Below are 144,179 nucleotides of genomic sequence, written 5' to 3'. Positions count from 1 at the left end.
AAACTCAATTGAACCAGAACGTGTTATTTTGAACAAAAGCTCAGATTCGAAAAACAAACGTATATTAGTAGTGTCCTGAGTCGGGAATGCTAAAAAACCAACCCATTTTGTGATCTGATGTTTTCCTGGGGAGTTACACCCAAGTATATCTTAGAATTTGCAGAAAAACTCAATTGAACCAGAACGTGTTATTTTGAACCAAAGCTCAGATCCGAAAAACAAACGTATATTAGTAGTGTCCTGAGTCGGGAATGCTAAAAAACCAACCCATTTTGTGATCTGATGTTTCCCTGGGGAGTTACACCCAAGTATATCTTAGAATTTGCAGAAAAACTCAATTGAACCAGAACGTGTAACTTTTGAACCAAAGCTCAGATTCGAAAAGCAAACATATATTAGTAGTGTCCTGAGTCGGGAATGCTAAAAAACCAACCCATTTTGTGATCTGAGGTTTCCCTGGGGAGTTACAACCAAGTATATCTTAGAATTTGCAGAAAAACTCAATTGAACCAGAAGGTGCAACTTTTGAACGAAAGCTCAGATTCGAAAAACAAACGTATATTAGTAGTGTCCTGAGTCGGGAATGCTAAAAAACCAACCCATTTTGTGATCTGATGTTTCCCTGGGGAGTTACACCCAAGTATATCTTAGAATTTGCAGAAAATCTCAATTGAACCAGAACGTGTTACTTTTGAACCAAAGCTCAGATTCGAAAAACAAACGTATATTAGTAGTGTCCTGAGTCGGGAATGCTAAAAAACCAACCCATTTTGTGATCTGAGGTTTCCCTGGGGAGTTACACTCAAGTATATCTTAGAATGTGCAGAAAAACTCAATTGAACCAGAACGTGTTAGTTTTGAACCAAAGCTCAGATCCGAAAAACAAACGTATATTAGTAGTGTCCTGAGTCGGGAATGCTAATAAACCAACCCATTTTGTGATCTGATGTTTCCCTGGGGAGTTACACCCAAGTATATCTTAGAATTTGCAGAAAATCTCAATTGAACCAGAACGTGTAACTTTTGAACCAAAGCTCAGATCCGAAAAACAAACGTATATTAGTAGTGTCCTGAGTCGGGAATGCTAAAAAACCAACCCATTTTGTGATCTGATGTTTTCCTGGGGAGTTACACCCAAGTATATCTTAGAATTTGCAGAAAAACTCAATTGAACCAGAACGTGTTATTTTGAACAAAAGCTCAGATTCGAAAAACAAACGTATATTAGTAGTGTCCTGAGTCGGGAATGCTAAAAAACCAACCCATTTTGTGATCTGATGTTTTCCTGGGGAGTTACACCCAAGTATATCTTAGAATTTGCAGAAAAACTCAATTGAACCAGAACGTGTTATTTTGAACCAAAGCTCAGATCCGAAAAACAAACGTATATTAGTAGTGTCCTGAGTCGGGAATGCTAAAAAACCAACCCATTTTGTGATCTGAGGTTTCCCTGGGGAGTTACACCCAAGTATATCTTAGAATTTGCAGAAAAACTCAATTGAACCAGAACGTGTAACTTTTGAACCAAAGCTCAGATTCGAAAAACAAACGTATATTAGTAGTGTCCTGTCGGGAAAGCTAAAAAACCAACCCATTTTGTGATCTGATGTTTCCCTGGGGAGTTACACCCAAGTATATCTTAGAATTTGCAGAAAAACTCAATTGAACCAGAACGTGTAACTTTTGAACCAAAGCTCAGATTCGAAAAGCAAACGTATATTAGTAGTGTCCTGAGTCGGGAATGCTAAAAAACCAACCCATTTTGTGATCTGAGGTTTCCCTGGGGAGTTACAACCAAGTATATCTTAGAATTTGCAGAAAAACTCAATGGAACCAGAAGGTGCAACTTTTGAACCAAAGCTTAGATTCGAAAAACAAACGTATATTAGTAGTGTCCTGAGTCGGGAATGCTAAAAAACCAACCCATTTTGTGATCTGATGTTTCCCTGGGGAGTTACACCCAAGTATATCTTAGAATTTACAGAAAATCTCAATTGAACCAGAACGTGTTACTTTTGAACCAAAGCTCAGATTCGAAAAACAAACGTATATTAGTAGTGTCCTGAGTCGGGAATGCTAAAAAACCAACCCATTTTGTGATCTGAGGTTTCCCTGGGGAGTTACACTCAAGTATATCTTAGAATGTGCAGAAAAACTCAATTGAACCAGAACGTGTAACTTTTGAACCAAAGCTCAGATCCGAAAAACAAACGTTTACTAGGAGTGTCCTGAGTCGGGAATGCTAAAAAACCAACCCATTTTGTGATCTGATGTTTCCCTGGGGAGTTACACCCAAGTATATCTTAGAATTGGCAGAAAAACTCAATTGAACCAGAACGTGTAACTTTTGAACCAAAGCTCAGATTCGAAAAACAAACGTATATTAGTAGTGTCCTGAGTCGGGAATGCTAAAAAACCAACCCATTTTGTGATCTGATGTTTCCCTGGGGAGTTACACCCAAGTATATCTTAGAATTGGCAGAAAAACTCAATTGAACCAGAACGTGTAACTTTTGAACCAAAGCTCAGATTCGAAAAACAAACGTATATTAGTAGTGTCCTGAGTCGGGAATGCTAAAAAACCAACCCATTTTGTGATCTGATGTTTCCCTGGGGAGTTACACCCAAGTATATCTTAGAATTTGCAGAAAAACTCAATTGAACCAGAACGTGTAACTTTTGAACCAAAGCTCAGATCCGAAAAACAAACGTATATTAGTAGTGTCCTGAGTCGGGAATGCTAAAAAACCAACCCATTTTGTGATCTGATGTTTTCCTGGGGAGTTACACCCAAGTATATCTTAGAATTTGCAGAAAAACTCAATTGAACCAGAACGTGTTATTTTGAACAAAAGCTCAGATTCGAAAAACAAACGTATATTAGTAGTGTCCTGAGTCGGGAATGCTAAAAAACCAACCCATTTTGTGATGTGATGTTTCCCTGGGGAGTTACACCCAAGTATATCTTAGAATTTGCAGAAAAACTCAATTGAACCAGAACGTGTAACTTTTGAACCAAAGCTCAGATCCGAAAAAGAAACGTATATTAGTAGTGTCCTGAGTCGGGAATGCTAAAAAACCAACCCATTTTGTGATCTGATGTTTTCCTGGGGAGTTACACCCAATTATATCTTAGAATTTGCAGAAAAACTCAATTGAACCAGAACGTGTTATTTTGAACCAAAGCTCAGATCCGAAAAACAAACGTATATTAGTAGTGTCCTGTCGGGAAAGCTAAAAAACCAACCCATTTTGTGATCTGATGTTTCCCTGGGGAGTTACACCCAAGTATATCTTAGAATTTGCAGAAAAACTCAATTGAACCAGAACGTGTAACTTTTGAACCAAAGCTCAGATTCGAAAAGCAAACATATATTAGTAGTGTCCTGAGTCGGGAATGCTAAAAAACCAACCCATTTTGTGATCTGAGGTTTCCCTGGGGAGTTACACCCAAGTATATCTTAGATTTTGCAGAAAAACAAAATTGAACCAGAAGGTGCAACTTTTGAACCAAAGCTCAGATTCGAAAAACAAACGTATATTAGTAGTGTCCTGAGTCGGGAATGCTAAAAAACCAACCCATTTTGTGATCTGATGTTTCCCTGGGGAGTTACACCCAAGTATATCTTAGAATTTGCAGAAAATCTCAATTGAACCAGAACGTGTTACTTTTGAACCAAAGCTCAGATTCGAAAAACAAACGTATATTAGTAGTGTCCTGAGTCGGGAATGCTAAAAAACCAACCCATTTTGTGATCTGAGGTTTCCCTGGGGAGTTACACTCAAGTATATCTTAGAATTTGCAGAAAAACTCAATTGAACCAGAACGTGTAACTTTTGAACCAAAGCTCAGATCCGAAAAACAAACGTTTATTAGTAGTGTCCTGAGTCGGGAATGCTAAAAAACCAACCCATTTTGTGATCTGATGTTTCCCTGGGGAGTTACACCCAAGTATATCTTAGAATTTGCAGAAAAACTCAATTGAACCAGAACGTGTAACTTTTGAACCAAAGCTCAGATCCGAAAAACAAACGTATATTAGTAGTGTCCTGAGTCGGGAATGCTAAAAAACCAACCCATTTTGTGATCTGAGGTTTCCCTGGGGAGTTACACCCAAGTATATCTTAGAATTTGCAGAAAAACTCAATTGAACCAGAACGTGTTACTTTTGAACCAAAGCTCAGATCCGAAAAACAAACGTATATTAGTAGTGTCCTGAGTCGGGAATGCTAAAAAACCAACCCATTTTGTGATCTGAGGTTTCCCTGGGGAGTTACACCCAAGTATATCTTAGAATTTGCAGAAAAACTCAATTGAACCAGAACGTGTTAGTTTTGAACCAAAGCTCAGATCCGAAAAACAAACGTTTATTAGTAGTGTCCTGAGTCGGGAATGCTAAAAAACCAACCCATTTTGTGATCTGATGTTTCCCTGGGGAGTTACACCCAAGTATATCTTAGAATTTGCAGAAAAACTCAATTGAACCAGAACGTGTAACTTTTGAACCAAAGCTCAGATTCGAAAAGCAAACATATATTAGTAGTGTCCTGAGTCGGGAATGCTAAAAAACCAACCCATTTTGTGATCTGATGTTTCCCTGGGGAGTTACACCCAAGTATATCTTAGAATTGGCAGAAAAACTCAATTGAACCAGAACGTGTAACTTTTGAACCAAAGCTCAGATTCGAAAAACAAACGTATATTAGTAGTGTCCTGAGTCGGGAATGCTAAAAAACCAACCCATTTTGTGATCTGATGTTTCCCTGGGGAGTTACACCCAAGTATATCTTAGAATTTGCAGAAAAACTCAATTGAACCAGAACGTGTAACTTTTGAACCAAAGCTCAGATCCGAAAAACAAACGTATATTAGTAGTGTCCTGAGTCGGGAATGCTAAAAAACCAACCCATTTTGTGATCTGATGTTTTCCTGGGGAGTTACACCGAAGTATATCTTAGAATTTGCAGAAAAACTCAATTGAACCAGAACGTGTTATTTTGAACAAAAGCTCAGATTCGAAAAACAAACGTATATTAGTAGTGTCCTGAGTCGGGAATGCTAAAAAACCAACCCATTTTGTGATGTGATGTTTCCCTGGGGAGTTACACCCAAGTATATCTTAGAATTTGCAGAAAAACTCAATTGAACCAGAACGTGTAACTTTTGAACCAAAGCTCAGATCCGAAAAAGAAACGTATATTAGTAGTGTCCTGAGTCGGGAATGCTAAAAAACCAACCCATTTTGTGATCTGATGTTTTCCTGGGGAGTTACACCCAATTATATCTTAGAATTTGCAGAAAAACTCAATTGAACCAGAACGTGTTATTTTGAACCAAAGCTCAGATCCGAAAAACAAACGTATATTAGTAGTGTCCTGTCGGGAAAGCTAAAAAACCAACCCATTTTGTGATCTGATGTTTCCCTGGGGAGTTACACCCAAGTATATCTTAGAATTTGCAGAAAAACTCAATTGAACCAGAACGTGTAACTTTTGAACCAAAGCTCAGATTCGAAAAGCAAACATATATTAGTAGTGTCCTGAGTCGGGAATGCTAAAAAACCAACCCATTTTGTGATCTGAGGTTTCCCTGGGGAGTTACACCCAAGTATATCTTAGATTTTGCAGAAAAACAAAATTGAACCAGAAGGTGCAACTTTTGAACCAAAGCTCAGATTCGAAAAACAAACGTATATTAGTAGTGTCCTGAGTCGGGAATGCTAAAAAACCAACCCATTTTGTGATCTGATGTTTCCCTGGGGAGTTACACCCAAGTATATCTTAGAATTTGCAGAAAATCTCAATTGAACCAGAACGTGTTACTTTTGAACCAAAGCTCAGATTCGAAAAACAAACGTATATTAGTAGTGTCCTGAGTCGGGAATGCTAAAAAACCAACCCATTTTGTGATCTGAGGTTTCCCTGGGGAGTTACACTCAAGTATATCTTAGAATTTGCAGAAAAACTCAATTGAACCAGAACGTGTAACTTTTGAACCAAAGCTCAGATCCGAAAAACAAACGTTTATTAGTAGTGTCCTGAGTCGGGAATGCTAAAAAACCAACGCATTTTGTGATCTGATGTTTCCCTGGGGAGTTACACCCAAGTATATCTTAGAATTTGCAGAAAAACTCAATTGAACCAGAACGTGTAACTTTTGAACCAAAGCTCAGATCCGAAAAACAAACGTATATTAGTAGTGTCCTGAGTCGGGAATGCTAAAAAACCAACCCATTTTGTGATCTGAGGTTTCCCTGGGGAGTTACACCCAAGTATATCTTAGAATTTGCAGAAAAACTCAATTGAACCAGAACGTGTTACTTTTGAACCAAAGCTCAGATCCGAAAAACAAACGTATATTAGTAGTGTCCTGAGTCGGGAATGCTAAAAAACCAACCCATTTTGTGATCTGAGGTTTCCCTGGGGAGTTACACCCAAGTATATCTTAGAATTTGCAGAAAAACTCAATTGAACCAGAACGTGTTAGTTTTGAACCAAAGCTCAGATCCAAAAAACAAACGTTTATTAGTAGTGTCCTGAGTCGGGAATGCTAAAAAACCAACCCATTTTGTGATCTGATGTTTCCCTGGGGAGTTACACCCAAGTATATCTTAGAATTTGCAGAAAAACTCAATTGAACCAGAACGTGTAACTTTTGAACCAAAGCTCAGATTCGAAAAGCAAACATATATTAGTAGTGTCCTGAGTCGGGAATGCTAAAAAACCAACCCATTTTGTGATCTGAGGTTTCCCTGGGGAGTTACAACCAAGTATATCTTAGAATTTGCAGAAAAACTCAATTGAACCAGAAGGTGCAACTTTTGAACGAAAGCTCAGATTCGAAAAACAAACGTATATTAGTAGTGTCCTGAGTCGGGAATGCTAAAAAACCAACCCATTTTGTGATCTGATGTTTCCCTGGGGAGTTACACCCAAGTATATCTTAGAATTTGCAGAAAATCTCAATTGAACCAGAACGTGTTACTTTTGAACCAAAGCTCAGATTCGAAAAACAAACGTATATTAGTAGTGTCCTGAGTCGGGAATGCTAAAAAACCAACCCATTTTGTGATCTGAGGTTTCCCTGGGGAGTTACACCCAAGTATATCTTAGAATTTGCAGAAAAACTCAATTGAACCAGAACGTGTAACTTTTGAACCAAAGCTCAGATTCGAAAAGCAAACGTATATTAGTAGTGTCCTGAGTCGGGAATGCTAAAAAACCAACCCATTTTGTGATCTGAGGTTTCCCTGGGGAGTTACACCCAAGTATATCTTAGAATTTGCAGAAAAACTCAATTGAACCAGAAGGTGCAACTTTTGAACCAAAGCTCAGATTCGAAAAACAAACGTATATTAGTAGTGTCCTGAGTCGGGAATGCTAAAAAACCAACCCATTTTGTGATCTGATGTTTCCCTGGGGAGTTACACCCAAGTATATCTTAGAATTTGCAGAAAATCTCAATTGAACCAGAATGTGTTACTTTTGAACCAAAGCTCAGATTAGAAAAACAAACGTATATTAGTAGTGTCCTGAGTCGGGAATGCTAAAAAACCAACCCATTTTGTGATCTGATGTTTCCCTGGGGAGTTACACCCAAGTATATCTTAGAATTTGCAGAAAAACTCAATTGAACCAGAACGTGTAACTTTTGAACCAAAGCTCAGATCCGAAAAACAAACGTTTATTAGGAGTGTCCTGAGTCGGGAATGCTAAAAAACCAACCCATTTTGTGATCTGATGTTTCCCTGGGGAGTTACACCCAAGTATATCTTAGAATTTGCAGAAAAACTCAATTGAACCAGAACGTGTAACTTTTGAACCAAAGCTCAGATCCGAAAAACAAACGTATATTAGTAGTGTCCTGAGTCGGGAATGCTAAAAAACCAACCCATTTTGTGATCTGATGTTTCCCTGGGGAGTTACACCCAAGTATATCTTAGAATTTGCAGAAAAACTCAATTGAACCAGAACGTGTAACTTTTGAACCAAAGCTCAGATCCGAAAAACAAACGTATATTAGTAGTGTCCTGAGTCGGGAATGCTAAAAAACCAACCCATTTTGTGATCTGATGTTTCCCTGGGGAGTTACACCCAAGTATATCTTAGAATTTGTAGAAAAACTCAATTGAACCAGAACGTGTAACTTTTGAACCAAAGCTCAGATCTGAAAAACAAACATATATTAGTAGTGTCCTGAGTCGGGAATGCTAAAAAACAAACCCATTTTGTGATCTGATGTTTCCCTGGGGAGTTACACCCAAGTATATCTTAGAATTTTGCAGAAAAACTCAATTGAACCAGAACGTGTTAGTTTTGAACCAAAGCTCAGATCCGAAAAACAAACGTATATTAGTAGTGTTCCTGAGTCGGGAATGCTAAAAAACCAACCCATTTTGTGATCTGATGTTTCCCTGGGGAGTTACACCCAAGTATATCTTAGAATTTGCAGAAAAACTCAATTGAACCAGAACGTGTAACTTTTGAACCAAAGCTCAGATCCGAAAAACAAACGTTTATTAGTAGTGTCCTGAGTCGGGAATGCTAAAAAACCAACCCATTTTGTGATGTGATGTTTCCCTGGGGAGTTACAGCCAAGTATATCTTAGAATTTGCAGAAAAACTCAATTGAACCAGAACGTGTAACTTTTGAACCAAAGCTCAGATCCGAAAAACAAACGTATATTAGTAGTGTCCTGAGTCGGGAATGCTAAAAAACCAACCCATTTTGTGATCTGATGTTTCCCTGGGGAGTTACACCCAAGTATATCTTAGAATTTGCAGAAAAACTCAATTGAACCAGAACGTGTTAGTTTTGAACCAAAGCTCAGATCTGAAAAACAAACGTTTATTAGTAGTGTCCTGAGTCGGGAATGCTAAAAAACCAACCCATTTTGTGATCTGATGTTTCCCTGGGGAGTTACACCCAAGTATATCTTAGAATTTGCAGAAAATCTCAATTGAACCAGAACGTGTTACTTTTGAACCAAAGCTCAGATCCGAAAAACAAACGTATATTAGTAGTGTCCTGAGTCGGGAATGCTAAAAAACCAACCCATTTTGTGATCTGATGTTTCCCTGGGGAGTTACACCCAAGTATATCTTAGAATTTGCAGAAAAACTCAATTGAACCAGAACGTGTTAGTTTTGAACCAAAGCTCAGATCCGAAAAACAAACGTTTATTAGTAGTGTCCTGAGTCGGGAATGCTAAAAAACCAACCCATTTTGTGATCTGATGTTTCCCTGGGGAGTTACACCCAAGTATATCTTAGAATTTGCAGAAAAACTCAATTGAACCAGAACGTGTAACTTTTGAACCAAAGCTCAGATTCGAAAAGCAAACATATATTAGTAGTGTCCTGAGTCGGGAATGCTAAAAAACCAACCCATTTTGTGATCTGAGGTTTCCCTGGGGAGTTACAACCAAGTATATCTTAGAATTTGCAGAAAAACTCAATTGAACCAGAAGGTGCAACTTTTGAACGAAAGCTCAGATTCGAAAAACAAACGTATATTAGTAGTGTCCTGAGTCGGGAATGCTAAAAAACCAACCCATTTTGTGATCTGATGTTTCCCTGGGGAGTTACACCCAAGTATATCTTAGAATTTGCAGAAAATCTCAATTGAACCAGAACGTGTTACTTTTGAACCAAAGCTCAGATTCGAAAAACAAACGTATATTAGTAGTGTCCTGAGTCGGGAATGCTAAAAAACCAACCCATTTTGTGATCTGAGGTTTCCCTGGGGAGTTACACTCAAGTATATCTTAGAATGTGCAGAAAAACTCAATTGAACCAGAACGTGTTAGTTTTGAACCAAAGCTCAGATCCGAAAAACAAACGTATATTAGTAGTGTCCTGAGTCGGGAATGCTAAAAAACCAACCCATTTTGTGATCTGATGTTTCCCTGGGGAGTTACACCCAAGTATATCTTAGAATTTGCAGAAAATCTCAATTGAACCAGAACGTGTAACTTTTGAACCAAAGCTCAGATCCGAAAAACAAACGTATATTAGTAGTGTCCTGAGTCGGGAATGCTAAAAAACCAACCCATTTTGTGATCTGATGTTTTCCTGGGAGTTACACCCAAGTATATCTTAGAATTTGCAGAAAAACTCAATTGAACCAGAACGTGTTATTTTGAACAAAAGCTCAGATTCGAAAAACAAACGTATATTAGTAGTGTCCTGAGTCGGGAATGCTAAAAAACCAACCCATTTTGTGATCTGATGTTTTCCTGGGGAGTTACACCCAAGTATATCTTAGAATTTGCAGAAAAACTCAATTGAACCAGAACGTGTTATTTTGAACCAAAGCTCAGATCCGAAAAACAAACGTATATTAGTAGTGTCCTGAGTCGGGAATGCTAAAAAACCAACCCATTTTGTGATCTGATGTTTCCCTGGGGAGTTACACCCAAGTATATCTTAGAATTTGCAGAAAAACTCAATTGAACCAGAACGTGTAACTTTTGAACCAAAGCTCAGATTCGAAAAGCAAACATATATTAGTAGTGTCCTGAGTCGGGAATGCTAAAAAACCAACCCATTTTGTGATCTGAGGTTTCCCTGGGGAGTTACAACCAAGTATATCTTAGAATTTGCAGAAAAACTCAATTGAACCAGAAGGTGCAACTTTTGAACGAAAGCTCAGATTCGAAAAACAAACGTATATTAGTAGTGTCCTGAGTCGGGAATGCTAAAAAACCAACCCATTTTGTGATCTGATGTTTCCCTGGGGAGTTACACCCAAGTATATCTTAGAATTTGCAGAAAAACTCAATTGAACCAGAACGTGTAACTTTTGAACCAAAGCTCAGATTCGAAAAGCAAACATATATTAGTAGTGTCCTGAGTCGGGAATGCTAAAAAACCAACCCATTTTGTGATCTGAGGTTTCCCTGGGGAGTTACACCCAAGTATATCTTAGATTTTGCAGAAAAACAAAATTGAACCAGAAGGTGCAACTTTTGAACCAAAGCTCAGATTCGAAAAACAAACGTATATTAGTAGTGTCCTGAGTCGGGAATGCTAAAAAACCAACCCATTTTGTGATCTGAGGTTTCCCTGGGGAGTTACACTCAAGTATATCTTAGAATTTGCAGAAAAACTCAATTGAACCAGAACGTGTAACTTTTGAACCAAAGCTCAGATCCGAAAAACAAACGTTTATTAGTAGTGTCCTGAGTCGGGAATGCTAAAAAACCAACCCATTTTGTGATCTGATGTTTCCCTGGGGAGTTACACCCAAGTATATCTTAGAATTTGCAGAAAAACTCAATTGAACCAGAACGTGTAACTTTTGAACCAAAGCTCAGATCCGAAAAACAAACGTATATTAGTAGTGTCCTGAGTCGGGAATGCTAAAAAACCAACCCATTTTGTGATCTGAGGTTTCCCTGGGGAGTTACACCCAAGTATATCTTAGAATTTGCAGAAAAACTCAATTGAACCAGAACGTGTTACTTTTGAACCAAAGCTCAGATCCGAAAAACAAACGTATATTAGTAGTGTCCTGAGTCGGGAATGCTAAAAAACCAACCCATTTTGTGATCTGAGGTTTCCCTGGGGAGTTACACCCAAGTATATCTTAGAATTTGCAGAAAAACTCAATTGAACCAGAACGTGTTAGTTTTGAACCAAAGCTCAGATCCGAAAAACAAACGTTTATTAGTAGTGTCCTGAGTCGGGAATGCTAAAAAACCAACCCATTTTGTGATCTGATGTTTCCCTGGGGAGTTACACCCAAGTATATCTTAGAATTTGCAGAAAAACTCAATTGAACCAGAACGTGTAACTTTTGAACCAAAGCTCAGATTCGAAAAGCAAACATATATTAGTAGTGTCCTGAGTCGGGAATGCTAAAAAACCAACCCATTTTGTGATCTGAGGTTTCCCTGGGGAGTTACAACCAAGTATATCTTAGAATTTGCAGAAAAATTCAATTGAACCAGAACGTGTAACTTTTGAACCAAAGCTCAGATTCGAAAAGCAAACGTATATTAGTAGTGTCCTGAGTCGGGAATGCTAAAAAACCAACCCATTTTGTGATCTGAGGTTTCCCTGGGGAGTTACACCCAAGTATATCTTAGAATTTGCAGAAAAACTCAATTGAACCAGAAGGTGCAACTTTTGAACCAAAGCTCAGATTCGAAAAACAAACGTATATTAGTAGTGTCCTGAGTCGGGAATGCTAAAAAACCAACCCATTTTGTGATCTGATGTTTCCCTGGGGAGTTACACCCAAGTATATCTTAGAATTTGCAGAAAATCTCAATTGAACCAGAATGTGTTACTTTTGAACCAAAGCTCAGATTAGAAAAACAAACGTATATTAGTAGTGTCCTGAGTCGGGAATGCTAAAAAACCAACCCATTTTGTGATCTGATGTTTCCCTGGGGAGTTACACCCAAGTATATCTTAGAATTTGCAGAAAAACTCAATTGAACCAGAACGTGTAACTTTTGAACCAAAGCTCAGATCCGAAAAACAAACGTATATTAGTAGTGTCCTGAGTCGGGAATGCTAAAAAACCAACCCATTTTGTGATCTGATGTTTTCCTGGGGAGTTACACCCAAGTATATCTTAGAATTTGCAGAAAAACTCAATTGAACCAGAACGTGTTAGTTTTGAACCAAAGCTCAGATTCGAAAAACAAACGTATATTAGTAGTGTCCTGAGTCGGGAATGCTAAAAAACCAACCCATTTTGTGATCTGATGTTTCCCTGGGGAGTTACACCCAAGTATATCTTAGAATTTGCAGAAAATCTCAATTGAACCAGAACGTGTTACTTTTGAACCAAAGCTCAGATTCGAAAAACAAACGTATATTAGTAGTGTCCTGAGTCGGGAATGCTAAAAAACCAACCCATTTTGTGATCTGAGGTTTCCCTGGGGAGTTACACTCAAGTATATCTTAGAATTTGCAGAAAAACTCAATTGAACCAGAACGTGTTACTTTTGAACCAAAGCTCAGATCCGAAAAACAAACGTATATTAGTAGTGTCCTGAGTCGGGAATGCTAAAAAACCAACCCATTTTGTGATCTGAGGTTTCCCTGGGGAGTTACACCCAAGTATATCTTAGAATTTGCAGAAAAACTCAATTGAACCAGAACGTGTTAGTTTTGAACCAAAGCTCAGATCCGAAAAACAAACGTTTATTAGTAGTGTCCTGAGTCGGGAATGCTAAAAAACCAACCCATTTTGTGATCTGATGTTTCCCTGGGGAGTTACACCCAAGTATATCTTAGAATTTGCAGAAAAACTCAATTGAACCAGAACGTGTAACTTTTGAACCAAAGCTCAGATTCGAAAAGCAAACATATATTAGTAGTGTCCTGAGTCGGGAATGCTAAAAAACCAACCCATTTTGTGATCTGAGGTTTCCCTGGGGAGTTACAACCAAGTATATCTTAGAATTTGCAGAAAAATTCAATTGAACCAGAACGTGTAACTTTTGAACCAAAGCTCAGATTCGAAAAGCAAACGTATATTAGTAGTGTCCTGAGTCGGGAATGCTAAAAAACCAACCCATTTTGTGATCTGAGGTTTCCCTGGGGAGTTACACCCAAGTATATCTTAGAATTTGCAGAAAAACTCAATTGAACCAGAAGGTGCAACTTTTGAACCAAAGCTCAGATTCGAAAAACAAACGTATATTAGTAGTGTCCTGAGTCGGGAATGCTAAAAAACCAACCCATTTTGTGATCTGATGTTTCCCTGGGGAGTTACACCCAAGTATATCTTAGAATTTGCAGAAAATCTCAATTGAACCAGAATGTGTTACTTTTGAACCAAAGCTCAGATTAGAAAAACAAACGTATATTAGTAGTGTCCTGAGTCGGGAATGCTAAAAAACCAACCCATTTTGTGATCTGATGTTTCCCTGGGGAGTTACACCCAAGTATATCTTAGAATTTGCAGAAAAACTCAATTGAACCAGAACGTGTAACTTTTGAACCAAAGCTCAGATCCGAAAAACAAACGTATATTAGTAGTGTCCTGAGTCGGGAATGCTAAAAAACCAACCCATTTTGTGATCTGATGTTTTCCTGGGGAGTTACACCCAAGTATATCTTAGAATTTGCAGAAAAACTCAATTGAACCAGAACGTGTTAGTTTTGAACCAAAGCTCAGATTCGAAAAACAAACGTATATTAGTAGTGTCCTGAGTCGGGAATGCTAAAAAACCAACCCATTTTGTGATCTGATGTTTCCCTGGGGAGTTACACCCAAGTATATCTTAGAATTTGCAGAAAATCTCAATTGAACCAGAACGTGTTACTTTTGAACCAAAGCTCAGATTCGAAAAACAAACGTATATTAGTAGTGTCCTGAGTCGGGAATGCTAAAAAACCAACCCATTTTGTGATCTGATGTTTCCCTGGGGAGTTACACCCAAGTATATCTTAGAATTTGCAGAAAAACTCAATTGAACCAGAACGTGTAACTTTTGAACCAAAGCTCAGATCCGAAAAACAAACGTATATTAGTAGTGTCCTGAGTCGGGAATGCTAAAAAACCAACCCATTTTGTGATCTGATGTTTTCCTGGGGAGTTACACCCAAGTATATCTTAGAATTTGCAGAAAAACTCAATTGAACCAGAACGTGTTAGTTTTGAACCAAAGCTCAGATTCGAAAAACAAACGTATATTAGTAGTGTCCTGAGTCGGGAATGCTAAAAAACCAACCCATTTTGTGATCTGATGTTTCCCTGGGGAGTTACACCCAAGTATATCTTAGAATTTGCAGAAAATCTCAATTGAACCAGAACGTGTTACTTTTGAACCAAAGCTCAGATTCGAAAAACAAACGTATATTAGTAGTGTCCTGAGTCGGGAATGCTAAAAAACCAACCCATTTTGTGATCTGAGGTTTCCCTGGGGAGTTACACTCAAGTATATCTTAGAATGTGCAGAAAAACTCAATTGAACCAGAACGTGTTAGTTTTGAACCAAAGCTCAGATCCGAAAAACAAACGTATATTAGTAGTGTCCTGAGTCGGGAATGCTAAAAAACCAACCCATTTTGTGATCTGATGTTTCCCTGGGGAGTTACACCCAAGTATATCTTAGAATTTGCAGAAAATCTCAATTGAACCAGAACGTGTAACTTTTGAACCAAAGCTCAGATCCGAAAAACAAACGTATATTAGTAGTGTCCTGAGTCGGGAATGCTAAAAAACCAACCCATTTTGTGATCTGATGTTTTCCTGGGGAGTTACACCCAAGTATATCTTAGAATTTGCAGAAAAACTCAATTGAACCAGAACGTGTTATTTTGAACAAAAGCTCAGATTCGAAAAACAAACGTATATTAGTAGTGTCCTGAGTCGGGAATGCTAAAAAACCAACCCATTTTGTGATGTGATGTTTCCCTGGGGAGTTACACCCAAGTATATCTTAGAATTTGCAGAAAAACTCAATTGAACCAGAACGTGTTATTTTGAACCAAAGCTCAGATCCGAAAAACAAACGTAAATTAGTAGTGTCCTGAGTCGGGAATGCTAAAAAACCAACCCATTTTGTGATCTGAGGTTTCCCTGGGGAGTTACACCCAAGTATATCTTAGAATTTGCAGAAAAACTCAATTGAACCAGAACGTGTAACTTTTGAACCAAAGCTCAGATTCGAAAAACAAACGTATATTAGTAGTGTCCTGTCGGGAAAGCTAAAAAACCAACCCATTTTGTGATCTGATGTTTCCCTGGGGAGTTACACCCAAGTATATCTTAGAATTTGCAGAAAAACTCAATTGAACCAGAACGTGTAACTTTTGAACCAAAGCTCAGATTCGAAAAGCAAACGTATATTAGTAGTGTCCTGAGTCGGGAATGCTAAAAAACCAACCCATTTTGTGATCTGAGGTTTCCCTGGGGAGTTACACCCAAGTATATCTTAGAATTTGCAGAAAAACTCAATTGAACCAGAAGGTGCAACTTTTGAACCAAAGCTCAGATTCGAAAAACAAACGTATATTAGTAGTGTCCTGAGTCGGGAATGCTAAAAAACCAACCCATTTTGTGATCTGATGTTTCCCTGGGGAGTTACACCCAAGTATATCTTAGAATTTACAGAAAATCTCAATTGAACCAGAACGTGTTACTTTTGAACCAAAGCTCAGATTCGAAAAACAAACGTATATTAGTAGTGTCCTGAGTCGGGAATGCTAAAAAACCAACCCATTTTGTGATCTGAGGTTTCCCTGGGGAGTTACACTCAAGTATATCTTAGAATGTGCAGAAAAACTCAATTGAACCAGAACGTGTAACTTTTGAACCAAAGCTCAGATCCGAAAAACAAACGTTTACTAGGAGTGTCCTGAGTCGGGAATGCTAAAAAACCAACCCATTTTGTGATCTGATGTTTCCCTGGGGAGTTACACCCAAGTATATCTTAGAATTGGCAGAAAAACTCAATTGAACCAGAACGTGTAACTTTTGAACCAAAGCTCAGATTCGAAAAACAAACGTATATTAGTAGTGTCCTGAGTCGGGAATGCTAAAAAACCAACCCATTTTGTGATCTGATGTTTCCCTGGGGAGTTACACCCAAGTATATCTTAGAATTGGCAGAAAAACTCAATTGAACCAGAACGTGTAACTTTTGAACCAAAGCTCAGATTCGAAAAACAAACGTATATTAGTAGTGTCCTGAGTCGGGAATGCTAAAAAACCAACCCATTTTGTGATGTGATGTTTCCCTGGGGAGTTACACCCAAGTATATCTTAGAATTTGCAGAAAAACTCAATTGAACCAGAACGTGTAACTTTTGAACCAAAGCTCAGATCCGAAAAAGAAACGTATATTAGTAGTGTCCTGAGTCGGGAATGCTAAAAAACCAACCCATTTTGTGATCTGATGTTTTCCTGGGGAGTTACACCCAATTATATCTTAGAATTTGCAGAAAAACTCAATTGAACCAGAACGTGTTATTTTGAACCAAAGCTCAGATCCGAAAAACAAACGTATATTAGTAGTGTCCTGAGTCGGGAATGCTAAAAAACCAACCCATTTTGTGATCTGAGGTTTCCCTGGGGAGTTACACCCAAGTATATCTTAGAATTTGCAGAAAAACTCAATTGAACCAGAACGTGTAACTTTTGAACCAAAGCTCAGATTCGAAAAACAAACGTATATTAGTAGTGTCCTGTCGGGAAAGCTAAAAAACCAACCCATTTTGTGATCTGATGTTTCCCTGGGGAGTTACACCCAAGTATATCTTAGAATTTGCAGAAAAACTCAATTGAACCAGAACGTGTAACTTTTGAACCAAAGCTCAGATTCGAAAAGCAAACATATATTAGTAGTGTCCTGAGTCGGGAATGCTAAAAAACCAACCCATTTTGTGATCTGAGGTTTCCCTGGGGAGTTACACCCAAGTATATCTTAGAATTTGCAGAAAAACAAAATTGAACCAGAAGGTGCAACTTTTGAACCAAAGCTCAGATTCGAAAAACAAACGTATATTAGTAGTGTCCTGAGTCGGGAATGCTAAAAAACCAACCCATTTTGTGATCTGATGTTTCCCTGGGGAGTTACACCCAAGTATATCTTAGAATTTGCAGAAAATCTCAATTGAACCAGAACGTGTTACTTTTGAACCAAAGCTCAGATCCGAAAAACAAACGTATATTAGTAGTGTCCTGAGTCGGGAATGCTAAAAAACCAACCCATTTTGTGATCTGAGGTTTCCCTGGGGAGTTACACCCAAGTATATCTTAGAATTTGCAGAAAAACTCAATTGAACCAGAACGTGTAACTTTTGAACCAAAGCTCAGATTCGAAAAACAAACGTATATTAGTAGTGTCCTGTCGGGAAAGCTAAAAAACCAACCCATTTTGTGATCTGATGTTTCCCTGGGGAGTTACACCCAAGTATATCTTAGAATTTGCAGAAAAACTCAATTGAACCAGAACGTGTAACTTTTGAACCAAAGCTCAGATTCGAAAAGCAAACATATATTAGTAGTGTCCTGAGTCGGGAATGCTAAAAAACCAACCCATTTTGTGATCTGAGGTTTCCCTGGGGAGTTACACCCAAGTATATCTTAGAATTTGCAGAAAAACAAAATTGAACCAGAAGGTGCAACTTTTGAACCAAAGCTCAGATTCGAAAAACAAACGTATATTAGTAGTGTCCTGAGTCGGGAATGCTAAAAAACCAACCCATTTTGTGATCTGATGTTTCCCTGGGGAGTTACACCCAAGTATATCTTAGAATTTGCAGAAAATCTCAATTGAACCAGAACGTGTTACTTTTGAACCAAAGCTCAGATTCGAAAAACAAACGTATATTAGTAGTGTCCTGAGTCGGGAATGCTAAAAAACCAACCCATTTTGTGATCTGAGGTTTCCCTGGGGAGTTACACTCAAGTATATCTTAGAATTTGCAGAAAAACTCAATTGAACCAGAACGTGTAACTTTTGAACCAAAGCTCAGATCCGAAAAACAAACTTTTATTAGTAGTGTCCTGAGTCGGTAATGCTAAAAAACCAACCCATTTTGTGATCTGATGTTTCCCTGGGGAGTTACACCCAAGTATATCTTAGAATTTGCAGAAAAACTCAATTGAACCAGAACGTGTAACTTTTGAACCAAAGCTCAGATCCGAAAAACAAACGTATATTAGTAGTGTCCTGAGTCGGGAATGCTAAAAAACCAACCCATTTTGTGATCTGAGGTTTCCCTGGGGAGTTACACCCAAGTATATCTTAGAATTTGCAGAAAAACTCAATTGAACCAGAACGTGTAACTTTTGAACCAAAGCTCAGATCCGAAAAAAAAACGTATATTAGTAGTGTCCTGAGTCGGGAATGCTAAAAAACCAACCCATTTTGTGATCTGAGGTTTCCCTGGGGAGTTACACCCAAGTATATCTTAGAATTTGCAGAAAAACTCAATTGAACCAGAACGTGTTAGTTTTGAACCAAAGCTCAGATCCGAAAAACAAACGTTTATTAGTAGTGTCCTGAGTCGGGAATGCTAAAAAACCAACCCATTTTGTGATCTGATGTTTCCCTGGGGAGTTACACCCAAGTATATCTTAGAATTTGCAGAAAAACTCAATTGAACCAGAACGTGTTAGTTTTGAACCAAAGCTCAGATCCGAAAAACAAACGTTTATTAGTAGTGTCCTGAGTCGGGAATGCTAAAAAACCAACCCATTTTGTGATCTGATGTTTCCCTGGGGAGTTACACCCAAGTATATCTTAGAATTTGCAGAAAAACTCAATTGAACCAGAACGTGTAACTTTTGAACCAAAGCTCAGATTCGAAAAGCAAACATATATTAGTAGTGTCCTGAGTCGGGAATGCTAAAAAACCAACCCATTTTGTGATCTGAGGTTTCCCTGGGGAGTTACAACCAAGTATATCTTAGAATTTGCAGAAAAACTCAATTGAACCAGAAGGTGCAACTTTTGAACGAAAGCTCAGATTCGAAAAACAAACGTATATTAGTAGTGTCCTGAGTCGGGAATGCTAAAAAACCAACCCATTTTGTGATATGATGTTTCCCTGGGGAGTTACACCCAAGTATATCTTAGAATTTGCAGAAAATCTCAATTGAACCAGAACGTGTTACTTTTGAACCAAAGCTCAGATTCGAAAAACAAACGTATATTAGTAGTGTCCTGAGTCGGGAATGCTAAAAAACCAACCCATTTTGTGATCTGAGGTTTCCCTGGGGAGTTACACCCAAGTATATCTTAGAATTTGCAGAAAAAGTCAATTGAACCAGAACGTGTAACTTTTGAACCAAAGCTCAGATTCGAAAAGCAAACGTATATTAGTAGTGTCCTGAGTCGGGAATGCTAAAAAACCAACCCATTTTGTGATCTGAGGTTTCCCTGGGGAGTTACACCCAAGTATATCTTAGAATTTGCAGAAAAACTCAATTGAACCAGAAGGTGCAACTTTTGAACCAAAGCTCAGATTCGAAAAACAAACGTATATTAGTAGTGTCCTGAGTCGGGAATGCTAAAAAACCAACCCATTTTGTGATCTGATGTTTCCCTGGGGAGTTACACCCAAGTATATCTTAGAATTTGCAGAAAATCTCAATTGAACCAGAACGTGTTACTTTTGAACCAAAGCTCAGATTCGAAAAACAAACGTATATTAGTAGTGTCCTGAGTCGGGAATGCTAAAAAACCAACCCATTTTGTGATCTGAGGTTTCCCTGGGGAGTTACACCCAAGTATATCTTAGAATTTGCAGAAAAACTCAATTGAACCAGAACGTGTTAGTTTTGAACCAAAGCTCAGATCCGAAAAACAAACGTTTATTAGTAGTGTCCTGAGTCGGGAATGCTAAAAAACCAACCCATTTTGTGATCTGATGTTTCCCTGGGGAGTTACACCCAAGTATATCTTAGAATTTGCAGAAAAACTCAATTGAACCAGAACGTGTAACTTTTGAACCAAAGCTCAGATTCGAAAAGCAAACATATATTAGTAGTGTCCTGAGTCGGGAATGCTAAAAAACCAACCCATTTTGTGATCTGAGGTTTCCCTGGGGAGTTACAACCAAGTATATCTTAGAATTTGCAGAAAAACTCAATTGAACCAGAAGGTGCAACTTTTGAACGAAAGCTCAGATTCGAAAAACAAACGTATATTAGTAGTGTCCTGAGTCGGGAATGCTAAAAAACCAACCCATTTTGTGATATGATGTTTCCCTGGGGAGTTACACCCAAGTATATCTTAGAATTTGCAGAAAATCTCAATTGAACCAGAACGTGTTACTTTTGAACCAAAGCTCAGATTCGAAAAACAAACGTATATTAGTAGTGTCCTGAGTCGGGAATGCTAAAAAACCAACCCATTTTGTGATCTGAGGTTTCCCTGGGGAGTTACACCCAAGTATATCTTAGAATTTGCAGAAAAAGTCAATTGAACCAGAACGTGTAACTTTTGAACCAAAGCTCAGATTCGAAAAGCAAACGTATATTAGTAGTGTCCTGAGTCGGGAATGCTAAAAAACCAACCCATTTTGTGATCTGAGGTTTCCCTGGGGAGTTACACCCAAGTATATCTTAGAATTTGCAGAAAAACTCAATTGAACCAGAAGGTGCAACTTTTGAACCAAAGCTCAGATTCGAAAAACAAACGTATATTAGTAGTGTCCTGAGTCGGGAATGCTAAAAAACCAACCCATTTTGTGATCTGATGTTTCCCTGGGGAGTTACACCCAAGTATATCTTAGAATTTGCAGAAAATCTCAATTGAACCAGAACGTGTTACTTTTGAACCAAAGCTCAGATTCGAAAAACAAACGTATATTAGTAGTGTCCTGAGTCGGGAATGCTAAAAAACCAACCCATTTTGTGATCTGATGTTTCCCTGGGGAGTTACACCCAAGTATATCTTAGAATTTGCAGAAAAACTCAATTGAACCAGAACGTGTTAGTTTTGAACCAAAGCTCAGATCCGAAAAACAAACGTTTATTAGTAGTGTCCTGAGTCGGGAATGCTAAAAAACCAACCCATTTTGTGATCTGATGTTTCCCTGGGGAGTTACACCCAAGTATATCTTAGAATTTGCAGAAAAACTCAATTGAACCAGAACGTGTAACTTTTGAACCAAAGCTCAGATTCGAAAAGCAAACATATATTAGTAGTGTCCTGAGTCGGGAATGCTAAAAAACCAACCCATTTTGTGATCTGAGGTTTCCCTGGGGAGTTACAACCAAGTATATCTTAGAATTTGCAGAAAAACTCAATTGAACCAGAAGGTGCAACTTTTGAACGAAAGCTCAGATTCGAAAAACAAAGGTATATTAGTAGTGTCCTGAGTCGGGAATGCTAAAAAACCAACCCATTTTGTGATCTGATGTTTCCCTGGGGAGTTACACCCAAGTATATCTTAGAATTTGCAGAAAATCTCAATTGAACCAGAACGTGTTACTTTTGAACCAAAGCTCAGATTCGAAAAACAAACGTATATTAGTAGTGTCCTGAGTCGGGAATGCTAAAAAACCAACCCATTTTGTGATCTGAGGTTTCCCTGGGGAGTTACACCCAAGTATATCTTAGAATTTGCAGAAAAACTCAATTGAACCAGAACGTGTTAGTTTTGAACCAAAGCTCAGATCCGAAAAACAAACGTTTATTAGTAGTGTCCTGAGTCGGGAATGCTAAAAAACCAACCCATTTTGTGATCTGATGTTTCCCTGGGGAGTTACACCCAAGTATATCTTAGAATTTGCAGAAAAACTCAATTGAACCAGAACGTGTAACTTTTGAACCAAAGCTCAGATTCGAAAAGCAAACATATATTAGTAGTGTCCTGAGTCGGGAATGCTAAAAAACCAACCCATTTTGTGATCTGAGGTTTCCCTGGGGAGTTACAACCAAGTATATCTTAGAATTTGCAGAAAAACTCAATTGAACCAGAAGGTGCAACTTTTGAACGAAAGCTCAGATTCGAAAAACAAACGTATATTAGTAGTGTCCTGAGTCGGGAATGCTAAAAAACCAACCCATTTTGTGATCTGATGTTTCCCTGGGGAGTTACACCCAAGTATATCTTAGAATTTGCAGAAAATCTCAATTGAACCAGAACGTGTTACTTTTGAACCAAAGCTCAGATTCGAAAAACAAACGTATATTAGTAGTGTCCTGAGTCGGGAATGCTAAAAAACCAACCCATTTTGTGATCTGAGGTTTCCCTGGGGAGTTACACCCAAGTATATCTTAGAATTTGCAGAAAAACTCAATTGAACCAGAACGTGTAACTTTTGAACCAAAGCTCAGATTCGAAAAGCAAACGTATATTAGTAGTGTCCTGAGTCGGGAATGCTAAAAAACCAACCCATTTTGTGATCTGAGGTTTCCCTGGGGAGTTACACCCAAGTATATCTTAGAATTTGCAGAAAAACTCAATTGAACCAGAACGTGTAACTTTTGAACCAAAGCTCAGATTCGAAAAGCAAACGTATATTAGTAGTGTCCTGAGTCGGGAATGCTAAAAAACCAACCCATTTTGTGATCTGAGGTTTCCCTGGGGAGTTACACCCAAGTATATCTTAGAATTTGCAGAAAAACTCAATTGAACCAGAAGGTGCAACTTTTGAACCAAAGCTCAGATTCGAAAAGCAAACATATATTAGTAGTGTCCTGAGTCGGGAATGCTAAAAAACCAACCCATTTTGTGATCTGAGGTTTCCCTGGGGAGTTACACCCAAGTATATCTTAGAATTTGCAGAAAAACTCAATTGAACCAGAAGGTGCAACTTTTGAACGAAAGCTCAGATTCGAAAAACAAACGTATATTAGTAGTGTCCTGAGTCGGGAATGCTAAAAAACCAACCCATTTTGTGATCTGATGTTTCCCTGGGGAGTTACACCCAAGTATATCTTAGAATTTGCAGAAAATCTCAATTGAACCAGAACGTGTTACTTTTGAACCAAAGCTCAGATTCGAAAAACAAACGTATATTAGTAGTGTCCTGAGTCGGGAATGCTAAAAAACCAACCCATTTTGTGATCTGAGGTTTCCCTGGGGAGTTACACCCAAGTATATCTTAGAATTTGCAGAAAAACTCAATTGAACCAGAACGTGTAACTTTTGAACCAAAGCTCAGATTCGAAAAGCAAACGTATATTAGTAGTGTCCTGAGTCGGGAATGCTAAAAAACCAACCCATTTTGTGATCTGAGGTTTCCCTGGGGAGTTACACCCAAGTATATCTTAGAATTTGCAGAAAAACTCAATTGAACCAGAACGTGTAACTTTTGAACCAAAGCTCAGATTCGAAAAGCAAACGTATATTAGTAGTGTCCTGAGTCGGGAATGCTAAAAAACCAACCCATTTTGTGATCTGAGGTTTCCCTGGGGAGTTACACCCAAGTATATCTTAGAATTTGCAGAAAAACTCAATTGAACCAGAAGGTGCAACTTTTGAACCAAAGCTCAGATTCGAAAAACAAACGTATATTAGTAGTGTCCTGAGTCGGGAATGCTAAAAAACCAACCCATTTTGTGATCTGATGTTTCCCTGGGGAGTTACACCCAAGTATATCTTAGAATTTGCAGAAAATCTCAATTGAACCAGAACGTGTTACTTTTGAACCAAAGCTCAGATTCGAAAAACAAACGTATATTAGTAGTGTCCTGAGTCGGGAATGCTAAAAAACCAACCCATTTTGTGATCTGAGGTTTCCCTGGGGAGTTACACTCAAGTATATCTTAGAATGTGCAGAAAATCTCAATTGAACCAGAACGTGTTACTTTTGAACCAAAGCTCAGATTCGAAAAACAAACGTATATTAGTAGTGTCCTGAGTCGGGAATGCTAAAAAACCAACCCATTTTGTGATCTGATGTTTCCCTGGGGAGTTACACCCAAGTATATCTTAGAATTTGCAGAAAAACTCAATTGAACCAGAACGTGTAACTTTTGAACCAAAGCTCAGATCCGAAAAACAAACGTATATTAGTAGTGTCCTGAGTCGGGAATGCTAAAAACCCAACCCATTTTGTGATCTGATGTTTTCCTGGGGAGTTACAACCAAGTATATCTTAGAATTTGCAGAAAAACTCAATTGAACCAGAAGGTGCAACTTTTGAACGAAAGCTCAGATTCGAAAAACAAAGGTATATTAGTAGTGTCCTGAGTCGGGAATGCTAAAAAACCAACCCATTTTGTGATCTGATGTTTCCCTGGGGAGTTACACCCAAGTATATCTTAGAATTTGCAGAAAATCTCAATTGAACCAGAACGTGTTACTTTTGAACCAAAGCTCAGATTCGAAAAACAAACGTATATTAGTAGTGTCCTGAGTCGGGAATGCTAAAAAACCAACCCATTTTGTGATCTGAGGTTTCCCTGGGGAGTTACACCCAAGTATATCTTAGAATTTGCAGAAAAACTCAATTGAACCAGAACGTGTTAGTTTTGAACCAAAGCTCAGATCCGAAGAACAAACGTTTATTAGTAGTGTCCTGAGTCGGGAATGCTAAAAAACCAACCCATTTTGTGATCTGATGTTTCCCTGGGGAGTTACACCCAAGTATATCTTAGAATTTGCAGAAAAACTCAATTGAACCAGAACGTGTAACTTTTGAACCAAAGCTCAGATTCGAAAAGCAAACATATATTAGTAGTGTCCTGAGTCGGGAATGCTAAAAAACCAACCCATTTTGTGATCTGAGGTTTCCCTGGGGAGTTACAACCAAGTATATCTTAGAATTTGCAGAAAAACTCAATTGAACCAGAAGGTGCAACTTTTGAACGAAAGCTCAGATTCGAAAAACAAACGTATATTAGTAGTGTCCTGAGTCGGGAATGCTAAAAAACCAACCCATTTTGTGATCTGATGTTTCCCTGGGGAGTTACACCCAAGTATATCTTAGAATTTGCAGAAAATCTCAATTGAACCAGAACGTGTTACTTTTGAACCAAAGCTCAGATTCGAAAAACAAACGTATATTAGTAGTGTCCTGAGTCGGGAATGCTAAAAACCCAACCCATTTTGTGATCTGATGTTTTCCTGGGGAGTTACAACCAAGTATATCTTAGAATTTGCAGAAAAACTCAATTGAACCAGAAGGTGCAACTTTTGAACGAAAGCTCAGATTCGAAAAACAAAGGTATATTAGTAGTGTCCTGAGTCGGGAATGCTAAAAAACCAACCCATTTTGTGATCTGATGTTTCCCTGGGGAGTTACACCCAAGTATATCTTAGAATTTGCAGAAAATCTCAATTGAACCAGAACGTGTTACTTTTGAACCAAAGCTCAGATTCGAAAAACAAACGTATATTAGTAGTGTCCTGAGTCGGGAATGCTAAAAAACCAACCCATTTTGTGATCTGAGGTTTCCCTGGGGAGTTACACCCAAGTATATCTTAGAATTTGCAGAAAAACTCAATTGAACCAGAACGTGTTAGTTTTGAACCAAAGCTCAGATCCGAAGAACAAACGTTTATTAGTAGTGTCCTGAGTCGGGAATGCTAAAAAACCAACCCATTTTGTGATCTGATGTTTCCCTGGGGAGTTACACCCAAGTATATCTTAGAATTTGCAGAAAAACTCAATTGAACCAGAACGTGTAACTTTTGAACCAAAGCTCAGATTCGAAAAGCAAACATATATTAGTAGTGTCCTGAGTCGGGAATGCTAAAAAACCAACCCATTTTGTGATCTGAGGTTTCCCTGGGGAGTTACAACCAAGTATATCTTAGAATTTGCAGAAAAACTCAATTGAACCAGAAGGTGCAACTTTTGAACGAAAGCTCAGATTCGAAAAACAAACGTATATTAGTAGTGTCCTGAGTCGGGAATGCTAAAAAACCAACCCATTTTGTGATCTGATGTTTCCCTGGGGAGTTACACCCAAGTATATCTTAGAATTTGCAGAAAATCTCAATTGAACCAGAACGTGTTACTTTTGAACCAAAGCTCAGATTCGAAAAACAAACGTATATTAGTAGTGTCCTGAGTCGGGAATGCTAAAAAACCAACCCATTTTGTGATCTGAGGTTTCCCTGGGGAGTTACACCCAAGTATATCTTAGAATTTGCAGAAAAACTCAATTGAACCAGAACGTGTAACTTTTGAACCAAAGCTCAGATTCGAAAAGCAAACGTATATTAGTAGTGTCCTGAGTCGGGAATGCTAAAAAACCAACCCATTTTGTGATCTGAGGTTTCCCTGGGGAGTTACACCCAAGTATATCTTAGAATTTGCAGAAAAACTCAATTGAACCAGAAGGTGCAACTTTTGAACCAAAGCTCAGATTCGAAAAACAAACGTATATTAGTAGTGTCCTGAGTCGGGAATGCTAAAAAACCAACCCATTTTGTGATCTGATGTTTCCCTGGGGAGTTACACCCAAGTATATCTTAGAATTTGCAGAAAATCTCAATTGAACCAGAACGTGTTACTTTTGAACCAAAGCTCAGATTCGAAAAACAAACGTATATTAGTAGTGTCCTGAGTCGGGAATGCTAAAAAACCAACCCATTTTGTGATCTGATGTTTCCCTGGGGAGTTACACCCAAGTATATCTTAGAATTTGCAGAAAAACTCAATTGAACCAGAACGTGTAACTTTTGAACCAAAGCTCAGATCCGAAAAACAAACGTATATTAGTAGTGTCCTGAGTCGGGAATGCTAAAAAACCAACCCATTTTGTGATCTGATGTTTTCCTGGGGAGTTACACCCAAGTATATCTTAGAATTTGCAGAAAAACTCAATTGAACCAGAACGTGTTAGTTTTGAACCAAAGCTCAGATCCGAAAAACAAACGTTTATTAGTAGTGTCCTGAGTCGGGAATGCTAAAAAACCAACCCATTTTGTGATCTGATGTTTCCCTGGGGAGTTACACCCAAGTATATCTTAGAATTTGCAGAAAAACTCAATTGAACCAGAACGTGTAACTTTTGAACCAAAGCTCAGATTCGAAAAGCAAACATATATTAGTAGTGTCCTGAGTCGGGAATGCTAAAAAACCAACCCATTTTGTGATCTGAGGTTTCCCTGGGGAGTTACAACCAAGTATATCTTAGAATTTGCAGAAAAACTCAATTGAACCAGAACGTGTTAGTTTTGAACCAAAGCTCAGATCCGAAAAACAAACGTTTATTAGTAGTGTCCTGAGTCGGGAATGCTAAAAAACCAACCCATTTTGTGATCTGATGTTTCCCTGGGGAGTTACACCCAAGTATATCTTAGAATTTGCAGAAAAACTCAATTGAACCAGAACGTGTAACTTTTGAACCAAAGCTCAGATTCGAAAAGCAAACATATATTAGTAGTGTCCTGAGTCGGGAATACTAAAAAACCAACCCATTTTGTGATCTGAGGTTTCCCTGGGGAGTTACAACCAAGTATATCTTAGAATTTGCAGAAAAACTCAATTGAACCAGAAGGTGCAACTTTTGAACGAAAGCTCAGATTCGAAAAACAAACGTATATTAGTAGTGTCCTGAGTCGGGAATGCTAAAAAACCAACCCATTTTGTGATCTGATGTTTCCCTGGGGAGTTACACCCAAGTATACCTTAGAATTTGCAGAAAATCTCAATTGAACCAGAACGTGTTACTTTTGAACCAAAGCTCAGATTCGAAAAACAAACGTATATTAGTAGTGTCCTGAGTCGGGAATGCTAAAAAACCAACCCATTTTGTGATCTGAGGTTTCCCTGGGGAGTTACACCCAAGTATATCTTAGAATTTGCAGAAAAACTCAATTGAACCAGAACGTGTAACTTTTGAACCAAAGCTCAGATTCGAAAAGCAAACGTATATTAGTAGTGTCCTGAGTCGGGAATGCTAAAAAACCAACCCATTTTGTGATCTGAGGTTTCCCTGGGGAGTTACACCCAAGTATATCTTAGAATTTGCAGAAAAACTCAATTGAACCAGAAGGTGCAACTTTTGAACCAAAGCTCAGATTCGAAAAACAAACGTATATTAGTAGTGTCCTGAGTCGGGAATGCTAAAAAACCAACCCATTTTGTGATCTGATGTTTCCCTGGGGAGTTACACCCAAGTATATCTTAGAATTTGCAGAAAATCTCAATTGAACCAGAACGTGTTACTTTTGAACCAAAGCTCAGATTCGAAAAACAAACGTATATTAGTAGTGTCCTGAGTCGGGAATGCTAAAAAACCAACCCATTTTGTGATCTGATGTTTCCCTGGGGAGTTACACCCAAGTATATCTTAGAATTTGCAGAAAAACTCAATTGAACCAGAACGTGTAACTTTTGAACCAAAGCTCAGATCCGAAAAACAAACGTATATTAGTAGTGTCCTGAGTCGGGAATGCTAAAAAACCAACCCATTTTGTGATCTGATGTTTTCCTGGGGAGTTACACCCAAGTATATCTTAGAATTTGCAGAAAAACTCAATTGAACCAGAACGTGTTAGTTTTGAACCAAAGCTCAGATCCGAAAAACAAACGTTTATTAGTAGTGTCCTGAGTCGGGAATGCTAAAAAACCAACCCATTTTGTGATCTGATGTTTCCCTGGGGAGTTACACCCAAGTATATCTTAGAATTTGCAGAAAAACTCAATTGAACCAGAACGTGTAACTTTTGAACCAAAGCTCAGATTCGAAAAGCAAACATATATTAGTAGTGTCCTGAGTCGGGAATGCTAAAAAACCAACCCATTTTGTGATCTGAGGTTTCCCTGGGGAGTTACACCCAAGTATATCTTAGAATTTGCAGAAAAACTCAATTGAACCAGAAGGTGCAACTTTTGAACGAAAGCTCAGATTCGAAAAACAAAGGTATATTAGTAGTGTCCTGAGTCGGGAATGCTAAAAAACCAACCCATTTTGTGATCTGATGTTTCCCTGGGGAGTTACACCCAAGTATATCTTAGAATTTGCAGAAAATCTCAATTGAACCAGAACGTGTTACTTTTGAACCAAAGCTCAGATTCGAAAAACAAACGTATATTAGTAGTGTCCTGAGTCGGGAATGCTAAAAAACCAACCCATTTTGTGATCTGAGGTTTCCCTGGGGAGTTACACCCAAGTATATCTTAGAATTTGCAGAAAAACTCAATTGAACCAGAACGTGTAACTTTTGAACCAAAGCTCAGATTCGAAAAGCAAACGTATATTAGTAGTGTCCTGAGTCGGGAATGCTAAAAAACCAACCCATTTTGTGATCTGAGGTTTCCCTGGGGAGTTACACCCAAGTATATCTTAGAATTTGCAGAAAAACTCAATTGAACCAGAAGGTGCAACTTTTGAACCAAAGCTCAGATTCGAAAAACAAACGTATATTAGTAGTGTCCTGAGTCGGGAATGCTAAAAAACCAACCCATTTTGTGATCTGATGTTTCCCTGGGGAGTTACACCCAAGTATATCTTAGAATTTGCAGAAAATCTCAATTGAACCAGAACGTGTTACTTTTGAACCAAAGCTCAGATTCGAAAAACAAACGTATATTAGTAGTGTCCTGAGTCGGGAATGCTAAAAAACCAACCCATTTTGTGATCTGAGGTTTCCCTGGGGAGTTACACTCAAGTATATCTTAGAATGTGCAGAAAAACTCAATTGAACCAGAACGTGTAACTTTTGAACCAAAGCTCAGATCCGAAAAACAAACGTTTACTAGTAGTGTCCTGAGTCGGGAATGCTAAAAAACCAACCCATTTTGTGATGTGATGTTTCCCTGGGGAGTTACACCCAAGTATATCTTAGAATTGGCAGAAAAACTCAATTGAAGCAGAACGTGTAACTTTTGAACCAAAGCTCAGATCCGAAAAAGAAACGTATATTAGTAGTGTCCTGAGTCGGGAATGCTAAAAAACCAACCCATTTTGTGATCTGATGTTTTCCTGGGGAGTTACACCCAAGTATATCTTAGAATTTGCAGAAAAACTCAATTGAACCAGAATGTGTTATTTTGAACCAAAGCTCAGATCCGAAAAACAAACGTATATTAGTAGTGTCCTGAGTCGGGAATGCTAAAAAACCAACCCATTTTGTGATCTGAGGTTTCCCTGGGGAGTTACACCCAAGTATATCTTAGAATTTGCAGAAAAACTCAATTGAACCAGAACGTGTAACTTTTGAACCAAAGCTCAGATTCGAAAAACAATCGTATATTAGTAGTGTCCTGTCGGGAAAGCTAAAAAACCAACCCATTTTGTGATCTGAGGTTTCCCTGGGGAGTTACAACCAAGTATATCTTAGAATTTGCAGAAAAACTCAATTGAACCAGAAGGTGCAACTTTTGAACGAAAGCTCAGATTCGAAAAACAAACGTATATTAGTAGTGTCCTGAGTCGGGAATGCTAAAAAACCAACCCATTTTGTGATCTGAGGTTTCCCTGGGGAGTTACACCCAAGTATATCTTAGAATTTGCAGAAAATCTCAATTGAACCAGAACGTGTTACTTTTGAACCAAAGCTCAGATTCGAAAAACAAACGTATATTAGTAGTGTCCTGAGTCGGGAATGCTAAAAAACCAACCCATTTTGTGATCTGAGGTTTCCCTGGGGAGTTACACCCAAGTATATCTTAGAATTTGCAGAAAAACTCAATTGAACCAGAACGTGTAACTTTTGAACCAAAGCTCAGATTCGAAAAGCAAACGTATATTAGTAGTGTCCTGAGTCGGGAATGCTAAAAAACCAACCCATTTTGTGATCTGAGGTTTCCCTGGGGAGTTACACCCAAGTATATCTTAGAATTTGCAGAAAAACTCAATTGAACCAGAAGGTGCAACTTTTGAACCAAAGCTCAGATTCGAAAAACAAACGTATATTAGTAGTGTCCTGAGTCGGGAATGCTAAAAAACCAACCCATTTTGTGATCTGATGTTTCCCTGGGGAGTTACACCCAAGTATATCTTAGAATTTGCAGAAAATCTCAATTGAACCAGAACGTGTTACTTTTGAACCAAAGCTCAGATTCGAAAAACAAACGTATTTTAGTAGTGTCCTGAGTCGGGAATGCTAAAAAACCAACCCATTTTGTGATCTGATGTTTCCCTGGGGAGTTACACCCAAGTATATCTTAGAATTTGCAGAAAAACTCAATTGAACCAGAACGTGTAACTTTTGAACCAAAGCTCAGATCCGAAAAACAAACGTATATTAGTAGTGTCCTGAGTCGGGAATGCTAAAAAACCAACCCATTTTGTGATCTGATGTTTTCCTGGGGAGTTACACCCAAGTATATCTTAGAATTTGCAGAAAAACTCAATTGAACCAGAACGTGTTAGTTTTGAACCAAAGCTAAGATCCGAAAAACAAACGTTTATTAGTAGTGTCCTGAGTCGGGAATGCTAAAAAACCAACCCATTTTGTGATCTGATGTTTCCCTGGGGAGTTACACCCAAGTATATCTTAGAATTTGCAGAAAAACTCAATTGAACCAGAACGTGTAACTTTTGAACCAAAGCTCAGATTCGAAAAGCAAACATATATTAGTAGTGTCCTGAGTCGGGAATGCTAAAAAACCAACCCATTTTGTGATCTGAGGTTTCCCTGGGGAGTTACAACCAAGTATATCTTAGAATTTGCAGAAAAACTCAATTGAACCAGAAGGTGCAACTTTTGAACGAAAGCTCAGATTCGAAAAACAAAGGTATATTAGTAGTGTCCTGAGTCGGGAATGCTAAAAAACCAACCCATTTTGTGATCTGATGTTTCCCTGGGGAGTTACACCCAAGTATATCTTAGAATTTGCAGAAAATCTCAATTGAACCAGAACGTGTTACTTTTGAACCAAAGCTCAGATTCGAAAAACAAACGTATATTAGTAGTGTCCTGAGTCGGGAATGCTAAAAAACCAACCCATTTTGTGATCTGAGGTTTCCCTGGGGAGTTACACCCAAGTATATCTTAGAATTTGCAGAAAAACTCAATTGAACCAGAACGTGTAACTTTTGAACCAAAGCTCAGATTCGAAAAGCAAATGTATATTAGTAGTGTCCTGAGTCGGGAATGCTAAAAAACCAACCCATTTTGTGATCTGAGGTTTCCCTGGGGAGTTACACCCAAGTATATCTTAGAATTTGCAGAAAAACTCAATTGAACCAGAAGGTGCAACTTTTGAACCAAAGCTCAGATTCGAAAAACAAACGTATATTAGTAGTGTCCTGAGTCGGGAATGCTAAAAAACCAACCCATTTTGTGATCTGATGTTTCCCTGGGGAGTTACACCCAAGTATATCTTAGAATTTGCAGAAAATCTCAATTGAACCAGAACGTGTTACTTTTGAACCAAAGCTCAGATTCGAAAAACAAACGTATATTAGTAGTGTCCTGAGTCGGGAATGCTAAAAAACCAACCCATTTTGTGATCTGAGGTTTCCCTGGGGAGTTACACTCAAGTATATCTTAGAATGTGCAGAAAAACTCAATTGAACCAGAACGTGTAACTTTTGAACCAAAGCTCAGATCCGAAAAACAAACGTTTACTAGTAGTGTCCTGAGTCGGGAATGCTAAAAAACCAACCCATTTTGTGATCTGATGTTTCCCTGGGGAGTTACACCCAAGTATATCTTAGAATTGGCAGAAAAACTCAATTGAACCAGAACGTGTAACTTTTGAACCAAAGCTCAGATTCGAAAAACAAACGTATATTAGTAGTGTCCTGAGTCGGGAATGCTAAAAAACCAACCAATTTTGTGATCTGATGTTTCCCTGGGGAGTTACACCCAAGTATATCTTAGAATTTGCAGAAAAATTCAATTGAACCAGAACGTGTAACTTTTGAACCAAAGCTCAGATCCGAAAAACAAACGTATATTAGTAGTGTCCTGAGTCGGGAATGCTAAAAAACCAACCCATTTTGTGATCTGAGGTTTCCCTGGGGAGTTACACCCAAGTATATCTTAGAATTTGCAGAAAAACTCAATTGAACCAGAACGTGTTATTTTGAACAAAAGCTCAGATTCGAAAAACAAAGGTATATTAGTAGTGTCCTGAGTCGGGAATGCTAAAAAACCAACCCATTTTGTGATGTGATGTTTCCCTGGGGAGTTACACCCAAGTATATCTTAGAATTTGCAGAAAAACTCAATTGAACCAGAACGTGTAACTTTTGAACCAAAGCTCAGATCCGAAAAAGAAACGTATATTAGTAGTGTCCTGAGTCGGGAATGCTAAAAAACCAACCCATTTTGTGATCTGATGTTTTCCTGGGGAGTTACACCCAAGTATATCTTAGAATTTGCAGAAAAACTCAATTGAACCAGAATGTGTTATTTTGAACCAAAGCTCAGATCCGAAAAACAAACGTATATTAGTAGTGTCCTGAGTCGGGAATGCTAAAAAACCAACCCATTTTGTGATCTGAGGTTTCCCTGGGGAGTTACACCCAAGTATATCTTAGAATTTGCAGAAAAACTCAATTGAACCAGAACGTGTAACTTTTGAACCAAAGCTCAGATTCGAAAAACAATCGTATGTTAGTAGTGTCCTGTCGGGAAAGCTAAAAAACCAACCCATTTTGTGATCTGATGTTTCCCTGGGGAGTTACACCCAAGTATATCTTAGAATTTGCAGAAAAACTCAATTGAACCAGAACGTGTAACTTTTGAACCAAAGCTCAGATTCGAAAAGCAAACATATATTAGTAGTGTCCTGAGTCGGGAATGCTAAAAAACCAACCCATTTTGTGATCTGAGGTTTCCCTGGGGAGTTACACCCAAGTATATCTTAGAATTTGCAGAAAAACTCAATTGAACCAGAAGGTGCAACTTTTGAACCAAAGCTCAGATTCGAAAAACAAACGTATATTAGTAGTGTCCTGAGTCGGGAATGCTAAAAAACCAACCCATTTTGTGATCTGATGTTTCCCTGGGGAGTTACACCCAAGTATATCTTAGAATTTGCAGAAAATCTCAATTGAACCAGAACGTGTTACTTTTGAACCAAAGCTCAGATTCGAAAAACAAACGTATATTAGTAGTGTCCTGAGTCGGGAATGCTAAAAAACCAACCCATTTTGTGATCTGAGGTTTCCCTGGGGAGTTACACTCAAGTATATCTTAGAATTTGCAGAAAAACTCAATTGAACCAGAACGTGTAACTTTTGAACCAAAGCTCAGATCCGAAAAACAAACGTTTATTAGTAGTGTCCTGAGTCGGGAATGCTAAAAAACCAACCCATTTTGTGATCTGATGTTTCCCTGGGGAGTTACACCCAAGTATATCTTAGAATTTGCAGAAAAACTCAATTGAACCAGAACGTGTAACTTTTGAACCAAAGCTCAGATCCGAAAAACAAACGTATATTAGTAGTGTCCTGAGTCGGGAATGCTAAAAAACCAACCCATTTTGTGATCTGAGGTTTCCCTGGGGAGTTACACCCAACTATATCTTAGAATTTGCAGAAAAACTCAATTGAACCAGAACGTGTAACTTTTGAACCAAAGCTCAGATCCGAAAAACAAACGTTTATTAGTAGTGTCCTGAGTCGGGAATGCTAAAAAACCAACCCATTTTGTGATGTGATGTTTCCCTGGGGAGTTACACCCAAGTATATCTTAGAATTTGCAGAAAAACTCAATTGAACCAGAACGTGTAACTTTTGAACCAAAGCTCAGATTCGAAAAGCAAACATATATTAGTAGTGTCCTGAGTCGGGAATGCTAAAAAACCAACCCATTTTGTGATCTGAGGTTTCCCTGGGGAGTTACACCCAAGTATATCTTAGAATTTGCAGAAAAACTCAATTGAACCAGAACGTGTAACTTTTGAACCAAAGCTCAGATCCGAAAAACAAACGTTTATTAGTAGTGTCCTGAGTCGGGAATGCTAAAAAACCAACCCATTTTGTGATCTGATGTTTCCCTGGGGAGTTACACCCAAGTATATCTTAGAATTTGCAGAAAAACTCAATTGAACCAGAACGTGTTAGTTTTGAACCAAAGCTCAGATCCGAAAAACAAACGTTTATTAGTAGTGTCCTGAGTCGGGAATGCTAAAAAACCAACCCATTTTGTGATGTGATGTTTCCCTGGGGAGTTACACCCAAGTATATCTTAGAATTTGCAGAAAAACTCAATTGAACCAGAACGTGTAACTTTTGAACCAAAGCTCAGATCCGAAAAAGAAACGTATATTAGTAGTGTCCTGAGTCGGGAATGCTAAAAAACCAACCCATTTTGTGATCTGAGGTTTCCCTGGGGAGTTACACCCAAGTATATCTTAGAATTTGCAGAAAAACTCAATTGAACCAGAACGTGTAACTTTTGAACCAAAGCTCAGATTCGAAAAACAAACGTATATTAGTAGTGTCCTGTCGGGAAAGCTAAAAAACCAACCCATTTTGTGATCTGATGTTTCCCTGGGGAGTTACACCCAAGTATATCTTAGAATTTGCAGAAAAACTCAATTGAACCAGAACGTGTAACTTTTGAACCAAAGCTCAGATTCGAAAAGCAAACATATATTAGTAGTGTCCTGAGTCGGGAATGCTAAAAAACCAACCCATTTTGTGATCTGAGGTTTCCCTGGGGAGTTACACCCAAGTATATCTTAGAATTTGCAGAAAAACTCAATTGAACCAGAAGGTGCAACTTTTGAACCAAAGCTCAGATTCGAAAAACAAACGTATATTAGTAGTGTCCTGAGTCGGGAATGCTAAAAAACCAACCCATTTTGTGATCTGATGTTTCCCTGGGGAGTTACACCCAAGTATATCTTAGAATTTGCAGAAAATCTCAATTGAACCAGAACGTGTTACTTTTGAACCAAAGCTCAGATTCGAAAAACAAACGTATATTAGTAGTGTCCTGAGTCGGGAATGCTAAAAAACCAACCCATTTTGTGATCTGAGGTTTCCCTGGGGAGTTACACCCAAGTATATCTTAGAATTTGCAGAAAAACTCAATTGAACCAGAACGTGTAACTTTTGAACCAAAGCTCAGATCTGAAAAACAAACGTATATTAGTAGTGTCCTGAGTCGGGAATGCTAAAAAACCAACCCATTTTGTGATCTGATGTTTCCCTGGGGAGTTACACCCAAGTATATCTTAGAATTTGCAGAAAAACTCAATTGAACCAGAACGTGTTAGTTTTGAACCAAAGCTCAGATCCGAAAAACAAACGTTTATTAGTAGTGTCCTGAGTCGGGAATGCTAAAAAACCAACCCATTTTGTGATGTGATGTTTCCCTGGGGAGTTACACCCAAGTATATCTTAGAATTTGCAGAAAAACTCAATTGAACCAGAACGTGTAACTTTTGAACCAAAGCTCAGATCCGAAAAAGAAACGTATATTAGTAGTGTCCTGAGTCGGGAATGCTAAAAAACCAACCCATTTTGTGATCTGATGTTTTCCTGGGGAGTTACACCCAAGTATATCTTAGAATTTGCAGAAAAACTCAATTGAACCAGAACGTGTTATTTTGAACCAAAGCTCAGATCCGAAAAACAAACGTATATTAGTAGTGTCCTGAGTCGGGAATGCTAAAAAACCAACCCATTTTGTGATCTGAGGTTTCCCTGGGGAGTTACACCCAAGTATATCTTAGAATTTGCAGAAAAACTCAATTGAACCAGAACGTGTAACTTTTGAACCAAAGCTCAGATTCGAAAAACAAACGTATATTAGTAGTGTCCTGTCGGGAAAGCTAAAAAACCAACCCATTTTGTGATCTGATGTTTCCCTGGGGAGTTACACCCAAGTATATCTTAGAATTTGCAGAAAAACTCAATTGAACCAGAACGTGTAACTTTTGAACCAAAGCTCAGATCCGAAAAAGAAACGTATATTAGTAGTGTCCTGAGTCGGGAATGCTAAAAAACCAACCCATTTTGTGATCTGATGTTTTCCTGGGGAGTTACACCCAAGTATATCTTAGAATTTGCAGAAAAACTCAATTGAACCAGAACGTGTTATTTTGAACCAAAGCTCAGATCCGAAAAACAAACGTATATTAGTAGTGTCCTGAGTCGGGAATGCTAAAAAACCAACCCATTTTGTGATCTGAGGTTTCCCTGGGGAGTTACACCCAAGTATATCTTAGAATTTGCAGAAAAACTCAATTGAACCAGAACGTGTAACTTTTGAACCAAAGCTCAGATTCGAAAAACAAACGTATATTAGTAGTGTCCTGTCGGGAAAGCTAAAAAACCAACCCATTTTGTGATCTGATGTTTCCCTGGGGAGTTACACCCAAGTATATCTTAGAATTTGCAGAAAAACTCAATTGAACCAGAACGTGTAACTTTTGAACCAAAGCTCAGATTCGAAAAACAAACGTATATTAGTAGTGTCCTGAGTCGGGAATGCTAAAAAACCAACCCATTTTGTGATCTGAGGTTTCCCTGGGGAGTTACACTCAAGTATATCTTAGAATTTGCAGAAAAACTCAATTGAACCAGAACGTGTAACTTTTGAACCAAAGCTCAGATCCGAAAAACAAACGTTTATTAGTAGTGTCCTGAATCGGGAATGCTAAAAAACCAACCCATTTTGTGATCTGAGGTTTCCCTGGGGAGTTACACCCAAGTATATCTTAGAATTTGCAGAAAAACTCAATTGAACCAGAACGTGTAACTTTTGAACCAAAGCTCAGATCCGAAAAACAAACGTATATTAGTAGTGTCCTGAGTCGGGAATGCTAAAAAACCAACCCATTTTGTGATCTGAGGTTTCCCTGGGGAGTTACACCCAACTATATCTTAGAATTTGCAGAAAAACTCAATTGAACCAGAACGTGTAACTTTTGAACCAAAGCTCAGATCTGAAAAACAAACGTATATTAGTAGTGTCCTGAGTCGGGAATGCTAAAAAACCAACCCATTTTGTGATCTGAGGTTTCCCTGGGGAGTTACACCCAAGTATATCTTAGAATTTGCAGAAAAACTCAATTGAACCAGAACGTGTAACTTTTGAACCAAAGCTCAGATCCGAAAAACAAACGTATATTAGTAGTGTCCTGAGTCGGGAATGCTAAAAAACCAACCCATTTTGTGATCTGATGTTTCCCTGGGGAGTTACACCCAAGTATATCTTAGAATTTGCAGAAAAACTCAATTGAACCAGAACGTGTTAGTTTTGAACCAAAGCTCAGATCCGAAAAACAAACGTTTATTAGTAGTGTCCTGAGTCGGGAATGCTAAAAAACCAACCCATTTTGTGATGTGATGTTTCCCTGGGGAGTTACACCCAAGTATATCTTAGAATTTGCAGAAAAACTCAATTGAACCAGAACGTGTAACTTTTGAACCAAAGCTCAGATCCGAAAAAGAAACGTATATTAGTAGTGTCCTGAGTCGGGAATGCTAAAAAACCAACCCATTTTGTGATCTGATGTTTTCCTGGGGAGTTACACCCAAGTATATCTTAGAATTTGCAGAAAAACTCAATTGAACCAGAACGTGTTATTTTGAACCAAAGCTCAGATCCGAAAAACAAACGTATATTAGTAGTGTCCTGAGTCGGGAATGCTAAAAAACCAACCCATTTTGTGATCTGAGGTTTCCCTGGGGAGTTACACTCAAGTATATCTTAGAATTTGCAGAAAAACTCAATTGAACCAGAACGTGTAACTTTTGAACCAAAGCTCAGATCCGAAAAACAAACGTTTATTAGTAGTGTCCTGAGTCGGGAATGCTACAAAACCAACCCATTTTGTGATCTGATGTTTCCCTGGGGAGTTACACCCAAGTATATCTTAGAATTTGCAGAAAAACTCAATTCAACCAGAACGTGTTACTTTTGAACCAAAGCTCAGATTCGAAAAACAAGCACATATTAGTAGTGTCCTGATTCGGGAATGCTAAAAAACCAACCCATTTTGTGATCTGAGATTTCCCTGGGGAGTTACACCCAAGTATATCTTAGAATTTGCAGAAAAACTCAATTGAACCAGAACGTGTAACTTTTGAACCAAAGCTCAGATCCGAAAAACAAACGTATATTAGTAGTGTCCTGAGTCGGGAATGCTAAAAAACCAACCCATTTTGTGATCTGATGTTTCCCTGGGGAGTTACACCCAAGTATATCTTAGAATTTGCAGAAAAACTCAATTGAACCAGAACGTGTAACTTTTGAACCAAAGCTCAGATCCGAAAAACAAACGTATATTAGTAGTGTCCTGAGTCGGGAATGCTAAAAAACCAACCCATTTTGTGATCTGAGGTTTCCCTGGGGAGTTACACCCAAGTATATCTTAGAATTGGCAGAAAAACTCAATTGAACCAGAACGTGTAACTTTTGAACCAAAGCTCAGATTCGAAAAACAAACGTATATTAGTAGTGTCCTGAGTCGGGAATGCTAAAAAACCAACCCATTTTGTGATCTGATGTTTCCCTGGGGAGTTACACCCAAGTATATCTTAGAATTTGCAGAAAAACTCAATTGAACCAGAACTTGTAACTTTTGAACCAAAGCTCAGATTCGAAAAGCAAACATATATTAGTAGTGTCCTGAGTCGGGAATGCTAAATAACCACTCCTTTTTGTGATCTGATGTTTCCCTGGGGAGTTACACCCAAGTATACCTTACAATTTGCAGAAAATCTCAATTGAACCAGAACGTGTTAGTTTTGAACCAAAGCTCAGATCCGAAAAAGAAACGTATATTAGTAGTGTCCTGAGTCGGGAATGCTAAAAAACCAACCCATTTTGTGATCTGATGTTTCCTTGGGGAGTTACACCCAAGTATATCTTAGAATTTGCAGAAAAACTCAATTGAACCAGAACGTGTAACTTTTGAACCAAAGCTCAGATCCGAAAAACAAACGTTTATTAGTAGTGTCCTGAGTCGGGAATGCTAAAAAACCAACCCATTTTGTGATCTGATGTTTCCCTGGGGAGTTACACCCAAGTATATCTTAGAATTTGCAGAAAATCTCAATTGAACCAGAACGTGTTAGTTTTGAAGCAAAGCTCAGATCCGAAAAACAAACACATATTAGTAGTGTCCTGATTCGGGAATGCTAAAAAACCAACCCATTTTGTGATCTGAGGTTTCCCTGGGGAGTTACACCCAAGTATATCTTAGAATTTGCAGAAAAACTCAATTGAACCAGAACGTGTAACTTTTGAACCAAAGCTCAGATTCGAAAAACAAACGTATATTAGTAGTGTCCTGAGTTGGGAATGCTAAAAAACCAACCCATTTTGTGATCTGATGTTTCCCTGGGGAGTTACACCCAAGTATATCTTAGAATTTGCAGAAAAACTCAATTGAACCAGAACGTGTAACTTTTGAACCAAAGCTCAGATCCGAAAAACAAACGTTTATTAGTAGTGTCCTGAGTCGGGAATGCTAAAAAACCAACCCATTTTGTGATCTGATGTTTCCCTGGGGAGTTACACCCAAGTATATCTTAGAATTTGCAGAAAAACTCAATTGAACCAGAACGTGTAACTTTTGAACTAAAGCTCAGATTCGAAAAGCAAACATATATTAGTAGTGTCCTGAGTCGGGAATGCTAAATAACCACTCCTTTTTGTGATCTGATGTTTCCCTGGGGAGTTACACCCAAGTATACCTTACAATTTGCAGAAAATCTCAATTGAACCAGAACGTGTTAGTTTTGAACCAACCTCAGATCTGAAAAACAAACGTATATTAGTAGTGTCCTGAGTCGGGAATGCTAAAAAACCAACCCATTTTGTGATCTGATGTTTCCCTGGGGAGTTACACCAAAGTATATCTTAGAATTTGCAGAAAAACTCAATTCAACCAGAACGTGTTACTTTTGAACCAAAGCTCAGATTCGAAAAACAAGCACATATTAGTAGTGTCCTGATTCGGGAATGCTAAAAAACCAACCCATTTTGTGATCTGAGGTTTCCCTGGGGAGTTACACCCAAGTATATCTTAGAATTTGCAGAAAAACTCAATTGAACCAGAACGTGTAACTTTTGAACCAAAGCTCAGATCCGAAAAACAAACGTTTATTAGTAGTGTCCTGAGTCGGGAATGCTAAAAAACCAACCCATTTTGTGATCTGATGTTTCCCTGGGGAGTTACACCCAAGTATATCTTAGAATTTGCAGAAAAACTCAATTGAACCAGAACGTGTAACTTTTGAACCAAAGCTCAGATCCGAAAAACAAACGTATATTAGTAGTGTCCTGAGTTGGGAATGCTAAAAAACCAACCCATTTTGTGATCTGATGTTTTCCTGGGGAGTTACACCCAAGTATATCTTAGAATTTGCAGAAAAACTCAATTGAACCAGAACGTGTTATTTTGAACCAAAGCTCAGATTCGAAAAACAAACGTATATTAGTAGTGTCCTGAGTCGGGAATGCTAAAAAACCAACCCATTTTGTGATCTGATGTTTCCCTGGGGAGTTACACCCAAGTATATCTTAGAATTTGCAGAAAAACTCAATTCAACCAGAACGTGTTAGTTTTGAACCAAAGCTCAGATCCGAAAAACAAACGTATATTAGTAGTGTCCTGAGTTGGGAATGCTAAAAAAACAACCCATTTTGTGATCTGATGTTTCCCTGGGGAGTTACACCCAAGTATATCTTAGAATTTGCAGAAAATCTCAATTGAACCAGAACGTGTTAGTTTTGAAGCAAAGCTCAGATCCGAAAAACAAACACATATTAGTAGTGTCCTGATTCGGGAATGCTAAAAAACCAACCCATTTTGTGATCTGAGGTTTCCCTGGGGAGTTACACCCAAGTATATCTTAGAATTTGCAGAAAAACTCAATTGAACCAGAACGTGTTAGTTTTGAACCAAAGCTCAGATTCGAAAAACAAACGTATATTAGTAGTGTCCTGTCGGGAAAGCTAAAAAACCAACCCATTTTGTGATCTGATGTTTCCCTGGGGAGTTACACCCAAGTATATCTTAGAATTTGCAGAAAAACTCAATTGAACCAGAACGTGTAACTTTTGAACCAAAGCTCAGATTCGAAAAGCAAACATATATTAGTAGTGTCCTGAGTCGGGAATGCTAAATAACCACTCCTTTTTGTGATCTGATGTTTCCCTGGGGAGTTACACCCAAGTATACCTTACAATTTGCAGAAAATCTCAATTGAACCAGAACGTGTTAGTTTTGAACCAAAGCTCAGATCCGAAAAACAAACGTATATTAGTAGTGTCCTGAGTCGGGAATGCTAAAAAACCAACCCATTTTGTGATCTGATGTTTCCCTGGGGAGTTACACCAAAGTATATCTTAGAATTTGCAGAAAAACTCAATTGAACCAGAACGTGTTACTTTTGAACCAAAGCTCAGATTCGAAAAACAAGCACATATTAGTAGTGTCCTGATTCGGGAATGCTAACAAACCAACCCATTTTGTGATCTGAGGTTTCCCTGGGGAGTTACACCCAAGTATATCTTAGAATTTGCAGAAAAACTCAATTGAACCAGAACGTGTTAGTTTTGAACCAAAGCTCAGATCCGAAAAACAAACGTTTATTAGTAGTGTCCTGAGTCGGGAATGCTAAAAAATCAACCCATTTTGTGATCTGATGTTTCCCTGGGGAGTTACACCCAAGTATATCTTAGAATTTGCAGAAAAACTCAATTGAACCAGAACGTGTAACTTTTGAACCAAAGCTCAGATCCGAAAAACAAACGTTTATTAGTAGTGTCCTGAGTCGGGAATGCTAAAAAACCAACCCATTTTGTGATCTGATGTTTCCCTGGGGAGTTACACCCAAGTATATCTTAGAATTTGCAGAAAATCTCAATTGAACCAGAACGTGTTAGTTTTGAAGCAAAGCTCAGATCCGAAAAACAAACACATATTAGTAGTGTCCTTATTCGGGAATGCTAAAAAACCAACCCATTTTGTGATCTGAGGTTTCCCTGGGGAGTTACACCCAAGTATATCTTAGAATTTGCAGAAAAACTCAATTGAACCAGAACGTGTAACTTTTGAACCAAAGCTCAGATTCGAAAAACAAACGTATATTAGTAGTGTCCTGTCGGGAAAGCTAAAAAACCAACCCATTTTGTGATCTGATGTTTCCCTGGGGAGTTACACCCAAGTATATCTTAGAATTTGCAGAAAAACTCAATTGAACCAGAACGTGTAACTTTTGAACCAAAGCTCAGATTCGAAAAGCAAACATATATTAGTAGTGTCCTGAGTCGGGAATGCTAAATAACCACTCCTTTTTGTGATCTGATGTTTCCCTGGGGAGTTACACCCAAGTATACCTTACAATTTGCAGAAAATCTCAATTGAACCAGAACGTGTTAGTTTTGAAGCAAAGCTCAGATCCGAAAAACAAACACATATTAGTAGTGTCCTGATTCGGGAATGCTAAAAAACCAACCCATTTTGTGATCTGAGGTTTCCCTGGGGAGTTACACCCAAGTATATCTTAGAATTTGCAGAAAAACTCAATTGAACCAGAACGTGTAACTTTTGAACCAAAGCTCAGATTCGAAAAACAAACGTATATTAGTAGTGTCCTGTCGGGAAAGCTAAAAAACCAACCCATTTTGTGATCTGATGTTTCCCTGGGGAGTTACACCCAAGTATATCTTAGAATTTGCAGAAAAACTCAATTGAACCAGAACGTGTAACTTTTGAACCAAAGCTCAGATTCGAAAAGCAAACATATATTAGTAGTGTCCTGAGTCGGGAATGCTAAATAACCACTCCTTTTTGTGATCTGATGTTTCCCTGGGGAGTTACACCCAAGTATACCTTACAATTTGCAGAAAATCTCAATTGAACCAGAACGTGTTAGTTTTGAACCAAAGCTCAGATCCGAAAAACAAATGTATATTAGTAGTGTCCTGAGTCGGGAATGCTAAAAAACCAACCCATTTTGTGATCTGATGTTTCCCTGGGGAGTTACACCCAAGTATATCTTAGAATTTGCAGAAAAACTCAATTGAACCAGAACGTGTTATTTTGAACCAAAGCTCAGATCCGAAAAACAAACGTATATTAGTAGTGTCCTGAGTCGGGAATGCTAAAAAACCAACCCATTTTGTGATCTGAGGTTTCCCTGGGGAGTTACACTCAAGTATATCTTAGAATTTGCAGAAAAACTCAATTGAACCAGAACGTGTAACTTTTGAACCAAAGCTCAGATCCGAAAAACAAACGTATATTAGTAGTGTCCTGAGTCGGGAATGCTAAAAAACCAACCCATTTTGTGATCTGAGGTTTCCCTGGGGAGTTACACCCAAGTATATCTTAGAATTTGCAGAAAAACTCAATTGAACCAGAACGTGTTAGTTTTGAACCAAAGCTCAGATCCGAAAAACAAACGTTTATTAGTAGTGTCCTGAGTCGGGAAAGCTAAAAAACCAACCCATTTTGTGATCTGATGTTTCCCTGGGGAGTTACACCCAAGTATATCTTAGAATTTGCAGAAAAACTCAATTGAACCAGAACGTGTAACTTTTGAACCAAAGCTCAGATTCGAAAAGCAAACATATATTAGTAGTGTCCTGAGTCGGGAATGCTAAATAACCACTCCTTTTTGTGATCTGATGTTTCCCTGGGGAGTTACACCCAAGTATACCTTACAATTTGCAGAAAATCTCAATTGAACCAGAATGTGTTAGTTTTGAACCAAAGCTCAGATCCGAAAAACAAACGTATATTAGTAGTGTCCTGAGTCGGGAATGCTAAAAAACCAACCCATTTTGTGATCTGATGTTTCCCTGGGGAGTTACACCCAAGTATATCTTAGAATTTGCAGAAAAACTCAATTGAACCAGAACGTGTTACTTTTGAACCAAAGCTCAGATTCGAAAAACAAGCACATATTAGTAGTGTCCTGATTCGGGAATGCTAAAAAACCAACCCATTTTGTGATCTGAGGTTTCCCTGGGGAGTTACACCCAAGTATATCTTAGAATTTGCAGAAAAACTCAATTGAACCAGAACGTGTTAGTTTTGAACCAAAGCTCAGATCCGAAAAACAAACGTTTATTAGTAGTGTCCTGAGTCGGGAATGCTAAAAAATCAACCCATTTTGTGATCTGATGTTTCCCTGGGGAGTTACACCCAAGTATATCTTTGAATTTGCAGAAAAACTCAATTGAACCAGAACGTGTTAGTTTTTAACCAAAGCTCAGATCCGAAAAACAAACGTTTATTAGTAGTGTCCTGAGTCGGGAATGCTAAAAAACCAACCCATTTTGTGATCTGATGTTTCCCTGGGGAGTTACACCCAAGTATATCTTAGAATTTGCAGAAAATCTCAATTGAACCAGAACGTGTTAGTTTTGAACCAAAGCTCAGATCCGAAAAACAAACACATATTAGTAGTGTCCTTATTCGGGAATGCTAAAAAACCAACCCATTTTGTGATCTGAGGTTTCCCTGGGGAGTTACACCCAAGTATATCTTAGAATTTGCAGAAAAACTCAATTGAACCAGAACGTGTAACTTTTGAACCAAAGCTCAGATTCGAAAAACAAACGTATATTAGTAGTGTCCTGTCGGGAAAGCTAAAAAACCAACCCATTTTGTGATCTGATGTTTCCCTGGGGAGTTACACCCAAGTATATCTTAGAATTTGCAGAAAAACTCAATTGAACCAGAACGTGTAACTTTTGAACCAAAGCTCAGATTCGAAAAGCAAACATATATTAGTAGTGTCCTGAGTCGGGAATGCTAAATAACCACTCCTTTTTGTGATCTGATGTTTCCCTGGGGAGTTACACCCAAGTATACCTTACAATTTGCAGAAAATCTCAATTGAACCAGAACGTGTTAGTTTTGAAGCAAAGCTCAGATCCGAAAAACAAACACATATTAGTAGTGTCCTGATTCGGGAATGCTAAAAAACCAACCCATTTTGTGATCTGAGGTTTCCCTGGGGAGTTACACCCAAGTATATCTTAGAATTTGCAGAAAAACTCAATTGAACCAGAACGTGTAACTTTTGAACCAAAGCTCAGATTCGAAAAACAAACGTATATTAGTAGTGTCCTGTCGGGAAAGCTAAAAAACCAACCCATTTTGTGATCTGATGTTTCCCTGGGGAGTTACACCCAAGTATATCTTAGAATTTGCAGAAAAACTCAATTGAACCAGAACGTGTTAGTTTTGAACCAAAGCTCAGATCCGAAAAACAAACGTTTATTAGTAGTGTCCTGAGTCGGGAAAGCTAAAAAACCAACCCATTTTGTGATCTGATGTTTCCCTGGGGAGTTACACCCAAGTATATCTTAGAATTTGCAGAAAAACTCAATTGAACCAGAACGTGTAACTTTTGAACCAAAGCTCAGATTCGAAAAGCAAACATATATTAGTAGTGTCCTGAGTCGGGAATGCTAAATAACCACTCCTTTTTGTGATCTGATGTTTCCCTGGGGAGTTACACCCAAGTATACCTTACAATTTGCAGAAAATCTCAATTGAACCAGAATGTGTTAGTTTTGAACCAAAGCTCAGATCCGAAAAACAAACGTATATTAGTAGTGTCCTGAGTCGGGAATGCTAAAAAACCAACCCATTTTGTGATCTGATGTTTCCCTGGGGAGTTACACCCAAGTATATCTTAGAATTTGCAGAAAAACTCAATTGAACCAGAACGTGTTACTTTTGAACCAAAGCTCAGATTCGAAAAACAAGCACATATTAGTAGTGTCCTGATTCGGGAATGCTAAAAAACCAACCCATTTTGTGATCTGAGGTTTCCCTGGGGAGTTACACCCAAGTATATCTTAGAATTTGCAGAAAAACTCAATTGAACCAGAACGTGTTAGTTTTGAACCAAAGCTCAGATCCGAAAAACAAACGTTTATTAGTAGTGTCCTGAGTCGGGAATGCTAAAAAATCAACCCATTTTGTGATCTGATGTTTCCCTGGGGAGTTACACCCAAGTATATCTTAGAATTTGCAGAAAAACTCAATTGAACCAGAACGTGTTAGTTTTGAACCAAAGCTCAGATCCGAAAAACAAACGTTTATTAGTAGTGTCCTGAGTCGGGAATGCTAAAAAACCAACCCATTTTGTGATCTGATGTTTCCCTGGGGAGTTACACCCAAGTATATCTTAGAATTTGCAGAAAATCTCAATTGAACCAGAACGTGTTAGTTTTGAACCAAAGCTCAGATCCGAAAAACAAACACATATTAGTAGTGTCCTTATTCGGGAATGCTAAAAAACCAACCCATTTTGTGATCTGAGGTTTCCCTGGGGAGTTACACCCAAGTATATCTTAGAATTTGCAGAAAAACTCAATTGAACCAGAACGTGTAACTTTTGAACCAAAGCTCAGATTCGAAAAACAAACGTATATTAGTAGTGTCCTGTCGGGAAAGCTAAAAAACCAACCCATTTTGTGATCTGATGTTTCCCTGGGGAGTTACACCCAAGTATATCTTAGAATTTGCAGAAAAACTCAATTGAACCAGAACGTGTAACTTTTGAACCAAAGCTCAGATTCGAAAAGCAAACATATATTAGTAGTGTCCTGAGTCGGGAATGCTAAATAACCACTCCTTTTTGTGATCTGATGTTTCCCTGGGGAGTTACACCCAAGTATACCTTACAATTTGCAGAAAATCTCAATTGAACCAGAACGTGTTAGTTTTGAAGCAAAGCTCAGATCCGAAAAACAAACACATATTAGTAGTGTCCTGATTCGGGAATGCTAAAAAACCAACCCATTTTGTGATCTGAGGTTTCCCTGGGGAGTTACACCCAAGTATATCTTAGAATTTGCAGAAAAACTCAATTGAACCAGAACGTGTAACTTTTGAACCAAAGCTCAGATTCGAAAAACAAACGTATATTAGTAGTGTCCTGTCGGGAAAGCTAAAAAACCAACCCATTTTGTGATCTGATGTTTCCCTGGGGAGTTACACCCAAGTATATCTTAGAATTTGCAGAAAAACTCAATTGAACCAGAACGTGTAACTTTTGAACCAAAGCTCAGATTCGAAAAGCAAACATATATTAGTAGTGTCCTGAGTCGGGAATGCTAAATAACCACTCCTTTTTGTGATCTGATGTTTCCCTGGGGAGTTACACCCAAGTATACCTTACAATTTGCAGAAAATCTCAATTGAACCAGAACGTGTTAGTTTTGAACCAAAGCTCAGATCCGAAAAACAAATGTATATTAGTAGTGTCCTGAGTCGGGAATGCTAAAAAACCAACCCATTTTGTGATCTGATGTTTCCCTGGGGAGTTACACCCAAGTATATCTTAGAATTTGCAGAAAAACTCAATTGAACCAGAACGTGTTATTTTGAACCAAAGCTCAGATCCGAAAAACAAACGTATATTAGTAGTGTCCTGAGTCGGGAATGCTAAAAAACCAACCCATTTTGTGATCTGAGGTTTCCCTGGGGAGTTACACTCAAGTATATCTTAGAATTTGCAGAAAAACTCAATTGAACCAGAACGTGTAACTTTTGAACCAAAGCTCAGATCCGAAAAACAAACGTATATTAGTAGTGTCCTGAGTCGGGAATGCTAAAAAACCAACCCATTTTGTGATCTGATGTTTCCCTGGGGAGTTACACCCAAGTATATCTTAGAATTTGCAGAAAAACTCAATTCAACCAGAACGTGTTACTTTTGAACCAAAGCTCAGATTCGAAAAACAAGCACATATTAGTAGTGTCCTGATTCGGGAATGCTAAAAAACCAACCCATTTTGTGATCTGAGATTTCCCTGGGGAGTTACACCCAAGTATATCTTAGAATTTGCAGAAAAACTCAATTGAACCAGAACGTGTAACTTTTGAACCAAAGCTCAGATCCGAAAAACAAACGTTTATTAGTAGTGTCCTGAGTCGGGAATGCTAAAAAACCAACCCATTTTGTGATCTGATGTTTCCCTGGGGAGTTACACCCAAGTATATCTTAGAATTTGCAGAAAATCTCAATTGAACCAGAACGTGTTAGTTTTGAACCAAAGCTCAGATCCGAAAAACAAACACATATTAGTAGTGTCCTTATTCGGGAATGCTAAAAAACCAACCCATTTTGTGATCTGAGGTTTCCCTGGGGAGTTACACCCAAGTATATCTTAGAATTTGCAGAAAAACTCAATTGAACCAGAACGTGTAACTTTTGAACCAAAGCTCAGATTCGAAAAACAAACGTATATTAGTAGTGTCCTGTCGGGAAAGCTAAAAAACCAACCCATTTTGTGATCTGATGTTTCCCTGGGGAGTTACACCCAAGTATATCTTAGAATTTGCAGAAAAACTCAATTGAACCAGAACGTGTAACTTTTGAACCAAAGCTCAGATTCGAAAAGCAAACATATATTAGTAGTGTCCTGAGTCGGGAATGCTAAATAACCACTCCTTTTTGTGATCTGATGTTTCCCTGGGGAGTTACACCCAAGTATACCTTACAATTTGCAGAAAATCTCAATTGAACCAGAACGTGTTAGTTTTGAAGCAAAGCTCAGATCCGAAAAACAAACACATATTAGTAGTGTCCTGATTCGGGAATGCTAAAAAACCAACCCATTTTGTGATCTGAGGTTTCCCTGGGGAGTTACACCCAAGTATATCTTAGAATTTGCAGAAAAACTCAATTGAACCAGAACGTGTAACTTTTGAACCAAAGCTCAGATTCGAAAAACAAACGTATATTAGTAGTGTCCTGTCGGGAAAGCTAAAAAACCAACCCATTTTGTGATCTGATGTTTCCCTGGGGAGTTACACCCAAGTATATCTTAGAATTTGCAGAAAAACTCAATTGAACCAGAACGTGTAACTTTTGAACCAAAGCTCAGATTCGAAAAGCAAACATATATTAGTAGTGTCCTGAGTCGGGAATGCTAAATAACCACTCCTTTTTGTGATCTGATGTTTCCCTGGGGAGTTACACCCAAGTATACCTTACAATTTGCAGAAAATCTCAATTGAACCAGAACGTGTTAGTTTTGAACCAAAGCTCAGATCCGAAAAACAAATGTATATTAGTAGTGTCCTGAGTCGGGAATGCTAAAAAACCAACCCATTTTGTGATCTGATGTTTCCCTGGGGAGTTACACCCAAGTATATCTTAGAATTTGCAGAAAAACTCAATTGAACCAGAACGTGTTATTTTGAACCAAAGCTCAGATCCGAAAAACAAACGTATATTAGTAGTGTCCTGAGTCGGGAATGCTAAAAAACCAACCCATTTTGTGATCTGAGGTTTCCCTGGGGAGTTACACTCAAGTATATCTTAGAATTTGCAGAAAAACTCAATTGAACCAGAACGTGTAACTTTTGAACCAAAGCTCAGATCCGAAAAACAAACGTATATTAGTAGTGTCCTGAGTCGGGAATGCTAAAAAACCAACCCATTTTGTGATCTGATGTTTCCCTGGGGAGTTACACCCAAGTATATCTTAGAATTTGCAGAAAAACTCAATTCAACCAGAACGTGTTACTTTTGAACCAAAGCTCAGATTCGAAAACAAGCACATATTAGTAGTGTCCTGATTCGGGAATGCTAAAAAACCAACCCATTTTGTGATCTGAGATTTCCCTGGGGAGTTACACCCAAGTATATCTTAGAATTTGCAGAAAAACTCAATTGAACCAGAACGTGTAACTTTTGAACCAAAGCTCAGATCCGAAAAACAAATGTTTATTAGTAGTGTCCTGAGTCGGGAATGCTAAAAAACCAACCCATTTTGTGATCTGATGTTTCCCTGGGGAGTTACACCCAAGTATATCTTAGAATTTGCAGAAAAACTCAATTGAACCAGAACGTGTAACTTTTGAACCAAAGCTCAGATCCGAAAAACAAACGTATATTAGTAGTGTCCTGAGTCGGGAATGCTAAAAAACCAACCCATTTTGTGATCTGATGTTTCCCTGGGGAGTTACACCCAAGTATATCTTAGAATTTGCAGAAAAACTCAATTGAACCAGAACGTGTAACTTTTGAACCAAAGCTCAGATTCGAAAAACAAACGTATATTAGTAGTGTCCTGAGTCGGGAATGCTAAAAAACCAACCCATTTTGTGATCTGATGTTTCCCTGGGGAGTTACACCCAAGTATATCTTAGAATTTGCAGAAAAACTCAATTGAACCAGAACGTGTAACTTTTGAACCAAAGCTCAGATCCGAAAAACAAACGTATATTAGTAGTGTCCTGAGTCGGGAATGCTAAAAAACCAACCCATTTTGTGATCTGATGTTTTCCTGGGGAGTTACACCCAAGTATATCTTAGAATTTGCAGAAAAACTCAATTGAACCAGAACGTGTTATTTTGAACCAAAGCTCAGATTCGAAAAACAAACGTATATTAGTAGTGTCCTGTCGGGAAAGCTAAAAAACCAACCCATTTTGTGATCTGATGTTTCCCTGGGGAGTTACACCCAAGTATATCTTAGAATTTGCAGAAAAACTCAATTGAACCAGAACGTGTTAGTTTTGAACCAAAGCTCAGATCCGAAAAACAAGTATATTAGTAGTGTCCTGAGTCGGGAATGCTAAAAAACCAACCCATTTTGTGATCTGAGGTTTCCCTGGGGAGTTACACCCAAGTATATCTTAGAATTTGCAGAAAAACTCAATTGAACCAGAACGTGTAACTTTTGAACCAAAGCTCAGATTCGAAAAACAAACGTATATTAGTAGTGTCCTGAGTCGGGAATGCTAAAAAACCAACCCATTTTGTGATCTGATGTTTCCCTGGGGAGTAACACCCAAGTATATCTTAGAATTTGCAGAAAATCTCAATTGAACCAGAACGTGTAACTTTTGAACCAAAACTCAGATCAGGCATCTTTGCCAATCTAGTTCAAATCCTCAGCCTGCCTGTGAAGAGATCACCATGAGCTTTAGACATCTGTGAGAACAAACTGCCTCTCCAACTTTTTGGGATAGACGAGAAGAATAGAGATGTTAATAAACACACCTGACATTTTTCATCATCCATCTGTCATTGCTAAGGGGCTGAGAAGTGGTTTCTTGTCTCATCTCCTACAAAAACTGTATAGGCAGCATCAGGCTGACACACAGCTTCAGGAGTGCAAGGGTACAAGGCCCAAGCGTGCAAACCTGACTCTCCTTGGCTTAAACATTGCAGGGCACTGTTTTGAGGGATGTGCTGTCCATGTGCCTCTGTGGCTGGTGTGAGATTTGCTGAATGGCTCTGGAAGTGCACGCTCGCTCTCGATCTTAAAGAGCAAAGGAGGACATAAAGGTGGGTCAGGATCAGAAGGTGCCATCATGAAATGGGGGGTCACTTTCAGGCATGGGGGACCATCCACTCCAACAATGCTTTCAGCTGGGAAGCCGGCTCTGCAGAAGGGAGAAGGCAGGCTCAAGCTACCTTTCCTGAAGGTAACCAGGAAAGTGGAGTTCTTCCTCAAACATACAGGTAGTCCTTGATTTATGACCACAATTGAGCCCAAAATTTCTGTTGCTAAGCGAGACAGTTGCCAAGTGAGTTATATCCCATTTTATGACCTTTTTTGCCACAGCTGTTAAATGAATCACTGCAGTTAAGTTAGTAACATGTTTAGAAAGTGAACCTGGCTTCTCTGTTGAGTTGGCTTGTCAGAAGGTGGGAAAGGTGGCTGTCTTCTTCCAGGGCTCCTCTCCTTCCAGCTTTCCTGCTACCTACAACTTCGCTTCTCCTGTGTTTTTTTCCCCAGGAATAAGTTTTGGTACCATTTTTTTTTTGTGAACCACCTGTCCCTCACAATCCTGGTAGATCCTACACAAACAACTCTGTACTTATGAGGAAGAATCCCCCCAAAAGGCATGGCTGCAAGCAGGAACACCAGCAGGATATTTGGATCACAGATTTTTATTAAAGTTGGACAGACACCATTAATATTTGCATGGCATCAATTAGTAAACCTGTCAGACAATCAGTAAGTAGCGTGGTATATTGAAAAAGGAGAAATAATTGTGTTGACATAAAATTGTATTTGCTTTTATTGCAAGGGGTTAGTGCAGTCTTCCCCAACCAAGACATCTCCAGATTGGGACTCCAAAATCTTGATTTCCTAGAATTCATCAGAATTTCAAGTTTAAGGAGGAATGTTTTAGTGGGAACAGCTTTAATTTAACATTCTAGTTACCTCCCATCTTGACTACCGTAATGCATTCTACATGGGACTGCCCTTAAAGTGTGTCCAGAGGCTCTAATTGGTCCAGATTGCTGGAGTGCCAGTCCAGGTATGGTCATGTGTTATTTCTCCTGCAGAAGCTGCATTAGCTGCCAATTTGCTTCCGGGTCCAATTGAAGGTGCTGGTTGTCACCTTTATAACCCTACATTGCTGCATTAATAGAGGGACAGAATCAAGATCAGGTGAATTGATAATACCACTTTATAATGCCTTGGCAAGACCACACTTGGAATATTTTGTATCTCGTTTTGATCGCATAAAATAGATGTTGAGACTGTGAAAAGATGCAGAGAAGAGCAACAAAGAGGATTAGGGGACTGGAGGCTAAAACATATGAAGAACGGTTGCAGGAACTGGGTATGTCTAGTTTAATGAAGGGACATGGTGGCTCAGTGGCTAATATGCTGAGCTTGTCGATCAGAAAGGTCAGCAGTTCGAATCCCTAGCACAGTGATGGCAAACCTTTTTTGGCTCGCATGCAGGAGTGCAGGGGGATCATGTGCAGGCATGCCACACCTGTAATGCTATGTGTGCGACCCAGCTCGCATGGGCATGCTTCACCCCCTGCGCGCATGCATGCACAACCAGCATTCCCTCCCACCTACTTTTGGTGCACTTTCTTTGCCCTCCCCAGGCTCCAGAGGCTTTCTAGGAGCCTGGGGAGAATGAAAACAGCCTCCCCCCCCCCCCCCAGACTTCAGGAACGGACTGCCAGTTTGCTTCTAGGGACGTTTTTTGAGCATTCAGGGCAAAAAAAAGCCCCAAAAGAAGGCTGAAGTTAGCTGGCCAGCACACGCATGCATGCTGGAGCTAACAGGGCAGTGCCCCGCGTGCCACCTGTGGCACGTGTGCCATAGGTTCACTATCACAGCCCTAGCACCACATAACAGAGTGAGTTCTCGTGACTTGTCCCAGCTTCTGCCAACCTAGCAGTTCAAAAGCACGTAAAAAATACAAGTAGAAAAATAGGAACCACCTTTGGTGGGAAAGTAACAGTGTTCCATGCACCTTTGCTATTTAGTCATGCCGGCCACATGGCCACGGAGACATCTTTGGACAGCACTGGCTCTTTGGCTTTGAAATGGAGATGAGCACTGCCCCCTAGAGTCGGGAACGACTAGCACATATGTGTGAGGGGAACCTTTACTTATAGTTTGATGAAAAGAAGGACCAGGGGAGACATGATAGCAGTATTCCAATATCTCAGGGGCTGCCAAAAAGAAGGGAGTCAAGCTATTCTCCAAAGCACCTGAAGGCAGGACAAGGAGCAATGGATGGAAACTAATGAAGGAGAAAAGCAACCTAGAAATAATAACTTCCTGACAGATCAGTCAGAACAATAAACCAGTGGAACAACTTGCTTCCAGAAGTTGTTGGTGCTCCAACACAAGAGATTGGACAACCACGTCTGGAATGTTAAAGGGTTTCCTGCTTTTAGCAAGGGACTGGAACTAGAACGCCACCAAGGTCCCTTCCAACTCTGTTAGATAGTCCTCGACTTATAATGGTTCACTTAATGACCGTTTGAATTTAGGGTGGTATTGAAAAAATGAGTTATGACCATTTTTCATAATTATGACCCTTTCAGCATCTCTATGGTCATGTGATTTACATTCAGATGCTTGACAACTGACTCACATTTATGACTGTTACAGTGTCCTGGGATCATGTGATCCCCTTTTACGACCTTCTGACAAGCAAAGTCAATGGAGAAACCAGATTCACTTAACAACTATGTTACTAATTTATCAATTGCAGTGATTAACAAATGCAGCAATAAAAGTGGTAAAATGGGTCAAAACTCACTTAACAAATTTCTTACTTAGGTGTATAAATGTTGGGCACAATTGTGGTGATAAATTGAGAACTATCTGGATTCTGTTATTCTTTCAAATAGGAGTCAGCTGCCCAGCCGCCAAAATTGGATCACGTGACCGCTGCAACGGTCTTAAGTGTGAAAAACGATCATGCCACTTTTTCTCGTGCTGTTGTAACTTCGAATGGTCACTAAGCGAATGGCTGTTACTCAACGACTATCTCCAATACAAAAAGTGAAGCAGTCCGTGCACAGAAGTCAGAGTCACAGGCCGCTGAGCGGCGTGTGTGCGTCTGAAATGAACGGCCCTTGCGAGACAGCCCTCTAGAGGCCGCGAGGGGAAATGCACAGCGTTCACCTCCGCAGCTCCGGGGCCGCCCTCATTCCGCGCGGGAGGATGTCGTCCCACCCTCTTCTTCGCCGATTGGCCTTCGTTAACTCCTCCCCTCCCCCTTTGTCCCTCAGGCCAGCCCGGAGGAGCACGCGCGTATGGAAATCCGGCCTCCTTCGACCGGAAGCCGCCTCCGGTTGCCTTGGCGACGACGCGACGCCCCTCTCGCCGCCTCTGGACGCTGGCAGGGGCTTCTTTCTGCCTGCCCGCCATGTCGCTGCGGACGCTGCCGCTGCTCGTCCTGAACCTGGGCGGGGAGATGCTGTACATCGTGGACCAGCGGCTGCGCGCGCAGAGCATCCCGGGAGACAAGGCGCGCCAAGGTCAGGGGGCCGCTGGGAGGGGCCCCGAGAGTGCAGGCCCCGTCGCCTCCCTCGCAGCGCCTTTGCTGGTGCCCATCCGATCTTGATTTGTTTGCCATAGTAATAAAGTGCGCAGTGAAAGTGGGATTAGGCCATATTTGTTCTTGATGATGAAACCTCTTAGCGCTGTGGTCGACCTTTGTCCCTGGACCCGGTTGGAATCGGGCCCAAGGGGGGAAAGCAGGGAGACCGAGGAGCTTCTCTGTCCCCTGCAGGCTCCTCCCGAGCCCGAGGAGCGTCTTGCCTCCTAGGCTTTTGGAGAAGGGCCCCTTCTGCTTTCAGGCAAGAACAGCTGGGGTTCACTTTAAAAGGTATTATTACTCTCTGTGTGTATCAGAAATGGAGCCGTGGGTGTGAAAGTGAACTAGAGAAACCAAACACCAAGATGAGAATAAATCAGCTCACATGCGAATGGCGGTGGCTAGTAGGAAGACCTTCACACACACACACCGGGTTCAAATGTAGAATAGAATAAAGCTGGAAGGGACCTTGGAAGTCTTCTAGTCCAGCCTCCTGCTCAAGCAGGAGGACCTATACAATATCAGAAAAGAGACTGTCCAGTCTCTTCTTTAAAAAAACCCACTGCTGAAGCACCCACAATTTCTGGAGGCGAGCTGTTCCACTGGTTAATTGTCCTCACTTTTCGGACGTTTCTTCTTAATTCCAGGTTTCTTCTCTCTTTTATTAGTTTCCAATCGTTCAGGACCTCTGGATCCAAAAACACCCAAATTTAGTTTAGCTTTGTTTATTTACCTCTACGTGTTCTGAAAACAAAACTCTTATGAGAAATGGAGAGACTGAAAAATAACAAAATAGTAATATTTGTTTGGTTGTTTGACCAGGTTGTGCTTCATTTTTCGACCTCTTCGAGTGAAATCAAACAATCCGGTTCTGCAGATTCTTCTTGTTGAGAAACATGCAATCACTCTAAAACAATAGCCCATCCATGTGGATCTGAGGATGGCTCAGCCTAGCTTGGTTCCCTATGAATATTTTTGTTTGTTTGTAGCTGGACACGATAAAAGTTGAGCTGCTGCTGAACTGTTGCGTCATTTTCAAGAATTTTTAATGCTGGGAAAATGTCATTCTTTTCCAGAGTGTGAAATGGGCTTGAAAAGTGATACAATCCCATTTCATAACACCTATATCACTGCCACTTTAAATACTACTCAATAGCTATCTTCTGCTGTGCAATATCTTATTAAGTGGAAAACTAAAAAAAATGTACATCCTTCTTCAATTCTTTTCTTTTCCGCGTTGTTCTCGGTGTGTTCTTAGTACTTGACCCGCCATTTTTTCTGTTTTATGCTTCGTATAGATGAATGGACTGATGTGGACAGGAGACGAGGTACTGTAACATTTTTAGACCTGCCCTGAGATTCCAAACTATGTATATGCAGTATGTTGAAGGTTGCTGCCAGAAAATCTCTTCAGAGCAGTTACTCAATTACAAAAAAATGTTGTGTTCAAGTTGTGGAAGTGTATGGTCTGTTTTATGTGTTATAAGGTGAATCCATCAACTTATTAGGCTCAAAAACGTGTTGAGATGGACAGCTATAGAAATCAAATAAATAAAATAGAAAAACTATTGGAATCATTGTTGAACAGGCCAATTGGTTAATCCAGGTTAAATATTGTCATTATTTGACCTATTGTAAAACATCCTAAAAATATTCATTGTGCTGTTTCTGGCTTCGCTTTTTAATCTATTCATGCCTGATAATGCAGATTATCCAGGAACACGTATACTATATTCTGTATTTCAGTTATTGACATCCTATGAAATTTTGTTTCTGTTTCCCACAGTAGATAGCTCCTGTCCCTTTGGAAATTATTTCCTAGCACTAATTATTACAGTTCCAGCAAGGGATGAAGCGAAGGGATGCTTGCTCTTAGGAAGAATCATGGGTCCAAATAAGCATAACTACAAAAGTGGCTACCTTTCATAATAGGCTGCAAAAGCAATAGGAAGAAAAAGCATGCATCTAGCAGTCTTCTTAAGTGTGGAAGTTAGCATAAAGTGCAAGTCCTTGCAATAAAGTCTGGAGATGGTGTCAGTTAGAGTCAAACGTGCCTGGAAAAGCCAGTATAGGGGAAACACCAGCTGAGATTTGTGAGGTTGAGTTCAAATCTTCATGTAGCCAGGGAACTCATTGGGACACATTTTTCAAGGATAAATTTGGATGGTGATAATATGCATTCATGACCCAGGAAAAGGAAAGAAAATTCCAGAAGTGAAAATATATTTTAAATTAATAACCATTTAAAAAATATTGCCTATTCTCATAGTAGTAATATACTTTTTGGCAATAAGCATTCTACTAGCTATAGATGTCTTGCACTCAAGATAATGCTTTATAAATGTCTACACATTATTTGACAATACTTGATCAATGTTAAATTGAATCAAAAAAAATTTGCCAATAAAATTCCCTGCTGTAATTTGACTATAAACTGACAGAATTAAGATAACATTTGGAATTCCAAGATCTGCTTGTTTTGTTCTGCAGTGGGGCAAAAAAGTATTTAGTCAGCCACCAATTGTGCAAGTTCTCCCACTTAAAAAGATGAGAGAGCCCTGTAATTGACATCATAGGTAGACCTCAACTATGAGAGACAAAATGAGAAAACAAATCCAGACAATCACATTGTCTGATTTGGAAAGAATTTTTTTGCAAATTATGGTGGAAAATAAGTATTTGGTCACCTACAAACAAGCAAGATTTCTGGCTCTCACAGACCTGTAACTTCTTTAAGAGGCTTCTCTGTCCTCCACTCATTAGCTGTTTGAACTTGTTAGCAGTATGAAAGACACCTGTCCACAATCTCAAACAGTCACACTCCAAACTCCACTATGGTGAAGACCAAAGAGCTGTTGAAGGACACCAAAAACAAAATTGTAGACCTGCACCAGGCTGGGAAGATTGAATCTGCAATGGGTAAGCAGCTTGGTGTGAAGAAATCAACTGTGGGAGCAATAATTAGAAAATGGAACACATACAAGACCACTGATAATCTCTTGATCTGGGGCTCCACGCAAGATCTCATCCCATGGGGTCAAAATGATCACAAGAACAGTGAGCAAAAATCCCAGAACCACACGGGGGGACCTAGTAAATGACTTGCAGAGAGCTGGGACCAACGTAACAAAGGCTACCATCAGTAACACATTACGCCACCAGGGACTCAGATCCTGCAGTGCCAGACGTGTCCTCCTGCTTAAACCAGTACATGTCCGGGCCCATCTGAAGTTTGCTAGAGAGCATTTGGATGATCCAGAAGAGGATTGGAAGAATGTCACATGGTCAGATGAAACCAAAGTGGAGCTGTTTGGTAGAAACACAACTCATCGTGTTTGGAGGAGAGAGAATGCTGAGTTCATCCAAAGAACACCATATCTACTGTGAAGCACGGGGGTGGCAACATCATGCTTTGGGGCTGTTTCTCTGCAAAGGGACCAGGACGACTGATCCGTGTACAGGAAAGAATGAATGGGGCCATGTATCGTGAGATTTTGAGTGCAAACCTCTTTTCATCAGCAAGGGCATTGAAGATGAAATGTGGCTGGGTCTTTCAGCAGGACAATGATCCCAAACACACCGCCCGAGCAACGAAGGAGTGGCTTCATAAGAAGCATTTCAAGGTCCTAGAGTGGCCTAGCCAGTCTCCAGATCTCAACCCCATAGAAAACCTTTGGAGGGAGTTGAAAGTCCATGTTGCCCAGCGACAGCCCCAAAACACCACTGCTCTAGAGGAGATCTGCATGGAGGAATGGGACAACATAACAGCAACAGTGTGTGCCAACCTTGTGAAGACTTATAGAAAACGTTTGACCTCTGCCATTGCCAACAAAGAATATATAACAAACTATTGAGATGAACTTTTGATATTGACCAAATACTTATTTTCCACCATAATTTGCAAAAAAATTATTTCCAAATCAGACAATGTGATTGTCTGGATTTGTTTTCCAGAGGAAGGGAGGGAGGGGTCACCTGTGGGTATTCTCAAAGCCTGATTGGTCCAAAGACTGAGAGCAAGGATTTAAATACTGGTGCCTTCCAATCCTGGCCCAGTTTCTCTCAGTCTTTCTTGGTCTAAGTACTGTTTGAGAATATTCCATAGGTAGGATTTAATTTTGTTCGAGCTGGCTTTCTATTTGGCTTAATTGGGCACTTTAAAAGTTTTCCTAAATTCTAAATTGTGCAGCTGTGGCCCCAAGGGACAGTTCTCTGCCTTGGGCGGTTGGGGAGGGCCCTGTGGGGTGTTTTAGCCTCCCCCCTGCGGGCCCGGAGCCTCAGCCCTATCCCCAGGATTGCGGGGGTGCCAGCTCCTGATTTCAGCTACAAAAGGAGCAGCTTTACTTTAAGGGAACGGCGGCAGCAGCAGTTTCGGCGCCACGTGGAGCGCACAAGCTGCCTGCGGAGCCGCCGATCGCTCTGGGTGGCTGCTGCTCTGCTGAATTTTCTCTGGCTATTGAAGGGGATAAGCGGGGGTGAGGAGAGCGTGCCTGGGTGCCACGTGGCTCTCCCCGACTGTGTTTGGTGCGGCCCCGGCCCCTGGAAGTCCAGCTGAGCCGCTTGTGTTTATTGGAGGCCTCTCACCCTTGCACGGAGCTCCGGCGGCCATTTTGGCTGCCGCCATGTGCGCAGGGCCTCTGCTTCGGCCTGCAACGAGGGTGAGGCCTGGCAAGGAGAGCTTGGCCTAGTTCCCCCACAGGCCTTTAGGTCCTGGTCCCGGCAGGGCCTACAGAGGCCCATGTTTCTGCTTCCCTCGTCGGACACATGAGTAACTATGGACGAGGGAGCGGAGATCCCCCAGGGTCAGGTTGGTGGGCCCGATCAGGGGTGATGAAGCCCTGGAGCTGGAGGTAGGGCAGGGGGTTCCCCCCCCCCCGGATCCTTGGCTACCCAGCGCCCATCTAGGTCCTCCACCAGGGAGGAGGCCAGGCGGCATAGGGCAATTGAGAAGATGTTTGCCAGGGCAGAGAGGCAGATCAAGTCAGCCAGGCCCTCATCCCGAGACAGGTCCAGGTCTCCTCTCTGGCCTATTTCTAGCCGGTCTTCCCCTAGGGGGTTTAGCCCTTCTTCTTCCTCGAGCTCCCCCGACAGGCCTCAGGCCTATTCCAGAAGGAGGGGTTCCCCCTCTCCTTCAGGTGATCCTTTGGAGGGCACGTCTAGGGGCCCCTGCACCTCTCGCAGGTTGGCTCCTCAGGGCCTAGTTCTGCTTATGGGGATGTAGAGGATTTGGATAACCTCCCTGAAGGTCTTAAAAGGCTTATTTCTGCAGCCATTTCACGGGGCATTGCCCAGCGGGACAAGTGCTCCCTTTCTTCCAGGCATGGGGAGCTAGGCAGGGCCCAGTATCGTGCTTCCTCTCCTTCCATGGTTAGCAAAGCTTCGTTCTTGGGGGTGGAGAACCTCCAGGACATGGGCTTCTCGGATGATGAAAATGTGGGTCTCCCTGATGAGCCCTCTTCTGCGGGCCTCTTTGTTCCAGCCATGTTCAAAATCCTCTTGGACAAGACACGGCAGACCACCAAGGTGGGGACGGGGGATCCTTTGGTGCCCCCTCCTAGGGATCCTGACATGGCCATGTTTTCTGCCACAGCCATGAACAAGGAGGAGATTCCGGCTCCTCCCCTGTTTCTGGTGGTCTTGACCAACCAATGGGCTCGCCACTCCAATTTCTTGGCTCCTGGGAGTAGGTCCACAGAGGCCTATCGTCACATACCTATTCTGCCCGCTCACCGCAGGTTCCTGAGGTTTTCTCACGGAACCCGCCATTACCAGTACAGGGCTCTTTCTTTCGGGCTGGCCTCGGCTCCCCGGACTTTCATGAAGGTTCTGGCGGCCGTGGCGGCTCATCTGTGTTCCATCCCAGTGTGGCTCCAATGTTATTTGGACGATGTCTTGGTTCAAGCGGGGTCTCTTCCTCAGGCCATCTCGGACCTTCGGCTCACCATTCGGAGCCTTCAGAGCCTGGGCTTTTCGGTGAACTTTGGCAAAAGCCATCTTTCCCCCTCCACGTGTATTCTCCACCTGGGGACGGTCATAGACTACGTGTCGGGGGTGGTGCGCGGATGGGTTCTCGGATGGCTCAGGGCAGGTGGACGGCCTCAGATCTCCGCCACCAGATAAATTGGCTGAAGCTGAAGGTGGCCCGCCCTGGATCTGCGTCACTTTCAGTCCTCGGTGGAGGGGCCTTCTTTATGCCTTCCCTCCCATTCCCCTCGTTCCGGGGACCATGAGGAAGGTAGTAGCGGAGAAGGCCCAGGTCATAGTGGTGGCCCCGTATTGGCCCAGGAGGCCTTGGTTCGTGGACCTAGTCCAGCTGTCGGTGGCCCCTCCGTGGAGGATTCCACGGGAGGAGGTGATCTTGCGGCAGGGGGCCCTGCTTCACCTGGAGCCCCAGTGGCTCCATCTGATTGCCTGGCTCTTGAACGGCAGCTGCTGAGGGGGGCTAACCTGTCCTCCAGGGTCATTCGTACCATCGAGGCGTCTCGGTGTCCATCGACGACCCGCGTTTACAATTCCACCTGGGCGGCCTTTTTCCGGTGGTGTTCTCCTCTTGGCATTTCTCCCGATAGGGCCACTCTTCCCAACGTCTTGGACTTCCTGCAGAAGGGCCTTGACAACGGGCTTTCACAGAATACTTTGCGCTGCCAGGTGGCAGCTTTGTCTTCGGTCCTGGGGGGGGTGTGGTCTTCTTCCCCCTCCCATGTTCCCCTGATCAAGCATTTTCTGAAGGGGGCGGCTAATCTCAGGCGTCCCCCCGTCCACAGGTTCCCCACATGGGATCTTCCCCTGGTGCTCAGGGCTTTGACGGGGGCCCTGTTCGAGCCTCTCCGGTCTGTGCATCTCCGGTTCTTGTTGCGGCGTTGTTGCCACACTGGAGGGCTGCTCATGTGTCCTTGCCTAATCAAAAGGAAAACACCAGACAGAATTCCTTGGGATGAGCTAAGCTTCGAAAGAACTTCGAAGGGCTCTTTTATTAGAAAAGTTAGTTACATCGTCATCAAAAAGGAGTGTATCAAAAGGCATATATAATCACACATGGTACAAGTAAACTAATGAAAAATCACAGCATTCTAAAAATAAACCAATAGAAAATCACACCATGGCAAAGGGTGGGCAAAGGGGGAATAGAAAGTTACAAGCTGCATGGCATTGGGAGGGGGAAAGGGGGAATAGAAAGTTACAACACAGCATAGGGGGGAGAAGGGGCAGGTGTGGGAGTAACTGGCTCACATAGTTCTTGTTACATGAGGCTGCATAGTGAGTCCTGACAGTTAGGCCGGAAAGATGTTTCTGGTGCGATGTTTTTGCATCCCTGTGTATGTGTGTTTCAGACAGCAGAAACTGCCCTGCACACAAACACCCGGAATGGATTCCAACATCATCTCTATTTTTGTTTTAAAAGGCAGCGTCTCCCTCTTTGTCGCTAGGTATGCGGAAGGGATCTTTCCCCATGAAAGGGGTTGACTGTTCATGTAACTCCATGTGGTTGACAATGTGAATATTCTTCTGTGGAGCCAAGCTAGAGAGTATATTCTTACACATAGTTAATAAAGAGGGTACACATTGAATACAGCAACACAACAAAATCAGCAGAGCAACAAGGGTTATAATGGTCTTGACAGTATTTCCCAACCAGCTAAAATTAGGTAACCAAGAGGTCAGCCAATCCCACCAGGAGTCCGAGGCCTTATATGTTTGTCTAACTGCTTGAACAATATCATGTAATTTTTCCACACTGGTTTCAATTTCTCCAGACTGGTTCAAATAATGACAACAGGTAGCATTCAACCAAACACATAGGCCTCCTTCCTTGCTTAATAAGTAATCCAGAGCTAATCTATGTTGAGTTAAAATTCCAGCTAAAGAGTCAACTTCGGCCTGCAGGGCTTGTATCGTGGTGTTAGCTAGGATTTCCATTTGAGCAGATAAAATACGCAATTGTTTAACGTTCCATGCAACACCCAAGAGTGGTAGGGCTATAGCAATAAATCTTTCACCCTCTGTCAGATTGGTATTGTCAGGATCATAACCTAAAGCTGGATCGATTGCTTTCTTTTGTCTGGCCCACCCAAATTGTTTCTCCCAGGCACTATCGGGTTGAGACATGGGATGTGCTGAGATTCCGGCAGGTGCCAGAGTTCCAATAGTGCAAGTACCATTCCATACAGGGGGCAACACCTTCCCAGCCCAATGACCACAAAGCCAGTACAGGCCAGGTGGTATCCCATACAAATAATACCCATGATGGCCCCAGATTTGTTCCTGTATTCTGTTAAAGGCAACCATCCCTCTCCTGTTAGAGAATAAGTCTATGATTATACTATCTTCTTTTCTACACTTAAAATGCTCAGGTAATGATAAGTGCGAACAATTGTAGCCAGTTTCCGTAATTTTGAAAGTAGCATTGCAGTGGGGATAATCCCCAACAGAAAAGCGGTTCAAAGGGATTTGTTTGGTGATACCACCAATAGTTACTGCTTCATAACCTTCATGCAAAACATTCCACCATATAATGCAGATGGGGGCAAGAGGGGGTAAAACCCGATGTGTCAAAATATACTGGGCAGAATCGTAGATAGTATGTGCACGATTACTTTTTGTGGAATATAGCACAGTAACATTCCAGCCTGTGAGGTTTAAAGTTCCAGAGACTAGAATGGGCCAGCCCTGCATGTTAGAGGAAGGGCCGTGCGTACAAACCCAGCAATCAGACAGATTGTTAATACGGGTAAGGTTATGTATAAGAAGATGAAACTCATTTACATGCCAATCCACTGTGCATTTGGGCCGATGATGTGGGGTGGAGGCATCCTTTGCCCCAGCAGGAACTGCCTGACATTCCCCAACCCAGATAAGCAAAAACAAAATGACCATCAATAAAGCAAAGATAACCATGTGATATGAAAACGCTCTGCAGTCCACGGGCTTGGAAACTTCCTCCCACCATGTTCGAAAGTAGAGTGACCTGCGGCGAAACACGGGGCAGCCAGTCGGGGGAGTGTAGGGTGGAGGGTGCTCTGCCCTGTTCTCCAGGTCAGAGACAGAGACAGCCTCAAGCTGTGGTTCCTGCTGGTTGGTCATGGTCAGGCGGCTTCTGTGTTTGTGTAGGTGGTTGTGTCGGTGGTTTGGGCAAATATGATCTTACGTGCCGTCCTGGAATCCAAAGAACCTTGTCTTTTAGTTGGATTGCAGCGTAGCCCCTTCCCCAGGTAATCAGGTCAGCAGGTCCTCGCTACGTCAGGTCAGGCAAGCAGCGATAGTAGACAGGTGGACGGGGGGTGTCAGCAGAAGGTGGAGCTGCGAAATGACGAGTTGCTGCTGAGGAAGGCGGCTGACCGGTGAGATTTAAAAAGTTTAATGTATAGAGACAAAGATTAAGAATGTTTTGCAAAGCTGGGAGGCTAGGGGGCGCTTTCCCCTTTGTTTCAATGTAGCGATCAAGGGAATGCTTAAGAGTCTGATTAGCGCGCTCAACCATAGCCTGTCCTTGGCTGTTATATAGAATGCCGAATTTATGCACAATGTCCCATTGGTTACAAAAAGCAGCAAAGGCTGCACTGGTATAAGCAGGCCCATTGTCTGTTTTTATCTCTTTTGGGCGTCCCAGCGATGCAAAGGTTCGAATGCAGTGGTTGATAACATGTTTTGTGGCTTCGCCCCTTTGTGGGGTAGCAAACAAGAAGCCAGAGAATGTATCTATAATTACATGTAGATACTTCCAAGGAGCAAAGGATGGATATTGAGTCACATCCATTTGCCAAATTTGGCAACATTCTGTCCCTCTGGGATTAACTCCCATAGGGAGGGAATGCGCTTGCCGGCTACAGGTGGGGCATTGTTGAACAATGGCAGAGGCCTCATTTGCAGTAATGCCAAATTGTTTCATGAGCGCTTTCTTGTTTTGATGAAAATAGGAATGACTCTCCCATGGAGTGGGAGCTGTCAAGGTTAAAAGAGAAGAGGAGTTGGCAGCAGCCGCTGCTGCAGCGTCAGCCACATCGTTGCCTTCCTGGAGAGGCCCAGGGAAGGGCTGATGGCTTCGGTTATGGGAGACATGGAAAAAATGGGTGCGGGCAGAAATTAACTTTTGCAAAGATAAAAAGAGCGAGAGTAATTGTGGTTCCAATGAGGGAGAAAGATAGGCCTCATAGATTGATTTCACAATCTGAGTTACAAAGAGGCTATCCAAAATCAAGTTAAAGGGTTTATTTGGAAAAGTAGAAAAAGCCAAAATAGAGGCAGCAAGCTCCGCACGCTGAGCGGAAGTCTGCCGGGGGGGGGGGGTAATTTTTGTGCACCACCGACCATTCTGCTGCCAGGCACAAGCACCATATGTCTTGCTTCCGTCAGCAAAAATAGTCATGGCATGAGGAAGCGGGAGAGGGGAATATGGAGTGTGCCATTGCAAGGGAACAGTTTTCAAAAGAGCCAATCTAGGGTCGGGAGGTGCATGGCAAGAAATCTCACCTGGCCAGTCAGCAAGTGAGAATTGAAGGTTTTCCGAGTTAGCAAGTAAAGTCTCCCAAGTTGATAAAGAACAAGGGACAAAAATCGTGGAAGGTTCAATTCCGGCCAACAACTTTGTTCTGACATGGGCTTTTGTAATTAGAGCTGCAAAAAGGGTAGGTTTCTGAGAAATAGTGGATTTTGGGGTGTGAGACAAGTGTACCCATTCAATAATTAATAATTTTGAAGTTTTTTGCACCACGGCTCCTGTTGGGAGCCCAAGCATGTTACATATAATGAAAGCTAAGGGGGTGTTGTCCTGAAGACGATCCACCCAAATTTGAGCAAGGGCCTCATTTACCTCTTTTAAAACTTGCTGATGTGTTTCATCTAATTTAATAACATCTGCAGGGTTTTTGCCCATTGTTAATGCAGAAAACAAAGGAGCCAGTTGAGGGGTTGTGAGCCCCATATATGGGCGTGCCCAGTTTATTTATTTATTTATTTGTCAGTTAATGGAGCCCAAATATTGCTGTAACTGTACTAATGTGGGAGTGTGTGGCAAGTCCAATTTTGGCATTGCAGGTGCAGCATGAGAAGCCAAAAGCTTATGACCCAGGTACGAAAAAGGTTGTGCTGTTTGAATCTTTTCTGGAGCTATGTACAGGCCATTTTTATGGAGAAGGTTAGTCAGAAAAGGTAATGTTGCTAAAACCATACCTGGGGGCCCACATGCCGCTACTAAGATATCATCCATATAGTGGTAAATTAAAAAGTGAGGGTGTGCCGTCCGATACGGCTGCAAAGTTTTATCTACAAAATATTGACACATGGTGGGGCTATTGAGCATTCCCTGAGGCAGGACTGTCCATTGAAAGCGAGAAGCAGGTTTGGAATTGTTAAATTCCGGAACAGTAAATGCAAACAGTTTGCGATCATTTTCATGGAGTGGTATAGAAAAAAAGGCATCTTTTAAATCAATGATCATGAGATCGCATTCTTGGGGAATCAAATTTGGATTGGGGAGGCTGCACTGCAGCGCTCCCATGGGTTGGAGAATTTTATTAACAGCCCGCAAATCATGCAAAAAACGCCATTTACCAGATTTCTTTTTTATAACAAACACTGGGGTGTTATACGGGCTCAGGGATGGCTCAATGTGTCCTTTTTGTAATTGTTCCTGCACTAGTTCTGTTAAAGCCTTGAGCTTTTCCTGAGTTAATGGCCACTGTTCGACCCAGACAGGGGTTTCAGTTTTTAAAGTTAGTCGCAAAGGATCAGAAAGCAAGGCAGAAGAAGACATGACAAACAAAATAGAGAGCAGTTACTGCAAGATTAGTTTGGCATTAAATTGATGCATAAGATCACGGCCCCACAAATTAATATGAAGGGGCAAAATGACAGGTTTGATATGGGCTACTACAGAAGAATCAGTAGAAACAACTGATAGCCAATGCTTACTGATTTTTGCCGTTTGGACACCGCCTACACCGCGGACTGCGGGAGACGCTTCAGTAGGCCAATCAGGTGGCCACTCCTCCTCACGGATGACCGAAACGTCTGCTCCGGTATCTAAAATACCAAGAAAGGAGTGGCCCTTAATTTGAAATTTAGCTGAGGGGCGGGCATGTTTCATTGTTTTTTCTATAGCCATGGCTTCATGGCTGTCATGGTAATCATTTGGGTCTGTCTCGAGGGGTACCGGAATGGCCGTGGCCACCAGGGATCCCTCGGGAACATGCATTGGGACATTAGGAATAAAAATCAAAGCAACAGAAGAGAAATCAGAAGAGTCAGTAAGAAAGGGAGTAGCAAGAACTCCTTGAGACATGAAATCACGATGAGGAAAGACCAAGAGAGGCATCGTAGGGGGTAATGGAAGAGAGGTAGCCGGGATCACCGGAAGAAAATAAGAAGAGCCAGGCATTGGGGCATCTATAGATTCATTTGCCAAGAGATTGAAATAAGAAGGAAAATAAGAATCAGCCTTTTGTGTGGGGCTGGCTGAATGCCCCAGGATTAGTTTCCCGACTGTGAGTCAGGTTTAGGCATGGGGTTTGTGTGACCTTGATTTGCCCAATGAAGTCCCCTTTTGCAATGAGGACAGACAGTTTTTGGCTTCGGTGGGCAAGAGCCTGCGGCAGCGGCCCCACCCCCAGGTGCACGGCACTGAGAGCGAAAATGGCCAGGCTTCCCACAATTAAAACAGTTGCCTGATTTTGGATTATTTCAGGAAGCTCCCTAAATGGCCATGGCCAAGATTTCCATGTTATAGGTGTTAGTGCCAACCACCCGACAAGCCTTCAGGTAGTCGGCAATGGTGGCATCAGGTTTGCTCACAAGAGGGTGCAAAACCTTTTGACAATCCGAATTAGCATGTTCATAAGCCAATTTCATGAGCAATTCATTTTGAGCATCAACATTTTCAATTTGATGTGTCAACGCCTTTTGCAGGTCATCAACAAAGTCAGAGTATGCCTGATTTGGGCCCTGTATAATTTTAGAAAAAGATTTTAGGGGGGTGGATGACACCTCATCCACCTTTTTCAGGGCTGCCACGGCTGCTTGAGAAATTATGGTAAAAGCAGCCGCCGGAGAGGTAACCTGCTGTTGAGGTGTGAGAAAGGCACCTGTGCCATACAAATGGGCATCGGGTCACAAGAGCAGGTAAACCCCTGTGAATGGCTTTTTGAATTTCATGAGCATATTGAGACCACCAAATAGAATATTGGGAAGGGGTCATCAGCATACCACACAACAGTTTCCAGTCTTCTAAAGTCATAGTGTAAGTATTAGCTGTGGTTTCAAACAACCCTTGTGCATACGGAGAGGTGATCCCATATGAGGAGACAGCAGACTTAAGGTCCCTGATAACCTTGTAAGGGATGGGGACATAATTTGGAATATTTTGGCCCGGATTATTTGGGTCCGGAATCATTTCAATTGGAAAACAGGCAGAAGCGTCCTCTAAAGAGATGTCCCCTTGTTGAAAACCTTCCCTTACAGCTGCAGCTATGGCACCCTCACGAAAGGGTGTCACAGAAGAAGCCAGTGGTGTTTCTGAATGCTGAGGAGCTTCAGGGGCTGAGGGTGACAGAGGCATGCACACAAGGGAGGAGGAAGCCTTGGATTCAGAGGGTGAATTTAGTGAAGAGGTTTCCAAATATGGCGGGGGTGGTGGTCCCCCCATCATGGCTTTTTCATGAACTTTTAAACATTCCATGACGATCCACCAAGTGAAAGTATTTTCGGTGGTGCCCTTGGAGGGTCATGGAAATACTTTCCTAATTTTACCCAAATGGCTGTTCGAATTGAGCCCTTCTCAGGATATGTGGGACAATTTTGATAAATATACCTGAGAAGGTTAGTAAGATCTTTTTTCGAAGGGATGGGGAGAACGTCCCCATTGTTTTTTAAGATTAATATTGAGGACTTGGTCAATTCTCTAAGTTCAAAAAGATGTGCAACCTAGGGCTTAGAGAATTCTGCCCCCATAACTCATGATTCTGGGAGGATGCTCCGTCTGTGACGGCCAGTCCTGGTATGCAAGGGGCGTTCCTTTGCCGGTAAGCACGGGGGTGCCAAGTGAGACGGATGAGGCGACGAGCTCGGCCAGCGAGATCACGTCGGGGTCACCAGTTGCGGCATTGTTGCCACACTGGAGGGCTGCTCATGTGTCCTTGCCTAATCAAAAGGAAAACACCAGACAGAATTCCTTGGGATGAGCTAAGCTTCGAAAGAACTTCGAAGGACTCTTTTATTAGAAACGTTAGTTACATCGTCATCAAAAAGGAGCGTATCAAAAGGCATATATAATCACACATGGTACAAGTAAACTAATGAAAAATCACAGCATTCTACCAATAAACCAATAGAAAATCACACCATGGCAAAGGGGGAATAGAAAGTTACAAGCTGCATGGCATTGGGAGGGGGAAAGGGGGAATAGAAAGTTACAACACAGCATAGGGGGGAGAAGGGGCAGGTGTGGGAGTAACTGGCTCACATAGTTCTTGTTACATGAGGCTGCATAGTGAGTCCTGACCGTTAGGCCGGAAAGATGTTTCTGGTGCGATGTTTTTGCATCCCTGTGTATGTGTGTTTCAGACAGCAGAAACTGCCCTGCACACAAACACCCGGAATGGATTCCAACATCTTGTCACTGAAAGTGGCTTTCCTGGTGGCGGTTACCTCCGCCCAATGTATTTCAGAACTGGGCGCCCTGTCTTCCAGGGACGACCTTTGCCATTTTCATCAGGGCAGGGTGGTGCTTCGCCTTGATCCTACCTTCATCCCGAAGGTGAATACTCCCTTTCATAGGGCTCAGGAGGTCGTCCTGCCCGACTTTTGTCCAGGCCCGTCCAATGATAGGAAGGAACTTTGGCATCGGTTGGACATTTGCGGATTTACCTCCAGCGGACTGAAGGGATCCACAAGGAGGCCTTGTTTGTTTCATTCCAGCCGGGGATGCTAGGTTGTAGGGTGTCCTCGGTCACCATTGGCCGGTGGCTTCATCAGGCCATTACGGCGGCCTACGGGGCGGCTGGTCATCCGGCCCCGTCGGGCATCACGGCCCATTCTACCAGGAGTGCCGCGACTACGGCGGCGTGAGCCACGAGGGCCCCGTTTGAGGATATTTGTCGTGCGGCCACTTGGGCTTCTCCCACGCCTTTCATCTGACATAATTGTCTGGATGCCTTCGCATCTGCGGACACATCGTTTGGTTGGAGGGTCTTGCAGAGGGAAGCGGCTGATGCTCCCCTTGGGTCCTAGTGGTTTTCTTGTTCTCCCTCCCTGGGACTATAGCTTGGGTATGTCCCACAGGTGACCACTCCCTCCCTTCCTCTGGAAAAAGAACATTGGTCTTGCCTGAATGTGTCTTTTAAGAGGAAGGGAGGGAGTGGTCACGACACACCCTGAGTGTTGTTCTGTTGGGGCCGGGGTGTGTGTGGTTCCAGGTTTTTGTTGTTGTTGTTGTGTTTGTTATTTCAGTTCTACCGTTCGTCTTCGAGGAAACTGGGCCAGGATTGGAAGGCACCAGTATTTAAGTCTTTGCTCTCAGTCTTTGGACCAATCAGGCTTTGAGAATACCCACAGGTGGCCACTCCCTCCCTTCCTCTTAAAAGACATGTTCAGGTAAGACCAACGTTCTTTTTCTCATTTTGTCTCTCATAGTTGAGGTCTACTTTTGATGTCAATTACAGGCCCCTCTCATCTTTTTAAGTGGGAGAACTTGCACAATTGGTGGCTGACTAAATACTTTTTTGCCTCACTGTATTTATTTGCTTTAATTTAAAAATAAAGAAAAATATATAGAAAAACATAAAAAATACATTGAAAAGAAAACCCATTTTAAACACAGCATTTGGCACACAGAGTACTATTGATTAGTATTTTTAGTATTTAGTATTTTATTAATACTTATAGGCCGCCCTTTTCCCTGAGGGGACTCAGGGCGGCTTACATAAAATAAGGGAGGGGGAAATACGAAACAATAAACATAAAACAATACATAAGAATAAAATAGTACACAACATTCATTCAATATTCGGGAGGGGGCAGGTTGTGATCTTATCCCCAGGCCTGACGAGCTAGCCAGGTCTTAAGGGCTGTGCGGAAGGCCTGGACGGTGGTGAGGATACGAATCTCCACGGGGAGATCGTTCCAAAGGGTCGGAGCTGCAACTGAAAAGGCTCTCCTCCGTGTAGTTGCCAGTCGACACTGACTGGCAGATGGAATTCGGAGGAGGCCCAATCTATGCGATCTAATCGGTCGCAAGGAGGTAATTGGCAGGAGGCGGTCTCTCAAGTACGCAGATCCACTACCATGAAGGGCTTTGTGAGTGGTAAGTAGCACCTTGAAGCGCACCCGGAGATCAACAGGTAGCCAGCGCAGCTCGCGGAGGATAGGTGTTATGTGGGCGAACCGAGGCGCACCCACAATCACTCGCGCGGCCGCATTCTGGACTAGCTGAAGCCGCCATATGCTCTTCAAGGGCAGCCCCATGTAGAGCACATTGATTAGTCTTTCCATTGCATTGAAAGGGAAACAATTTGTAAACAGTTAATCTAGAATCTATCAATCTAGAATGGCATTGTCTTTCCATTATAGAAGAAAGTATATTTTAGATGCCTCATTCTGTAGTTCCATAGTTTTAAAAACATTGATTGATTCTGCATTTTTGGTACATAATTCAGAATCATGTTCATATCTTTAAACATTACTCTTTTCCCACCATATAAATAAATATATGGATTTTAAATCAATATGGAGTGATATTGAAGCAAACCCAGTCAGAAGAAGACATCTTATAGAGCCCTCTGTCATCTTACACTTTCATTATAATAAGGTTGGCAGTTACTTCTTTGAAACATTTAATTGATATCAGCAAATTTGAGAGTCAAAGTACAAAACTAAAAAAGCCTGTTTACTGAAATCATAACCATGCTTATCACATTTTATTCCTCCCAAAACATAAAATATATAAAGGAAGAAACAATAACAAACCCAGTTGCTATTAAGCTTCAAAGGTCTACAGGGAAAAATTGTTTTCACAGTATTGTACAATGTCAGTACTGGAAATAAATACCAAATGAGGATTGGCCACAAAGAAAGGCTGCCTGCTTGTCTAATTACCCCTTTCTTCCAAGATGATGTAACCTTGAAGAGGCCCCTTGTAATTACCCAACATGAGAATCAGAATAATGTAGCAAAAAGTAGTATTTGATGTAACTTGTAAATATACTATAAATGTCTTTATAAATAATAACCAGCATTTTGAGTTGGGCTCGGAATAACTAGAGAAAGGTATTGTTCTGTCAAGAGGTATGCTTCAGTGCATTTTAAGTAAGTCTGCATCATGTTGTTCAATGATGAAGAAATAGAACAGATGAGGAACTAGTAAAACCTCTTAGCCAGAAAGAGTGTTGTGAAAATATCTACAGATCCCTCACATCCTGGACATAAACTGTTTCAATGTCTTCGCTCAAGACAACATTATAGGGCATTGCACACCAAAACAACAGACACAAGGAGTTTCTCCCCACCATGCCATCTCTCTGTTAAACAACTAATCCCCACAATACTGCCAAACTACCTAGTAGGACTGTATTACTATTTTTGTTCTCATCTTTCCTGTTATCTATTTCATTACGACTATAACTTTGTTGCTTTTATCTTAAATATATTGTTTTATTTAGCATCCTAGTATGATTTGTGTTGATTGCTTATTTAGTATCCTATGATTATCACTAAGTGTTATATGATTTATAATGAATATATTTTATGATTATTATGATCATGATTTATCACTTATTGTTTGTACGTACACTGAGAACTTAGAATAGAATAGAATTTAGTATTGCTGGCTGAGGGATTCTGGGAATTGAAGTCCATCCTCTTCAAGTTGCCCAGGTTGAGAAACATTGTCTTAGAGCAGCGGTTCTCAACCTGTGGCTCGCGACCCCTTTTGGGGTCGAACGACCGTTTCACAGGGGTTGCTGAGACCAGCGCAACTCTAAAGTTTAGACTTCACCTCGCGTTCCTTGAAATCCCTGTGGATGGGCTCTAGAATGGGCGTGCAGCGCATCACCATGGCTCCACGCCATAAAAAACATAGGTGTGCGTGCACACCCCGTACAATTAGCCTTGGAGACTTTGTAATGGTGGGAAAGTGTTCCTGCAAGGGAGGAAGGGGCTTAGGTCCTGCTCCGGGCTGTAATTATGCAGGGCGTGCACATGGCTATGTTTTCCATGCTGCTGCCAGGTACTTTTAACTATATCTAAATCCACAACCAGACCTGTCATCAAGAGCCAAGCTCAGGAGCCCAAATTGGCACCATTCACACAATGAAAACCTGCTTGCTAAAAGTACCATAAACCATGCACAAAGGAAAAGAGCAAAAATAAAATGCAATGCAAATAAACAATTTAAAAAATGATACAAGTAGAATTACTATTAAAAATAAAATGTAACAGAGAAAATGATATGTATGAAAATATAAAGTTGGGTTTCCTGAAATGCCACCCCGAGAAGCCATCAGAGAAAGTAAATAAGCAAGGGCAACAACGAAAAGGAGGAAAGATGAGGAGGAAAAGGAAGAAAGGGTAAAGCAGAGGAAGCAAAGAAGGGGAATCAAGAGTAGGAGAGAGGGTAAGAGGGAGGAGATGAGAGGAGGAGGGGAAGAAGAAGGGAGAGAGGAGGGAAAGGAAGAAAGGGTAAAACAGGGGAAGCAAAGGAGGGGAAGTAAGAGTAGGAGAGAGGGTAAGAAGGAGGAGGAGGGGAGGAAAGAGGGGAAGAAGAAGGGAGGAAGAAGAAGAAGGCAGAGAAGGGAGGTAGAGAAGATAGAAGGAGCAAGGTTGTTGCAAAATAAAATGGGGTGGCAAGAAAGTAACCCAAACTGTGTTCTATATATTTGTAAGAAAATAACGATAAATGCTTAATGATGATGATATAATTAATGGTAATTATAAGAGTGTATATTTGTGAATGAACTTGAAAGAGAAAATATTTTTTTTTAAAAAAATTAAAAATAAACAATGTATGATGTTTGCCTAATAAATTAAGGTTAAGCTTACCACCACCACCAAGGTTAAGAGCATTCCTGCAAACAACCCCAAACCAGGTTGAAGATCCATCCAGGCAGGATAAGCAAGTTTGTGAATGCAGCTGCAGGCAACTTAGTTAAGGAGGCTGTGGGAATAAAGCCACTGTGTGTCTCTGTCAGTGGTGGGTTTCAAAAAATTTTGGAACCTCTTCTGTAGGTGTGGCCTGCTTTCCGGGTCCACTGGTGGAACCTCTTCTAACCGGTTCGATAGATTTGACAAACCGGCTCTACCAAATAGGTGCAAACTGGTAGGAACCCACCTCTGGTCTCTGTGTATGTGTGTATATAGCAGCCGAGGTTGTCCAGCCTCCAGGACGAGATTCTTTTCAGACCCAAAATTTAGGAGCAGACAAGATGTTGGCTGCCTCTATAAAAAAGATGTGGAGACTAGTCTAGAAATAGTGCAAAGAAGAGCAACCAAGAGGATTAGGGGACTGGAAGCTCAAACATGAAGAACAGTTGCAGGAACTGGGTATGTTTGGTTGAATGAAAAGAAGGATTTAAGGGTGATATGATAGCAGTCTTCCAATATCAATATCTACATTACGATTCATAACAGTAGCAGAAGTACTGCAGTTATAGAGTAGCAATGAAAAAAAATTTATGGTTGGGGGTCACCAGAACATGAGGAACTGTATTAAAGGGTTGCGGCATTAGGAAGGTTGAGAACCACTGTTTTAGAGGATAATACCAGAAATCAGGAGGGTGTGACAACTTGAAGAATGACTCCGATCAACAAGATAAATTTAAGCTGTTTGCATTGGCCACACTGCATCTAGAATATTGTATCCATCCCTGTATGTTGTGTTTTAGGAAGGACATTGATAAACTAGAGTTTGTCCATGGGAATGCAATCAATATAGTAAGAATGCAAGGAAAATGTTGCAAGGAATGTTTGGAGGTTGGGATATGTCTTCGAGTATCTGAAAGGCTATCATGTAAGAAGGCAGGGCAGAATTATTCAGAACTATTTCAGAAAACAGTACAAGAAACAAGTTTAAATAGCAAGGAAATCAATTTTGAATAGATATCAGAAAAAATGTATTGGTAAGAGCTGTTCAACAATGGAACAAGACTCCTATTAGCAGTGTTTCTTAAAATGTGGTTCTAGTACCCCTCTTGGGTCCACATAATCAAATTTATTTGCCAGCCTATGTTGAAAAATATCAGTATTAATATCCTATCAAATGAAAATTGGTAACTGGTAGTGACAAGGAATGCGTCTCTCTCTGTGTGTGTAAATGTTTAAGAAACACTGCCTTAGAGAACAGTAGGCTCTCCTTTGCTAAAGGCATTTACACAGACTGAATGGTCATTGATCAGGCATGTTGATGTTATGGGCTCTTGCAAGAGTTGGACTACATCAGGGTTGGCAAACCTAAACACTCAAAGACCCATTTGGACCCATTTCCCACAGAAAAGAAAACACTGGGAGCCACAAAGGTCCTAACCAGAAGCCCCCTGTTCAATTCTGGAGCTGACCAGAAGTTCAGTTCCCCCACTAAAGAATCTCCTCCTAGTGCAGTGTACTTTTTACTCTACCTGTCATAACCGAAAGTCCTATCAATTGTAGAGGCAACTGGAAAACCCTCCCCTTGCCATAGAGTCTTCTCCTGGCGCACTGTGCTTCTCTTCCCCCCCTCCACCGGAAACGCCTCTCAAAATTATGGCGCCAACAGGTGACGGAGCCACAGCAGAGGGAGGAAAGAGCCACATGCGGCTCCAGAGCCGCAGTTTGCTGACCCCTAGACTACATGATCTCCAGACTCTTTTCCAACTCCTTTTATTCTGTGAGTGTGCAGTAGCAAGTCTGGCATGCGGGCATGATGCAGTCACTGCATTATGTACCAGTTTTAGCCTCCATGTTGTTTTCAAATGTAGCCCTGTGTAAAGGCCTCAAGGGAGCCTTCCAACTCTAAAATGCTATGAAACCCTATGGATTGCATGAATAATGTCTAATTGTTCATATGCAGAATGCAAACCATTTTGGTCCAGTTTGTTTCCCCTACTACTATCAGTTGCTTCTGCTGTAGAACCTCTGCTTAGTAACCAGGGCAACCATTCTTGCAGATAACTACCTTAATTTGCTACTTCTAATCTAATCTTCACAAATTTGTGCCCTCCAGATGTATAGGTTCACTTTCCATCATCATCAGAGATCATGGGCAAGGTTGGGGATGATGAAATTTCCACTCTAAGGCATCTGAAAAGACACCAAGATGGGGAAATCTGCTCTATTCCAAAATTTATTGTTTGAAGATCTTTTCAGTACCATTCAGTATGACTATTGCATTTGTTCATACTGTCATAAAATTTTTGTTTGTGTAATCAATTTAACATATAGGGATGCAAAGCAGACTGTAACAATGAGTGTCTGTGGGGAGTAAATAACAGCACATGTGTGGCATTATCATGGAAATGCCTGCCTGCCTGCCTGGGATATGGCATCAGATGTTTGGAACTCATGTATATAATGGTAGTATTTGACATCATTGCAATTTGTAGTGGGCACTAGTGACAACCACAATTATTACCTGTGTGCTACCTTTGATCCGCTTACCTATGCTGTACTTGCAGGTCTTGCAGGTAAATTAGGGGATAATCATTTATTTAAGAAAAAAATGCTTAATGTGCATAGATTTGAGCAACAGGTTTATAAAAAGAACTGCTCCAAATGGTAAATGTACAATGCAGTGGCTGCGTAGCTTTCCTGTCTTGTAATCGTTTTCTTGGGGGGTTCAGTCTCAGGGCACTCCAAGTGCAAATTGCAGCAAGCTTCTGCTACAGGTCCTGAAACAATTCAGGAATGTCCAGTTAAAAATGAGGCATTAAGCACCTACCCCCTACCCTCTGAATATGGCTTGTGTGGTGGAGGTAGCACAATGCAAAAGGCTCTTCCACTGGGTCAGTACTGAATGGCTAACAGGTTTTCTAATTTGGAGTCTCGTCAACACACAAACAATAGTGATGAAGGCTTTTGTATAGATATTTTATGTTTCAAAGTTTGTCCAGAGGGAATTGTGCTGCATATCTGTTTCTGTAGATTCTATGATTAGCAACATCAATTGGATGCTAGGCTGAATATAGGGAAAAAATAAAAATGGCAGATAGAAAAGGCATTGTTGTGAATACAATGCCCTTAATCCATTTTCTGGTTTTGCATAATTCACTCAATCATGTCAGCTAGGTTAAAGTATATTCATATGAATCTCTAAAAAAACCCCACACCTCAGTTTAAGAGTAAGCTGTGCAAAGGCAGCCAATACATTTGCAACAGGTCTAGTTAAGTGTGTTGTGGGGTCACAATTGATTTGACAATTGTGCGGAGAACTGAAGAAATTCAATTTTTGTCTCCCTCCACCATGGAAAGGGAAAATGACAATATTGGATAATACTTAACAGTGTCTTCATCAACTTCAAGGACCGCCAACTCTTCTGTAATAAATTTGAATCTGATTTTAGACCTGATGATGCAGTGCTGATAATTTCCAACCTGTTTGGTATCTGACCCTCCCATACACAATCACAGTTAGAAAGTCAGTAACTTCAGTGTTGAAGGTCATTAACGCCTGGTAATTCATGGAGTAGAGAGTTCTTCAAAGCCAGGAGATCCAGATTATGGATCTCATGGGGCAGGAAAAACAACTCCATCCAGAGTTCCCTCAAACTATGAGATGGACAGGATACAAAAAAACATATGTTTAAGTAATACTACTGAATGCCACTGTGAATATTTCTCCTGGCAAGTAGGGCATCCAAATATTGATAATTAAACTACGGTACTATGCCTAAAATGTGACTTTCATAAGAAAAAGGGATCTTTAATGACTGAGGAGATTAGCCCAACTAATTGCAGAATCTTAAAATTGAGATATAATAATTTTTCATAATAAATTACATCATATTTAAAATGTTTTTGTCACAACTGCAAGAAGCAGAACTGAAGCACTATGGAAATGCAAAAACTAATGTTGCAAATTATAACTGCTGAAGGTAAAAAATATGCCTCTTGGATTTTGCAAACATTTCCTTTCAATTCCTTGTTGAAAGAAGGAATTACCTGCTGTAGGAACAATGGTGAAGCAGTTTTGACCATCTCCTTTCCAAATATAAGAAAATGTTTTCCAATTCTTGCATTGCTATCAGTCTAGTGAAATCCCCAGCAAGAAATCAGGAAATAATCTTCTGCATGCCTCTTGTTCAAAGGAGGGATATTCTGGGGGCAAGGAAGCTCAAGTGAAAAAGCAGCCTTGCCAGCAAGTCTTCTAAATTGCAAAACACCTGCTTTTTCCTGAGGAAACTAAAACAATTGATTTCTAACAATTATTATTATTTTATCTTTTCAGTGATGAATGACATCATTGGGGGCATCTTCAATAAAAATTTTATGGATGAGCTGTTTAAGCCACAGGAACTCTATTCCAGGAAAGCCCTAAGGGCAGTTTTTGAGCGGTTGGTTCATGCCTCCATCATGAGACTAAATGCCCCCAGTATGGATAAGGTAAGGTCAAACCTTTCTTTTTCTCTAGATGTCTTCTTATGAATCTGGGTAACCCTTTTTTTTTAAATCAAAAAAAGCCATTGTTAAGTTCACACAACTTGAAACATAGATGCACATGGAAGGGGAGAAATGATCTGAAATATTGATTTTCAGTACATGTATTTAATCACATCAATGCTACTGACTTTATAGCTAAGGACAAAATATGGTGTCATGTAGTCTTATGAAATGTCTACCTGTCTTTTTCTGCTTTCTTAACCAACAAGTGAGCTTAGCCCTTGAAACACGTCCTCCCTGGACTTGTCCATCCCATAGCTTGTCCTCATCAGCCTTCCAAAATGGCAATCTGAACGCTCAGCTTCAGCTTCACTCATTTGTATGTTCAGTTCTCATTTGCTGATTTCCATTCGTATCACTTTTCTTCAATACTCTTTTTTGAGCAAAATAGCTACCAAGATTTTCATTGCTAGGGAAAGCATCTGAATTAATGCATTTACATGTGTATTCTTCAATGAACTATTTATAATCTTTTTCAAGAAACTATGTGGTAAGTGAATACTTACCTATTTACTTTATATTATATAAAGTATACATATACATTTAAGATTTATGTTTAGATACATATCTGAATGAAGGTGTGATAATGTCTAGTAAGTTTGCTGCTGAGATATTTCAAATCATTTGCTTTATCAGCTGAGGGCTTTCAATTAATTTCATACTGTTCTTTTTCACTGTTTATTACAGGAAATCCTTGACTTACGACTACAATTGAGCCCCAAATTTCTATTGCAAAGCAAGAGTTGTTAAATGAATTTTGCCCTTCTTACAATTTTTTTTTACAATTAAGTGAATCGCTGCAGTTGTTTAATTAGTAACATGAAGTGGTAGGATTCAATTTTTTTACTATCAGCTCTGTGGGCGTGGCTTGGTGGCCATGTGAGTGGGTGGGTGTGGCCAACTCAATATCACTCCCACCCAGTCACATGAAAAAAAACCCAGCCACACCTAATCTGGTTTTGTGGCTCCCTGTGTTTTCTGTGGGAAATGGGTCGCGTGACTGAGTGGGCATGACAACTTGATTGGTCTCACCTTTAGGAAATTTCTCCTTAGTCCAACTCACAATAAAAAAGCACAATAAAATAGCACTGTTCCAATATTTAGAATAGAATAGAATAGAATAACAGAGTTGGAAAGGACCTTGGAGGTCTTCTAGTCCAACCCTCTGCTTAGGCAGGAAACCTTGCTACACCACTTTAGACAAATGATGGTCCAATCTCTTCTTAAAAACTTCCAGTGTTGAAGCATTTACAACTTCTGGAGGAACATTGTTCCATTGATTAATTGTTCTGTCAGGAAATTTGAGGGACTCCTACAAAAATGAGGGAGTCAGTCTATTTTCCAAAGCACCGAAAGCACATCAAGAAACAATGGATGGAAACTAACCAAAGAGAGAAGCAACCTAGGACTAAGGAGAAATTTCCTAAGGGTGAGATCAATCAACGAATGGAATAGCTTGTCTTCAGAAGTTGTGGGTGCTCCATGACTAGAGGCTTTCAAAAAGAGTGAGGGAAGTACACCCCAAAAGGACAGTGCTGGCACCACTAAAACAATGCAGAAAACTTAAAACAGCCATTCCCCTTTTTTAAAAAAGTCAACCCAAAGCAAATGCAGCAGCTGAAAGGGAAACTAAGAGCAGCTGCTCAAGCTAATTGAAAGCCTGGGTGTGCTGGCAAAAGCCATTAACCCTTAACTAAAGCCATTAACTATTATTCTATGTTCTCTATGTTCTAAATTGGGTGCTTCACAGCAGAAGCAATACAGCTGGTTGGACAACACATGCACTAAATTCACGCCCTGTATGATCAAGCTGCATCCTTGTCCCCTCCTGTATCTTTTCCCCCAGGAAGAAACAAGAAGTAGCCAACACTGCAGCAGCTATAAAAGGTCTTGGGAAACTCCAGGGAGTATCAGCTCATCACAGAAGTGTTACTTAATACTCTTTATAATCAAAATGTTTGTAATCTTGTCCTTCCTGAAGGGAAGGGGTTAATCCCATCCTTAGATGGGTGATTGATGGGTTTCCTTGCCCTAACCCTTTCAGTTTCTGTTGTTAATTGACCTGATTCAGTGTGTATGGGCTGCATTCCAGCTGCAACGGTTAAGTGGAGTTATTAACTGAAGGGGGAGGGGGAAAAAACCCTCTCTTGCACTTTACTTTTATACGGTTCTCCAAACTACATAAGCAATTAACTAATGGTTCAGGAGAACCGGTGAGAGACGGTTGAATCCCACTTGTGGTAACATGGTTGTTAAGCGAATCTGGCTTCCCCATTGATTTTGCTTGTCAGAAGGTCTCAAAAGGTGATCGCAGGACCCTGGGACACTGCAGCAGTGGTGGGTTCCAGATCCTGTCGCAACCAGTACGCTGCGACAGGGCTGGACGTCCACCTCGGGCATGCACGCTGCACACGCCATCACCCTGTGATGCCCCAGCTTCTCAGCAAGGTCGCGCAGGCGCAGTACGCTGTGCTCACATTTGCAGTTGGCCCATTTCCCTCAAAAAGAGATAAGGAACGCGGGTGGGTGGCCCCAACAAAACACCATTCCAGTACGGCTCGTACCAGGCCATACCACACAGAACCCACCACTGCACTGCAGCTGTCATAAATTCATGCCAGTTGCCAAGTATCCAACTTTTGATCATGTGAGCATGGGAATGCTGCAACGCTCATATGTAAAATGGTCATGTCACTTTTTTCAATGTCGTCGTAATTTTGAATAGTCACTAAATGAACTGTTGTAAGTCAAGGACTATCTGTATATCTTAATATTTTTAATTCTAACCATCACCATATGCATTTAAGTAAATAATGTGCAATATATTGTTGGTAGGTCCTGGGCATGAATGTATTTCCTGCATTTTAACAAACATTGCACTGAAAGCTAACCAGGATCATTGATATTCTTCAAGTAAAATCCTGCTAGCTGTATTAAAATGAGATGCTAAGTCAGTTATTGTGTTCTAGCAAAACATAAGTAACTTTATAAATGCTGCCACGCTGATCTGGCCTCTATGATTAACTGATATCTCTTGGTTCTTCTGTAGCTTTATGATCTAATGACTATGGCTTTCAAGTACCAGGTTCTCCTCTGCCCTCGACCCAAGGACCTTCTGCTCATCACTTTCAACCATCTGGATGCAATTAAGGATTTTGTCTATGAATCACCCAAAATTCTGAACCAAATTGATGTTACCATGCGCAAGTTCATTGATGTATGAATGCTGTACCTTCTATCTTTTGTACAGAAAAAAGTATAAAAGAATAAAAGGCAAAGTAAATTATAGAAAGAATTATAGCTTTATCAACAGTAGATTTAGCTTTCTGGGAATAAAATTAATGGAAGGAACAAGTGAACTGCAGATGAGCTGCATTCATTACATCCTAAAATTCCTAAGTAACCATCTACAGTTTTAACCTTGCCCATTATGCATACCTATATGATACAGTTTGTTTATGCTTTAGTCTCTCATGCCCATCCAAAAGTCTCAGAAAATGAAATAAATTACTATATTTTAGTTAACTATACTGTAGTTAAATATATTGTATGAGAGCCAGGGCATAGAATGAACAGTGATGGTTCAGTGATACACCATCAGTGAAAGATCAAACAGGTCCATCATATCTTTTAAATGGATTGTGATAGTGGTGGTTGCAGGCAGTACGCCCTGGTACAGGGGTACTGGAGCCTGCCCGGAGGGCCCACCCGCCCGCCCGAGCTCCTTACCTGTCCTTTAAAGTCATCAGTGCTTCCGCGCATGGCACGTACAGTGCCTGCATGACGCTCTGCGAACAGCTGGAGCATTGCGGAGGACAGTATGATCCATGTGCGCGCTCTGGAACCCACCACTGAATTATGAAATTAATTCTAAACCGTATAAGCATGATGCACCTGCATCTAGATTTTCATCTGATCATTGGAACGGAGAGATTTGGCTTAAAAGTGGGATCCTACAACCTATCACCAAAATAAATATGATAATAATCTGGTGACAGATATGCGGCCATATGAAATACTTGGCTTGAAAATGGGCAAGAAGAACTGAGAACTCATCAGATGTCGCTTCTGATTCTTTTCCCTAGACCTACGTCTTGCTCTCTGCTGGGGAACTTCAGCTCATCCGCCAAACGCTGCTCATCTTTTTCCAGGATATACATATCAGGGTTGGCATGTTACACATTACTTCTATGGGGTGATAATGGTAAAAAGAGCCGAGGTGGCACAATGGTTAGAGTACAGAACTGCAGGCTACTTCAGCTGACTGCTAGCTGCAATTCGGCAGTTCAAATCTCACCGGCTCAAGGTTGACTCAGCCTTCCATCCTTCCGAGGTGGGTAAAATGAGGACCCAGATTGTTGGGGGCAATATGCTGACTCTTTAAACTGCTTAGAGAAGGCTGTAAAAGCACTATGAAGTGGTATATATGTCTATATTATTCTATTGCTATTGCTAAAATGTTTACCATAGGTGATTTCCAAGTGAAACAGCTTTATTGACAAGTCTTGGTATTTCTTTATAGGTTTCCATTCTCTTAAAAGATAAAGTGCAGAATTCCAATGGCCATTTTGTGCTGCCAACCTCAAGTTCAGTTCCTTGGGGGACAGAGATCCCTGGACTCATCAGGTGAATCCTTTGACTTGCCTTTTTCCTAAACTTTCCTTCACTGGATCAGGTGCTGATCACCAGTCCAAATGGATGTGGATCCCCAGCTTCATACTACAAGGTGTCTTTTGGGGATAACAGGTCTTTACAAGGTTGGGTTGATGAGTGAATTTTTTAGTCCCCAAACTTTCCTATCTATTGTACAAGAATGTCTTATATGTTAAAAGTTTGTCCCCCCCCCCCTTTTAAGTTGTAAGCCGCCCTGAGTCCCCCCAGGGAAAAGGGCGGCATATAAATAAACTTTAAATCTAAAAAAAAAAAATCTAAAGAAAAAAGGAAATGGTATTTACATTTTACAATGTTACAGACTTTATAACAATAAAGAAGATGAAATTCAGAGGATCGAGTTCAGCAGTGGAGGAAATTATGTTCTTCCGTATCGGGAAGGCTCTTTTGACCTTCATGGAGACAGAGTCATTAGACTGGGAACAAACATGTAAGTCATGGTTGGCAGCATTTCAGTTTGGGAGTTTCAGCAACTTTCCTCTATGGCTCTTATGTACCTAAATTAAATTAATCTCTAGATACAGCATCAGCCGGCCTGTAGAGACAGATGTATCAGGGGCCACCAAAAACTTGGCATCTCGTGTTAAGGTCAGTGTCTTTGATTTACCCTCAGAAACACAGAACAAGGATCTGTTTGCTTCCCATTTCATTTTGTTCATTTGTTTGTTTCAGGATTAATATCCTAAATCCCTGGGTTACTACACTGGAACAGACACTCTGTGTAGAAGCTATTTGTTCAGCGTATTCTGCAGAACTGTTTAAAGTTTGATTTCATGTTTCTTTCCTTCTGTTGGGATCTGACTATATCCATTGCAACTACTGTTAAAATGGATTCTGCTTTACTCCAGGGCTACTTACTAAATGAAAGGGGGGTGGGGGGAGAGTGGTATTTCAAGCCTACTGGTTTCCAGATAGGAGAAATTGGGAAACCAATAATTAGCACCAATAACATTTCACATTAGATCAGATTGTGTAACTTACGTGTTTCTTTCCATAACTCTTAGAAATTTTGTTGTCAATGCAGGAGAACACTGCTCCCAACCCTCTTGCTAAAGAAGAGCTGGATTTATTAGCCAGGCTGATGGGTGGCTTGGAGATCAAGAAGCCCCTAGTCAAAGAGGGTGGTTTTCATCTGAATCTTTTCACCACTGATGAGGAGGAAGAGTATGATACTTGGCTTTAAATGGTAGTAACAATGGTGGTGGGTCTTCCATATATCCAGTTACCCTTGGCCTTTGAAATATCAGGGGTCATTCTCCTGAGTATGTGAGTTAGTGATAAAAAGTCAATACATGGAGATTAATCAATTGTATTTATTCTGATCTCTTAAGACACGCTGCCCTGACTCATCCAGAGGAGTTATCCTATCAAGTTCTCAATATCCATGCAGACCAGGTAGACATTTGTTGCTGCATCTTATTATTTCTTTAAAAAAATGAGTAACACAGGTTTTCTTTTAACTGGACCAACTTCAATTTGCATATGTAAGCTTTTAAGTGACATATCCCTCTTAATGTTTTTGTTCCAGTTAATAAATATACAAAAACAAGATGATTTTTAGACAGAACACATTCATAAGAAATACTCTACTGTTATTTGCGGATTAGTCTGAACAAATATTTTCTGTGCAAAATAGTTAGAAGCTTCCATGGACCCATATGCAGACCAAAGCCAGTCCTGATTGGTTGTTCCTGTGACCAACATTCAACGAAATATAACATTGTTTCCAAACAAAATAAGTCATTATAACTCATAGTCATGGAGCGCCCCCACCTTCTCCATGGCTTTTAAGAAAAGTGGGAGAGGAAAAACTGAGGGAGGTCAGTCATGTAGCTAGGACTTCCAGAAGCTTGTTTTAATAATAAGGCAGATTAAAGGAAGGTAGCAGACCATGGCTCAAAATCCTATCAGATTAATAGGTCTGGAATAGATCATGAAAAACAAAATATTAAAAGCACACACACAAATAATCCATTTCTGTGAAAAGGAAAATGAGAAGTGTTAAGAATCCATTATGGATGAATTGGAAAAGCACAAAGAAGACATAGAGGAAATGGAAGTAAAGACTCCTAAAACAATCAAGGAAATGGGGGTAGGAAGTGTAGCTCCAGATTGATAAAGACATAGAGCAGGGGTGTCAAACTTGATTTCATTGAGGGCTGCATCAGGGTTATGTTTGACCCTGGGGGAGCTGGGGTGGCCTGGCCAGCTCAGTGTCACTCATCGAGGCCCTGTTTTCGGCTACGATGGCCTCCTACAGCCCTCTGCCAGCAAAAATGGAACTCGGGAAGAATGCATGCGGCCCTCCTGAGCTCCATTTTCACTGGCAGAGGCACTGTGGGCCAGTCCTTTGCTCTTTCTTGGGTGGCCCCACAGGCCAGATCTAAGCACCCTGCAGGCTGGATCCGGCCCGCAAGCCTTGAGTTTGACACCCCTGACATAGAAAAAGATTCACCTTGTTTCCTAAACAAATCTTTAGTCTTCAGGAACTGACCAGCATTCATAGCAAGCCACAGCAATGCCAAAATATCCACATCCACATCCACACGTACATTCTGATGTCTGACATACTGTAAATACAGAAGAATTTATGTGATGTCATAACACATTCCTGACAAGTTGCATCCTGAGGTGCTGGAAGGAGGTAGCAGAAGACCAGTCCCTTAGGCTAAGAGATTGCTGTGGATATAATCAGTGGTGGGTTTCAAATAATTCCACCAGTTCGCTGAAAATATGAGTGCACATGTCAACTCAGCATCACTCCCACCCAGTCACATGACACCCCCCCAGCCACACCTACCCAGGTTTCATGGCTCTCGGTGTTTTCTGTGGGAAATGGGTCTTTCTCTCTCCCTCCACCCACCCCTCTCATGTCTGTTTTTCTGTTTCCTCTCCCTCTCTCTTCTTCTTTCCTTTCCTTTTTCTTTCTTCCTTTCTTTCTTCCTTTCCTTCCTTCAATAAGAATTCATATTAAATCTTACTGGCAATAAAGCAGCAAAACGGCAACATTTTTCCGCTCTTATTGCGTCCGCAGATAACTGCCCAGCTGCCCTCTTTAGGGTGACCTGCTCCTTACTTAATCAAGGAACTGGGGAAGACCTCTTGCAGGGTAGGGCTGAGGAATTTGCTCAGTATCTGCAGGATAAAATTGCTCAGATTCGGACAGGCTTGGACTCTGACTGGGTAGATTCGGGCGAGTCGACGGGGATGAATCTTGTGGAGTGTATCTGGGATGAGTTTGACCCTGTGACCCCCGAGGGCATGGACAGGATTATGGGGAGACTCAGTGCTGCCACTTGTGTGCTGGACCCATGTCCCTCTTGATTAGTTTTGGCTTCCCGGGAGGTGACATGAGGCTGGCTCCAGGTGATTACCAACGCTTCATTGAGAGAGGGGTTCTTTCCCACCTTGAAGGAGGCAGTGGTGAGGCCCCTCCTTAAGAAGCCTTCCCTGGACCCAGCCTCTTTAGCCAACTATTGTCCGGTCTCCAACCTTCGCTTTGTAAATGTCTATAGGGTTTTTTGGATATTCTATTTAATCTTTCAACTTTTGTAATATGTGTTTTTATGTTGTACGCCACCCTGAGTCCTTTGGGAGAAGGGCGGCATATAAGTCCAATAAACCTAACCTAACCTTTCTTCCCGTTCCCTCTTTCTTTTTCTTTCTTTCTCATTGAATACAATAGCAAATCCAAAATAAAGTTATTAATGGCGGGAAATTGCTTCTCTGTAACCTTTTCATAGTGAACTTTAAGTTGATAGAAGCTGGCAAGTTTGTACTAACAGCTATAGCATATATATTTTGATTTCTGTTGAGTTTGACAATATAATACATTATCCAAAATGATAAATAATATTATTTTCAGATGCATTTTTTGCCATCTCTGTTACTTTCTTTAAAAAATCAGACTTGGATTCAATTTGTGCCTTCTGGCAAACTGCAGTTTTTTTGGCAAGAGATCTAGCTTGTCATTGTTTTTGTCATAGGTCTGAGAAAGTTTCTTTCTGTCTTTCTTTCTGTCTTTCTTTCTTTCCCTTCCTTCCTTTCTTTCCCTTCCTTTCTCTTCCTTTCTCTCCCCCTTCTCTCTCTGATTTGTTTCCCTCTCTTTTCCCTTTCTCATTTTCTCTTTCATTTCTCTCTCTCTTTTTCTGTGGGAAACGGGTCCAAATGGCTCTTTTGTGGCCTAGGGGATGGAATGGAAGCTTACCAGATTTGTAAATTATATCAAGATAGGTGATAATAATTCAGATAATCTCCTACACAGAATGTATGGATATGTGACAAACTGTTTCTGGCTAATTCAACATTAACAAACAGAGCGATGCAACAGCTAAAAAGGTCTTGAACTGAATTCGCAAATGTTGCAGCCAGGTCATAATAATCCCCTAACATTGACAGTTTAGATCTTACTTGGGAGACTTGGATTCTGTTCTGGGCTTTAGGAAACAAGCATGAATTTAGAAAAAGCTTCCAGGATTAAAGGGATCTGGAAACAAATGTTGTGAGGAATGGCTAAAGAAACTGTATTTAGCTGACAAAAGAAAAGACGAAATGTTATATGTATGTTATAGTACAGTGATGGTAAACCTTTTTCTAAAAATTGTGCCCGTGTGCACACGTACCCATGCAACTGTGTATGCAGGTGACCCCCCCCCCACATGCACATGACCCTCCTGCATGGGGGAGGGGGGATTTTCACCCTCCCCAGGTTCTGGAGGCTTTCCTGAAGCCTGGGGAGGGTGAAAACAGCCAAAAATCAGCTGGCTGATTCACACCAGAACTGAGGGCTGCCATGCGGACAAATATGGCTCCATGTGCCATAGGTTCACCATCACGGTTATAGTATAAAGTTGGAAAAATTCTTAAAGGTTAGCTTAAGTGCTCAGTGCAGGATTTTCTACAGCTTATTTCACAGATTATCATATAACTGTTGTTTTTAGCCAAAAATAGTGAGCTCTCTGGATATGATCATTCAGCCAAGTGTGAATGCATCTAATTAATCTTCTAGGCCATATTTTATAGAGAACATCTTGAAACTATCAAAATACACTAATCTTACATTATTCTTCACCAATACTGTAAATAGAAGGGTATTGTGAATAGAGGAAAATCCTCAGCTGAAAATAGAGATAAATATTAACAGCTTGAAATTAAAGGAAATTAAGGCTGAAAATTAATAAGACTGAATATAAGTATCAGCTTAATAGCATTAGCAATAGCATTTAGACATATACTGCTTCAGTGCTTTACAGCCTTTGCTAAGCTGTTTATAAGAGTCAGCACATTGCCCCCAACAATCTGGGTCCTCATTTTACGGTCCTCGGAAGGACGAAAAGCTGAGTCAACCCCTTGTGAGATTCGATCTGCCAAATTGCAGGCAGCCGGCAGTCAGCAGAAGTAGTCTGCAGTACTGTACTCTAACCACTGCACCACTGTGGTTCTTAATAGAGTGGATTGATTTTTTAAAGAGCTGTTTTGTTCAAATGAGATGTTTTGAATTCATACACTTACATTCATACTGTCTTAGGGTAATATTATATTTTGTCTACACTTCTGTTCTTACATGAATACTTACTTGCAACATTTATTGAAACAGGACCAGCAACGGAACAAGGAGCTAGATCGTATCATGGGGGAATTTGAGATGTCGGAACAGCACAATGAGACAAACAGCAAAGAATGTGACTTGTTGGCGATGATGGATAAACTCTAACCCTCAGCTTTGAAGAGCCATACAGCTTTAATGCAAAGGAATGTTAGGACACCCAACGTGATGTTAGAAGATGTCAGTCAGATAGAACAGAATGGATTCTTAAGTTATCCATTTTTTGTTAGGACACTTGACTCTCCTAGATGTATATTTCATCTTGGTATCATATAGCTGGTTAGAGTTCACATAATATAATAAACCAAAACTAAAATTATATTGGAGCCCCATAATAAACTCTAGGACAGCCTTATTTTTTTCAGCTGTTACACCCAGGGCATTTCAGGCAAATGAAGTTATGGTTGTGTTTCACACGATCATCAGTACCAAAAATAATCTGTGGTCCCACAACAAAAAACAAAATCTGAGCCTCCCCCCAAACTCCACTCCAAATTTAGGAGTGACTGGTGGCTGCTTTTCTTGCCAGTGGATAACTGAGGGTAGAAGGGAAAAAAAGGGCAGAGAATCCACCACTCGTTGCCCTGAAATTGACCCACATTTAAAACCTGGCTGCCTACCCTCTTTGTGAGGTGCAGTAAAGCTCAGTACAATTTACATAAGCGTTCATGCTAATTCAGAAGATGGGAAGAAAACACATAAAATGGCCACCGTGCCAGGGTACAAAGTTACTCTGCCAAGGACATCATTAGTTCACTACTAAAGGGACTCAAAAATGGCTTTAAGTGTCCCAGGGTGTAAGTGGTGTTTTCATGTAATAGCAATAGCACTTAGACTTATATACCATTTCACAGTGCTTCTCTTAAGCGCTTTAGAGTCAACATATTGCCCCCAACAATCTGAGTCCTGCGCCTGGTGAGATTCAGTCTGCCAAACTGCTGGCAGCCAATGTTCAGCAGAATTAGCCTGCAGTATCGCACTCTAACCACTGCGGCTCTTACTGGCCTAATGCTGGCCTAAGACAGCCCAGGACCACGGGTAAGGTAGGGCTGCCTACTTTGATCCAAGGTGATCCAGCCGATCAGCTGTGCATCAGCTCCATCTATCTGGCCATGGATTCTGCCTGTGTTTTGCAATGCTGCTGAGTCACAGAAAAGACTAAAAGCCAGCTTCTGCAATCATCACCCAAAGCTGTCCGCTGTGCACACCAATATGCACTGCTCCTCTGAAAACCAGTTCCATCTATGTCGCCCTATACATAATACAGTTGGGGGGAGGGGGGAAGGTTGTTGCATAAGTAGGCCAGAAGATAGGCAGAGCCTTCCTCCATGTTTACATTTATATTGGTGCAAGGGAGACTGCTTGCGGCTCAGTCAGCATGAATGGATAAATGCTCTGGGTGCCAACAGAAGGGCCAGAGCAGAAATAACAGAATAAGAGTTGGAAGGGATGTTGGAGGTCTTCTAGTCCAACCCATTGCTCAAGGCAGGAGACCCTATATCATTTCAGACAAATGGTTGTCTAATCTCTTATTGAAAACCTGCAGTGATGGAGCACTCACAACTTCAGGAGGGAAGCCATTCCATTGGTAAATAGTTTTAACTTCAAGAAATTTCTCATTTCCAAGTTGAATTTCCCTTTGATGAGCTTCTATCCATTGCTGCTTCTCCTGCCCTCCAGTGTTTTGGAGAATAGGTGACTTCCTTTCTTCTGTGACAGTGTCACACCTGCCCCAACTTGGGTTCTTAGGAAAGAAAAACCATTGACTCCATTTGTGTGAAAGGAATACTTTTACTAAAAGCCAAGTAGTTACAGTACAACAAAGCCAGATCTGAAAGTTTGCACCCAAAGGTTTCCGAGTTAACTTTCCCTTTCTGTTCCTCCCCTCTGTTCTCTCCCAGTGGTGGGGTTCAATCAGTTTGCACGGATTCAGTAAACCGGCTGAATAGTATCCATTTCAATCCAATACAGAGGGGTGTCGCAGTCAAACTCAAGGTCCTTAGGCTGGCCCTTGGTACCTCGTCCTGGCCCAGCTGGGTACTCCCTCTGGGCATGCATAGCACATTTGCCTGCCTTGCCAGGCCTGGCCTCATATGCCCGGCCCCGCTTTGCCCCTCCCCTCCCGCCATTCCTTTTTTTCACCTCGCCCACCTGCTCTCCTTGCCCAGCCTTGCCTCAACACTCCTGGCTGCTCACCCTGACACACCCAGCCTTGCCTCAACACGTGATGGCTGGCCTCGCCTCGATATGTGATGCCCTGACATGCCCTGCATGGCAGGCTGGTGTGGGGGAGGACATCTGCAGGTCCCCATGCCTTCCTCACCCTAAAATACCTTGTGCACTTAATGAGCCTCACGTTCAATTAGCAAATGTGTGGGCTAAAGGAGGGAGTGATTCCGTTCAAGATATAAGATTCACTCCCAGGTATCCTCAGATTACGAATGGAATGGGCAGGTTCCATTACATTCACAACTTGAGGACTACCTGTATTCCAAGTGTGATCTTACCAGTGTAAAAAGCAGTACAGGTAGTCCTCAACTCACAACAGTACATTTAATGACTTCAAAGTTATAACAGCACTGAAAAAAGTGACCTGTTTTCACACTTATGACCATTGCACCATCTCCTTGATCAAAATTCAGATGCTTAGCAGCTGACTTGTATTTATGACAGTTGCAGTATCCCAGGGTAATTTGATCCCCTTTTGTGATCTTCTGACAAGCAAAGTCAATGGGGAAGCCAGATTAACTTAACAATCATGTTACTAAACTTAACAACTGCAATGATTCACTTAACAACTGGCAAGAAAGATGGCAAAATGGGGCAAAACACAACAATCTTAGCAACTTGTGGTCATAAATCGAGGAGTACCTGTGCTAACATTTCTCATGATCTTGAAGCTATCCCTCCTCTCATCATGCAGCCTAGGACCGTGCTGGTCTTTTTGGCAGGTGAAACCACCCCTGCCTCGCATTTAAGTGGCTGTCCATTAGGACGGGGGTCCCCAATCCCAGCCCATTCCGAACCGGGCGGCGCGAGCGATGGGTGCCCGCGCCCCTCCCTCGCACAACCTCCACATACACACAGTGCCGCCAACCGGGAAAGGCTGCATCAGGACAAAATCCTTCTCGCAGTTGAGCCAGGCGCCACCTAATCCGTCCCTGAGCATCTGGTTCTCTGTCCCTTCCTTTCCTCGCTCCCGAACTGCATTTCGCTGCGTCTGAAGCCACTTCAGAAATCACTGATCGGCCTGCCTCATCCATCCTGCACGTGACCCGGAAGGAATAGTTCAGTTGGCGCATTCGCGGTGAAACGGCCGCCAGCGGCTGAGCTAGGCTGCCGCGAGGAGGATGAAGGGGGGGGGAGCCGGAGGCGGCAAACTCCGCTTCCGGGGCGGAACATCCGGTGAAGCCATTGGTGCTCGCTCCACGCAGCGAGCTAATGGCATCGTTCCAACACGGGCGGGCGGGCTCTGGCCGGCCAATGGCATTGGCAGCTTTGGAGGCGGGGCTTCGCTGCGCGGGCGACCAAACTCTCTATCGTCGCTGAGGCGAAGCCGGCCGGGCCGTCGCGGGTCTGCCTTCCGAGGCGAGCGGGGCAGGTAGGCGCGGCCGTCCGCCGGAGGAGCGTTGGATGCGGCCCCGGGGTCTTCCGGGTGAGCCGCGCTCCGGGCCGCCATGGAGATCAGCCACTCGGTGAAGGAGCGCACAATCGCGGAGAACAGCCTGGTGCTGCTCTTGCAGGGCTTGCACAGCCGCGTCACCACCGTGGAGCTGCGTGACGAGAGCGTGGCCGTGGGCCGCATTGTCAACGTGGACGCCTTCATGAACGTCCGCCTGGGCGAGGCCACCTTCACCGACCGCCACGGCCGCGCCTGCCGGCTGCAGGACCTCTTCATCACCGGCAGGAACGTCCGCTACGTCCACATTCCCGACGAGGTGGACATCCGGGCCACCATCGAGCAGCAGCTGCAGCTCATCCACCGTGTCCGCACCTTCGGCGGCCGAGGCAAGGGCAGGACCGAGTTCCTTTGGCCGAAGCCAGCGGCCAAGTGACCGTTCCGGCGGGCACGCGGTGAAGCTAGAGCTGGAAATCTGCTCGCTTCCGGAGAAATGTGTCCGGTAAGACCCGTCGCTCGCTTGGGAAGGCCGTGGCTGCTTCCCCCGCTCGGCGGTTCACAGAGGAATCGGATGACGACGTTCCTTTGCCGGAATATAGACCCCTGCCTACCCCCAAGGACCCTATTTTCAGGGGCTTTTCTCGTCATAGTTTGTCTCCACCCTGAACTGCTTCCCCCTCCCCAAGGATAAACTTTGAAGCTTTAAAATCCAGACTGCCTGTTGAAGTAGGGTGTACTCTTTGGGATCCCGGCTCCGTATGGTTGATGATTTTGGATTACAGTAATCTAGTCAGAAATAAAAAATTATTTTGCACCTAATAGGTTGGAATTCCTGGAGTTTTTTGTATTTGTTCAGTTTACAAAATAAGTAAAGGATGGTAAGCAAAATGTCTCTTTTATCTGGGGAAAACCCAGACGCACAAAAATGAAACAGCCCTGGATTCCAAGGCTGGTTGTTCTTCACATTACTTCTAATCCCCTTTATGGTTCCTGGCTTGTGGAAAACTGCCTAAAAATAATGTGGCCCTGTCAACAAAACCATGCCCTTGTTCCTGCATAATATGTGAAGGCTGGGTTATGCAACACACTAGTCCTGGCAAAAACGGATGGTAGTGGGTGACTGTAATTGTTATATGAATACCATTCTATTAGGCCATAATTTGTTAGACTTATATTTTGTTAACCTGAGTTACGCTTTGTTACATTTTGTCAACTAAACAGCATAGTAGGTTGCTGGAGGAAATACGGGGGTGAAAATTTTGCTTGCAAACTATGAGTTATTGAAACTTGCTTGGTTTAGAACTGCCTGCAACAGTGCCTAGGTGCCCCTGCATACCTACACTGCAAAGGGGTTGATGGCTAAGCATAGGTTGCAGATGGCTGCATTGTGCACACCTCCCAAATCCCAGCTGCATATTTTGAAGAGATGCGTATCCTGAGTGCTCATTGGCTGATGGCAATAGCATTTAGACTTCTATACCGCTTCATAGCGGTTTACAGAATCAGCATATTGCCCCCAACAATCTGGATTGTCATTTTACTGACCTCAGAAGGCTGGAAGACTGGATCAACCTTAAGCCGCTCAGAATCAAACTCCTGGAGTGAGCAGAGTTAGATCCATCTTCCTGTTCTTTGCTATTTGAGCACCCACCAGCCAGAACATTACATTTGCAGAAATATAAATGGAACATCTATGCACCTGTCCCCAAACAGATGCATGTGTTTGACAGCCTTGTTCTAGTCTAACCCTGTGCCAGTGATGGCTAACCTTTTTGTCATCACATGCCGAAAGTGCTCGCATGTACAACAGCACGTGTGTGCAACAGCGTGTGTGCAACAGCACACACCTGCACCCATAATGCAACGTGTTCAACTCCCCCCCCCGTGCACCCTGCGCATGCATGGGCGGCATCCCCCCACCCCCGCATCCCATTTTGGGTCTAGTAGGCCTCCCTGCAACCACTTGGGAGCAAAAACATGGATTACTTCAATGTCTCGTTTTGTAAGATTTTTCATCCTTCCTGGATACTATTGGACCCAACCTGTCTTCTCTCATAATGTATCAAATCCACTTTTCCAATTATACAAGTTAGAAGAAATTTCTCCTCTTCTGAATTTCACAAATTCAACAATAGCAAGGTCATTTCTCCCAAAATGCCAGATACCTTCATTTCTTCAGCCATTCCTTTTTTCCTCTTCTTGCACCTAATCTAAAAATTAACTTGACTCCTGTAGTCATATTTAGCTAAGTCTGGCATTGTATATTGTATAGGCAGGCTGCTGCATAATGTGTTCCTTTCATAATTGCTAAGCAACTGAAAGCATAGCCAATAGGGGATCTGGCTCTAAATCTCCATTAATTTTTTAAAAGCTAAGATTTTTATGATGGTGGTATTGATATGTATGTGGGCCTGAAAATGGCCTTGCAAAATCAGCTTTAAATATGAAAATTTTTACTGAATTGATTAATCAGGAAATGGAAGTTTACAGAATTGTGGGTATGCAAATAGATATACCATATTTTTCAGAGTATAAGTTCAAGGTTTTGAAGAGGCAAGTTTTTAAAAAGGTTTTGCACTCTGCAAACCTCCCCAAAACGGCCCATTTTTCGTGAAAACAGGCCCATTTTTTTCAAGAAAAGGGGCATGAATAGCCCTTTTTGTAGTGTTTCTGGGGCTGTGGGGGTCAAAAACAAGCAAAAAATGGCCCATTTTGGTGAAAACAGGCCAGTTTTTTGTCAAAAAAGGGGGCATTAAGAAGCTTATAGGATGCTCCCGGGGGCTGGGGGGGCAAAAACTGGCCCATTTCTTTCTCATTTCTGCCCTCCCCAGCCCCCAAGAGCATTCTGAAAGCCTCCTAAAGGCTATGCATGGCCATTTTGGTGAAGGGGCGGGGTTTCAGGAGGCAAAAAATGCTGTATTAGGTGTATGACGCACCCAGATTTTCAGCCTCTTTTGAGGAAAAAAGGTGTGTCTTATACTCTGAAAAATATGGTAAGTTGCTGGCATGGAAATATAGATTATTCTTGGAATGAAAATTGTAGTTTTATGGCCTTCCTAGAGTGAAAGCTAGCATTATTTGGGGCATCCTTCAAGTCATTCCCTCACTCATGGTATTCCCTTGTTGTTCAGTCGCTAAGTTATGTCTGACTCTTCACAGCCCCATGGACCACAGACGCTAGTCCCCCGTCCTCCACGGTCTCACAGAGTCTGCCCAAATTCATGCCCATTGTGTCAATGACACCATTTAAACCAGTGGTAGTCAACCTGGTTCCTACCACCCACTAGTGGGCGTTCCAGCTTTCATGGTGAGCGGTAGGGATTTGCTGTAACTGCTTTATAAATTTTATAAAGTAAAGTTACTTCCCTACTTTATAAATCACCATTACTGTGGAACCGGTGGGCGGTTAGAAAATTTTACTACTAACATAAAAAAGTGGGTGGTAGGTATAAAAAGGTTGACTACCCCTGATCTAAACCACCTCATCCTCTGCCATCACCTTTTGCCTTCCATATTTCCCAATATCAGGTATTCCCTTGTTGGAATACCTGATGTTGGGAAATCAGGGTCCGGCCAAAGTATTTGAGCTTCAGCTCCAAAGGACAGTCAGGTAAAATTTCCTTTAGATTGACTGAGTGTTCCCTACTTGGATAATTAATCTCACAGGGATTAATATACCCCCACCTGTTGTGGCCCAGCAGGAGCCATTGGAGCTGCCAACAGACTCCGATAGCGAGGGACACTATGAGTCGCATATGGAGGACCTTGGGCAGGGTTCAGACTCTGAGCAGGGACCAGAGAGGCTGGTTGGCCACCAGAAGGCGCCTGAAGCATGGAGCAGCGGTGAAAGCCAAAGGGAGTTTGTCCCTGACGTCAGGCCCTGGAGCAGTAGTGAAGACATCAGGCCCTGGAGCAGTGGGGAGGAACAAAGGGAGTTGGTCCCGGACGCCAGGCAAAGATGGGCAGATAAGCGTCGGCAGCAATTAAAGAGACATAGAAGATAATCAGGCCCAGGTGGTTGTGATTATGTTCCTCCCAAGAGAGTATATAAGAAGAGTCCTTGGGAGGAGACCTTTTGCAGGACACAACCGTTATACTAAAGCTGGAGAAGCTCTTGTGTATATTTCTTATCTGTGGGAGTCTGGGTTGCTGCCAAAGTCTTGTCTGTGAGTTAATTACTGTGAATAAATTCGCTAACAGTAACCTTGTGTCGATGTGACTCACCCACCTATTACTCATACCAAGTACATTTGATTCATATGTATTGCACGAGGAATTGGGTGAGCATTTTTTCTTCAGAGGGGTCAGACTTCATATTCCTTCCACGACTGAAATTGGGTATGATGAATGTGTTTTAAGAGTTGATGTGAAATAACTAGGTCAAAAGGACAGATACTATATTCATTTAATTGAAGTAATATTTGGAGTGTAAGAACGTATAGGGTTGATAAACAGGAAGCAATGCAGTCAAATAAGGTTCACCCATGGTATTAAGCCGTAAACCATCAAATCAAACCTTTATCATAGTCAAAGACCAGCAGAAAGAGGGTGTGACATAAGGAATTAAAAAGCATAAAAATACAAAAAATAAAATTATGTATTAGAAAAGCTTAAAAACGTAAAAACAAACTGTCCTGGATATTTATGCAGTAATGATGATTTGAGGCTACTACAAATATATCTAATATGAGCACTGGAGAAATACATGTTCAGTTATCTCTATGAATATCTTTTGGGAGAAAAAGTTGTCTGCTATGTTTGTAAGGAATCTGTGTCAGCATTCCGAGTAATGCACCCATTAAAAACATAACTCCGAGGCAGGTATATCCTCAAAGGATATGTTTATTGGATACATCATATCGGCACAGCTGGTGAACACCAATTCTAACAGCTCTGCAGTTTCCACCTAATTAAATAATCAAACTCCCTCCTCCCAGCTGTCACCAGTCACATTGTTCAATAAAGATGGAAGGCAGGCTCTTCTCCACTTTCAACAGCAACCTGTTTCAATGACCATGGTTCCCACAGGAAAGCATTTTGTTTTGACTGGAGCCTGGCTACCTACTTCCCCTCTCCCTTCCCCCTCTCAGGTTTCAAGGCAACTATGAGGCAGCGCAAGATGGCTTCAGCCAGGTTCGCTTCAGAGTTGACAATCTGTTTGATCTTCCACTAGGTGCAGAGTTTGTCTCCCAGTTAGGGTAGTTAAAGTCCCCTATTACTATTGTGGTATTCTTCCTACATGCCTTAGTTGACTAGCAAAACGTTTATTTCCTCTGGTTGGGTGAGTGGCCTGTAGTGTCATTTTGACACTCATTCTTTTTTCTTTTTATATTGACCCAAATGCATTCAAAATGGTATTTGTCATTGTTCTGCTGTATTTCTGTAGAAATAAACAGGTAGTACTTGACTTCTTATAACAGTTCATTTAGTGACTATTCAAATTTACAATGGCACTGAAAAAAGTGACATGACCATTTTTCACACTCACCTTTGTAGCATCCCGATGATCATGTCACCAGAATTTAGAGGCTTGGCAGCTGGTTCATACTTATGACCATTGCTGTGTCTCAAGGTCATGCAATCAGCTTTTGCAACCTACGACAAGCAAACTCAGTGGGGAAGCCAGGTTCACTTAACAACCGGGTTACTAACTTATCAACTGTGGCAAGGGGACTCAACAGGAAGTTTTCCAGCTGGACAGATGTGTGGGGTGTGGGCTTTTAAGAGTCTCACATGAACCCTGTCTGATAAACCATCTCAGAAATTCTTTTGAATCAGAACCCACACTGGAGGTGGGGGCAAAGAAGGGCAGCATCTCATCAGACCCTGGGGGAAGCAACAGATTCCTTGTGGGAGTCAGGGCGGCAGGAGGGGAATGGAAGAGATGAAAGGCTGGGCAAGGAAATTTATTTAACCCACATTTATAAATTAAACCTGGAAAAGGCAAAGAAATTTTGAGAACATAAATAATATTGATGGTCAGATTGGGACTTTATTTCTTCAAAAGAAAAGGAAAAAGGAAGGTGGAGGATTGTAACACCAGCCCCCACAGAAACTGTTTGTTTGTAGTGCTTTCAGACAGGATAGAAAGCAGAGAGGTGGCAAATCCACATAATTAAAAACTTTAAATTTGGTTTTGGATACAGAAGGGTTTTACATTTATTTTGTTTGAATTCCTCCCAGCTAATATAAACAAGAAAAAAACAGCCGTCTTACTGATAACGGAATCTTAACCTTGACCGTGTGGGAAGTTTTCATTAACCAACTGCCATAAATTAGAAGGAGGCAAGAGAAACTCTTGGCTGATTACAAGCTTGCTACAAGTGATTTATTTTGAGCAGTTATTAAAGGAAAGAATAAAACATCGCACTCAATAACAGGGAAATAGGAAGGTTTCTTTTTTCTTCTCTTTTTTCTCTCTCTTCTGCAAAAGATTAAGATGGCATCAGCTTCTCTTCCTGTTTCAAATTACTTGGATTAACTAAATTTTGAAATAAGACTTGTATAATTAACTGCAATCTTGGAACTGGATGTTAAGGAATAAGATGGCTCCCATTGCGTCTCTCCATAGCAGTTGAAGTAAATAAACTTAAGGTGGATTAGAACTCTGAAACAAAAATTGTATAATTAACTATAACTTTGGAACTGGACATCATGGAAAACTGGGAATTAGAAGAACTATGTGAAATTTTAAAAAATCTGCATAAATCATTAAAATCAAGCCTAAATAGAATCCTGAACCCAGGGAAGCAGAGATCTAAAGAAGAATTCAAAGAAGAAGGGGGGCAAGGCAATGAAGGGGGAGAAACGGAGGGAAGTAAAAAGCAGACAAAAAGCTCCATCAGCCTTTGCAGCAGTATAGGGAAAACAGTAAAAAGAGGAGGTGTCCCAACAAAAGGGAATAAAAAGCAGACAAAAGTGGTTTTGAAGGTTGTTAGTAGTATAAGGAAAATTGAACTAGAAGACAATGCCCCAACAAAAAGAAATTTAAAATACACTTGTAAGGGTGGCTGGGAGAAAACTGATGGGAATGGAGGTGTTAAAATAAAAATAAAGAAAAGGGAAAAGACAGGAACAGATAAGTGGGACAAAAGACTTACTAGGGAAAAATCAGACACCTAGATATGGGAAAATATAAAGCAAAATAAGGGTTTTATTCCTAAATATGACAATAAAATGGAGTTGCTAAATGGTTGAACGCAATAATGGAAAGATAACGAAAAAAGACAAAAATATATGGAATATAGATAAATATGAAACTGATATGGGGAGGCTGTAAAGCAGAGGTTTGTGTTTCACTTTTATACATAATTGAGTTGCCAATTGACTGAAAATGACAACAAAAGGATAACCAAACATGGATTAAAATATATGAAACATGGATATATATATAGAACTTTTAAAACGATGCTCAAAGTGAGATGTTTACTTCTTGTCATTTTATATAATAGATTAAGGGAATTGTAATGAACATTGAACAGTGAAGTTTGTCACTTATAGACAATTTAAGGGTAATCTAATCCAAGATACGGAAAAATAGAGAGGGAACATGGAATATATTTACAATGGAAAACTACTGAGACTTAAAGAACCACAAATTAGGAGCGCGTAAGGATGTATAAGGATGTTGAAGAACGGTTGCAGGAACTGGGTATGTCTAGTTTAATAGAAAGAAGGACCAGGGGAGACATGATAGCAATGTTCCAATATCTCAGGGGTTGCCACAAAGAAGAGGGAGTCAAGCTATTTTCCAAGGCACCTGAGGGTAGAACAAGAAGGAATGGGTGGAAACTAATCAAGGAGAGAAGCAACTTAGAACTGAGGAGAAATTTCCTGACAGTTAGAACAATTAATCAGTGGAACGGCTTGCCTCCAGAAGTTGTGAATGCCCCAACACTGTCCGCACCCGACTCCTACACCCTTGCCCAACCGCACTGCCCTCTGGCTTTTTTCCCTGCCTCCCTCGGCTGATGGTGCTGGCCAGGAGAAGGTGAGACTGTACAGGGGGAGGAGGGCGCATGGCTCTGCGATGTGCACCAGGGAACTGGGAAGGAAAGCATTTTCAGGTGGCACGTGCTGGAACCGCCTGCCACCTCAAAGACGATGCACTTTTTTGGCCTCTGGTGGAATGGGGAGGGAATTATGGTGCTGCCACCCAAAAATGCTTTCGCTGAAAAGGCTTTGAATGCAATTCCCTGGGCTGCTGGGAATGAGGCTCCATGTGAAAGTGAGGATCCCCGCCGCATGGAACCACCCGAAAATGCGACGAGTAGATGGGTGAAGCTACATTCGGAGTATAAGATGCACCAGATTTTCACCCTCTTTTCTGGGGATAAAGGTGCGTCTTATACTCTGAAAAATATGGTAAATATCCTGTGTCTGGAGGCCAAGCTGCTCTGCCAAGCCGGAGAACTCCAGGGTGATGGCAGGAGTGGAGAAATCATCCGCTGTCCGGATGCGGCTGCCCTTTCCACCGAAGGCTGCGCTGGACAGGAAGAACGGGGGAATTTGCGGGTGAAACTCTGCACACCGTGAAGCCACCGACGGGCCCTCCGGCGAAAACGCTCCACAGTCCGGAAGCGACGGCCGTGCCCGTTTCCGCCGCTGGGACCGAGGATCAGTCTTGAGCCGAGGAGGCGCTCCTTCCTCTTTTCCCGTCAGGGCTTGTGACGGGGAGTTTCGCAGGGCACTGCCGGAGGACGCCTCGCTCGCCCCGCCCCGCGGTGACAAGCGAAGGGCGGGGAAGGCGGCCCCACCCCCCGCGGCCCCGGCGGCAAGAGGGCGGGGGAGGCGTCCACGTGCTCTCTCGCTTGCTCGCCCGGCCAATCCGGGGGCGGCGTCGCGACGTCCCCTTGCGTCACGTCCGCCGTGAGGGGCCGAGGCGGGCGCCCGAACGGGAGGCGGCCTGGCGAGCGGGGCCGGCGGGGCCGGGCCCGGAGGCGGCGGTGATGGGTGAGGGGCGCGGCCAGGGGGCCCGGCGGGGCAGGGGGCTCGTCCTCGGCAGTTTTCCTCCCCCCCCGCGGAGGCCTGAGGGGGGCGGGCGCTTCCGTCGCACCGGACTCTTCCCTGGGTCGAAGGCGCCCAGCGCTCTCCCGGAAAAGGAGCCGAGGCTGCCGGGCGGCGGTTCTGCGGGAGGGGCCGCGGAGAGACCGCTCCTGGAAGCGGCGAAGAAGCCCGGAGGTTCGGGGCAGCTCCTCTCCGCGGTCCTTGGGCCGGCTTGGCGGCGCGGTCTCCACTTCTCTCCCTCTGCGGGGCTGGACAGCCCTGGAGGCTGAGAAGGGAAGCCGCCGCCGATCCCCTCGGAGGCCCCGGGAGGGCGAGCGAAGGGCCGGCTCGTACAGCCTCTGCCCCGGGGCCCCGCTTAGCCAACCCTCCGCCGCCTGATCGGGAAACCAAAAGTCCGGCGTGGAGCTGCCCGGCTTTTGGAAACGCGAGCCGGCAGCCATGCGGGGCCCGTCGACTCGTCCCAGGGCGCCGCGGGGAGAACTCCTGATGTGCTAGGCCAGCCGAAGTCGGCCCGGGCTGCGTTGGGCGAGTCCGTTGCACGTGCAGGAGCCCCCCGGGCCGCTTCGAAAGAGACGCTGTGGGGGAAGAGCCGAAGTCTGCCTGGGTGGGGGGCGATGCAAGGAGAGGGAGCCGAAGGAAGGCTAGGCCTCCTCTCGGCCCTTCTGGGGATTGAGAAGGTCGGGGAGGGGGGAAGCAGGCAGGCTTTGGGGACCACCGAGGGGGGACGGGGGGGGGTAGCTGTAGTCTGTCCCTTTCCCAACAGCCTGCGAGGGGGGGGGGGGAGCCTCCTGTGTGTGTCTGCAGATCATACTATCCCTGAAGCTTCCCAGGGCTGATCAGAAGAAAGTTGCCAATCTTCTTCCTCCCTCCCTTCCCTATAAGATAGGAGACCTCCATGCCAAGCCAGGACTTGGAGAGCAAGCCTTTCATACATCTGGGTAGAAGGCTTCCTTTCAGTCTGGATTCTCCCAAAATTGAAGAAATGCAGGTTAATTGTTCTCACTGTTAGGAATTCTCTCCCTAGGTCTAGGTTGCTAGAACTTTAGGGTTACAGAATGGCTGCTGCTCTTCTGAAGCTGCATAGCTTTCTTTTACTCACTTGGTCTTCCTGCCCACAATTGGGATTGAAAAGGAACCCTTACGGTTACTTTGAGTAAACGAATGAAGTATGTTCAAAAACTCATCCCAGTGACTGACCAAGATTCGATCTTGCAACTTTGAGCTAAGTTTACCAAGACCACATAGTTCACATACCATCCACCAGCAAGCAGCTCTAAACTAAGATTGCCTGGAAATGGCCTAATAAATGAGCTGCATGCTTAGAAAACTGATCTTTTGCATCTTGTTTAATATTAAGATGAACAGGAGCAAATTTTCTACTGTCCCATGAAGATTTTAACATATTTGTATTGTGTCAAGGTGGATAAATAGGAATCAAACTTATGTCTGTTGTTCAAGGATTTGATAGCTCAGCAGAATTTCTTGCCTTGCATCCTAGTATGCACTTTCGTATATTTTTCAGAATTGTCCCATTGAATCAATGAGGATTTATTGCTTGATAAATATATTCCTTTATTCCTTCTTAGCTGATAGCAGATCAGTACAGACGCGTGGCAAAATACAAATATAAATTCATCTTCTACATACAATTGTGTAAAATGATGCCAATGTTAGTTTAAGAAGGACTTTTATAAGGATATGGTGAAAGTTCTTGAGAACCAGCACAGTTCTGCTTTTCTTTCTGGCGAATATTTTAATCCCAAGGCCATCCAGAATTTTCACCAACCTGTGAGTGAAACTTGATCAAAATGTGGGTTGGGTTGGGTTGGTTAGTCAGCAGTGTGGCTCTAGCTGGCATGCTGTCATCAGGAAGGCAGCACATTGTAATAATTGTGTATTCAGAGTTCTACTTCCTGATGAAATATGGCTGTTTTTCTTTTGTCCTTGGGAACATTGCTGTTAGCATGACACAAAGCTGAAGCTAAAATCTAACAAGATAAGGCTCCCCCAACCTGGACTGCTTTTCTGACCAATTAAAAGTAAAAAAAATAAGTTGACTCTAGTTCATGCTAACCTAATCAGGGCTCAGAAATTAAGCAAGGTTGACATTTAGATAGCAGATTGCTAGGAAATTTCCAATCTCTTAAGACTGTAACATATTAAAAAAAAACTCCAAAAAGAATTTGGAGATTTGATCTAGCTGAAATTCCATGTGTGTGGATGAAGTCAAAATCAAATGGAGGGAAAGCCTACTTTAAAGCAGGGGTGTCAAACACGTCATCATGGCGGCATCATGTGATCTATCGGGACTTCTTTACCCTTCACTAAACCGGGCCTGGGTGTGGCCAGTGCGTGACCCATCTGGCCCACAGAATGGGAGTTTGACTGCCCTGCTTTAAAGCTTTCAGAGTGCATATGACTTAGACTCAATTGGGCAAGGAGACTTATTCACTACACAAGATCTGCTTTTGCTCGTGTCAGAACTTCATCTCGGTTGATCCCAAAAGCAAAGCTGAACCAGGTCTGGTTATTTAGGGTCACGTCTGGTTGGGAATTCCAGGGCCGTTGACAATCAGAGAAGTAGATGGTGACAAACTGCATGGAAGCCGTCCCCAAGGCTCAATCGTGACTTAAGTTCTTTGCCTTTACGTCCATCCATTGGTTTGCATTGCTGACACACCCATTTGGGCCAGACTGTGTACTGGATCTGATGAAAGCCCTTGGCTCAGTGGCCTTCATTTCAGGAACCTAACTCTGGCAAGAGACCTTTGCAGGACAGAGCCAAGAGAAAAGTGGCAACTATGGATCGGGGCAGACTGGCCTCTCCTTGGTGACTTTGGAGCAGTGATCAGAGCCGTTGTTGCCTGCAAGTTCTTCTGTTTCGCTGGGCCTCAAAAACACAACTGTATTAAATTGAGTATTCCTAGGATAGTGATCTTTGTATTGTAGGGTTCATTGTGCATATGTGGACCTCTCTGTCGCTTTTCTGCAGATGATGTTTTTGTGCTCTGCCTGGTACATTTTGTTGCCTCAATGAAGTCCTTAGATAACAACAGGCAACAGGTGGACACATTCTTTTTGTGCGCCAGTGATCTCAGACTGGCAGATTAGCATATGTGGCTGCCCTGTGTTCTTTCAAAGCCAAAGCATTCCTTGACTCTCCCCAGTCATCTTTCGTAGGGAGACGGGCAGGATCTTCCATGAGCTCATGGTCCTCTTTGTTGAAGTACCACACCCTTTGGGGAGATTCCTTCAGCCCCTTGCCATTAGGGTTGGTGGTCTCAATTTCTATTGGCTGTAGCAGCATCAGTTGCAGCTGGTGTTTCAAGTTTGCTGAGACCAGCTGAAGTCTCCCAAAAGGAGGAGTTCATCAGTTCCGCACATTAAATGGCTTTAGTAGTGCAGGAACCTCTCTTGTACTTACCCTGTTCCTCTTGGTGCTTCTGCCATGGGTGGGCAGCCCTGGTGCCAGAGGACTGAAGTAGTTCACAGTCCCTTTGCTGAAATCATCCTTGGAATGCAGGGAGGGGAGGGAGACCTAATGCAGTGGGTCCTTCCTAAGTTTCTCTCTCTGGTTGCTTCCTAGGCAGCAGGTCTCCCCCTCCTCCCCCAAGGTCATCCATGAGCAAGAAATGGTGTCCGGATCTATGAATTTCTTGTGTGTGGTAGTTATGATAGGAAATCTCCTTTGAGAAAACGAATTGGGCTTAAAGGAGCGTCTGCCTTTCCTTTGCAGAACTCAGGATGAAGCGACGAACCTCCGATAGAGGCGGTGGGGAAACATCCACCAAGGTCCTCTGCCCAGGGATTTCCAGCAGTAACACAAAAAGAGCCGGGCCGTTCATTCTTGGTGAGTAAGAAGGAATTCTTGCCCCCAGGGATACTGTCACTGACTTGCACGTATTCAGTGCTGTAAGATCATGAGGCGTGCAGGGCTCTTCCTTTGCCTGATGAGTTCTTCCATCAAACAGGATGACATTCCTGGTCCCCGACAAACAGACAATCTATTCAGCCAGGCTGCAGCACTGCAGAACTCCTCAAAGGTGTCACAGCCTCTTTTCATCACCAGATGGGATGAGGATCGGAGCACATCCTGTCTCTAATCGCAGCATTTGTGAATAAAGGTTTTGAATCCCTTTCTGCTGTGGTCACTGCCAGCATAATTGTCCCTAGTACCCCAGTGTGACTTGCTCATCAAGAAAAGGTGGGCCACAAATGTTGAAACTACCAAATTCATCTTGAGTTGCACTTTCTCAGAAAAGAGGGCAACACAGTACAGGGTTTACACTTTTGTTTGTGTGTGACACTTCTGGCTCTGGTTCCAGAGCAGATGGCCATGACATTCTCCTGCTCTTATGCTGAGCCATCACCATTTCAGCTTCCTATTGGCCATCTCTGTGACTTAAGGGAAAAGACATCTTGCTGGGCAGAGAGGCTAATGGGGCAGGTGTTCTATTTTTATGTTCCCAGGCCCACGTTTGGGCAACTCCCCAGTGCCTAGCATTGTGCAGTGCTTGGCAAGAAAGGATGGGACAGATGACTTCTATCAGCTGAAGGTAAGGAGCAATTTACACAAGTCATTTCCCCAAAATAACTGATACGAAAAAGTGTTTAAACCTAAAGATCTTCTCAACTGCAGAATCTTTAAAGGTGGATCGAATGCAGCGAATAGGAACAGGAGCCCTGGCGGTGCAGTGGTTCAACTGCAGTATTGCAGACAAATTCTGCCCACAGCCAGGAGGGCAGATCCTAATGGGGCTTCAGGTTGACTCGGCCTTCCAGCCTTCTTTTTTTTTTCTCTTATTTTTTTTTACATAGAAAGTTTTTATTTTCCATTTTCATAGCATATAATCACATGTATACTATTACATAGTCAATATCATGTTGTATTATTAAGTAATTACATCAATTCATCTTACCATCAACTACCAAAGGAAAAAAAAAAGAAAAACCCAGTTATTGGCTCTTCTGCTCTCCATACACCATATTTATACCTTATCTGACACTTTCTTCCTCCTCTCTCTTCCCCCTTTCTACATCCTGTCTTCCCTCCATCATTTTCTACTCTACTTCCCCTTCCTTTCTCCTTCTCCTCTCTCCCCTTACCACTCCTCCTTATACACCTCATCTTCCCCCTTCACCCTCTCTCCTATCCCTCTCTTCCTATCTTTCGTCTCTCCTCTGCTTCCCACTCTTCTTCTAATTCACTTGGTGTGTTTCAGCTTCTGAGCAAACTCCCTTTTGTGTTGATGGTATTTATAATTCCATTTCAATATACATAAAAAAGAAAAAATAGCAGTATACATGTACAATCATCCAATACCCCCCCTCCAACTTAGTAAGCTCCACTCCCTCCCAACCTCCCCCCAACCCCCCAACCTTCCCCCACCCTGACTTCCCAGAACCAATACAAGGTATAAATCTTTAACAAAAACAGTTTACAATATACTTAAAGAGAAAGTAGAGAGTTAATAACATCTTTGAATTGAGCTTAGCTCTTCCTTGCTAGGCTAACTATAAACAATTTGTATCATTTCTGATCTTAATCATAAGCTATCTGAAATTTCCTAAACCCATATTTATTTTGAATATAGTCAATCCATTTTTCCCAGTATCGTTTATATCTCTCGTTTGAATTATCCTTGAGATATGCAAATATTTTAGCCATCTCTGCTAAGTTTGTGATTTTCAATGTCCATTCTTGGATAGTAGACAAATCTTCCTTCTTCCAGTATTGCGCCACCAACAATCTAGCTGCAGTTAACAAATGCAAAGTCAAGTTAATCTCTACTGCTGTACAGTCAGTAATTATACATAGCAAAAAATAGGTGGGGGATAAACTTTATCCTTTTTTTTTTAGAACATTTTACATAATCCATCATATTTTTGTCCAGAATACCTTAACCTTTTTATAAGTCTACCATGTCATTTAATTTATATTGATGTTTTTTCCCAACCCACAGTAAGGCATTCCTTAGAATATGACTTTTAAAATTCTTATCCACCTTTTTATTATATAGCAAATAAGCAACCATATACCAAATCATACCCTTCAATATTATTCTATCCTCTGTTAAATTGATCTAATCGCTTAACATTCCATATTAGAGATTTAGTTACCATCATTAGCCCCCTGAAACTTTTTAAGAGCCATCTGAACATCTTGGAATTTAACCTTTGGCCTAGCTCCTCCCACTGCTTCTGATGTAACACCTGTATGCTCCTGAATGGTGGCTTGTGTATGTTGCTTTCTTAATTCCTGTTCCATTCGTCTAGTAACCACACGGTCTTGTCTTTGTTCTTTAGCTTCTTGTACCTCTGAGAGAACAAGTTGATCCCCCCTTGTTAATACTTGAGTTGTTTGCTTTCCATCATATTCTTCTTGTTCTCTTTGTCTAGATCTAGAGGAAGGGGGTTGTCCACCCTTCAGTACGTTGGTGTAGAAATCTTGTGCCTTCCCTACTGTATTGAGGTGATGTCTTTTTCCAAGGTAGCTAAACGTGATGCCGGCTGGTGCGTCCCATCTAAACTGTATCTGGCGATTTTTAAGCTCTTCAACTAAAAAGGCATAGTCTTTCCTAGATCTCAGCATTTTAGGTGGTATCTCCTTCAAGACAGTCACCTCCCGACCCCGAATTTGAAGCTTATTTTTGTAGGATTCCTGCAATATCGTGTTTCTCACATCTCTAGTGGCGAAGTAGACCACTATATCTCTTGGTAATTGTTTTTGTTTTGCCAGCCCGGAATTAACGCGGTAAACCTTTTCGATTTGCCAATCAAGGTTCCCTCCTGACCTTCCCGCCATCAGGTCGAAGGCTTCGGAGAGAGTCTGTTTCAGGTTCTCTTGTGTATTTTCAGGGAGGCCCCTTATCCTTAAAGCAAATTCCATTTGCCTATACTGTAGCATTATGATTTCATTTTCTGCATCGCTGACCTTTTGCTGGACCGCCTCCATCTTCATTACTAAGTTCGTATTAGAGTCACTAAGATCTTCTAACTTTTTTTCAAGTCCAAATGCATAACCAGCTAGCGAATTCAGAGCCATCAGAAAGTCCCCCTAATCATTTGGTTACATGTCCTAAGTTCTTCAGACATCTGTTAGAAGCAGCTATTCTTCCTTAAGTTTTGCTTCCATCGTAACAGCATGATTTTTTAACACATCAATTAATTCCTTCTGCAGAATTTCCATTGTCAGGGGGTCCCCTGCAGAAGTAGAAGGGAGTAATGATTGTAATTTAGCAGAAGGCGCTGGTAATTTCCGGCACTTTTCGATGCGGGGGAAGGAGGGGGGGAATTTTTGCTTAGAAGCCATCTCAAGTTTAATCTTCTTTAGTCAGTTAAAAAGTCCAAGCAGTCCAATTATGCAGTAATTGCTATTTGGTTTGATAATAAATCACTTCTTGGTAATACATCACTTTTAGGCTTCGCAAAAATTCTGTCTGAGTCACGCCCCTCCTACACAGCTCGGCGCCATTTTTCATAGAACTTTCAACAAGTAATTAGCAGAAGGAATTCTTTGCAGATGGAGCTAAGGATTTATACATACAATTAGATGTTCACCAATATTGGTTCAGCTCGGCTTGAAGACCACAATAAATCATTTGTGCTGAGAATGAGCGAAAACCTTTGTTCTACAACAAAAGGCAGAATGAATCCTGGCTCAGAGCTGCCATGCTGCAGCCGGTGCCCTCCCCCTTCCTCCCAGCGTTTAGGCTGAAAGGGCTAGTTGGAGAGCTTCTGATGCATAGCTTCTCACCCCTCTCTTCTAAGCCCGAAGATAGGGTAAATAAATTGCTAAACAGCTTGATAGATTGCTTTTTAGATAGTTTAACGACACCAAGATTCCAGAGCTGTTAAAAATAACAACCCCCTGTCAGGCTCCGCCCACTGGAAGTCCAACCTTCTGTAGTCAGGAAAATGAAGACCAAATTGTTGGGGGAAATATGCAAATAATGCTTTGACACTATAAACACCCAGAGCACCCTAAGTGCTATTGCTAAATAACAATAGCGCTTAGACTTACATACCACTTCATAGTGCTTTATAGCCCTCTCTAAGCCGCGTACAGTCAGCCTATGGCCCTCAACCATCTGGGTCCTCTGAATACTACTAGGTAAGAAGAGAGTGTGGTAGGCAAGACCTGGTTGATCTTCTGTGGAAGGTCAATGTGCAGTAGGGGACACCACAATCAAAACCTGGGTGGTTCTCCTCAAGTGATACTCAACCCTTTCGAGGAGCGATGCCTTTTGCAGCTGTCCCATTACCAAAGCCACAGCAGCCCCTTTGACGTGCTGATGCTTTTCCAGAGGGCTCAGGTAGAGAGAGGCCTTTTTTACACCTTCACTGAGTTGCTTGCTGGGGCTGGGGCTGGGGCTGATACAAGATTAAGATGTGAAAACTGTTACATGCCCTAGAGCTCTTTAACCTCCAAGTCCGTGCCCCAGGCATAGCAACAGGGCATAGGAGGAGTATTGGGGAAAGATGTACCCCCTTGGCTTGAGCCAGACCAAAAAGGAAAGTAGGGCCTCCTTTCTTTAAGATGCCAACTTTGTGCTCCAAAGTGATCTGTGCCCTGCTGTGATTTTGCTCACCTTGCACTTGAGACTTGCGCTTTCTGGTTTCCCTACAAAAAAGGTCCTGTCTTGAGCTGCTCTTCCTTTCTCTTATTCCCAAAGATCCTCACCTTGGAGGACAAGAAGGACCATGGCACAGAAACCCAAGAGGAACGTCAGGGCAAAATGCTGCTGCATACCGAGTTCTCCCTCCTCTCCCTCCTGCACAATCAGGATGGGGTGGTCCATCATCATGGCCTTTTCCAGGTAGGAGCTGAGCCCATTACTTACTGGCCTCTCAGCACTGACCTGGTGGAGCCTCGAGAGGCTTTCTCGATCCTCCCAGTAGCGCAGCCCATGTTCATCGGTTTTGGGGACATTGTGGTTTTGATATCATGTGCTGCTCACAGTCCCAGTCCAGCTTCTCTGTCTGTTAGGCTCTGCCCATCAAGTTTACTCACAATTGCTTAAGCAAGTGCCAGTTTACTCACAGTTGCTTAAGCAAGGGGAGAGACTGTTCTCAGAGAACCTTTGGCAAATCTGGGACATGATTGCTGGGAAAAATGTGACGCTTCTGGTAAGACCAACCATTTCTGCACCCACCCAGTCCTTCCCCAAATCTCTGAGAATTTCATTAATGGTTGTAAAGAGCAATCATTTTGCACAGGTGCAAAACCTGCAGTTGTAGCCCTCGTGGAGAAGCAGCATAGAGCGGGCCTATGTCTAATCAGTGGGTAGGATGGGCGTCTCCCTGCACAATTAACTCTGGTCCCTGTGACTTGGTCTATGCAGGACCGAACCTGCGAGCTGGTGGAAGATCTGGAGTCCAGTCGGATGGTCCGAAAAATGAAGAAACGTATTTGTTTAGTGTTGGACTGCCTCTGTGCCCATGACTTCAGTGACAAGACGGCTGATCTCATCAATCTCCAGCACTACGTCATCAAAGAGAAGCGGCTCAGTGAACGAGAGACCGTTGTCATCTTCTATGATGTTGTACGGGTGGTGGAAGCCTTGCACAAGGTACCATGTTTCTGCACTTATCCCACAGTACGAGAGCAGCTGTGTTACGGAGTACACACCAGCCCAGAATCCTGCACGGCTAGAAGAACGTTGCGGTCAGGGCACCAACCCTAAATTTTACTGAGAGCCATTTGTCACCTGCCTTGGCAGGAGCAAAAGAACAAAAGTCGGAAGTGAGCTGGGCACTTCTCTCAGGGGATTCCACCGGGGGCTTCGTTTGGGTCTTCTGCATTGGGCAGAATAACCTCAGTTCTTCTAATTGCAGGATTGTTTTATTTTTGCAGAAGAACATTGTGCACAGAGACTTGAAACTGGGGAACATGGTGCTAAACAAAAGGTGTGTTCCTTCTGCAAATTGCTCGGCCAGGGGATGGTTGAGGGTTCCCAGAGGGTCTTTACTTGTCCTTTGCACACAGCTGGGGAAGTGGGTAGCAGATTTTCTGCAGAGACCCCCTGAAAAGTTCCAACTGCTATGTCATGTCCAGGGCAGATGGCATCTCTCCTGCATGCCCCTCTTTTTGTTCTCTGCTGGGCAAAGGTCCAAGAATGGGTGACGCTTCATCAGGGGCAGTTGGTAGCGCTGGAAGAGTCAGTCAGGAATTGGGAGTCTGGCCCTGTGGGGGCTCTCGTCCTTGATGCAGACAGACAGAAAGTTTGTTTCAGCCATGACCAGGGAAACTGCCTTCATTAAAGCGAATGGCACAAAAGTATCCCTTAACAACAAGTATTAGCAACCATTTGAGGACGATGGCCCTTGGTGTAGCTACTCTGCCAGTCACCAGGGAGACCAGGCTGGCTAGTTGTCTTCCAGAGAGCCTAGATCCAAGAGGCTGCCCACTTCATCTCTTCATTATGCCCAGGCAGACCGAGGCATGTATCTTGGCAGCAAAAGCAGCGTTTTAAGGCTTCGGCAGCAACCCTCTGGCCTGCTCTCCTTCCCTCATGGGGAAAGTCCTGTCCAGACTCTGGGCGGGAAGAACTGATCCAGAAGCCTCCAGCCAGATTGTGAGAATTCCTGTATGCCTGCAGCTCTCTGGCCTTGGAAAGGAGGCCGAGTCGGCTTGGTTTGGGCTTCGTCTGAGAGGCTTTGGAGGAAAAAGGAGCTCTTACTTAGAGGCTGAAATTCACCCCTTATGTGGGGAAGCAGGGCTCAAAAGCTCTCTGCTCTAGGGATACTCTTCATTCAGAAAGAGAAGCTCAGGCAAACTTACTTTGGCTTCTGCCACCTACAGCTTTTCCTAACCTCACCCTTTTGACCCATATTTTGGCTGTTTCCAGGTCAAGGGGCTATAGGGTGGTCTGTGAGAAAGCTGTTTGGAACAAGGAGCTGCTGAGGTTTTGACTAGGCCTCGTAGATTTGAACATTCTGAGCAGAATTGATGGCTTCAAGTAGTTTGAGGTCAGGGAGCCTGAAGGGCAGCTCCTTCCCTCTGAGTTCAGTTGTAATTTCTTTTATGCGCTGACCTGGATAAGGGCTGGATCCTGAGAAATCTGGACTTCGTGTCTGCTTCTGGACACAACAGTCTAAAACAACATGGACAAAGTTCAGCATCTCCAGAGAACGCGTACCAAAAGGAAGGAGGGAATGGAAACCGAGGCTCTGAGGAATGATGAAAGCAACCGGCCATGTTTAGCTTGAGGGGAAGGACCCCTGCCACTGTCTTGGGACAGCTGAAAGGCGAGGAGGGGGTGAACCTCTGTTGCTGTGGGGAGGGGGAGCACAAGGTTGGGTTGGCCTCTGGAGATCTCTTCCAACTCTACAATTCCATGGAAAGGGCCCCTTTCTGGCAGCCCATGAAATTTGGAAGCTCTTTGTGGCTGAATTCGTACCTAGTCTTGGATTGCAGAAATTTGGTTTGGTGCATTTGATTGTTTGGCTGCCACGAGTCCCCTGTTCTCTGCAGTAATTATGGCTCTTTTCTTGGTTTTCATCCTGCAGCTGCAAAAGCCCCTCCTCCCGTGAGAGATAGATAGAAATGACAAAGTAACTCTTGCTTGGCAAATGTCCCTTCTTCTACTTTATAGGAAATCCATCCTAATTCAGTATTTTGTCTGAGCTGGAAGTTTTTTTTCTTTTTGAAGCCAATGTTAAGTGAGATAGAATACCAAAATATTTGTCCTTCTATGAAATCTTCCAATTTAATTCTGCTTTTAATTCAGAATTAAATTGATGGTCCTCTCAAAAGAGTTTTTTTTAAGGTGCTGTGTTTATATGACAGCAATTTGGCACTACTCCTTTTCTAAGGTTCTGAGAATTCTGGCGATTTTTACCCAGCTGTGTGAAATAGAAAGAAAGCTATGCCTGCACTGCTTGTTCCCTCGGGTGTGAGGGATGATGGCGGTGGGTATTCTCAGGCGATATTAGCCTTCCCTCTGTCCCCAGTGCAGCACCCAGGATTCTCTTCTGCCCCCTCTTCCACTGCGGGCTCCCAACCCCACCCCACCCTCAGATAGGAGGCTTGAGACTGAAGGACTGGACCAAAGCCAAAGAGACACAGAGAGCTTTTGGGCAGCCCTAGTTCTCCAAAGTCTTACAAGTCAATACATGGTCACAATACTTACCCCTGGATGCTATTTAAATTGGGGAGCATTCAGATCTAATCAGTCCCATCGGTCGTGAAAGCTGACTGGATGCTCCTCTATTGGGCCTCTGCTTATCCATCCTAAAATCATAGAATTGTAGAGTTGGAAGGAACCACAAGGATCGTTTGCCCCAACCCTCTGCGGTACATAAAGAGTTACACCAAGTGTCAGAGTTAGCTGTCCAGCCCCTTAAAAAGCTCCAGAGTCTCAAAACGTAAGCTCCATCGATAGACTGTTGTACGTATCTTGCCATATATTTAAATGAAATCTAGGTAACCACAGCTTACATCAGTAATTTCTGATAGTCGTAGAAAACAGTTGATAACTATCTTCTCTGTGACTCACACACCTGAATGCAGTTCTCACGTCTTCCCTGTGTGAACCTCCTATGTTCCTTCAGTCTGTTTCAGGAACTTGTATCGCCTTTGTTGCCCTCCTCTGAATCCTCTCCAGCTTCTCTCTCCACTTCTCTTCTAATTCTGTCTTTGCTTCAGGACCCACCGAATTACGATCACCAACTTCTGTCTTGGGAAGCATTTGGTGAGTGAGGATGACCTGCTGAAGGACCAGCGAGGCAGCCCTGCCTACATTAGTCCTGATGTCCTCAGTGGTAAGTAGCATCCCTTTCTCCAGGACATCTCTGGCAGCCATTTTCTTTACCCTGAGGGCTTCCCTTCCTTTCTGACGCTGCTGCCTCCCCTCTATTCCCTTTTCTGAAACATCTCAGGCGTCTGGAAGTGGGTGGGTTTCCAGACCTTTTCTAGCTTGCTCCAGACAGAGCTACAATGGCTCTAAAACCTCATTTTCTTGGTTGGCTGGTGACCTGGCGGATGGAAAAGAGCTTGTTGTGACTGGGGGAGAGGGGAAAAGAGGAGCTCTGGCATCTTTACTCCTCCTACCCCGACCTCCACACACTTGCAGCTTGGGGGAGGCCTCCTCCTCCCAGTGCAGAAAGAACATGAGCTCAACCAGCAGGGCGGTGCAGCCTCTGCTCCTTAGTGTGCCATGCTAGCCTGCAGGTGCCTCCTCTGCCCTGCAGGTCGGCCATACCGTGGCAAGCCCAGTGACATGTGGGCGCTGGGAGTAGTCCTCTTCACCATGCTCTACGGACAGTTCCCCTTCTACGACAGCATCCCTCAGGAGCTCTTCCGCAAGATCAAGGCTGCCGAGTACACCATCCCAGAGTGAGTGAAAGCAGCCCTCGGTGCTCCTGTCTCCCCTGAATCCCCCCTCTTTCCGGCTCTGGGGGTTCAGGCCCCAGCCATCCTCCTAGCTCCTCCCTGTTCTCTGGCAGGGACGGGCGGGTGTCCGAAAACACTGTCTGTTTGATCCGGAAGCTGCTGGTCTTGGACCCTCAACAGCGCCTGGCGGCTTCGGAAGTGCTTGAATCCCTCAGCTCCATAATTACATCCTGGTGAGTGGGGAGGGGAATGTGAGGGTGGGGCTGCCCTGGGAGGGCAGGGGGGCTTGGAGTGGCTGTGCCCTGCATGCCAGCCCAAACCTTGCCAGATGGAGGGTAAGTTGGATTGGGCTGCCCTTCTTCATCCGTCCAAAGGTAGAATCGTCCATCCAAAGGAATCCTCTGGGGCGGCTTCCGTGTTTGGCAGCTCCCTTGTTTTGCCTTTTTCTCTGGCAAGGAAGCCGCTTTCTGCCCCCCTTGAGAGGCTGCCTTTGCAGAGGTTTCAACCAGAACTGGGAGAGCTCCAGGTGGCCGAAGGAGATTTGGTTCTGGATGCATTTGTCGTTGGGTAGCACAAATGGGAGAGATGATGGGTGAAGACAGGATGCCAAGCTGGCTGACTCCTGGCCCATCTTTGCCAGTCTTTGGGTAACTCTGGCGAGGGCAGCATCCCAGCTCAGCCTCAGGAACTGAAAGGTGCTGCCCCTGTTCTCCCTCCCCCATCCTGATGGAGGAGCATCTAGGCTAAGAACGGCTTCTGCGGCCTACACTCTCACCCTCCCTGGGCTGGCTAGGAAACGCTCTCCCTGGGCCAAACCTGGGAGCCCAGTGACGGCTTCCTAGCAGGAGCCTTTGCCCTGCTGATCAGCAAGCCTTTGTCTCCCGCAGGCAGTCCATGTCCTCCCTCAGTGGGCCCTTGCAGGTGGTGCCCGATGTCGACGATCAGGTGGTCAACCCAGAACATGCGCATGAGGTAAGATTTGCCATCCCAGCCTGGAGGGTCTCAGACTGAGGACCATCCCAGCTGCTGTTGCTGATCTTGAGGGGACGGTCAGGTCCTTTTTCTTCTGAGCCTTTTCCAGCAGCTGCTTCCAGCCTTTGGACCCCCTCTGGGCAGGGTGTCTTGTCTGCACAGGTTCCTGCAAGGAGAGCAGTGAAGGCCCGGGATGGTCTAGCTCGGGATTGGCCTCAGTTGCTGACATTTCTGTGTCTGCTGCTCTCCCAACTCCTCTCATAGGCTTCTCCCTGTTAGTCTGATGTGCAGTTGATGCAAACTGGCATTTTCTACTACCAGGAGATCAGTGGCATGGAAACGTGTGCTTGTGTGCGTGCACAGGCATGCGTGTGCAGGGAGAATATGCAGGACTCTTCTGAAAGCTATTTGCCAGACTGTCTGCCCTGCTTCTTACTGAGGCTGGGATTCTTGGGGATCAGGAAGCCGCTCAGGTCAAGCACGTTTGTCTCCTGGTGGCAAAAGGCAGGGAGGGACGGACACAGTTCTGGTCCCCAATAGGCTTTCTCCTCCCTGCAGGCAAAGGTGAGCGAGGAGTGTTCCCAGTACGAGTTTGAGAATTACATGAGGCAGCAGCTCTTGCTAGCGGAGGAGAAGAACACGCTCCATGAGGCAAAGCACTTCCTGCAGAAGCGGCAGTTTGGCAGCATCCCTCCAGTGAGACGCCTTGGCCATGACGCCCAACCCATGAATGCCCTGGACGCTGCCGTCCTCGCACAGCGCTACCTTCGGAAGTAGCTCCTACAGGAGGCAGGAGTCGCGCTCCACCTGCCCAGCCTGGCACAAGAGTCGGGGCCGGGCCTGGGTGCCAAGCGATGTAGCAGTCTTCCCTGCGTAACGAGGGGTCTTGCTTGTCAGGGTTCCCCAAGAGGACAAGTGAAAGACCCCTGGCTGGGACCAACACCTGTGGATTTGAACTCCCGTCCTAGAGAGTAGCAGCCTGCTTTTACTTCTAAAATCTACCTCTCTGCCTTTTTTACCCACACTGTTCTCCAGACTGAAATGTAGAGCAGTTTTGGCAAAGGTTGTCCCAGCAGGCTCCTTTCCTCACACAAACTCTGGAAAGCAGGTGGACTGCATTTTGCTCCATACGGTTTGAATAAGCTTCATTGTTTTTTTTCCCATTGTCCATCATCCTGGGTTTCAAAAAGATGACTCCTTCTTAAACCTATTTCTGTTCAATACCCTGGGTTCTGTTTTCAGTTTAAGCCCCAGGTTGAATTAATTTGTGCAGGCATTAATTTTGCACACCACAGCCTTGCAAAACGCTTGTTGAACTGAGAAAATTTGCTCGCAGATTCCAGCTGGGGGAAGTTTCAGCCCAGCGCTGTTTAAAATGTAGCTTTTCTGGAGACCAAAGTCTCCACGCCACTGAATTATTTTGGATCTCCTGGGTGTTCTGTTTTGGGTTTGATTTTTTTTTAATGATAGCTTTTGAAAAATGCAGTAATGTTGCATTAATTCTGTTTTATCTCTTGCCCCATTAACTACGGAGGCATGTTTGAAGGGATAACTTTTTGATAATGTGAAAGGGGGAGTTGTCCCTTCCCTCTTCCTTCTATTCCATCCCCCCACTTACAGACCTCACCTCAATCCCTGTCCCCCCCATGTGCTCTTGGCACGCTCTCACCATTGTCTCTGGTCACAGCACTTGCCTGTATGCACAGGTTGGGGGGGGGGGTTTGTCCCTTGCTCCAAGCTACGATGGGGCTGTGTGAGGCTTGAGCCATGGGGTATTTTTGGACTGGATGCCTTTCTTGCCAGATAAGTCATGCGCAGCATCCTGGGGAGATGATTCTGTCGCAGAGTCTCCTGTTTCCTTTTCTCTTCCATCATCAATTCATTTTCCAGCAATGTTGGCTGTCCTTTGGAAGACCTGGATGCTGGTAGCCTGGAGCAATCCCGTCAGACAGTGCTTGGCATGACATCTTCCCTGGAGGGGAGGGATTGAGCAAAGAAACCCTTCGGAAGCCATTTCCCCAAGGTGAGCATTCTCATGATTGAAGTAGTACAAGCAGATTTCTGACTGGTGCACAGGAGAAAAAATACAGTTCCAACCAGGTCTAAAAATCTGTTGAAATCCAGGTGAGGCTTAGCCTTTCCTTTGGAACCGCTCCACAGGAGGTGGGTGCAGATGGTCGGTCTCTGGAAAATAGCAGAGGAGCCTGCTTCAAGAGCTAGGTAACTCCCCACCCCACCTTCTCTCTTTGCGGCTGTAGAATCCAGGCCAGCAAGCAGGGTCCTTTCCCAGCAGCTTTGCCCAAGGATGGCAGCAGAGGTTGGGGCAGCAGCAGCAGCTCTTGTTGGCTGAAGTGGAAAGTTGTGCACTTCGCCTTGGAGCTGCTTTTCCACAGCCTTCCAGGGAGCTGCCTTCTCATCTCCTGGGGAGCCCTGTTGCAAGGGAGCCTTGAGGATGATTCCCAAGACTGAGAGAGGAGGCACTTCTGGTGTAAATGTGGGAGACATACAGACATAGTCCCTGCGCTCTGCAGGGATGTGCGCTCAGGAAGGAGCCCTTGGGGGCCTCACCTGCAGCACAGTTTCCCGGCCTGCTTTAAGTTCCACCCCTGGTTTACATCTTCCTATAGAAAGGTTGCAAGCAGAAGCTACCTGGGGAAGGAGCAGCTTTCTGCCCTCCAGAAGGGCTGATCAGGCTCTTCCCAGGAGAGGAGCAGGAGGCTATACCAGCGGAGTCATCTCCCAAATCCTTGGAATGCTAACTTATTCCTTCATAGCTCTGTCCTCTTCCCACTTTTAATTTCTTTACCCTTCCCCAAGATAGTTAATAATATGTCTGAATGACCTGGTCCTTCTCCCACCCTTGACAAAAATAGCAATACTCCATGGAGTTGAGTGTTGGGAGTTCCACCATCTTTTGCAATAAAAAGCTGACTGGAAAGGGAGCCTGGGGTGGGGTGTGGGCCTAGAAAGGGATGTTGTGAGTGCTGGGTTGGCTTGGGGAGATGTCATGTTGGGTGAGATACCACAGACAAAATCCCTCTTGTAAAAAACTTGCAAAGAACGTTTGTATAGAGACCTATTTTTGTATTACACTCACCTAATCCAGCATGCCAGCAATAAAATTTCATAATATAGAATTCATGCACTCAGAAGTCGATTATTTCAACAGTTCCTCTACCCCACCCCTTCCAGGATGGGATACGGAAAACTCAGAGTTCTTTTGTAAGAGCTTTTTACTCATCTCTTTTGACAGCTGTTTCTGTCTGTATCTCTGGGGAAGTGTAGATGGCAACACCTCCTATCTCGAAAGCTTCAGCTGGGGCAGGCAACACCCTTGCCTTGCCTAAATGCAAGCAAAATGCAAAAAAAAAAAAAAGATCATTCTGGAATATCTGGGCACAGAAAACGTTCTCCAGTTATGAAGATCAGTGTTGAATGGCAGTAAAAACACCAGAGAAGTTCTCATTCAGGGACCTGGCTATGTTTCATCGTTATAGAATGGGGTCACCCATCAGTATGGTATCTGGTATCATCAGGATGTTGATGGCACCCAATTATATATCTCCACCCCTAGCCAGACATTGGCTGCTGTGGCGATGCTGGCCAAGTGCTTGCAGGCTGTCAAGGAGGAACCTTGGCAAAGGGAGAGGCTTTGGGGGGGGGGGGGCTTGTGCTTGAGGCAGGTGGCAGCCATGGTTTGGGGTGGGGCTGGGCTTTGCTTTGTACAGATTCATCTGGTGCACCCAAATACGCCCTTTCCTGGACCAGTAGACCTGGCTCATGGCCAATTGTCTCCTGGTCACATCCCATTTACTTCAATGCACTCTACATGGGGCTGCCCTTGGAGACTGTCCAAAAGTTGCTGCCGGTTCAAACACAGTGATGTGCCCAGTAATTAGTTCCCCACAGTTTGCCTCTGTAACACCCATCACAAGAGCTGAACTGGCTTGTAGGGTCTTTCCAGGTGCAATTCAAAGGTGCTGGTCATCGCCTTTAAAGCCCTAAATAGGTCAGGGACAGGTTATCTGCCCCTCCCTAAGGACATCTATTTATCCTATCAGGTTAGATAGGGTGGGTGCACATAGGGTCTTAGTCCTTGCCCTTAAATATTGCCATCTTATGGGAGCAAGGAAACCTGCATTTTCCATAGCAGCTCCTGCCCCATGGAGCGCTCTTTCCCCCTGCACTTTGGCAGGCCTTAACCTTCCAAAAAGCACTGATGCCCCAGCTTTTCTCCCAAGTGCTGAAATGGAATGAGGTGGCTACGTGTTGGAAGCTTAATTTAATGCCAGTTTTTTTTGTTTTGTGTATGCCTTTTAATAATTAATTTATTTAAACTTGCATGCCGCCCATTTTGCCATCTCTGTCTCCCATTCCATTAAAACAGACCATAAAACATTAAATAGGGGGTCATAAATTTAAAATTCAATTAAAATAAAAGTAAGCAGGATAGAGACGATTCCAAGGGCACACAGGAAGGAGGTGGGGTGTTGCCTCCTTCATTAGCCACCTCTAAAGGGCCACAATCCCCTTCAGGGCCCCAGGCTGATTGGCACAGTCCTATCTTCAAGAGGATGGCAGCAGATCTGACCTTGGGTGAGCACGATGTCCCAGAGGGCAAGAGTTCGAGCAGAAAAGGTTCTTCCCCTGAATCCCACCAGCCAGAATTGCTTGACTGGCAGGGTCTGCAGCATGCCTCTTCTGCTGGCACAGGTGGGGCAGGGCAATCCCATTGGGCCGAGATGGTTCCTCGGATAACCTGCTTCCATGCCACAAAGGGCTATAAAAGTGATAACCAACACCTTAAATTGGATTCAAAAGCAAACTGGTCACCAGTGCATCTTGCACAATAGCAGTTTAACATAGGCTGCCCTCGGGATGCCAGGAACTGTCCATGGGGCTGCATTCTGCACCAGCTGAAGCTTCCAGATACTCTTCAATGATAGCCTCATCTACAGCACATTGCAATAGTCCAGAGGGAGATGACCAGTGGTGGGTTCCTACCGGTTCGGACTGGTTCAGCGAAACCGGTAGTGGTTTCGCGGCCTGGGTCTCTGGAACTGGATGTTCTGGATGCGTGAGAAAGCTAAAAAGTATTGGAAAAAGATTAAAAATTGGCTAGAATCAATAACAGGAGTCAAAATTGATTGGATACCAGATGTATTTTTACCGATTTGAAACTGCTATTAGAGGGAACAGGACGTTCCAATGTATTGTGTAAAAGTAGTGTACGTCTAAGTTCTGTGTGTGTTTTGTATGTTTGTAAATAATTTTTTTAAAAAAAATAAAGTCCTGGAGCCAGAAGCTCCACAAACTCACAGCCACTCAAAACTTACTAGGATTGAGGGGTGTGGCCTGAATTCTAGCAACAGGACGTGTTCTCTGGAGGGCTCGCTGAAGAACTGTCAGATTCCTGCTGTATCAGGGGAGGGGTGACCTGTAACCCCACGATAGCTCTCCTGGAGAGACAGGGAAGAGGGGGGGTGCAAATGGGTGTGGTTGGGGAACCCGCAACTCCCCTAAAACGCCTGCTTTTGCCCTTAGACCCAAAGCAGGAAAGATAGCCAATGTGAGCTATCGCAGCTGGAAGGCCAGACAAAGCATGGGAATCAATGTGGACAGAGTCTGGGTAAGAGGGCTTGAAACTGCAACATTCCTGTAAACTAACTTTTAAGTCTCCGGTTAAAGCTTTTTAAAAAGAAAGTGGCAGAAGAAAGGGGGGAGCGGACTTTACAAAGCTCTCACTCCCTCGGGTCAGCAGCAAATGGACGGAGCCATTAGATAGAAGAAGGAAGTGATAGACCTTGAGAACTGCTTAAGGATGTTAGAAAACGAATCGGAAGCCTTTGGTGTTTAACTTTCACTCTATGCCTATGATTTTCTTGGTAACTTGGTGACTTTTGAGAATCGCTTAGATTTGCTTTCGAAGTCAGGAACTTAAAGCCGAGCCGAGGTGGCGCAGTGGTTAAATGCAGCACTGCAGGCTACTTCAGCTGACTGCAGTTCTGCAGTTCGGCTGTTCAAATCTCACCGGCTCAGGGTTGACTCAGCCTTCCATCCTTCCGAGGTGGGTAAAATGAGGACCCGGATTGTTGTTGGGGGCGATATGCTGACTCTGTAAACTGCTTAGAGAGGGCTGAAAGCCCTATGAAGCGGTATATAAGTCTAACTGCTATCTAACTGCTATTGCTAAAAGAAAATATGTTGAATTAATTATCTGCATTGCTGTCTAGTAGCAAACAGTACCCGATAAAAGCTGCCTAAGAAGAGTTGACCTTGAAACATTGTGGATAATAATGAACTGATAAAAGTCCTCTAGAAGAAAGAAATAAGACCAGCTGTGTAAACATTGCCTTCCCTTCCCTTGCTACATTATAATGGGCTGTTGAGACTGCCGTCCTGATAGTCTGTGCTTTTTCCTTCTGCCTAAGGTGGGGGGGGGGGAGAAATTTGGATAACCCAGACAACTCATACCAAAGGTTCCTTTTTTCCCCTCTTTGTTTATCTGACTACTTTGGGTCATTTTTTACCTACCCAACTTTTATCTTTCTATCTCTTTTTTTACTTCTTGCAATGAGGTGTGGATTACCATGGTGAGATTAATTTTGTGGCTTTTTTTCTCCCCCATTTTTTTTGGGGGGGGGGGGAGGTGCCTTTTGACCATTATTTTTAATGTGTCTATTTTTCTCCTTGTTTCCTAATTTTTTTCCTTTTGTTACTTCATCCGGCCATTATAAAGCGATTGGATTAAGGTAAAACGAACCTGAAGATGGGGCCCAAGAACAGGGGTCGGTTTATTGGAGGCTGGTGCTTGGATCAGTGTGAGCAACTACAGGACTACAATTTACTAATCTATTTTTTGGATTATAAAACTTGATTACAACTTAAATACAACAATGTCAGATCCAAATACCAAGATGAAGAAAATAATATCATGCGTCTGCAACAGCCACCCCGTCTGGTTCAGTGACACAGAAACCAGCAGGCACAGGAACACAAGACAAAGCTATTTTGGAGCTGAAATATGTTGCCAGACATACATGTGGATATCAAGGAGCACATAAACAGAGTAGAAGAGAAAGTGAGCAAAGTGCAAGACAAATTGAAAGAAGTCAAGGAAATGATGGGGGGAAATGAGCAAAGACTGCAGAAGGTGGAAGAAAAGGCAGAGATAACAGAAAAAAGAGGAGATGGATTATAGGCCGACAGCATTTGATAAAAAACAGGAAGGAGCCAACGTATTGTGGGAGATGGAAAGATCCGAATTCTATCTAAGACTCCAGAACATAAAAGAGGAGAAAGGAGAGAATTTAGCAGAGAAGATCACAGAAGTTCTCTCAGCGGCTACAGAAATGAGTAAGGAATATATTCTAGGTGGAATGTATGAGACTTTTAGAGTATATACAAGATATGCAAGGACAAACAACTTGTCCAGAGAGGTACATGTAAGATTTGTCAAAAATCCTCTAAAAATGAAATATTGCAAGCAGCAAGAAGTATCACAATAAAATACAAATCTAGAGAGATAGTAGTATTGAAGCAAGTTCCGAGGAAGGTCAGAGAAATAAGAAAGGAATACCACTTTTTTACTAAGAGTCTGATTAAAGAAGCGGTGAGTTTTAGATGGCTTGTTCCAGAAGGGATTTTGGTAAACTGGCATGAACAAAGGTACAGACTAGATACACTAGAGAAGTATTTTATGAACAAAATATAGCAGCACATGAGGGAACACTGGTAAGAGAAGAGGAAGGAACTAAATGCCAAGAAGCTAAAGGGAAAGCTCAAAAGGAGATGGAGAAAAAACAGGAAGAGAAAGGGCTAAGAGAAGGAGCAAGGGCCAAAGAGACAAAGGAGCAGAGGGAGTTAGAATGATTAGATCAACTAAACCTATAAATCAATGACATGGAGGAAGAAATAAAAGTAATCTCCATTAATATAACCGGATTAAATTTGGCAACAAAAAGAACATTCAATAAATTAGAGAAATTGAAATTGGACATTATATGCTTACAGGAAGTACATATTAGAAAGCAACACAAAAAATTTTTGGAACAGGCAAAACTTGGTAATTTATATACGACCCTGGCTGACCAAAGCAAAAAGGAAATAGCATTACGTATATATTAGAAAGACAATACAATCAAATAAAATTTTTGAAGATGGGGAGGGGAGAATACTGATGGTGAAAATAACGATGAACATGTGAAAGATGCTATTAGTGGCAATATACGCTCCAAATGACAAACAAGAATTTTTTGGGAAACTACACAAAAAGATAACAATATGACTATGAAGATAGGGCTTCCTGGGCGGGACTTACTGATGGAAGCAGCTAAACATAGCTGCTCCCGAGTTACCAGTCGCATTATCTGTTCAGATGATCATCTATCAGACATCGAACAGACACCTTACTCTTTGGGAAAAGAAGGGAAAGGAGAGAAGTTTTGTCGAGCAAATGCTTTTCTGATCTTTGCAGCTTCTGTGTCTGCGAAGTGAGAGGGGGGGCAGCTGAAGGCAGAACTGTTCCGTGCTGGAAATCTCCAGCTGCTTTGCAGCTCAAAGTAAGCGTCCCTCCCACTCAGATCAAAGATTGAATTACTTGATTTCAAAACGAGCAGAATTCGTATGCGAGAGCATTAATTGTTTATTTAAATCCTAGCTTCTTTTTTACAAGATCCTCTTCCGTTATTTTATCTATTTAAAGAGGCGTCTAAAATGGCGACGAGCCAGTTGAATTGCTGAGTAACAATGTTTATCTAGTTATATGGAGTTTCAAAACTTCAAAGAAAGGGAGTGAATTATTTTGCCTCACAGCCGGCCAACAGATCTTTATTAATTAGTTTCACTTTTAAAGTTTTAAAAGACTCTTTGCTAATATAGAAACATTCAAAACAGTGGTGAATATGCTGAACTGTTTCGTTACAATGCTTATTCTTTGAAACCTTCTGCAAAGTCCTACGAAGTTTATAAAAAAAAAAAAAGGGTACCTCTTTCCACAACTGTATAGCGGGCCAGTAGAGTTTTCCTAATTGCTTGAAGATAAAACTTGGAATGGCCTCAAAACCAAATCCTAATCTGAAACCGCCTTCTTCTTCAGCCCCCAGAAGTACATCGCCAATACTTGGTACAAAGTCACAGCCACCGCCCTCTATGCCCCCTACTGGAGAGTTACTAACGACAGAACTCTTCCTGAGAGAACTGAGTGGAGCTCATAACATGCTGACAATTAAAGTGGAAAACAAACTGAAAGAGTTTAAAGAGGAGATAAAAGGGGAGATAAAAGAGGCGATAAAAGAACTTAAGGATGACTTGTATGAAAAAATTGATACCAGGGTTGCTAAAATGAAAGATGATATGCTGGGACTTGTAACTGTACTGACAGAATATGTTTGTGGAATTGAAGATAGTCTAGAGGATCTTAACGAAACTAATACCAATTTGACATCCAAAACTGAGGTGGTGCAACAAAAAGTTGAAAACGCTGAAAAAGAAATTATTATGATACAGTACAGGCAGATGGAGCTGGCATTAAGAGTAAGGGGGTTGCGTGAGGATAAACAGGAGAACTTGAAACAGATTCTTTCAGAAGCTTTTGATTGTCTGGTGGGAAGACCGGGGTCTAACTTTGACTAGCAGATCGATAAAATTTATCGCATTAATTCTTGGGTGGCAAAACAGAAGCAACTCCCCCGAGATATAGTTATATATTTCACTACAAGAGAGCTCAGAAACAAGATATTACAAGAGTCTTATAACACTAGGCTCCAAATTGGGGGCCAGGATTTGACTGTTTTGAAAGAAATAGCACCTCAAATGCTAAGAGCCAGGAGAGACTATGCTTTTTTAGTGGAAGAACTCAGAAACCATCAGATACAGTACAGATGGGACGCGCCATTTGGTATTATATTTACATTTGACAGGCAAAGATATCGTCTCAACTCCGTATGGAAAACTCGAGATTTTTATCACAATATTTTGAAGGTGGGACACCCTGCACCATCTGGATCTGGAGAAAGACCACAAGAAGGACAAGACAGACAGCAAACCACACCACTACCAGACAAGATGTACCATCTCCCCTCCCTAGAAGGGCAAGGTGTTATGGAACAAAGACCTAGCCGTATGACTACCAGACGAATGGAAAAACAAGCTAAAAGGCAACAACATCAACAATCACCCGCCATTGATCAAGGAGTTACAGCAACAAGCTCAGAAGCCATGGGAGGAGCTAGGCCAAAGGTTAAACAGGCCATGCAGGAGGCTCTAAAAAAGCTTCAGGTAACCAAAGATGACAACTAAGATTTTTAACATGGAATGTCAATGGACTGAATTCTCCACAGAAGAGAAAGAAAATATTTTACTATCTTAAACAGTTTAAGAATGATATAATTTGTTTGCAAGAAACTCATATCTGATCAAAAATATTTGATTAACTCAAAACTTGGTCAACATCTTGTAGCTTCTGCTATGGAAAAGAAAAATGGTATAGTTGTATACTTAAGAAAAGACATCAAAGCTGAATTAATTGAAGCAGATCCCTTTGGAAAATATATCGCGTTAGATCTAATCTTAGAAGGGAAAAAGACATTACTTTTGGGAATTTATGCTCCTAATCAACAGCAAGATGGATTCTATAGAAATCTTCATGCTAAATTAGTACAGTGGGACTATAGGTCTTGTATACTATTGGGTGATTGGAATGGTGTGATAGACACTAAAAGAGATAAGAAGACCTCTCACCCAAATACTAAGATGCAAGCAAAGCAACCCAAACCTTTTTTTGACATGATGGACGACTTTGAATTGAGAGATATTTGGCGAGAAAGAAACACAGAGGAATATGATTTCACTTTCTTTTCTGATAGACATCAATCCCTTTCAAGGATTGATTTTATACTAATCACTAATGATTTGCTTTCTAGGGTGAAGAAGACAGATTGCGGCTAGGGTCCTTTCGGATCATAACCCAGTTTGGATGGAAATGGGAAGGGCAGTGCAGGCAAGAAGGTCTTGGAGATTGAATGAAAACCTATTTAGATATGAAAAGTATATTAATGATTGTAAAAAATTGTTATCTGAATACTTTGTTTTGAATATGAATAAGGGTACACCTATGGAATTCGTATGGGATACAAGCAAAGCGTATATGAGAGGAGTGCTGATGAATATAAATAAAACACATAGATATAAACAAGGGCTAAAATGAACAAAATTGGAAGAGGAAATTAAGAGGAAAGAGTTGGAGTTAACAATGAATCCAGGCGATACAAAAGTTAAGGAAGCAATCACCATATTAAAATCTCAATTTGACATGTTGATCTCTGACCAGGTAGCCACTAGTTTATTATATGCAAAACACAATACTTTTTGTAACGCAAACAAACCTGGCAGATGGTTAGCTTATCAGATTAGGAAAAAAAGGAAAACTCGAAATATATCTAAACTGACTTACAGAGGGAAGGAGGTGTTTCAACAGGAGGAGATTCAAAAGGCATTTCAGGAATTTTTTACATAATTGTATAAAGGGGATAAAATTAATGGTTTAGATATAGACAAATATTTAGATAAAGAGAAAATACCCTCAGTTAGAGAAGAGCACAGGCAAAAATTGAACCAACCAATAACCTCGGGGAAAATTTTGCAGGTAATTAAGCAATTAAAGTTAGGGAAAGCACCAGGTACAGATGGTTTGACAGCGGTTTACTATAAAAATTTACAGTTAGAAATGGTAGAACCTCTTAGAGAATTATTTAATAAGATTCAAACGGAAGGTAAGGTGCCTCCATCTTGGAAGACAGCGTTTATATCCAAAGAAGATCAAGATACTACCCAACCAAAAAATTATAGACCTATCTCATTACTTAATGTAGATTATAAATTTTTTACTAAAATACTAGCAAATAGGTTAATGCTGGTTATTCAACAATTGATACACATGGACCAAACAGGTTTTATACAGGGGAGACAGATGAAAAGTAATGTTAGATTAATTATTAAGGCATTAGAATATTTGAGAAAGAACAACCAAATTCCTGCTGCATTCATACTTTTGGATGCCGAGAAGGCCTTTGATCGAGTTAACTGGCAATTTCTGTTGAAGATATTGCAAAAAATGCAGATAGGAGATAGCTTTTTACAGTCAATTAAAGCAATATACCAACAGCAAACAGCACAAATCATAGTCAATGGAAGTTTAACAGATTCTTTTCAAATTGGAAAAGATACAGGACAGGGCTGTCCTTTGTCCCCACTATTGTTTATTATAACATTGTTGAATAAAATACGGGGCTTGGATGGTCTAAAAGGGATTAAGATTAGGCAGCAAGAATACAGAGTGCGTGCTTTTGCGGATGATTTGGTCATAATATTGGAACAACCGCAGGAATCCAGTATGGTTTTAATGAATACGATTAATCAATATGGTCAAGTGTCTGGTTTTAAAATAAATTTAGGAAAAACAAAAATATTAGCTATAAATATGAATACTAAACAAAAGGAAGAACTAGGAGGGATGCTAGGATGTGAGGTAATCAAAAAAGTCAAATATCTTGGAGTTAATATTTTAACTTCAAATGGGAAACTATATAAGCATAATTATGAACCACTTTGGCATAGTATACAGATAGAGATGAAAAAATGGGAGAAATTGCACTTATCTTTGCTGGGTAGGATAGCGGCAGTGAAAATGAACATCTTACCAAAAAATTTATTTCTCTTCCAAATGTTACCTATACTTAAAAAAGATGCGAATCTTTTAGAATGGCAGAAGGGTATCAACAAATTTGTATGGGCAGGAAAGAAGCCGAGGGTAAAGATGAAAATAATGCAAGATGTACGCGAGAGAGGAGGCTTGAAATTACCTGACCTAAAACTATACTATGATGCAGTGGTGCTATCTGTAATTAGTGATTGGATTCATTTAACTAATGATAGAATATTGAATATTGAGGGACACGATCTGGTATATGGTTGGCATGCTTACCTGTTATTCAACAAAAAATTGGACAAGAATGTTAAAAATCATATTTTAAGAAATGCTTTACTGCGGGTAAAATACCAATATAAATTAAAAATACCAATATAAATTAAATGACAAGATACCCATGTGGGCAATTCCTAGACACGCAATTGAAAATATGAATATAGCACAAAAACAGGATAGAATTACCTACAGACAGCTTCTCATTTTGGAAAGGGGGGTACTACAACTAAAATCTTTAGAGGTATTAAAAGAGAAGGTAGTTCAAACATGGTTCCAGTATGGGCAATTACAGGCCAGGTGGAAAATAGATCAAAAAATTGGTTTTATACAAGTTGAGGATAATCTGTTTAAACAAATAAGAGATCAAAGCTTAATACATATAAAGAGGATATATAATGTATTAATACAGATGGATTCGGAAACAGAATTAGTTAAAGATTGTATGATAAAGTGGGCTCAAAATATTGAAGAACCAATAATGTTGGATACATGGGAAAGAATCTGGGTAAGAAATGTGAAAATTATACAAGCTCAAAACCTGAGAGAAAATTTTTATAAGATGTTCTATAGATGGCATTTAGATCCCAAAAAGCTGGCTTCTATGTATCCGAATTTACAGCCTAAATGTTGGAGATGTGGTTCTCTCGATGCTACATATTTTCATATATGGTGGACCTGCCAAAAGGTTAAGGCATTTTGGATAAAAATATGGTGGATTATGCAAAATATTTTTAAAAGAAGGATAAAGTTTACTCCTCAGTTATTTTTACTAGGTATAAGTACAGACTTTACAGTGGTAGAGACTAACTTGATTCTGCACCTAATAACGGCAGCAAGACTGTTGGTGGCGCAATACTGGAAGAAGGAAGACTTGCCTACAACTCAAGAATGGACATTGAAAGTTACAAATTTAGCCGAGATGGCTAAAATATCAGCATATCTTAAAGATCACTCAAATGAGAGATATAAATGAGACTGGAAAAAATGGATTGACTATATACAAAATAAATACGGGACCAAGAAATTCCAGTTAGCCTATGCTTAAGATCAGGAATGATTTAAATTGTTTAAAGTTAGCTTAGCAAGAAGAAGCTAAGATCAAGGTAGAAATGTTATTAATTTCTTTATTTCTTTTTTCTCAATAGATTTTAGACTCTGTTTGTTAAAAATTTATGCCGTGTACGGGTTCTGGGAAGTCGGGGGGGAGGGGGAGGGGGGTCGGGTGGAGGGAGGGAGGGATATACATTAGGCTAGACACGATGTGTTAGATCTCAATGCAATGTGACTTCACATGTATACTGTTTTTCTCTAATTTTTCTCTTTAAAAATAGGATAAGCCAAATACATTAACATATAGTGGAAATACACCGAGGGGAGGAGGAGTAGGAAAGAAGAAAGATGGGTAGAGAGGGATGGGAGAGAGGGTGGAGGGGGAGGCGAAAGGGAAGGGTGGGAGCGGATCTGGAGAGAGGAGTGGTAGAGGGCGAGGGGAAGTAGGGTAGAGGGGGATGATGGAGGGAAGATAGAAAATTGGAGGGTGGTGGAAGAAAGTGGTGTATGGAGAACGGAAGAGGTATATTGGGCTTTTATTTTCTGGGGTATTGTTGACAAGAGGAATTGATGCAATTACTGTTTAATACCATATGGGGTATACATGTGAATGTATGAAAATGAAAATAAAACATACTAAATCAATTATCCATAAATTTAAAAAAACTATGAAGATATATGTATATTAGGAGACTTTAATGTAATTGTAAATAATGAAATAGACTATAAATCTACAAAGATGAACAAGAAGCTGAGAAAAATCGTACCCAAAACATTTTTCACGATGGTGGAAGAATTAAACTTGCAAGATGTTTGGAGAATAAGACACCCGAAAGAAAGACAATATACATTCTACTCAAATAGACATTTATCATGGTCAAGAATTGATATGATGTGGTTATCAACAGAGCTAACACTCAAAACAACTAAGATAGACATAGATATAAGCACATGGTCAGATCATAATCCAGCAACAATGACTTGGAAGGGACAGAGGAAAAAGGGGAGATGGACTTTAAATTCAAGAATATTGAAAGAAAAAAGTTTCCAGCAATATATGGAAAAAGAATTGAATTGAATTTTTTACATTTCTATGCCGCCCTTTTCCCCTAAGGGGACTCAGGGCGGCTCACAATCCAAGTCAAGGGAGGGGGTACAGACAAGGAATAAAAAAGACGAACAGAACAATACACAATTTAAAAGCACACTACAATCATACCATTCGAGGGGGAGGGGCGAAAGCTCTTTAGCCCCAGTCCTGTCGGAACAGCCAGGTTTTAAGGGCTTTGCGGAAGGCCTGGAGGGTGGTGAGGGTTCGAATCTCCACAGGGAGCTCGTTCCAGAGGATCGGAGCAGCCATAGAGAAGGCTCTCCTCCGGGTGGTCGCCAGTCGGCATTGGCCGGCGGATGGAATTCGGAGGAGGCCTAATCTGTGGGATCTAATCAGTCTATTGGAGGTTGACATATTTCTTCCAGGAAAATAGAAAGGAAGACACATCATTACAGAACGTATGGGACACTTGAAAGCATATATCAGAGGCCTTGAAATAACATACTTGGGGGAAAAGAATAGACAGAACAGAAAAATTCAAAAGAAGTTGGAATCAGAGTACAAAAGTCTGGAGACGGAGCTGCAGAAAAACCCACAAAATAAAAAAGTAAAAAATATGACGGAACTGCAAAAACATAAATTGAACCTGATAGAAAATGAGGACTTGGCAAATAAAATAAAATCAACAAAATAAAACTTATTTGAAAACACAAATAAATCAGGACGTTGGCTGGCTTACAAGATGAAAAAGGAAAGAGAAAAAAGGCTGTTAAGTTAACTGGTGGATGAAGAAGGGAATATACAACATTTAAATGAAAAAAAGAGAACAATAATTAAGAACTTCTACAATAAGTTGTATCAGCATGAGAGAGTTCCAGAAGGGAAAATAAGACAATATGTCAGTGTTCTAAATATCATGTAGAATTAAATTAGAGTCCAAGGCAAAACTTTAATCAAAGTCCCAATTTAATAAGACAGATGTTGACACATCTGTGGAAACCCCAATTCTAAAGCTTTCTAGGATTTCACCCAGTTGAAAGTTCATGATCTTATCCCCATACCCATAAATCCATCACATGGTCCAATCTTCTCAGCTATGCTGGCATTTCCACCCATCTAGTTCCGGTCAGATGCAGTGGTGCTGAGACAAAAGATGACCTTGGGCTTCTATAAAAGAATGACAACAACACATTCCACCATTCTACTCCTTTCAATTCCCCCCTCCCAATTACTACACTAATAAAACAGCATAGTGAAATAATAGCCTAAAAGGAACATAACTACAGGACTGACACAATATTTAGAGAAAACTAGAATAACCAAAATCCCAGAAAAACTTGAGAAGGTACTAGAAGAAAGAATTGCAATGATGAAGGTAGCAGAAGACATCAAAAGGCAAAAGAAGGGGAAAAACCAGGACCAGATGGATTACCGGCAGAATGTACCAAACACTACTAATGTTGGAACTATTCAAAGACTTATTAATAGAGGCAAAAATGCCAGAAACATGGACGGAGGCATATATATAATGCTTATACTAAAAGAAGAGTCAGATCCACAACAAGTAAAGAACTACAGACCTATTTCACTATTAAATGTGGATTATAAAAATCTGCATCAATAATGACAGAAAGAATGAAGAGACTTTTAAATGAATTTATACACATAGACCAAAATTGATTTCTTCCCAAGAGACAGATCAGAGACAATATGTGAATTGTATTGAATACACCAGAGCAGTGGTTCCCAAACTTTTTCAATCCATCGCCCCCTTCAGGGTTGACTCAGCCTTCCATCCTTCCGAGGTGGGTAAAATGAGGACCCGGATTGTTGTTGGGGGCAATATGCTGACTCTGTAAACCGCTTAGAGAGGGCTGAAAGCCCTATGAAGCGGTATATAAGTCTAACTGCTATTGCTATTGGTGCTACAAGCTGATCCTCAGTGCCCCCCACCCAGTGGTGGAATTCATTTATTTACCTGCCGGTTCTGTGGGCGTGGGTTGGTGGGCGTGGCTGGGGGTCATGTGACTGGGCGGTTTGCACGACGGAAGGAAGATAGTAACATTAAAATTCAAAACTGTTAACAATTAATTGCACATTTATTCAAAATCCAATTTACAAACCCCTTTTTGAATTGTTGAATATGATCCAGTGATACCAGGTTTTCAAAGTCCGATAGTCATTTATCAAGAACCTTAGTAACTAGTAACTTAGTAAACTCAGTAAAATTTAGTAACTACTTCACTGTTCAATAAATTCTTAATGTGATGGATGGGCTTGATGAAGTGATACCAGTTTCCCAATGTCTGGTTTTAAGTCACTTAGCAGGAGTCTTAAATCACCACATTCAGTAATCTGGAGTCAATTTCTTTGCTTGGAGAGAAGTTGGATGACCACACAGAAGCCATGTTCCACCAAATATGATGTTGGAAATGCAACAAGGAGCTTCTTAACCACTTTCCATAGTGCAGGAAAGCGATCAGAAATTTCTTTCTGTAACCAAAACTCTTGGTACGATTTCTTAAACTTTGGCTTCAGCTCAATGTCATTTTGCAGTTCTATGAGTTGTTCCTCCACTACCCCATCTTCCTCAGTATCTGAAAATGGATTTATCACCCAATCTGGAATTTCCATCAAAAAAGATCCTGATATCACTCAGACATCTAAGTCTTAGAATGTCAGAGAAATAACTTTAGCTGAATAGTCACATCCCTGCAATAACGTCATTGTAATTTTCAGTTTTTCCACAATATCAACACTAGCTTTGCTACTAACCCCTTCCAAACCATCTGCATTTAAGATTTGGTAGTCTAAATATCTCAAACAGTTGACTCACATTAGACATCTAAGCAAAACTGAAGTACAATCTATTTTTCCTTTTTTAAAAAAAAATCTCAATTTTAAGATTTGTATTACTGTTTTCATCCAGTTCCCATCCAAAAATGGCAAGAAACACTGGTGTCATTTTTTTAAGCAACCATGGATAGATAATTGCTCATACTTGCCTTAATATTATTGGCCAAGTTTCTTATTGGCTAACCAAGAGATGTTGTGGTCATTGTTAACCCTGCTGCAAAATTTATGTGTGCACATATCCACACATACAAAGGCATACAATATAATCTTATCTACTTCAGATTGCCAATTATTTTGCACGACACAGACATTCTGCCTTTAAATGCTTATGTGATTTCAATGGACTTAGACTTACTTGGACTTAATCTTCGTAAATGTCAACGTCCATAAGGCAGTGACCGTTGCATTGTGAAGGCCAGGGGCAGGACGTCACGGATTACAGCACGCCATTGCTTCCGATTTAGGGCGGCTTGTTGGGCATCGGATATTGAAAAATGGAGTGGTTGAAGATCGTGAGCCACATGTGATATCCATGCTCTTCAATATAACCATGGATTGGATCCTCAGACAAACTTTTAAAGACACACCAGGCATTCAAATCGGGGCTCAGCTGTCTCTCACAGACTTGGTGTATGCTGATGACATCGTCTTCTTTGCTGAAACAGCCCAAACCTCCCAAAATACCCTGGATGCATTATAAGCAAATGCTAACAAGCTCGGCCTGGTGATAAATGGTGAAAAAACCAAATTCATTTTCACGGGCACTCAACCAGCTCAACTGCACCTCGAAGGCAACCCTATCGAAAGAGTAGACACGTTTAAATATTTGGGGTCGATCATCGACAGCCAACGTGTAGTGGCTACAAATGACATCAAAAGCCGCATTGGCAATGCTACAGCCGCATTCGCCTCTTTAAGGAAGTGCCTGTGGAGCCAAAATGACGTGACGATTGCGACTAAGATGAGGATATTTAATGCTTCCATCCGCACAATCTTACTGTACGGCTCGGAATCGTGGACTTTACTTAAAAGCGACTTGAACCTATTAGAGCGATTCCAGCTAAGATGCCTGCGCAACATTCTGCACATAACTCTACGGGACCGGTGGAAAAACGAAACGGTATTGCAGCTGTGTAAAAACCAAACTACAATCGAACTTTACCTAAGAAGACAACGACTTAGGTGGTTTGGACACATTTGCCGTATGGACAATAGCCGATTACCTTACCGATCGATTAACTCGCTGCGACCGGATGGGTGGAAAATCGCACGATTTCAATGGCTAAACTTCTGCTCACTGAACCAGCTATTCAAAACCATAATTCCACAAGGAGAGAGGATGGGAATGGAGCTATTTCAAAAACTAAACATCTATCCTAAAAGAAAATCCACCCGCGACCAGCACTGAGTGGAGCTTTTATAAGCTTTAGAATAAATGAGCTGGAAGGAATCTTGGAGGTCTTCTGGTCCAGCCCCCTGCTCAAGCAGAACCTAAACCAGAGGTCTTCAAACTTGGCAACTTTAAGACTTGTGGACTTCAACTCCCAGAATTCTCCAGACAGCTATGGACTTCAACTCCCAGCTATGCTGGCTGGAGGATTGTGGGAGTTGAAGTCCACAAATCGTAAAGTTGCCAAGTTTGGGGACTCCTGACCTATATTATAGTAGTATATACATATAGTATACTATACCTATATCAAAGAAAGCTCCCGTGAGTTTAACAACACCTGCATTTCCAAGGCTAGAAAGGGAAGATTGCAATGCGAGCGAGCTCCTGCTGGTAATCCAAACCTCCCTAAACAAAATCTACACTACCAAAAGGGAGCGACCGCACTTCCGCTCATCACTCCCTCCCCCCAGTTACTTTTTACCCAGCAGCATCTCCATGCAAAGGAAAAGGATGGCAAGAAATATGTGACCGTTTTTTAAACCAGTGGCAAAGAGCTCTCTCGCAAGCTGAACTAGAATTCGATTGGTGGGTTTCCCCCCCTAACCACACCGTGCACGATCTCCCCGCCCACCGACTGTTTAAAAAAAAACTTTTCACAAGCCAAACCGGTCGGTTAAGACGCTGGCGGTGTTGGGGGGCGGACGATTGAAGCGGCGCGTGCCCCTCTCCTGGGAGGAAGGCAATGATTGGAGGGGAGGGTGGTGACGTTGCTTAAAGGGAAACACACAGCTATTTCCAGGTTCGTTTGGGTAATTTCATCATTCTGCCCGCACCGATGGGCTTTAAACAGTCCATCTTCTGCTTGGCAAGTTTCGCCTTTCCATCTGAGAATTAGCTAAGGGGAAGCTACCAACCTAGGGGCGACGCCCTCTGCAGCCAACACAATACACGATCTTTTTTTCCTCGTCCTCTTAGCACCCCCCCTGCTGCCCCCCTTGCCTCTTAGAGCCCCCCTAAGTCATCCCGCCGCCGCCCACTTTGGGAACCATTGGGCTAGAGAAAGCAAACTAGGAAAGAAAGTAAGGAGAAGATAAAGTATCCAGATGATGCCTATTAAATGGAAAGGGGGGGGGAGAAGGGAAAAAACAGGAAAGAAAATATTATATAAGTATTCATGGACGAGATATAAAGTGGGGAAACATATCCAGGGTAGACTAGTGAAGGTAAGGGAATAAGAAATGATACTAAATTATATTTGGGCTGACAGAAATACCATCCCAAGGAAACATAAACTGAGTTTTGAAATATACACCAACAATAATAGAAAACGAAAGGGAGAGAGGAGGAGAGAAAGAAAGGAAGATGGGGGAAAGAAGAAAGAGGTAAGGAGAGGAGGATGGAAGGGGGAGAAAGAGAAGGAGAGAGGATAGGAAGGGGAAGAGGAAGAGCAGGACTAGGAGAAAGGTAAGGGAAGAAGGGAGGCGAAGGATAGGAGGAAGGAAGGAAGTAGAGGGGAGGGAAGGAGAAAAGGGAAAACGAGGTGTTACAAAAGGAGGAAGGGATGGTAAATAAAACAACCCAAATTGTACATTATAACTTATTAAATGAAATAATAAATGTATAAGAATGATAAATTTAAAGAAGAATGCCAATTATGTGAATGTATACTTAAAATGGTATGTAAGAGAATAAAAAAAATAAAAAATTCTTTGGAATAATAAAAAAACACTTACTAGGATTTGACCAATGATCTCCCCTCCAGAAACCTCAGCCTCCAGGCACCGTGAGAGGGCAGCGAAAGCATCACTTGGGTCCCCACGGATGGAGCTGTAAAGCCAAGTATCATCAGTCCACCATTTTTACCAAAGCCTGCTAAGAGGTCAAGGAGAGCAAGGATGGGTGTAGTATTCCCATCCTACTCTCACCAGAGATCATCCAAGAGTGACCAATGCCCTTTTTGGCCCATAACCTGAAATCTGACTGGGAGGGCTCCACATTCTCTGCAACCACCTTCCCTGCTATCTACTCTAAAAAGGGAAGGTGGGAGACTAGATGTAAATAGTGAAGACAGGTGGGATCAAGAGATTTTGTTTCTAAGGAGGGGGAAAACCAGGGCCTCCGAAAAGTTCCTGAAAACATGCTCTCCTGCAACTAGAAATTTATCACTGCCCAAAATCACCTGCTGGAGGTTTTCACCAACCAGGTGATGGCACTGACTGCACTCCACAGCGTGTGTGTTTGGTGCCCGCATAAAGCGTGTGCTCAGCAAACCAGTTGTTACATCAGTTGAATCCCACCACTGCGTTTCCAACACCCTTTTCATTAGTATTTCTTTGCTTTATTGATAGCATTCGGTTCAGATCCACTATGGCACATTCATGTACAAAGCTCTAAAACTTTGTTTTTAATGCTGTTCACTTTGCTAGAAGTAGCTTTGCTTAGCCTTTTTCAACCGGGATTACTTTGTACAAAGGGATGAGGCAGAATTTGAACCAAAGGGGTCAAAGAGATGACTGTGAGCAACCTTTGGGAAGAACAGTTCCCTTTTAGGCCAGGTGCGGGGGACATACACCCATTAAGAGGAAGCACGGGAGATGTTTTCGGCTGGTGTGTCAAGTGAAGGCCAAGTAAAAGTGCCAAAGCTTAAGGGTCATCAACACTGACCATCCTTCCGAGCATGCACATCTCTGCACTGGCAGCGGGTGGCACTATCAGTCAGCATGGCCTGGGGAAATAGGACATGTTTTGCACAAAGATGGAACAATGGAGCTCCGCATTGAGCAATGAGTAAGCCAAGTCTGCATGATGTTTGCTTGGTTGCTTAACGCTTTTATGGTATGTAAGGAAGAATGCAGATAATGCCCTTTTGCTAGCTGGGGTTCTCAAATCATTTGCAGCAAACTGTCAGTGTTCCAACTAACTCATCATTGCAATTCAGAATTCCAAGACAAAGTCCATCAAAGTAAGGTTTTATTAGAGACATCATATTGGCAAACCTGGGGAACATCCAAATCTGAACTCCCATATTTTCCCCCACTCACAGTAAAACTCACACCTTGCCCTGTCCAGTGACATTCACATCACATGGCCCAATCAATCCCATCTTCATTTACTCCCCTCCAGGTTGGGCTCTGCCAGCAGCCCAATCTTGACCTCATGTGAAAGAATGTTGTTATGATATACTCCCCTCTCTACTCTCCCGTTCCCACTGGAGCAGCCCTGTAAAGTCGCCAGTAATGACACAAACATTACACGAATTGTACAATTCTTATGATAGACCAAATGGTCATATCATAATAACATTATGATAGGTCATAAAAAAACAACATTATTTTGAAATAGCCAATGTATATAAATTTCTTTCATCAGAATCTACTTCTCTATCATAATAAGACCAGTTAAATCATTCCAACAAAAGAACGTCTAACAAAAGTGAGGAAGAAACTGTATCTGGGTGCAATATTTACTAAAAATGGCAACACGGAAAAAAATTAAGATGCAGTAAAAATTACACAAGGAATGAATATTTATCAAAAATAAAAAGCAAAAGTGACTGCATTTAAGAACATAACATAGGTTTGCGACTAAAAGGCTGCTTGATTATTTTCATCTAATTTCCATGTATTTTGGTGTGCTGAAAACAAATGAAATATTGAAAAAACTCCTAGACGTCATGATTTGCCACAACATGCAAAATTGTCTTCAAATTTATCATTTTTTTTAAAAAAAAATTGTATTTTTTTATATTATGAGTTTTTAACCAAATTTAAAGTCCAGATTACTATTAATTAATTCACATAAGTGCATTTAAGATAAAATGCCAAAAAAACACCCTTAAATGGTTTGTCCGAGTTATGTAAAAAAAAATAGCACTGTAAATCTAATGGTCAACAATATATACATAAGCAAGTTTTAAGTCTGTGCTTCTAATGGTAGAAGGGGTTAATCTTTCCTGAAGAATCCAGTGGGAGGGAGACACAGGGCAGATAGCAGCATCTCCGGCCAGTGCAGGGAGCATGGCCAGCACTGTGATGTCTCGTGTACAGACACAGAGCTGCTCTCTCCTGCATGGCACACTTGTGCACGAATCATCATCAGGTTCTTGGTTCTAGGCTGTTCACACTTTTTCATCGCTATTCATGTTAGCTCGTTATTCTTCAACCGTTATGTTATGGCTCCGCAAAAGTGTATTAATTCACCAGACAGTTTCTGTTTCAGGTGATGAATATACAGTGTTGAAGCAACAGCAGAATATTACAGACTTTGTGAAAAAAATATACTTTGCATACTTTGGACTAAAAATTGGAGATCAAGATAAAGTTTGGGTGCCTCATAAAGTGTGCAAACGGTGTGCTCAGGACCTCCAAAACTGGTTCAAGGGTAAGAAAAAAAAATTCGGTTATGGGATTCCTATGGTATGGCGAAAGCAAAAGAACCATAGTGATGACTATTACTTTTGTTCATGAGATGTGAAAGGGTTTAATTCCAAATGGAAGCATTCCATTTCATACTCCAATCTTCACTCAGCAATTCGTCCCATCCCCCATGGCATAGATATACCAATACCCAAGCCCCCTGCTACCTTGAAAGAGATACCTAGCTCCGATGAAGGTGAAGTCATAGCTGAACCAGATGATGAATCAAGTTCTGACTTTGAAGATGATACAAGACCAAAAATTTTTTCTCAGGAGGAGATGAATGATTTGGTAAGAGACTTGAATCTTCCCAAAGATGCCGCTGAGTTACTCGGATCAAGGCTGAAAAGCAGGAATTTATTGTTGCCAGGTGTGTCATCTTCATGGTTCAGACATCGTGAAAAGGAGTTCGTTCCTTATTTCACCCAGGAAGATAAGTTGGTTTATTGCATCGATGTCGAAGGTCTGATGTGTCAATTTAAAATCCAATATGATTCAGAGCAATGGCGTCTTTTTATAGACTTAAAAAAAAAGTCTCAAAGCAGTTTTACTCCACAATGGTTTTTACGCTTCCATACCTGTAGGTCATTCCGTACACTTGAAGGAAACCTACGAGAATTTGGAATTGGTTTTTCGTAAACTTAAATATGAAGATCATGGTTGGCAAGTGCGTGGGGACTTGAAGGTCTTGTGCATGATGCTCGGGCAACAAGCTGGGTATACCAAATACCCTTGTTTTCTGTGTCTATGGGACAGTCAAGACCGACAAAATCACTGGACCAAGAAGAGTTGGCAGCCGAGGGTGCTAACAGTCAGTGAAAAAAATGTCCTCCGAGAAACTTTGGTACCTTCCCATAAAGTTCTTCTACCACCTCTCCACATAAAATTGTGATTGATGAAGCAATTCATAAAATCACTTCCAAGAGATGGAGAATGCTTCAAATACTTGGTCACCAAGTTTCCATGCCTGTTGGAGGCAAAATTGAAGGAAGGTGTGTTCGTCGGACCAGACATTGGAAGGCTTATAGTTGATCAAGAGTTTGTCAATGCCATGATGGATCCTCAAAAAGAAGGGTGGATTGCATTTAAAGAAGTCGTACATAAATTTTTAGGCAATAACATAGCAATAGCAATAGCAATAGCAGTAGACTTATATACCGCTTCATAGGCCTTTCAGGCCTCTCTAAGCGGTTTACAGAGAGTCAGCATATTGCCCCCAACAATCTGGGTCCTCATTTTACCCACCTCGGAAGGATGGAAGGCTGAGTCAACCCTGAGCCGGTGAGATTTGAACCGCTGACCTGCTGATCTAGCAGTAGCCTGCAGTGCTGCTTTTAACCACTGCGCCACCTTGGCTCTTAACAAATAAATAACAAAGATCCTCACTACAAAAAGATCGTCGGAAGAATGCTGAAAGCATTTCAAGCTTTAGGTTGCCTGATGAGTTTGAAAGTGCATTTCCTCCAGTCCCACCTTGACTACTTTCCTGAAAATTTGGGAGCTGTGAGTGAGGAACAAGGTGAACGATTCCACCAAGACATTAATGAGATGTAAAGAAGATACCTGGGAAAATGGAACATTACAATGATGGCAGACTACTGTTGGATGCTTCAGAGAGACATTCCAGATGCTACTCACAAGCGTAAATGCACCAAGAGGAGCCCTCACAAGGAAGAAGAATTGAGTTTAGTGTGTGTAGGTGAGCTCATTTCAGTTCAAAAAGATTTTCATGAAAATATTGTAATAAAACTTTAATTTTATAAGTCTATTTCCATTTATTTTGAGGTATTGCCTTATTTAACATAGTTACCTATATTGTCAGGAAACGTGATGTCCTATGACAAAGTGGAGGTCATTTTCGGATTCAGCACACCAAAAAACATCAAGATTATGTGGAATAACCAAAACAACTCTCAAAATTATTATTTTTTTGCAGACCTGTGAATTCTACCCATTGGATTATGGAAAAAGAAGAGTTGAGTTACACTAGGAAAAGTAAGAAGATGTTACTTCAAACAAGAAGCCAAGGTTGTATGGATGTTAATTGAATATCAAACTAAAAGAAGAAACATGCGGAGTGGTTTGATCATATCAAGGAAATGGGTAAGGGCTTGAACCAGAGCTGGGTTGCTGCTGGTTCAGCCCAGATCAAGCAAACCGGTAGTAGTGGCAGCAGGAGGCTCCACCCACCAGCCCTGACGCTTCTGCACAGAAACATCGCATACATGCAGGAGTGCGCTGAACAGGTAGTAAAAAAATTAGCAAACCAAGTCTAGCTTGAACTGCAAAAAATATAGGACAGAAGGTTAATGGGTCAAGGAAGCCATAAATCAAAGTCATGGTTGTACAGAGTTGATGAGCCTAACAAAAGGGGGAGAGATTTAAAGTATAAACCAGATAACAGATTGGTAGATGCATGGGAGTTTCAAAAATAGAAAGCTAAATAATGGCCTAATACCATGACGGCGAACCTATGGCACGCATGCCACCTGTGGCATGTGGAGCCATTTGCTAGGGCCCACGAAGCACTGCCCTGTCAGCTGGCTAGCGTGCATGCGCGTGCTGGCCAGCTGACTTCAGCCTTCTTTTGAGGCTGTTTTTCGTAGGGCGAATAACTGACCCTAAGGGGAAACGAGGTTTGGGAACGGACTTTCGGTTTGCTCGTAGGATGATTTTTTCACCCTCCGGAGCCTTCAGGGGCCTTTAGGAGGCTTCCCTGAAGTCTCCGGAGGTCAAAAATTGGCCCTATGGACAAACAGGAAGTCACAATTCCTGAACATCCGGATTCCCCATAGGTCTGTTTTTCACCCTCCAGAGCCTTCAGGGAAGCTCCTGAGGCCTCCAGAGGGCATCAGGGGGGGAGGCTGTTTTCACCCTCCCCAGGATCCTATGAAGCCTCTGGAGCTTGGGGAGGGCGAAAAAATGTGCCAAAAGTGGGGGGGGGGTTACTGGTTACGCGGCATTATGTGTGTGGCATGTCCGCACACGACCCCCCTCCTCTCCCCCCGCTTTTGGCACGGGAGTCAAAAATGTTTTGCCATCACTGGTATAGTAAATAGTACAATGGGGACGCGGTGGCTCAGTGGCTAAGATGCTGAGCTTGTCGACCAGAAAAATCAGCAATTCGAATCCCTAGTGCTGCAAAACGGAGTGAGCTCCCATTACTTGTCTCAGCTTCTGCCAACCTAGCAGTTCGAAAGCACGTAAAAATGCAAGTAGAAAAATAGGAACCATCTTTGGTGGGAAAGTAACAGCGTTCCATGTGTCTTCAGCATTGAGTCATGCTGGCCACATGACCAGGGAGACGTCTCGGACAACGCTGGCTCTTTGGCTTTGAAACGGAGATGAATACCGCTCCCTAAAGTCAGGAACGACTAGCACATTTGTGTGAGGGGAACCTTTGCCTTTATCTTAAATAGTACAAATTAGATTTTGTGATATTTCTTTTTCTCTCATGCCTTAGGGTTTTTGGTCTATTTCTTACTCTGCTTAACATTGCTTACCCATTGCTTAAAATTAACTTCCATTTCCAGAGATTTTTCACAAGTTTGGTCAGAAGTCAA

General features: G+C 42.1%; 3 protein-coding genes across 5 annotated transcripts; all 3 read left to right on the top strand.

The window, feature by feature from the left end:
* Positions 1–55,754: 55,754 nt before the first annotated feature.
* Positions 55,755–90,278, top strand: OSCP1 (organic solute carrier partner 1). Of its 3 annotated transcripts, none has more exons than XR_015698392.1 (10): positions 55,755–55,994; positions 79,452–79,606; positions 82,713–82,880; positions 83,749–83,829; positions 84,186–84,289; positions 84,636–84,764; positions 84,853–84,922; positions 85,359–85,520; positions 85,666–85,729; positions 89,931–89,966. XR_015698392.1 is itself a non-coding variant. In XM_087728225.1 (10 exons), exons 1-10 carry the CDS (start codon positions 55,883–55,885, stop codon positions 90,045–90,047), a joined length of 1,140 nt encoding a protein of 379 aa, XP_087584351.1. In that variant the 5' UTR covers positions 55,761–55,882; the 3' UTR covers positions 90,048–90,278. The 3 variants fall into 3 exon arrangements, 2 of the variants coding, with proteins under 2 accessions (XP_087584352.1, XP_087584351.1); XM_087728225.1 differs by having other exon boundaries at positions 55,761–55,994; positions 85,359–85,498; positions 89,931–90,278; XM_087728226.1 differs by lacking the exon at positions 85,359–85,520 and having other exon boundaries at positions 55,756–55,994; positions 89,931–90,278.
* A 3,200-nt stretch (positions 90,279–93,478) lies between these two features.
* Positions 93,479–94,377, top strand: LSM10 (LSM10, U7 small nuclear RNA associated). The gene has a single exon (XM_014067537.2). It carries the CDS (start codon positions 93,617–93,619, stop codon positions 93,992–93,994), a length of 378 nt encoding a protein of 125 aa, XP_013923012.1. The 5' UTR covers positions 93,479–93,616; the 3' UTR covers positions 93,995–94,377.
* An 8,019-nt stretch (positions 94,378–102,396) lies between these two features.
* Positions 102,397–120,009, top strand: STK40 (serine/threonine kinase 40). The gene is made up of 11 exons (XM_014067540.2): positions 102,397–102,510; positions 106,301–106,414; positions 107,035–107,120; positions 111,240–111,383; positions 111,909–112,136; positions 112,421–112,473; positions 115,214–115,329; positions 115,759–115,903; positions 116,014–116,133; positions 116,788–116,872; positions 117,431–120,009. The coding sequence occupies exons 1-11, from the start codon at positions 102,507–102,509 to the stop codon at positions 117,647–117,649; spliced, it is 1,314 nt and encodes a 437-aa protein (XP_013923015.2). The 5' UTR covers positions 102,397–102,506; the 3' UTR covers positions 117,650–120,009.
* Positions 120,010–144,179: the final 24,170 nt, after the last annotated feature.

The sequence above is a fragment of the Thamnophis sirtalis genome, unplaced genomic scaffold (assembly GCF_051295495.1).
Source record: "Thamnophis sirtalis isolate CommonGarterSnake01/CBP01778 unplaced genomic scaffold, rThaSir2_p1.2 scaffold_13, whole genome shotgun sequence".
Taxonomy (NCBI): Eukaryota; Metazoa; Chordata; class Lepidosauria; order Squamata; family Natricidae; genus Thamnophis; species Thamnophis sirtalis.
Note: the sequence above shows the minus strand (reverse complement) of the source record. Positions and strands in the feature narration are given on the sequence as shown.

Excerpts from the sequence above, each read along its gene's own strand:
- OSCP1 (XM_087728225.1), top strand. The coding sequence starts at position 55,883 with ATGTCGCTGCGGACGCTGCCGCTGCTCGTCCTGAACCTGGGCGGGGAG. Across the intron at positions 82,881-83,748 it reads CCATGCGCAAGTTCATTGAT|ACCTACGTCTTGCTCTCTGC; the intron begins GTATGAATGCTG and ends TCTTTTCCCTAG. Across the intron at positions 85,730-89,930 it reads TCAATATCCATGCAGACCAG|GACCAGCAACGGAACAAGGA; the intron begins GTAGACATTTGT and ends TTATTGAAACAG.
- LSM10 (XM_014067537.2), top strand. The coding sequence starts at position 93,617 with ATGGAGATCAGCCACTCGGTGAAGGAGCGCACAATCGCGGAGAACAGC.
- STK40 (XM_014067540.2), top strand. Across the intron at positions 115,904-116,013 it reads GCCGAGTACACCATCCCAGA|GGACGGGCGGGTGTCCGAAA; the intron begins GTGAGTGAAAGC and ends GTTCTCTGGCAG. Across the intron at positions 116,134-116,787 it reads AGCTCCATAATTACATCCTG|GCAGTCCATGTCCTCCCTCA; the intron begins GTGAGTGGGGAG and ends TGTCTCCCGCAG.